The sequence below is a fragment of the Cibotium barometz genome, chromosome 39 (genome assembly GCF_041138505.1).
Source record: "Cibotium barometz isolate CiBa-2024 chromosome 39, ASM4113850v1, whole genome shotgun sequence".
NCBI classification, from domain to species: Eukaryota; Viridiplantae; Streptophyta; class Polypodiopsida; order Cyatheales; family Cibotiaceae; genus Cibotium; species Cibotium barometz.
In genome coordinates, this window is record NC_141084.1 from 18,739,419 (window position 1) to 18,883,597 (window position 144,179).

General features: G+C 43.9%; 2 protein-coding genes across 4 annotated transcripts in view; both read right to left on the bottom strand.

The window, feature by feature from the left end:
* Positions 1-11,593: 11,593 nt before the first annotated feature.
* PIR121 (transcription activator) lies at positions 11,594-116,315 on the bottom strand. Its single transcript, XM_086778429.1, has 31 exons — positions 116,127-116,315; positions 111,701-111,773; positions 111,025-111,089; positions 110,839-110,916; positions 110,071-110,190; positions 109,888-109,958; positions 99,433-99,525; positions 97,712-97,781; positions 97,125-97,189; positions 96,817-97,012; positions 96,569-96,720; positions 96,217-96,310; positions 84,451-84,663; positions 84,076-84,287; positions 80,630-80,774; positions 80,288-80,456; positions 80,109-80,185; positions 45,322-45,492; positions 31,270-31,346; positions 31,053-31,155; positions 30,815-30,934; positions 30,566-30,709; positions 20,985-21,134; positions 17,080-17,220; positions 16,795-16,882; positions 16,560-16,687; positions 16,224-16,434; positions 15,909-16,081; positions 12,902-13,129; positions 12,520-12,706; positions 11,594-12,008 (listed from the first exon to the last, which is right to left on the bottom strand). Exons 1-31 carry the CDS (start codon positions 116,178-116,180, stop codon positions 11,959-11,961), a joined length of 3,918 nt encoding a protein of 1,305 aa, XP_086634555.1. The 5' UTR covers positions 116,181-116,315; the 3' UTR covers positions 11,594-11,958.
* A 27,159-nt stretch (positions 116,316-143,474) lies between these two features.
* Positions 143,475-144,179, bottom strand: part of LOC147615819 (DEAD-box ATP-dependent RNA helicase 38-like) — a 6,704-nt gene continuing 5,999 nt past the window's right edge. For 2 of the 3 annotated variants that reach the window (XM_086778432.1, XM_086778433.1), the window contains exon 8: positions 143,475-144,179. This exon is cut by the window's right edge and continues 162 nt beyond it. The gene's annotated coding sequence lies outside the window, so the exon portion shown is untranslated. The other variant, XR_015262643.1, reaches the window with a different exon arrangement.

Sequence of the window (144,179 nt, forward strand, 5' to 3'; positions counted from 1 at the left end):
TGTGGTTACTTGTTGTGTAGAAAGCCCAAAATCAAACAAAAACAGTTTGAATTGATACTCCCTTGGGATGCCTATGAAACCTTATAGCATGTAAAGGACCTCAAAACACATACAAATGATGTTAACATAGTTAACAACACACGATACTCCCTTGGGATGCCTATGAAACCTTATAGCATGTAAAGGACCTCAAAACACATACAAATGATGTTAACATAGTTAACAACACACGATATGGTAACTTCTCTACCTAAGAGGATAGTTAATAGCAAAGGATATGGTAACTTCTCTAACTAAAAGGATAGCTTAATTTGAGATCATTGTAGCAACACACACATAGATGCAATAAGCAAGGAGACATACATGGAAGCACAACACTCAAAGTTGATTAATGAGTATAAGTGAAGTACAAGTGAAGTGACATGATAAGATCACTTACATACTCATAAGAGTGCATATATATGCTCGGGGGAAAAACCTTCTAAAGAGGAAAGAAGTACCTTGGCCCATTATTAGCCTACATTCACACATCACTATTATATAATTGCTATATGTTTGCCTTTTTGCTTCCATCAAAGCTCAAAAGCCAAGTTCTCCATTGCTTGGTTTTCTAGTGTTCAAGATTCTACAAGCTTTCCATAGCTTCCATTTTGTTACAAAACAGTGTGGGTTCTAATTGTTTGAAGATTTCATAGTTGATTACTTTGTTCATCAATAGAGTTTCCATTAGAGTTTTTTTGGTAAAGGAAGAAGACCAATGTAATCTGTAGGCGACGAGCTTTTCACAGGCTTCAATCGGCTTAATTCATCCCATTTAATCTATCGATCAATTGACAGAAGTCGACATCTAACTAGTTTCATTGGTCAATTCCATTAGTTTTCATTGCTTCATGTAGTGTTGCACATGGTAGGTTATTCGACATGTGAAAGATAAGTTTGTCCAATTGCTCGATTAAGAAATCATCAAAGTGTGGAATCACCCTCGACTCAACTCGACTAAGCAATCACTCTCGACTTGATTGAGCAATCGCGAACAATGAGATCATCTACTTCTCTTATCATCTGCTGGCTCTCCAATTGTCTAGCTTCTCCAATAATCTAGATTCTCCAATTGTCTGGCTTCTCCAATCATCTAGATTCACGAGCCCAAAATATACACGAGCCCAAAATACCTTTCAGATTTTAGCCTGACATCTGGCTTCTCCAATCATCTAGATTCTCTAATTGTCTAGCCCTCCAATTTCCTGACGATGCAATCATCCACTTGTCCAATCATCTAACCCTCCAATTATCTAGCTTAGCTCTCCAATCATCTAGCTTCTCTAATCATCTGGCTCTCCAATCGCCCGTCCAATCGCCCAATAGTACAATCATATCTGTAGGTTTTTCTAAGTGCCCAATTGATAGGATTTCTTCAATCGGCTAGTCCAATTGCCTAATTGTACTTTTCCAATGCGATTCAGCTTTTCTAATTGGTGATTGTGCTTTTTTGATCGTCGAGATTAACCCAATTTTACTTCTTTGACCATACGTCATCTAATCAGTGTTTTTCAATTATTGGATTGGTCATTTCCAATTATTTGATTGGTGTCCCCTTCAATCGTTGTCAATCAATGATTTTCTAATTGTCTGGTTGTACTCCTCCAGTCGTCCGATTAAACTTCTCTGATCGCCCATTTCTATAATCATCTAATCACTCTTCTTCAATCTTCATATCTAATTGCCTTCATCTCCAATTTTCTAAGCGAAGCCTCTAATCATCCGATCAGAGATTCTAATCGACGATGCAACTAATAATTTCCATAAGCTTTCAGAGAGCTGAATAGTAGCTCTTGACATCAGTTGAAGCTTTATTTTACTTTCTCAAATTCTCTAATATATTCAGGTATGGCCAACAACTATGCAAATGATTTATTTGGTATTCTTTCCAAAGAGGGTAAATTGGTGGATTGAATTACTCCCTAGGGAGCTTTATGGTAAAAAAATGTCCTTATCTTGCTAAGGTCTTATGGAATCATGTTCGTGGTGATGACCTTTGTCCTGGCATAATTGTTTGTGCTACTTCAATAGACCAAGAAACAAGCTCTTCAAATCACTACTGACCAAAGAAGATGGGATTCAGAGGATGGTCAAGCTTTGGCATTGATTATCTTATCAGTTAAAATGTCTATGGTTTTACATATTTTCTCTTATAAAACATCCACGCTTACTTAGAACACTTTAGAAATTATGTATCAGGCTATAAATGATGCAAGGTTTGAATTTCTCAGAAGGCAACTTGATAATGAAAATATGCAAGAAAAGGGGTCCATGAATGAATATGTAACAAAATTACAGGACTCCTCAACATTAACTAAGTCATTCTTGAAAACATCACCCTTAACTCTTTTCCTAAATCTTATCTGGGTTTTAATACTTCCCTCCATCTTTCTTTGAGAGGCAATGCAACCCCTCTTACCTATTAGGAGCTTGTTAGCTTACTATTATATCAAGAGCTTGTTAGCTTACTATTATAGGAGGAACAATCCAGAAAGTATGTTTCTAAGAGTTTAAGCCATGATTAGGCTCTACTAGTAGCCAAGAATAAGGGTAAGAAATTTTAATAAAAGATCAATTTCAACAAAAATTCTAAGGGTAAGAGTGATTCTAAAAAGCGAAAGAAGGTTACTTGTGCCGGTAGTATTGCAAAAAGCTCGGTTACCATGCCATTGAAAATTACTTTAAACTTCAAAATGAGGAAAAGAAGAAAAAGGAATCCAACAAGGGTTCTAGTAGTTCTACCTCTGACAATTAGAGTCCCAAGAAAGAGGACTCTGATATGACGTTGTCCATTAAGGCTTCTCATCACTAATGGCTATTTGCAGTTATAGTCCTAACCACGATGCATGTCTCAGTGCGATAACAATTGGTTTCTTGATAGTGGTGCTTCTTCTGAGCACATAAAATCTCATCAAAGTTTGGCCAAACATATGGAGACTGTGCAAAGTGGTCACACTTTTACGTGTGTCAACAATGCCTCTTACCCTGTCAAAGGTATTGGTGATAGTTCTAACTACTACAATTGGTGAGGATCTTTGTCGAAGTGTGCTTTTTGTTGCTTTTTGTTTCAAGAATTCAAAAGAATCTGCTTTCTATGCCCACTCTAGCAAGGGTGGGTCTTAATGTTGAGTTTTTAGAAGATAAATGCATTATCTAATAGAGAACATGATAAATAAGTTATATTTACTAGACCATAAGTGGTTTGTACAAATTGGACATGTATGACAAGTGTGATGTTTCTTATTTGTTGGTAAATACTTCTAATGTAATAAAAGATGTCGAGTTGTGTCATGCTAGGTTTAGCCACACTTCTGTTGGTGGTTTGATGCTTTTGTAGCAATATGGGATGTTAGATGTTGCAATATGGGATGTTATAATAAAATGGTATTACTTGTAAGAGATAAAACATGACTCTCATGGAGATGGTTAGATGCATGGTTAAAGGTTAGTAGCTTCCACAAAAGTTTTACATGAAAGCAGTTCTTTGTGTTGCGTATGTGCTAAAATAGGTGTTCCACTAAAGATTTGAAGATTGTCACTCTTTATAGAGCTTGGTTTAATTGAAAACCTAAGGTGGACAAATGTGTATTTTTGGCTATTTGACATATGTCCATGTTCTAGCATAAAGCAAAACTAAGCTTGATGATAAGGCAATGAAATGCATTTTTATTAGTTATAGTGCTGAAAGAAAAGGTTACCATCTCTACAATCCTTTCGCTCTATTAAGAAGATTATTATCACTAGGGATATTGTTTTTGTAGAAGATTCTATCTATCTAATGATAGAATTCAATAACCATACCTATGCTGATTCTTCGAACATGTTTAGTAGGTTATTACATATGCCAACATATGCTGATTTTCAACAGTGTTTTCTTATTGATCCTTGTTTGTTATTACAAGGGGGGGATGCTCAAGAAATTGATGCAGCAACTTCAAATCAACTGGAAGATTAATGTAATAAATGCTAAAAGATCAATAATCAATGAATCTAGGGTTATGCATAGATGGGTTAAAAGCACCTTGTAAAGGATAGAAAATTGTATGCTCCTTTGTAAAGTAGAACCAGATCCATTGCTCAAACCAATTCTTCAAGTTCTCTCATGATATAGATGAACCTAAGTCTTTTGAAGAGTCTTTTGAAGAAGCTCAAGAAGATCCAAATTGGGTGAAAGCCATACAGGATAAAATCATTCCATTTAGAAAAATGGTACTTGGGATTTAGTAGATCTATCACTTGGTAAAAAAGCTACTAGTACTAAGTGGGTTTTCAAAGTCAAGAGAAAATTAGATGGATCTATTGATAGATTCTTGTGGCAAAAGGTTATGTCCAATACAAAGAGATTGATTAGGATGAAACTTTTTCTCCCACTTCTCGTATGCCCACTATTCGATTTGTTATTGCTTTAGTAACCCATCATAGATGGAAGGTGCACCAATTTGACATCAAAACAATGTTCTTGAATGGTGACTTGCAAGAAGAAGTTTGATTTTCCCAAACTAGTCAAGAACAAAAGGTATGTAAGCTTAATAAAGCTTTATGTGGTTTAAAACAAGCTCCCAAATCTTGGTACTAGAAGATTCATGCCTATTTGACTAGATAGGGATTTCAAAAAAGTCCTACAAAAATCACTTTATATGTGAAAAAAACAAGTAGGATTTTTTTATTATGTAGATGACATGCTAGTGACAGCACCAATGAGGATTTTATTATAGCTTTCAAGGCTAACCTTGCCTCAAATTTTGAGATGTCAAATCTTGGTCTTTTGCACTACTATTTGGGTATACAATTTATACAGCAAGATCATAGTAGAGTCATTAAGCAGTCAAAGTACACCAAAGCAGTGGAAAGTTACAAAGTAATCTCTACACCAATGGAACCCTAATGAACCACTTGACATGACCACTTATGATCAAGCTGTTGGATGCCTAATTTGTTTGTGCAAATCACGGGCATACATCCAAAATGGTGTGTCATAACTTTCAAAGTTCATCCACTTTGTTGTGTCACAACTTTCAAAGTTCATGCTTATTCAGGCACTAATCATTGGCAAGCAATTAAATGTATCTTTTGATACTTGCAAGGCACTTAAGATCTTGGATTGTTCTATGCCAAGGGGGGTGATTTAGAACTACATGCCTTCAATGATTCTGATCGGGTATGCGATTATGATACATGATAATCCACATCTTAAAACTGTTTCTTTCTTGGCAATTCATGCATATCTTGGCTAACAAGAAACAACCAACTATGGCAACATCGTCCTGTGAAGTTGAATATAGAGCAACATTCCCTATGAGTTAATTGTGTATGGTTGATAATATTGATGGAGTATCTTTGTGTCAAACACCCCTACTCCTATTATCATTGATAGTCAAAGCGGAAATGACACTTGGCAAAGAATCCAATCTTTTATACCAAGACTAGGCACATTGAAATGCATTATCAGTATATCAGAGAGAGACTCCATGCACGAGAGAGTCAAAAGGCCAGTTCACTACTAGCAATAAATGTTTATGAACATTGATGAGCATTGAGTGAGTAAGTGTTTACAGATTTGCTTCCATCAAAGCTAATAGTTCTACTGTGGGAGGTGTGGAGGCAGATACATCAAAACTAGTGTCACCATCCAAAGTACTTGTACTTGTGCTGGTGAGATAAGGCATGTCTCAATGTAATGATGACAGTAAAACCCCTTTAACAATCAATGCATGATACAAGGTGAGTAGTTGGTTCCATCAAGCTTGTCCTCAATGAAAACCATCCCAAGTACATCATTGCTTGGCCATTCCTACCTTGAAATAACTAATCTCTGACATAAAATGCAAATAACTTATCTTTGACAGAAAATGAAAATATCTCAAGTACATATGCAGGTATTGTCAATGATCTCACTAAATGCAACCAAGATGGCCTCAGTGATGAAGGAAACCTAGGAAGTGTATGAAAATTTATAGAGTGTAGAGTGATACTTAGCAGGAATGGAAAAAAGTATTAAGTGAAGTGATATGATAAGGTCACTTACACACACTCATAAGAGATAGATAGAAGCAAAACACTCAAAGTGGATTGATAAGAATGAGTGGAGTATAACTTATAAGAGTGTGTATATGCTTGAGGGAAAAAACCTCCTAAAGAAGGAAAAAGTGCCTCGGTCCATTACAGCCCTACATCCACACATCAATACAATATAAATGGCTACAAATATACTTAATGCAACAAAATCCTATCCTTTTGAACCTAGACCCCATGCAAATGGCCAAGAAAATTGGGATTTTTGCTTCAAAATCTACAAATTGAATGTAGATTTTCCAAATGCAAACAAAACTAAAAATAAGACAATAAACACATCTGAGGCTCCAAAACCGTATGCCTTTTGGAGTATGACATCCTAATCAACACCAATTGAGTGTGATATTGGGTGATCCCAATAGCTTGGAATGGATCAAATTTGGAGCTAATTCTTTAGGCTACTCGTCTCGTGAGGGGCAACACCATATATGCTTGAGTTAAAATCTGAACTAGCCTTGCCAAAACATGTGTCATTGTTGGGAAGTTTTGTCTTAGAGCCATGAAGTGTAACTTCCTCGTTGTAGGTGTGCTAGCTTGTCGTCCAAATCCTCACTCCATTGTCACTGATGTTATCACATTAGAGAGCCCCAAAGAAGCAGAATCTTTAGAGAACCAATAACCCTTCAAGAACCTCGTCTCCACAACCCTCTCTTGGGAGCTCCACTCCAAACCAACCAAAGTACCCATGGTCAAAATCCTAGCCTCCCAACCCATCAGCCCATGAGCCACCCACATGAGATGGATCAAGAAGACAATGTCTACCCACCCCTCAAGAAGAAAACCCTTTCATATTTGGAGATGATCTATGAGCTGCATCACTTCTTCCCACAAGATGCATTCTTGTGAGAGGAGAGGTACATGATGCTAGTGTTGCTGAGAAGTTCTAGCCACCCCGCACCAAGTACTGCACTCACTGAATCTTCCCAAATCATATCAAGCATGGATAGACCTCCTCACTTCCCCACCTATCCCATGACCACCTTTGTCAAAGCCATTGATTGGTCTCTCTTAGACCAACTCTTCCCACAAGGAGTAGACTAATGACTCCATCAACTACCCAAGAATCTCCCAAACTAGCAAAGCCATTGATTGGTCTCTCTTAGACCAACTCTTCCCATAAGGAGTAGACTAATGACTCCATCAACTACCCAAGAATCTCCCAAACTAGCACTCATCAGTGGGTTATCCTCATCGACTATGTGGTTGAATGTTCTAAGAAGCACATGCTCCACCAACAAGGGTAAATCAAGTTCCACGATCAGCTCATTCAAGAGGAGATCACAAAATCTCTGCCCCCAACAACTTCATGAAGCCAAGGAGAAAGTGGCCATGTTAGAAGCACTCAAAACATCCTAAGAAAAAGTATTCAAGCTTGAGTGTGAGGTCATTGTGTGGCTAAGGCTACATAAGAAGAACTCGCTCATAAGCATGATATAGAGGTCCTCCTACTTTAGAATAATGAAATGAAAGCGGCCATGAGTGAGGTAGCCAAAACCCGTGTGAGAGAATTGGATAGCCTCAAAGCTGAGCTCATGCTGAGAGGTCAAGGGTGGTGGAGGTAGAAAATAAAGTTGCAAGTACCCTTGACACACATTGCTCTTGGAAGCTGCCAACCATGCAATCAATAGAAGTCAAATCCTAACTCAAAGAACAACCATGCCATCAATATCTTAAGAGAAATCAAAGCCCACCCCACCACCAAAACTACCAAGTAGAAGAACAAGCACAAGGCTTTTCAAGACCTCTTACAACAAAAAAAAAACACCATTTTCGAGGCACTACCCCACTGTTAACATCTTCCTATGAAAACTTATCTTCATCCCCACCTTCTCCATGATCCTTGCCCACATTAACACCTTGAGGTAGACCACCTTGCTACCCTCTTCTTTTGATGAATCAATGAGATTCAAGGACCCCACCATCATCTACTCCATCCAATCCTACCTCTAATCCCACCTTGTTGTTGTGGCCAACCTCACCACTTGGTACCGTTTGATTCTCAATCCCAATTATTTTACCAAGGAAGACCACTTTCTCGAATTGATGGCACCCTGTGGGCTTTGATTGATTCCAATTGGTTCCATGTGATTGTGAATCCTAATTACTTTACCAAGGAAGAACACTTTCTTTAATTGATGGCACCCCCACCCTCAAATTTCCATTCAAAGAAGATTTGCTCCACCTCGCTCTGCTAGACATGAAAATGCTTATTCCATGAGGTGTGAAGTGCACCACACGACCAATAACCAAATACCACATGCTTCAACTATGCACTAATACCTTTAGCTTGCCATATAGCAATTGAGAGGCCACAATTGAAACCATCCATGTGGCCTACCCTCAAGATCTTTTTATGCCATGGAGGTTTCTGCTTTCACAAACCCAAAGGTAAAGAGCTTGATATGATGACACCACCTCAAATGGCAAGAACTCTCAAAACAAGCCAAAAGGTTACAAAGAAGACTCATTAGATCCCACCATAACAAAAAAGAGTCCACATCACTCATGGTTTCAGGTGTTTTTAGGGATAGAGGTACCTCTTCAGATCATGTGCCTTCCCACTTTGGGTGGAGGAGGATGTATTGGTTTTTTACTCCATTCAAGATAGATGGCTCTTAGAGAGGTCTTATGTAGGATATCATTGAGGGTCCGATGGTCCAACCGGTGAGGGTGGTGGACAGGGCAAGGAAGCACTTCCATATTGCATTGGGACCCTAGTGAGTGTGAGTGTGAGTGGAGGGATGCTTTTCACCCCATGAAAAGCACGCCCTTCTTTAGTTACACTATGCCGAATGCCAGACACCTGGTTCTAGGACAAATCCAGAGAGTCCCTACTTGTACACCTCATTGGGAGGCTTATGGGATCACCCTTGACATTTAGAGAGCTTTTTCACAGAGGTTGTGGCACTCGTACAAGGAAATGAAGATTTTCTCTTTTATTTAACTTTCTCTAACTAATGGCCTTGCCACTAGCCAGTGGAGATCGCTCGTTGGTGCTAGCACAACTTGTCCGAGATGTGTAGGAGCTTCAGAGACAATCTCCCATTTCTTATGGGAGTATAGGGAAGCACAAAGGTTTTGAATTGCAATAGCATGCCTTTTTGGAAGGATGAGGAGGGATGCCTACATTTGTTTTGGTGTTATTGCGTGGTTGACACAGTTGAGTCCTCAACTCAAGTTTGAAGGCAACGACAGAGATATGGCTATGAGGATTACCCAGAGAGTGGGTCGATGATGCCGTCTTCAAGACATGCCAGAATCAAGCTACGTATCACCAACACAAAGGTTGGACACTGCATGGGAGATCATTGCTAGCATCACAATCTAGCACATTTAGAAGATGCACTAAGGCCATGTAGGGCACTTTGGCTTATGATACACATTGCATTTGCAAGATCTAGTGTGATATTATCCATATGCTCATGGCCACTTGGGCTAGGATTCAATAACCTTGGAGGAAAAAAGAGAGAAAATGTGGCCACTTCATGAGAGTCTGGGATCATGACAACTTTTTCACTACCTCTCATATGGAACCTTGTTTGCAACACAAGGCACCAGATTGGTTGAGATTTCCCCCCTTTTTGATCTAATATCTCCCTTGTGATTTTTTTTCCATACTTGATAGAAGTCTCTTTTTCGAGGAAAAATAACCACACCGTCAACTATTACAATACAATGACTATGGATCTAGATGAGATATTGAAATAAGGATATCATGTAGATAGTTTTAACATCAAGCGATTATATTCATTTTTGTTTCTAATTAAAAATTAAGTCGTCATTATAGTGAAAATTAATGAATACCAAGTCATATGAGAATTGAACTAAGATAAAAATGATGCATAAAAATGACTAAATATGGACTCTCAACATTTTCAATAATAATTATGAAACCAACAAATCCTTGGTCAAACAAAGTGTTTCAAATAAGATTGTTCAAAATTTGCAACTTTTATGCAAACCCTAAAAATGAAAACTTCTTGAAACTCAAAAGGCTTTTCTACAAACCCCTTGTTATGCACTTTTTTTTAGTGAGACCCCAAGGATATTGAAAGCCTTTTTTCTAATGCATGTATGTGGTGTTATTCAATTATTTGCATCCCCCCCATGGGAGTTCAAATCTTAAAAATTACACATCGTTATGCTTAGCAGGGAGCGCACCATTGATATTGTTAAGACACGAGAATACCAACCAGATAATGTGCCTATCTATAGCATATATTTGACCTGTACACTAGATAAGTCTCCTTGGTGTGAGCAAGGAGATGAAACTAGTGGCAAAAGTATTCTTACAAGTTTATGGGACACATTTTCTGCCTTGTAAACCCCGTCTCATAAAACAAAAAACATATATTTGTTCTTTATTATGGTGTTGGGCACTTCTCATGCTAATCTATGTATTTGTACTGTTGCAATTTGGACTTTGAGTTCTTTCCTATTTGTACTGTTGCAATTTGCACTTTGAGTTCTTTCCTATGAGAACAAGGGACAGTTTTACCAGAACCAACTGTCTGAGAAAATTTTATATCCCAGCATTCAATTCCAAAACAGACTTGTGCACCTCAAGTGGCTTCTTGGAAGTGAGCTTGTGTCTTCTTGTGCTAAAACTCATCCAACATGAGAAGTATGACTCTTGAGGGTGGAAATCCCAAGGTCCCATTGACAAAGTATGGACGGTGGAGATTGAAACTTTGCTATGAGAAGTATGACTCTTGAGGGTGAAAATCCCAAGGTCCCATTGACAAAGTATGGAAGGTGGAGATTGAAACTTTGCTAGTAGTATGAGCACAAAAACAAACTGATAGACTCAACACTTGTAATGGCCATTGTGGTCTGCATACTACTTTCTCCACAGGTGGACTAGTTTTTACCTTCTTTGACTGCCTCAGCTTTTAATGATGTCAAGTGGTATGTGGCAATTCTCTCTCACGGAGCCTGTTACTGCTGTTGCCAGTAAGTAGGAGTGGGTTGAGCTACTACAGTCTCTTCCTTCAGGTTTGGGCATCCAACCCTGAACAATTTCCCAGTATTGTTTTATATGTAGCACTCCTATCATTGCCTCATTAAGACATGGACGTGGATGAATGCTATTCCAAGATCATTAACAGTTTACATGTTTTCTTCCTTGGTCTCCTTATGTGAAACTAACTTAAGACACGGTCTCAATCAATCACATATGTTCGTAACAGGTCAAGTATCAATAAAAGTATGGCAAGGGCACCCTACCATCTGTTATTGAGCTCTTGCTCAAGCAAATGCACTTAATTGTTTTGTCCAGTTGAATAATTGACTTGTGGCCAGCCTTGATGTGAGTGTTGAGAAGCTTGTAGCTGGCCATTAGGATTCTTATTCCAGCATAAGTGAGATTCCCAAGGTGCATGCTTAAAAAAATACATTGTTCTTCTCTTTCTCCTGCCTTATTTGACAAACTTCCACCATATGTGAAAATGAATTTTCTGACCTAAACATGCATGCCTCATGATTCTAAATTTCTATTTAACGGGCAGTCAGCAGACACCCTGAAACAAGGTCAACATTTCTAATGTTTCCATTTGTTACATACTGCATCATCGGTCGTAAAGATAGTCAAGAGTACATGGTTAATTATTTATGGCACATACAGAGCTCAAATGCAGATTATTGCAGTTGATTGTCGTGACTACATCAATGCCAAATGGCCAACTCACACCACAAGGAATGGCCCCTAAGAGTTCTAATTACTATGTTGGTATACATGTTGTATACTCTGGTTGCAAGGTATACACTCAACCTCTGAAACTGGTACAAAACCAAAATTTTGAAAGCTATGCTTGCTTGAGCAGAACCCTCTCTCAATGCAATGGTTGTTCAAGCTGAGTCCTCACTTTTAACACTATGGTTCACTTCTGTAAAGCCACCTGCAATCCCACATCACACCGGTTTCAGAAATACTTCTGTAATAAAAAACAAGCTTTTATTAACTTTCAACTTGCAAAGATGCACACATCAAAGTGCATTCACACACATGGACAAATAGAGAGAGAGAGAGAGAGAGAGAGAGAGAGAGAGAGAGAGAGAGAGAGATTTATTATCATCTTCAGGGAGCCAAAACTGCCCATGAGACAATGATGATACATTGTGTGAGCATTGTCGTGGGAAATGCATATGGCATCCACTATAATAATGTAAACAACGCATAAAGTAAACAAAAAATAGACGAAATCTGTTGAGTATGCCAAGAAGACACTGATAGAAAATGAAGCCACGGTACGTCAAAGCATCATAGGGTTACAAAGTTGTCTCAAGACTGATGGAGATGAGGGGATTCAAACTCATGGATCGCCATGAGATCGAAAATGGTCCTCCATGACAGAGCATGAGAGAGAGAGAGAGAGAGAGAGAGAGAGAGAGAGAGAGAGAGAGAACTACCTTTAAGGGGAAGTGTCTCAAAGGCTGAGGGGGTATTTGGATACTTGATTCGGGGTACCAATGTACCGCTTTGTTTGATCATGCATGCTTGTTTCTCCTCTAAGGGGAAGCATGCTTTCAGCATAGAGAAGACATGGCTATTAAGCCTCCTCACCTTTTTACCATTCTCAATAAATGTCTCCAGGTCCTGCCAAACAGGGTTCATAAGTAAACTTAAGCAGCTACAATAAACTGACAAAGCTTTAATTGTGTAAACTTAAGCAGCTACAATAAACTGACAAAGCTTTAATTGTGTAAACTTAAGCAGCTACAATAAACTGACAAAGCTTTAATTGTGATAAATGAAAAACTCCATCTCATGATAATGAACCCAAAAGCGTACCGGAGCATACGAAGGTGCTATCTGTTTGATTTTGTCAGCCAGAGTTGCTTGGAGTGTTGATACGATTTCCACTTCAGTCACATTAAGAGCATGATAGACAAAGTCTAACAGCTCGAAGCGTAGATGCTGCCCCAATAAGTAGACGATTGCACAGCCCCCCCAAGCCACAGCATCACCAAAGCGTTCTTGGTTGGTCACTGATTCTTCGATGGGTCCTCCACAATAAACCTGATTATACAAGAAAGATTCATCAATATACCAGAGTTGAAAATTTTGCTAGCGTGTAAAAACCTTCATAAAGTGTTATGTGAATCATAGTTAGTGTCAACACCACCATCAATCCAACTAAAATATGTGTAAAGATTTTCTCATAGGAAATTGATTTATAGCTTTAAACCACAAGTACAAGGTAGACTACAAGCAATTGGAATTTCCCTACACACACCTACAGTATCAGGGTTTACTCCTAAGATCTTGGACGTAGACACTGTAGTGGGGAGGACCAGAGTAAAGGCTACCCCCCCCCCACCCCTCTGAGTATTCTTTTATTCTAAGCAATGCTTTGCAGAGGCACATGACTGTCTTTGGAACTGGCACTCACACAATAAATCGATAAAATTACTGAGCCGTGCTGCCCTTGTACTTCCTCTAACCTCTAACAAGTTCAGAATAACTTAGAAACCCAAAATCTTAATTCCAAAAAAGCGACACATCTTTGCAAGGTCTTCAACACACCACACCGTTCTTCGTAGTATCTCAGAAAGTAGATCTGTGTCCAGATTCAGATATCAGTTTTGTCGATCTAATTTGTGGGTACTATGGCCTCAGCAACTGTTTGAACCACTCTATTCACCCTCCACGAGCTGTCTATACAGCAACAATATCAGAAGACTGCTGTCCGTACAGTAGTGACATCAACAGAAAACCTGCCACCCGTCTATACAGGTCTGACTCAGCAGGGACCTGTCTATACAGTCTGTACAGCTCTGATGTCAGGAGGGGACCTACACTTGCCGTACAGAAGCATTGTATGTCAATGTACAGTGTTGAACGGCTCACAGAAAGTGAATAGGCACCACGAAGCATGAGTAACCATCACTGGGCAAGGGTCAGTAGACCAACGCTTCCCAGAGCGACCCACTACTCTCACTAGATGGATCACACAGCCATGTATGATCACCTGTACATCACATCTCTCCATTCGCAATCCAGACTGAATGAAACAGAAGGAAAAAGCCTCTTCCTCTGATTTTGCAAATCCCATCATCTGAAATGGCACGCCTGTCCCAGGAAAAAACCCCAACCACAAGTGGTGATACTCATCTAAGAATGTACCAGTGATCTAGAGGTTAGGTATAGCTGCATCAATCTGTGCAATCCGTCAGTGACTCCCTCTAAGATGCTGGGTAGATGCCTCTCTCTTATCATCTGGAAGACTTTTAAAGTTCTTCCAGTCAAGTACAGGGGTCCACCAGGATCATCTCTGATAAGGTCCTTCCACATAATGGGTTCCATGTCAGCCTCATCTACTGCATTTGGGGGCCTGTGAGGTAAAAATATCTGCATACTACTCCAAGCCCGGATGATAGAAGAAACGAACCGGGAGGATGGGGGTGGCAATCTGTCTCAGAGAAAATAAAATGTGTGCTACAACTCTAGTCATCACAGCTCCCAGGGATACATCTAAGAATATGGTACATGAAGAAATCCTTCCAGGGCTACCACGAAGGAATTGTAAGGTCTCAACAGCCCAAGGATTCAGTTATAGAAGTTTCTATTTTGTGCAGAAAAAAAAAAAGACGGTCTACACAATGTGGCCCATAAATAATTCCATATGCACTTTTTTTGTTTTTTGTTTTTTAAGCAAGGAGACTTCTATTAAGTAGAATTAAATCATACAAAGGGAGATCTCAAACCAAAATGTAGGGAGATCTCAGCCAATCGGGGGCACTATGCTGCCATAAAAGCCCCATTGGAGAGGAGAAGAAAATACATTAAAAGAGACTTATATTAAGTAAAATAAAATCATACAAACACAGATTTCAAGCCAAAAGATAGCGAGATCTCAACCAATACGGGGCACTATGCTGCCATAAAAGCCCCGTAGGAGTGGAGGAGAAGAAAATACAAATCTTCAGGGGCAAGAACATCTGGCTGTCTTCCAAACCCTCCATCTGGCACTTTCTCATGTGGTGGTACCCCTCTATGGCACGACAGTATGTCCTGGATCTGCAACTGGCAGAAGGAGGGTTTGGATCTCCAGGGGCGAGAACGTCTGGCACACCCTCTATGTAGTGACTCCCCAGGTATGTGGGGCTAGAGGGTCACTAGCTCACGTGTACAGCCCGTGACAGTGCTCATGTCTCCCTGAGTACTGCCTCATCAGGGTCTCTTGATGATGGTGAAGCTCCAATAACTACAAACCCAGGCATCTCTGATCTCTATACTGCATCACACCTGAAAGGGGACCAAAACCATCACAGAAGTGGCAATGGAATCTCCCGCATACCCAAGAGTAGGCTGGGCATCTGCACAAATGGTGGTGCTCCGTCTCAATCCCTGCAGTTGTGCATAACCTGCATATCAGTGCCTCCCATGGAAGTGGTCAAAGTGGCCTATGACTGAAATAGTACAATGTGTAGACAACCTGTAAAATAGGAGATGCAAGGGAATATCTAGTACTAATGCCTGATCAAAAATAAATTGTGATTTTTGAGCACAGCATCACATGGTGACTCCTGTTCACTGTAGCTGCAAGTTCACTTTGTGTACAGACCTCTGAGTTGCAAAGGCAGGTGAGAGCCTCGTCCTTGGAGGGCTATGTGGTGACTCATCCATGCGTCCATGGAGCATGTCCAGGATACCCTTGGGATCTCTGCGGTCTCCTCTAACTGCGTGTTCTTGTGCTTGTACATATGTACAAGCATAAGCCTACATGAATGTGGATATTATCTATGTCCAGTAGCATAAAATTTGGGCCACGATACACTGAAGTCAAGAAACTTACAAACTGGACTCCACTGTAGACGCGATGAAACTCCTTGGATGACGTGATTTCAATAAGTCCTGTTTTAGAGGCCGAATTCCACTTGGCACGAACAGTGTCCAACGTTTTGCTAAGAAACTCAAGAGTGTACTCCAGAATACTGCCAGACTGTGTTTTCTTCATGGCAAGGGCATCTATAACAGCACAGAAACCAACACCAAAGCTCTGAGTTCACTCTTCTTCCCTGGCGTGCATGCTTCAACAGCATACAAATTGTAGAACACATGTCTAGGGATATTATAACCACATATATAAAAGAAGAAGGGTATGGCGTACCTGCAACTTCTGCTTGTTTGGAAAGTGCAAGAAATGAAGAAGGGTCCAAACAGCCTGGATGTGCAACAACCGCATTGGTTGCTTCTTTGAACAGGTTCACCACGGGGCTGCTTTTATCTTTTGCAAGCACTTGCTGCATCTGGCCATCACCACCAGGGACTAGACCCAAGAAGGGAGCCCCTTGCATAAATTGCTCTGTTTCTACTTCTTGCTGCATTCATTGTGAGAAGGACAATTGTAAAATCCAGAATTTCATACATATACACAGCGATGATGTCCTTGTTATGCGAAAGTAGCATTATAGCACATGAAAAAAAGAGGCGGCCAGTTCCTTACTATGGCTGTATCAAGAAGACTCATTAGAAAAATAAGACTGCCGATTTCTTTTAAAATCTGTAATACATCTGCTCTCCCTTCATAATTGATTGCCCACTGAAGTTGCTCCTGAAAGCTAGTCAGACATCCTGAAACAGATAAGTGCAAAAAGAGCCTTTGCATCAACTTTGGACTTGCATGTCATTTTAAGCCATCTCAACAACTAAAAAGCTGCAGTGTACCGAACCAAGTTCACCTGCCACACCACCGTCACATGCAGGGATATGGATGGCCTTAGGCAGTTCCCCACGAAGCTCAGCGATCCTGGGTTCCAAAGCCATAATCTGCAAAAAAAAAAGACTCGCATTATCTGTATTGCAATCTTCAGTGCATTTGAGGGTGTTTTGTGAAAATGTGACCTGAGTCATTCCATGAGAACAAGTACGTGGTTTTTCAAGGAGAAAAACTGAAGGAGCATTTGGCCCAAAAAAACTGAAGGAGAAAAACTGAAGGAGTATTTAGCCCAAAAAAACGTTTTGACCTTTTGAGAAAGAAGGTCAAGAACTGCCCGAATCAGCCAAGGAAGTGAAGACCCCAGGAGCTTTGCAATTGCAAATAGATGTGGTAATCCAAAAAACCTGCTGTACAACTGTGATAAGGCTGCATATGCAATGTTCAAGTCCTGCCATCAAACAATGCCATCCCAGAAATACGAACTGCCCAAATCAGACTAAAGTACATTTCCAGGCTATAGTACATAAAAATCATTGTTGTATTTGTCGCATGTAGGTGAATGCTGTAGAGGTTACAATATGCCTACATATGTCGCAGCAACTCTATGGCATGTACAAACAGTACATGCAGTTTTCTCAGCTTTGAATATTACAAATACTATCTTTCTAATCTGCATTGTAGTATATGTGTAAGGAACGTAGAAAAAATGTGTATTCTCATATTGAAGCATAGAAACATACACGCAAAGGTTTTCAATAAAAAAGAGGCTGAAGAGGCTGAGCCCACTTTCTTTTGAAGAGGCTGTTGGGAATGAAAAATGGGAGAGTGCCATGGATGAAGAGATGGCTGCACTTGATGCAAATAACACTTGGGAAATAGTACCTACACCAAGTGATAAGAAAGCAATTGGCTGCAAGTGGGTGTATAAAGTGAAGCATAATGCTGATGGCACCGTGAGCAGATACAAAGCAAGATTGGTTGCAAAAGGGTTTGCACAAACCTATGGCATTGATTATGAGGAGACTTTTAGCCCAGTTGCAAGGATGGCAACCGTGAGAGTTGTCATTGCTATGGTAGCAGCTAGGAATTGGTCCTTGCATTAGATGGATGTCATGAATGCCTTCTTGCATGGTGACTTGCAAGAAGAAGTATATATGCAGCAGCCACAGGGTTATTTTGATGATGTCCTTCCTGAGTGCAGCATGAGACCCATATAGATAAGAGCATGACTAACCTAGACGAAGTGTCAAGCGTGAGCAGAAGAGCACCCCCAATCCCCCCGGGCCCCCGCACGGGTGCACGTCAGCTGCCCTTGCCATCGCCCTCTGCCTCCCAGCTGCCCGATTCGCCCCCAGCCCCCCTCACCCTCCTTTCCACCAGCCCCACCTTGCTCTTCTTTCTTCGCCTTCCTGCCCCTAGCAGTCAGCCCTGCTCACCCCACCCCCCGCACCTGAGCCCTTCATCACCGCAACCCTATCGTCTCCTTTGGCAGGTGTCTTCAGCTTTCAGATTGTTTCCCCTCTTCAGCAAGTGTCGGCATATTCTGGTCTTCTCACCTCCAGGAGGACTCCATGGCAGCCGCTCCGTCATCCCCAACCGAGGCCGCCATCCCTTGCCCTAGATTTTGAGAAAGCCTATGAGAGAGTGGGCTGGGGCTTTCTGGAGACTCGAGAGGACATTGTACTAGATGCCATTCCCTGAGGAGTGGGTCCGAGGTGTTTCTAGGCTCTACTCGATTTCACACAGCAACGTTCTCATTCAGGGAGCCAGAGGTGACAGATTTCTACCTTCTTGCTCGGTCTGGCAGGGCTGTCCACCACTGGCACCTTATCTATTTTTGTTTGTTGCTGAGGCCATGAGTAGTTTTCTCTCAGAAAACAGGGCTCCAAGGGCAGGGGCTTCCCAGCTGTGTGGCGAAGGAGGAGTTGCTTGATTCTAAGTTCGCCTTGCCAATGACACAGCAGCATACCTGTCGGAGATGAGGGGAACCTTGAGAGATTCACTATGGCAATAGAGATCTTTTGCCATGCATCTGGAGAGCAAATCAACTGGCACAAGTTGTGTGGATTTTGGGTTGGCTCATTGCATGCCCACCAACTTGGAGGCCAGTTGAGGCTTTTCAGTGGATCCCGAGTGGCACTCCAGTTCGTTATCCTCGATGCCAGGTGGGCATCCTTATCTCCCTAGAGCAGGAGCTAACCCTTCTTCTTCTGCGCATTCGGAAGAAGAAGTTATATTGGAGTTCAGCCAGACTTCCCTTAGCTGGCTGGGACGTGGCAGCAAACCAGGTTCTTCTCGCCGCCATGTGGTACATTATCTCCTTTTGGGCCTTCTCTCAAGCTTGCATTGATCAGGTTCGGCGGTCGATCTGCAACTTTCTTCAGGCTAGCAACGACGGGAGGCCACCCGGGCCAAGGTGGCCTAGAGAGTGATCATTCAGCTTGCAACGTGGGGGGCCTGGGCATCATCGACCCCTCCATTCAGAGCCGCACCCTTTTGGGCAAGTTGATAGTTCGTGGCCTGGTGGCGAGCCTTAGAAGGACTTCATCCTAGCTAGGATCTCTACCCCCACCCCGATTTTGGGAGGCCCTTGGCCCAAGAATACGAGATGGATCTTCACAAAGATGCGGGCTCGTGGCTTTAGCCTTGCATTTGAGGACAGATTTGAAACCAACCTCCTGTGTGCTTGGGATCATCTCAGGCCGGCCCTTCAACAGCCCACTCCAGTTGCATCCGAGTGTCTCCAACAGCCTCTGATCTGGAACCCCCTGGTCCGTTTGCCCAGTGGTCACATGTTGGGGGCTCACTCAAATGTATCGTGGGGACATTTTAGCATGGGTCTCACTCGATCACTTGAAGATTGGCTTGCATTCAAACAATTGCCCCTAGAGGCCCAGGAGAGGAGCCTCACCGGGATTCGGGGTAGGGACAGACTTAGCCTCGACATGTACTCTTCCACCACCCCGGAGTGGTTGGCCCCGATCCTGGATACTCTCCCCCCCCCGGCGCCCGCCTGGGCTTGCAGTTGTTGGGAGTGTTCACCTGGCCGTCCTTGGCACGGATGAGATATCCACCTTACTCCTCTTCTCTATTGGACCTCATGGCAGACTTGAGAGAGCAGAGCCCAGGGGATACACCTTGCAAAGGGTGAGGGTGATTGGTTTCCATGCGCATGAGTGGCACATAGACCTGCCACTGGCAAAGGTGGCAAGAGAGAGATTCTGGCGTTTGTGGATTTGGGAGGGTCGTCCTCTCATGCACCTCCAGTGGGACCCAAGGGAGTGGACATGGCATGATCCAGATGACAATGAGAAGACTCCCGGTACCCCCTTCTTTGCCTACACCACATGGCTGGGCCACAAGATCCAGATGCCAAAGGTTGAGAGCACTCGAACAGCAGTAGGACACTGGCAGTCTTAGAGCCTCCCTCAGTTTTTCTGTAGTAGCACTTATGGATGGTGTACTGGCTGTACAGTAGGCCATGTACAGATTGCAGCTGTATAGTTGGAGCTGTCCGCATGCAATTGGCATAAAGCCACACAAACAGGTTTTGTACAATTACCATATAGTGAAGCTCACACATACAGCATCATCCGTACCAGAACTGTAGGGACAGCTGCACCAAGGGCTGCACTACTTAATGTGCAAGTGTTGTAGACCAACCTGCGTGAAGGGTTGTAAGTGAGGTGTCTGTGTAGATAGTGCTTGTATGCAAAGATTGAGGGCTAGCCGAACAAAAGAGCTAAGTTTCCTCAAAGATGTCAAGATCCAACTGCTTGTATGCAAAGACTGAAGGCAAAAAGCAAGCATCCACAGTAATGAGGGATTACTTGTGCACGTGTGCAGGCCCCACAGCCAGACGCAATGTGCTTAGAACGGGTTGCACAAGTTCAGTGGTCAACCAAAAGAAACCCTCACTATCAACTACCGATTCTCAGTATTTGTTGTGCTTGTGTGTCTTTCTTGACCATTTTGACACAGCATTTTTAGTCAATTGAGAGGCCTTACGCTGCGATATGAAGAGCGGACCAGCCCCCCGAGTCTATCATTCATCCTACACACTCTTCAAGTTAAGTGGTTGACGTATGTCTATTCAAAACACTCCACAATGCAAAAACAAACTTCATGTACTGTATTTTGACAAGCTCTGGTCCAAAGCTATTCATTGAGTGGACATGCAGAAGTGCAGTGAAGAAAATAAAAGTGACTTACATGTGTGCCACACAAAAAACTCGATTTGGCATGTGGTGCAGACGGCCTTGAGATGTGCCTTTGACAGCTTTTGGGAGATCGTATAAAACGTTGAGTTGTGTTGCATAATGTGAAATTCTGAAGCACATCATTTTGCAGCTCTGCATACACCTACAAAGCTCCAAGAAAGTGAGGATGTGCTAAAGAGAAGTGTAATGCCACCATCAAAGTACTTACATACTAGTACATAGTTATATAAATTGTGTTATCCATGAATCTTTTAGTAAGATAAGTTTTAACAGTTGAACATACTTGAGTAAAGATGAACTTTAAAAGTAGTCTTTATTTTGTGAATTCTACACACAGTTCACACATCACAAACACCAGTAACCTGAATCCAACCTCACTGTGATAAGTAGAGACTTGGAAGCAAAGGAACAGAATTTATAGATCAAATCATCAAACAATAAACACATTAGAGAATGCTCATTCTGATATTGGGACAGATTCCTCAGTATCATAACAGGTGCCACAGTTTCCCGTGATGAAGTGTAAGGTAGAAAAGAGGCTGTAGTGCAGAAAATAGAGGTTACAAGACTTGATCTGGATTATTTGCAGAAGGAAACTGAGGCCGTTGATGGCTCTGTCCGAAGCACACCACCATGAGAGGAGTCTAACACAAGCACCAAAACGCAGTAAAAAATAAGAATAGAAGGCACCAGAACACCCAGCCACTATTCCTTGGTCCTCAGCTGCCCCCATTGGATACTTCAATACCCTCCCAGCGTCCCTAATCAATCCAGCAACTGATTCAGGTTGTCCTCTAAGGTCAGCTCCTATTTCCAATGACTCTGATCTACTACCTAGCAGCCTCTCCTAACCATAGCTACCATCCAGCTGACTAAGCTCATCTCCAGAACTAAGCAGCTACCCTCAGCTAACCTCTGTCTGACCACAAACTCTCCTGGCTGCCACAGACAAGTCAGATTTTGTCTGTCTTCTGCTTCCGAAATCTGATGGCTTACTCCACTCCAAAATTGATCCTCTAGTATCCGCCTCGATCCTCCAGCGTCCATGGACTTATAGACACACTCCCTATAACTTCTTGACTGTCCTGCTGACTTTCCTCTGACCTTTTCTTCACCTTCCTCCTGCAGTTCTGCCTCAGAAATAATTCCCTACTCTGCACAGATCTTAGTCTTCTCTCACAAATCCCACGTCGCCTTTCACGTAGAACAAACCCTAAGATAACCAGCTTCACAGCAATCTCACCAAACAGAACTAGCTCTCTTAGCAATCGCTTCGTCCACACCAATGCTCAAACAAAAAATGCTATCATCCAAAAAAACTCACTTACACATTCCCCCTCCTTGCGCAACTATGCTCTATCACCATGCATACTCTCACCTACTCTACCCAATTCTGTCGGCTAGCCATCATGCAAGAGTCCTAACATGAGCTTATTACAACAAGTTACCAATGCACAGCTACCTATGCAAGATCCTATGTTTCCTAAGGTCTTTGATCATACCCAATGTATTATTTTCTTTTCTTGGGGTTGGGGTGAGCATCTTCATGGAGCATATCCCCTTGGCCACAAAAAAACCTATCATCTTTTGCCAAACCCCCCATGGTTGAAGCATTCATGCTCAACCACTGGCTATGGATTCTTTGAAACAATCTTCAACAAACAATACATCCAGCTTCCAACAACCTTTTTCATGCTCTTCTGCAGCAGCTTCATCATCAAATAAGTCTTCATCTACTGTCTCTGAATCTTTATGGATTACTATGACTCTGCACCAATATGGCTTTAATCTGTAGCCATTTACTCTCTTTGAATGAAGTTGATCATCCAGATCTGCCAGCTAGCAAGTTCCATCCTCATGAATGTGCACAACTTTGAAAGGTCCTTCCCACTTAATTTGGAATTTTGTCTAGAAGGTATTATCCAATTTGCTGATATACCTAAGCACCAGATCCCCCTTCTTAATGCCTTTATCCTTCACTGTCTCATTGAACATGTCAGCCCTACTATTGCTCATGGATGTAGTGGTCCAAAGCCTCTTCCCTTGCAAGTTGCAGCTCCAGAAGATCGAGCAACCTCTCTTTATATTCATCTATGTCTGTCTCTTGATGTTTTAGCAGAAATTGCAGACTAGGGATTTCCACTTCAATGAGCATTAGGGCTTCCTTCCCAAAACTAGGTGGTATGGTGAAAATTCTATAGTTGTCCTCACAGTTGTCCTGTAGGCCCACAGAGCTGAAGATACATGTAAGTCCCATTGCTTGGGATGTTCTTCCACATATTTGGTTAACATTGTACACAACTCCCCATTGAACCTTTCAACTAGCCCATTACATTGTGGATAATAAGGGGTTGAAAACCTGAGTAATGTGCAATTTCTGTATAAGCTCTTCTACAATCTGGCCTCTAAAATCGAGTCCTTGATCTGACAACAACTCCAAGGGCATACCAAATCCTGCATAGATATCCTCAAAGATAAACCTAGCCACTTCCTTCGCAGTAATGCTTTTTACACATCTAGCCTCAGTCCACCTGGTTAAGTAATCCACTCCAATTAAGATGTAGGTCCTACCCCTGGCAGTTGTGGGTAGAGGACCAATTGCATCTAAGCCCCATTTCTCAAAAGCTCCAAATGAAATAATAGTTTTCCTCAACTCATGGTGCAACACTCTCCTTCCTTGTTTCTGACATGGCTCCCAGCTTATGCACCAATGGTAGACATCCTTCCTCAAACAAGGCCACACATAACCTACAGTAAGAATCTTTCTCAGAGTTGGCCACACACAACCTATAGTAAGAATCTTTCTCAGAGTTAACTTCAAGGCAAAGTGCCCTCCACATACCCCTTCATGACATGAAGCCATTATGGCAAAGATCTCTTCTCTGGTTGGGACCCTTCTCAGAACCAAATTCTTGCTCTTTATGTACAATTGATCAATAACAATACTGTACTACAGAGTCCTCCTTATGAAACCATATTTCTGTTTTATGGATAAACTTGAAGGTTCCAGACCTGTGTGCAAAAACTCTTCATCTTCATGTAAACTCTCTCTTCCAACATCAACTAGAATAGGTTACAGTCATGGCATATGCATCTAAATCCTTGCCTAGCCCCCCTCTGGCTAATGTATCTGCAACCTAGTTTTGTTTCCTCTTCACATGTTGAATCTGGACCTCTTGAAATTTCTGTAGCATCTTTCTAATTTGAAAGCACCACTCCTTCAACTTGGGATTCTTGGCCTTCCAGACATTTTGAAGTTGTCTAATAACCAGTTAACTGTCACCCTTGATGATAAGTCTGTTGATCCCTCTCTTAAGACACTGTTGGAGTCCATATTCTAAAGTGGCATACTCAGCTTCATTGATGGTCTGCACTTGCAACTTAATACCTTCTGGATATACTATTGCACCTCCTGGATTCAACAAAACAATCCCTCCACTGGCTACCCTTGAGCTTCTCTTAAAGGCTCCATTAAAAAAAAAAAAGAGTAAAAAATGCATTGGACAGATCTGCTTTAGGGTCTCTCCACCTGCGTACCTTCTTCTTCATCACTGTCTCTTTCCTCAATACTAAAGGATTCTGTCTGTGTGTCAAAATATCTGCCAATGTAGCCCTTGTACTATCCTCCACTATGCAAGTGAATTGGAACTCTTGCAACTCAACCAACCATTTAGACAATCTCTTTGATGGAAGGTCAGATTGAATCAAATGGGGAAGTAAAGAGTAATGTGTCAGTATAGTGAAAGGCTTACGAAGTAAGTAAGACCTGAATTTTCTTAAGACAAACACCATAGCTACCATTACAAGCTCTGCCTCAGAATAAGTCCTTTCTCCAACTGTCTTTGTTCTGCTAACAAAATATACTGGTCTCATATAGCAATGCTCCCTTCCTTGCTGTAGCAATACTGCACCTATGGCATCTTCTCCCACACTAGGATTTACAAAGAATTACTTACTCTAGTCTGGGGGCAAAACTACTGGCAAAGTACTCAGAATTTCCTTAACCTGCAGAAAGGCTTTCTCTTCCTTGGCTTGCCACACAAAGGGATCCCTTTGGGATGCTTGTTGCAATGGGTATAAAGCCCGAGACAAAAAAATAAATGAATCTAGCCAGGTATCTTACCTTATGTGTGAATGTCATCAGCTGCTTCACATTCTGAGGTGCCTCTAACAGATGCAAAGCTTCCACTTTTGCAAGATCTGCCTCAATTCCATTCTTAGAAACCACATTTCCAAGTAGGGTTACCTTGGCTTGAGCTAAATGACTCTTGTCAGGGTTCAACTGTCCACCCAGTTCATCCAGCCTTTTCAATGCCATCCTCAGCTTCTCACAGTGAACTAATCTGCCACTATAGATACAGAAATCATCTATGAACACTCTGATGAAGGACCCCAGATAGGGCTCAAACACCAAGTTCATAAATCTTTGAAAGTAGTAGGTGCATTTATAAGCCCAAAGGACATCACCCTATATGCAAAGCACCCCCATGGTGTAATGAAAGTAGTTTTCTTCTGATCCTCTCGGTCAATAGAAATTTGGAAGTAACTAGAATATCCATCACAGAGACACTGTCCCTTTCATGCCCAACTACACTATCTAAGATTTCATCTTGAAAAGGCAATGGGTAATGGTTCCTCTTGGTCATAGCATTCAAAGGCTTAAAGTCTACACAGACTCTCCACTTTCCATTCTTTTTAGGAGTAATCACAACTGGAGAAGCCCACTCAAAGTTGTCAACTGGAAAGATGACGCCTGCTTTCAACAACTTACCTCGTCTTTCAATACCTACTGCTGCACTACCCCCAATCTTCTCAGTCTTTGCACCTCTGGCTTAGCTTCAGGCTTCAATTGTATCTCATGTTGAACAACTGACACCCCCCTCACTTGAATATAAGAAGAAATAAAAAGGTCTGGAAACTGCTGCAACATTGTCAGGTACTCTTTCCTCTCAACCACTGCTAGATCTTTAGCAACCATTTTTTGCAAAACTTCTTCTTTAGTTGACTGCTCTTCAACCTCAGCTTCTACCTTCTCCCCTTCTTCTGTACACAACCGTAAAGACATGCACATGAGGTCAGTATCTGGTTCCAACAATGGAACTTCCCCCTTATTATCCTCTGAGCTATCCTCTTCTGTATCAGAGTCCTTTGTTTCAGAATCCTCTCAGGAACTGGTTTCTACAACCTCATCTTCATCCTCTGAAGTATTCTCTGGGATCAATTCTCTCCCCTTGGCCATGTCATTACGCATATCTGACTTGCTTCCTAGCAGGCTGATCCAGACCCAAAATCAGTTGTCCTCTCCACCAATCTTGCCTTGCTCTCATTGCTATCAACCATGGTCTCCCCAAAATCAAAGGGTAAGCTTTTGTCCTTGCTGGCATGACATGAACATCCATCTCAGCTTCCAGCCCAAGAATAGTAAGCTGCAACCTCTTCACTACTCCCAGAGATGTAACCTTTGAATTATTGGCCATTCTAACTCTGAATTTTGAAGATGCACTCACCTTAAGTCTTAAGGCTTCCATAGTTTGTTCGGTCATTACACAAACCTGGGCACCACCATCAATGTACACTTTAGGAACCTTAAACTTGTTTATCCAAGCATCCATGACAGGCAGATAATCCTTGTCTCCTTTAACACGTACTATATTCAGCTGTCCTGCTTTCTTCTCTTTCTCTTTCTTGGAAATCCTTGTACTAACCAATTTGCTCCAGGTTCTCCCGAGTTTGGGGCACTTCTGTATCAGATGGGGCCAAGACAAAGTAGGACCCTTCTGCTGGATATCCTTCTTCAAATCATATTCTTCCACCTGAACCCCTACAAGAAAATATTCCATTCCTATACGCCTCCTGGGACTGCTCTTTTTCTTACCTTCTTTAAATTGGTCCTCTATCTGCTTCCCCTTCTTCCTTCTGGATGGTCCTGCTTCATCTTCACCTCCTGCACCCCTGGATGTTTTGTTGGCTAACATATTTGCTTCCTCATCCCTTCCAATCAGATTAACCTCACCTAGTATGGGCCCATTTGCTGGTTGTGGTGGCTAAACTTGAGGTCCTGCTGGGTGTGGAATATCCTCTTCCCTTCTTACATCTGGCCTTTCCTCCCTTCTAGGTGCCAGAGGATATACATCTCCTCCCATTCTCCTGGGGTAAGGACACTGAGAGGAGGTATGACCCCTTTCCATACAATTAACACATTGGACATTCAAGTTAGGGCCTCCTTTGCCTCTGCCTCTCATACCTTCTCTATCTCCTGCCCTAGGGACATTTCTGCCTCCTTGCAACAAACTCAAATTTAAGTTCTTCACTTGTTGGGTTAATTGATTAATACCTTGCATTAATTGGTCAGAGCAGCCACTGGAACTAGAGCAGTCCTCCCTTCCTATGTCCTCCTCTCTCCAATCATAGCAAGTCTACTCTCAACTAGAACATCCTTCTGCTTCTAAGCCAATTTCTGAAGCTTCCACTCCTTCTCTTGCAATCCTTAAAGCTTCATCAAAGGTACCTGGTCTTTTTAACTCAACCTTCTTCTTCAAATTAGGATGAAGGGATTGAATGAACATATCCCTTTTAAGAAGTATAGCTGGGTGCTTTGCTCTCAATGAAGCGTCCCATCTGCTCCACAGATCCTCAAAACGGTCTGCAAATCGATCAAATACATCCGACAAACTATGCTTCGGTTTTTGTATATCTTGCCAAATAGCATCCGGGGATTAACCTTTCTTGAAATGCTGCACCACCAGAGCTCCTTTAACATCCTCATATGCCTGCCCTGTGGCTGACTCCACCACCAAGTCTTGAACCACCTTTTTGCATCCCCTTTCAATAACATGGCCAACAGTGTCAATTTGTCCTCATCTCTGTCCTTTCCAAATGTAAAGCTGCCGGCTCCATCCTGGCCAAAAAGTCCTATGGATCCTCATTAGTATGCCAGTGAAACACACGATAAGACATCATCGCAGCCACATTTCTTAACTTCCACCAACAGTTTGAAAGGTGCCTTGAAAGCCCTCCTTTGTGAAGGCACTAAAACAATGATGGCTTCAGGAGCGACTGCCTCTATAGCTTTGTCTGAAGCACACCACCATGAGAGTAGTCTATCACAAGCACCAAAACCCAACAAAAAATAAGAATCCAGCTGACTAAACTCATCTCCAACTGACGCAGAAGTGCTCAGATTTTGCCTCCGAAGTCCTCTCTTTGTATCCTGTCATCTCCAGAGTCCCATTGTCCTCCACCGTCTGCTAGCCTCAAATCCTTGTCCTAAAGCCTCTCAGAACTAAGCAGCTGCCCTCAACTGACCTCTGTCTAACCATAAATTCTCCTCACTACCTTAGACAAGTCAGATTTTGTATGTCTTCTGCTCCCGAAATCGGACGGCTTACTCCAGTCCAAAATTGATCCTCTAGTATCCACCTCGATCCTCCAGGATTTGTGGACTTATAGACACACTCCCTAGACCTTCCTAACTGTCCTGTTGACCCTCCTCTGACCTTTTCCTCTTGCAGAGTTCTACCTTCGAAATCTGCCACAGAACTGTCTACTTTCGAAGTCTACAGTTAATCTGAAACCTCCCAAAATGTCCTCTGATAGCTACAGACCCTCAGATGTCACTCATCTAAGCAAAATATCACTTTACGAGCTCTCTGCTGACTATTACAAGCTCAGCCTGTCAAACAACAAGCCTTTTGACAGCTGTTCTCAAACAACTCCAAAACTGTCAGCTATACCTCAGAATTGCTTCATATCAACCCAACTAGATCAGAATAAGATCCCAACACAACTTGCTGACCTTTCTAATGTCTGGCTGACACAGAATCAACCCTTTCCAAGCTGACTGGCCCAACTTAAACTCAACCAGAGTTAACTCTCCACCTGCAACCTTTTCACCAAGAGCACTTCATCCATGTAACACAGAGTTGAATCAAAACACAGAAGAAGTCTTTAATACCACACAACTTGATTCTTTGTGTACTCAAAGAAGACTATGCAACACGTAACAAACCCTCAATCTTGAGCAGATGATTGAAACAAGCGACAAATCAAAAGAAACTCTTACACACATGACCCCAAAGAAACCCAAACTTATATTTTTCAAACTTCCACAAGATCATCAACATCTATATAATCTGCAGCAACTGTCTGCAAGCTTCACTGGCTAATACAACGGAGGATATGCTTGAACAATCCTCAAGTCTCGTCCAAGTTCCAATAGTATTGTACTATGAGAGGTTCTGGGACACAATCTCCCACACAAAACCCTCTCCCACTCCTGCGATTCCCTACTCTGGACAAATCTTAGTCTTCTCTCACAAATCCTACGTCGCCTTTCACGTAGAACAAACCCTCAGATAACCAGCTTCACAGCAATCTCACCAAACAGAACCAGCTCTTTTAGCAATCGCTTCGTCCACACCAATGCTCTCACAAAAAATGCTATCACCCAAAAATACTCGCTTACACATTCCCCCCTCCTCCTTGCGCAACTATGCTCTATCGCAATTCGCCATGCATACTCTCACCTACTCTACGCAATTCTGTCAACTAGCCATCATGCAACAGTCCTAACATCAGCTTATTACAACGAGTTACCAATGCGCAGCTACCCATGCAAGATCCTATGTTTCGTAAGGTCTTTGATCATACCCAATGTATTATTTTCTTTTCTTGGGGTTGGGGTGAGCATCTTCATGGAGCATATCCACTTGGCCACAAAAAAACCTACCACCATGAATCCAGAAAGAGAAACCTTTCATGCCCAAACTTGGGTGCAGATGCAACCCAACAAATGTCAAGGAAAAGGGATGTTTCTTTTCTAATAAGAGTTTCAATCCCATGAGAAGAGTTCTATCTCCAAAGGTTTTGTAGTCGAGTATGTCAATCAAGTATCTATTCTGAGCCGCTTCTTTCCCCAAGGGTATGGCAACAAACAACCATCATTCATGCCAAAGCAACATTTGACATTCATAGAAACTTTGTAGAAGCAAAAAAAATCTTTTCACAAGGGGAGGTTGCTTACAAGTTACAACACAGCTATCAACAAAGCATCATGATTCCTAATCAATGGCAATGATTCAGATGTGATTCCACAAACAAGTTACAAGAAGCTAGACCCAATGCAAGAAGGAAGGTTTTATATCTAAAACAACCATGGACTTCTCCAACCAAACATGATTGTTTTAAGCAAATATTAACCTATCTGTACGTCAGAATGTACACAAAAGTACATCCTACACCATTTGAAGAGAGGTTGTGTAGATGTCCTCCACATAACCTCAAATATCCTGTGAGGTAAGATTATAGAACAAAGCTTAACAGGCGCTCTTTGAATATCCCATCATCTTGGCATTAGCATTGCTTTCTACCTTCTCCTTGCAAGGACACAGCTCGACAGATTATAGCCTATGAAACAGCATTGTCTCATGCATTTATATAACACAAGGTGCTCACATGGTATTGAGGAAATCTCCACAGACCTTATAGTGAATGCCTTGTTCCTGACAGTAGAAAAGGAAAGCACCGAGAGGGCACAGTCAAGTTCTCTGAGAGGTACGGGTGAGAGGGGAATACCTGTGAAGCAATTCGTCCAGAAAAGGAAACAAGTGAAATAGTTTCTGTCATCTCTTCTAACATCATCTTGAAAGGGTCCAAGCTCAAAAAGTTGGCCAGAAGTTGGTGTGCCAGTCTCAATACCTCCATAAGCTGCTGTAATTCCTGTTTTTAGTGAGAAGTGCAAGAAAGACCATGACAGTGAGATCATTTAGTCAAGCTCTATTAATGTGATCACATAGTCAAGCTTGGATCATTTCAAAGGCTTACCACAATGGAGCATATATCATGTGACTCAAATCGTTCAAGGAGGAAATCAAGGTTTTCTCTAAAGATCTTGTTCATCCTTTGGCCAATCAGATATGCCAAGTCTATACTTCGTCCGAGAAGCTGCACAATAAGAGGAACAATACCCTTGAGCCACAAAATATGAACTTTTACATCTCCAAACAGGCAGCTTTTTAAAGTACTTCTCTGGAAGAAGATAGCTATGGCTACCGATGCAAACCTTAACCCTTCTCATCCTGAAGAGTGCATCATACCGCTTGGGTGGGACTAAGAACCTATCACAGTTTTCAGATGCAGCCAAAAACATGATATCGAGCATTTTGCTGCAAAACAAGTACACAACGACAGTAAGGAGCAGGACTTCATAGAGTGCCCTTCATGCTTGCATTGCTGAAGAATCGTGCAATAAAGGTATACCAATACACCAAAAAGAGTACCTTGCAGCAAAACTTTTGTAATGGGAAAACATATGCTCAGTCAGCTTAAACACAAGCTGGTCAAAACACAGGTCTACCTGCACAAAAGAAGCCATCAAAGACACTGAGAAAACGTATGCAAGGTCAATTTAAATGCAAGCTGGTCAAAACACAGGTCTACCTGCACGAAAGAAGCCATCAAAGACACTGACAGATCATGACAATAAAAACATAACTGATAGATCAATAAAACTTTCTATTCTCCATTGCAGCCAAAGGCTCTTGCACTTACAATAAAAGATCTAAAGCAGAAAAAGCACCTTCATTTTCCAAAACACTTATGGGTTTTAGGCATATTCCACAGAATATTCTCATGTGTGCTTTATATAAGGACCTTAGTCTCTTCTGTGCCCCGACTCAACCTAATAATTTTCATATCCAAACCTGTAATCATGTTTCCGACTCTAACACTGCCATATCACCTAGCCCTACTCCACAAGATAAGCCTCCCTAGAAACTCCTTGTGACACACCTCCACGTCATCAGTGTTCAGGACAGAGGCCCTGAGCACGCTGGCCAGGCCCCCCACAATTTTAACATGAGGGCTGGGCAGCCCTGGACCAGTCAGGTAGTAGGTTGGGCAACCAGGCAGCTTTGCCACAATTGGGCAGCAGGTCAGGCAGGCCGACCTGCCCTACCGGCAAATTTGCCCCCATTGTCACTATGAAAGGGACATGACATTATTCCCCATCTTGCACACTCTGGAGCTTACCAATCTGAAGCGCACAACATGTATTTTCTCATACCAAGCTCTCGGAGCTCGCTTGAGGCCATAGAGTGCCTTTCTCAACCTGCATACCTTGTGTTCCTAACCAAGCATCACAAAACCAATGGGCTGCAAGACATATACTTCCTCATGCAAATCCTCATTAAGAAAAGTGGTTATGATGTCCAACTCATGCACATTCCCCCCCCCCCCCCCCCCCCCCCCCCCCCCCGCGGCACAGATCTGTATATAGCGTCTGAATTTTCAGATTTGTCTCATTCTCAGCCATAGATACAAACTGCTGAAAGCACATGAATACATCTAATTTTGCCTTTAGTGGATATATCCAAGAAAACCTTGAAAAGTCATCGATGAATGTGACAAAGTACGTGTTCTCCAAAGACGGTGTCCTCATGGGACCACAAACATCAGAATGTATGAGCTGTAATTTCGAGACAACCCTAACTCAACCATCTCTCGAGAGTGGTTTCCGATGCATTTTTCCCAAAATACACACCTCACATACATGTTTAGGTGGTGTTGGCATCTCCGAAACCATCTGATGCCTCTGTAAAAGCATCAAACTGTCAAAGTTGACATACCCAAAATGTATGCCAAAGCTCTGCATCAGCCATAGCAGATGTGGTAGTCACTGCATGTGCAACATAAGCAACTCTGTCATACTATATAACCCATGGCATAATGTACCAGATGCCACAATAATATCACCATCATTCCTATCATCATTTGTACATTGTTATCAATGAATTCTACCACAAGACTTGCTCTTGTAATGGCAGACACTGAAAGCATTTTTTTCTTAATGCCAAGTACATATACCAATTTTGACATAGCACTAGTCCCACCATTGATGGTAGTGAGCACTATATGGCCAACACCCTTCACAGGATATGAAGAGTTGTTAGCACACGAAACACTTCTGCCTTGGGGTGCAGGCCCAGGAGAAGTAAACAAGTGTTTCTTCGATGAAATGTGCCGAGAGGCACCGCTGTCAAAGTACCACACATCATCCTCTTCTATAGAAAACCATGCATCTGCCTAAGAGGGATCGTAACTGCATGTAACAACGAAGGTGTAACATGTAGAAGAACTGCCCATATTAAGAACAATGCAAAACACAAAAATGAACAAAGAGAAGAGAGAGAGAGATGTTGTTGTAACAATATTTTTTGTATATATGTATCAAGATGTACATAGATCCCAGCCACCATGGCCTCCAAAAGGAAAACCTAAGCCTATGACCTGTCCCAATCAATCATGGATCGGATGAATGCCAAAGGCTCCTAAGGAGGGAAAAAGTGTCCTAGTCCAGTAATAGCCTACGTCCACACATCACTATCATATAAATGGCTACACCCCTAGGTGGGTATCATGGAGTATGAAGCTCCCAGATGCTCAACCCGGTAGCCATGGTACAAGGGTGAGGGAAGGAACAAGGGGTTGCAGGTTTTCAAGAAGGGATCTAACTCTCAGCCCAAGAAAGGTACAAGTCTTTAGTGCAAGGAGTGTCAAGAAGAACAGGTGCATGCAGAATAGAGCATTAGAGATTTGAGCAATCTAAGGTTGCAGCAGAAGGTTTTCAAGACAAGATCCAAGTGGTCATGTGTGCCTCAAGTTTTCGAATCAGGATGCCAAGGATGGAGTCCACATCCAATAAAGGGATGATACCCAAGATAAGTCGGATTTTCATCATCAATCTTAGTAGGAGGGGATGTTACATGCACCACATGTGGACATGCTTAATCCCCAGTTTTAGGCTAGGATTAGGCACATTTTGGGGCAGTAAACAGCCAGGGATTTTACCCAAGGCAGTCAAAAGGAGCTAGAGGGTAGTTTCAGGCAGCTTGGCATTTATTTGTCGAAGGATTTGACCGACATAGTTGCAGTGGATGACTGTAGCATAGGGGTAAATTGGAGCCTAAAAATAGGCAAGTTCAGCCCAAGAGTGTGTACCCACTCTTATGAGTGAGTGTGTAAGTAACCTTTTTATGTCACTTCACTTGTACTTCACTCGTTCTCATCAATTGACTTTGAGTTGTGCTTCTCTCTATCACTGCTTGATTGTTGCATCTATGTTTGTAATACTGCCTTTGTCTCCACTCCAACAATTGGTATCGGTGCATACTGTCTTGGCTCTCGCCCTTGCTCTCATCATCACCTCCTCAAACTGCTCTTCTGATTATCTCAGATTGAGGTATCTTGTTAGGTAGAGAAGCTATACCCTATAGCGTGAAGTTAACAAAGCTTTTAGGTCTTTCGAGCTGTTTTTCGAGCGGATTTCAAGGCTGCTTCGCATGCTATAAGGTTTTCGCAAACATCCCAAGGAGTGTCACTTTGAATTGTCTTTGTTCAATTTTAGGTTTTTCTCCAATGTTGCAACATACATATGGTGTGCAAACATTGTGTGCATATACTGTAAGCGTTACAGGGCCATCATCACCGCTTCTCCGTCGTCATTGACATCAAATCATTCAGCTCATCTCGTCAACAGCTTCATCATCATTGTCATCAATTTTTGCATCCTTGACAATAACATCTCTACATCTCCATGCTCTGCCATTTTTCATACACTTCGCAATTTCTTCATTATCAGTGATAAGCATGCAGCCATCTCGGTTGCATTCAACGGGCATTAACAATACTAGCAGGTTGTTGGAATATTTGCATTTTGTGTCAGAGACTCGTTATTTGCAAGCTAAAATGGCAAGCAATGATATATTTGGAATGCTTTCCATTGAGGATAAGCTTGGTGGGACCAACTACCGTTGTGGTCTTATATGATGCGCCACGTATTTGTTGCTAAAGGGCTTTGGAATGTTGTTATTGGCATTGAGGCGTGCCTTGTCTCGCCAATGTAGGATAGTTCAGGTACTTTAGATGGTGATACTAGTTCAGATGTAGCTGTGGCATTCACCTCCGCACCTTCCACAACAGAACAAGCCAGTGGCATAACAAGGATGCTTAGGCACATGCATTGGTGGCACTTTCCGTCAAAAGGAGCATTATTCCTCATATTCTCTCATGTAAAACTTCCAAGCACGCTTCGGATGTGCTTGTTGCGCTTTACCAAGTGTGTAATGAGGCACGTGTGGCCTACTTATGCAAGTAGTTAGAGTCCGAGCATATGAATGAGGGAGACTCAATGGATGCGTTTCTCACAAGCATAGTTGCACCCGATTCGCACAAGTTCGATTCGATTTGATACGGTTCGGTACAGTTCGTGCGCTAGCGGTTCGATCCGGATCTCATGCGACCGTTTTTTTCTGCCCGTTTTTTGACCGTTTGGAGAGCCGTTTGTTGGGCTTTTTTGGGGCTGTTCATTGCTTGGCTTTTGCTTGCTTGCCTTGGCCCTTTGGTTGCCAACATGCCTTTGCTTGAGCCTTGAGCCTCTCCCTATTACCTATATAATAGGCCCTCCCCCATCCCACAAGTTCTCATTGCTCTACCCTCCCCTCACAAGTGCTCATTGCTCAAGTCTATCCTCTCCCTTGAGTCACCTCTAGGCTCTCTCCCTCTTCCTCCAGGCTCAAGCCTCTCCCTCAAGGCTCAAGCCTCTCCCTCTTCGTCAACATTCACGCCTCTCCCTCTTGAGTCCTCAAGTCTCCCCGTCTTCCTCAAGCCTCTCCCTCCCTCTCCCTTTCCTTCTCCCGACACCCTTCTCTCCTCTTTCACCATGAGAGAAAAGCATGAAGCCTTTACTTTGCATGCCATTACCCATGAGAAGAACGAGGGGAAGTCGGGGGCATGGAAGTGGACCACCGTTGCCGCCGCTCAAGACGAAGTCATCCTGCCGGCAATGGATACATCCTCTTCATCCTTATCCGCATCCTTCTCCCCCTTCACCAACTCCAACCAAGACCAAGTGAGTTTGAGGTTCCACACAAGAGACAAGTCACTCTTCGAGGCTCCATTGGAGAAAATGTGGCCTCTCTCTCTTAGGTCCGAGCAAAGCAAATAGAGTTTATGCAGCATGATGATGGTATTGTGACGTTGCAGTCAAAGTACATACAGATATTGCTTCTGTAAGCCTGTTCCTACACCAGTAGACACAAGTGCTAGGCTTAGTCTCCAGGATGCATGTGAGCCATTTGATGCATCACTTTATCAGTAGGTTGTTGGGTGCCTTATCTATCTATGCAATACGAGGCTTAACATTCAATTTGGGATCTCCCAATTGAGCAAGTTTATGTGTAACTCGCGGCGGGTGCCCGGGGGACTAGGGCCTTTGACACACTTGTTGATACCATCAATGCATATTAAAACATTTAAACATAAAAGCTGCACAAAAACATCCACAAATGCTGAAAATGGAGCTTGCACGTGTGACACCGCATAGAGGCCGGAATGGGCCGACCCCCCATCCCCCCCCCCCTCCCCTTGGAGTATTTTATTACCCAAGGAGAATAATATCATGTACAAGCTTTGAGAGCCTTACTCTCCCCACGGGAGATGCCGGATTATCCATATACAAATGCCATAACACAGCCCAACACGAGGCAACCAAGCCGGAACATAGGCTGTAGAAATGCCGAGCCAATAATATAATCCATATACCTCCGTGTGGGTACTGATTCTTCCCGGAAAACCACGGGTCTTCATGCAATAGAGCTGGTACAGCAAGTACAACTCTCCATTCAGCCGATACAGTAAGTACATTGGCTGGTACAGTAAGTACGGCCGGTACAATGGTTGGTACAATAGGTACAACAAGTACAAGGATTGATACAACTAGTACAGTGGTTGGTACAGCAGGTACAAGGGCTGGTACAACAAGTACAATGGCTAGAAATCATAATAAATGATTAAATACCCTTGCCTTCAGTATTTCTTCGCGATGGAAGCCTCCAAAACAGTCAAACAGCCGGTATTCTTCATGGGCAGCCTTCAAGAGAGAGAGAAAGAGAGTAGCCATCATTAGGGCAGCCTGTAACGGTGGCAGAGGCTAGTGTGTAGCAAGAGAGCCTCTATTAATGAAGAGAGAGGGCTCCAATTTATAGATTTGGGCCTCCCGTGAGCTAAAATGGCAAGAGAAGGCTGCAATGACAAGTGGAGAGCCACACAATAGCTGAAGTGACAAGTGTGAGGCCACTTGTCTCCACTTTCTAACAAGTGTCAGGCCACTTGTCTCACTTTGGTCCACTTTCTTGCCACATGTCCCAATCTAAGAGATGGGTCCTTCCATAAACTTTATCTCTAAAAATATCCCAACTAGTAGACACTCTGTCATAGGAACTTTGCCAACTCTTGGTATCTGCTCAATTCCAGATGTAATGACGCGAACAAAATTTCCATCGGGATGGGGCAAAAATAGCAACTCTCCTAAATTTTAGGAGTGTGGTCCTTTGTATTCTAGGATAATCCCCCATTCCCAAAGCTTGTACTTTCCAAATATTTAGACATCCTGGAGTCCACCCAGACCCCTTTCATAATACTGGGAAATGTCCAGGCTGGTGACATTATGCAATCTCGGAAGGAAGAATTGGCACGCTACCAAGCGAGTATTCCAATACTTACAGGGAGTGATATTCAGCTGCTACCAAGTGAGTATTCCGATACCTACAAGGAGTGATATTCAGCTGCATGCTTTCAATGACTCCAATTGGGCTAGATGTTATGACATACCAAGTGGCTTTTGTTTTCATCTCGGTGATTCATATATATCATGGCTCAACAAGAAGCAATTGACGATGGCCACTTCGAGCTCTGACGCTGAGTACAAGGCAAATTGTAGGATGATTGTGGAGTGTGTATGGCTCGGACGCCTTTTGGGAAATCTTGGTGTTAGCCAGCAGTCCCCCACCTCTATCAAATCTTGCTGTTGGTCAGCAGTCTTCCACCTCCATCTTCACTAATAACCAGAGTGCATTAGCCGTTGTTGCGAGGAACCCTGTGTTTCATGCTCACACAAAGCATATTGAGATGCATTATCATTATATCAGGGAGAGGCTAGCCTGCCTTATGTCTCTACACACGACAATGTGGAGAGCAGTTTGAAGCTTTTTACAAAGCTTTGGGCTTATTGCCATTTCGAAAGTGATCAACCACATGATCTCTGTACATGTTCACATCATCATTACAAGGAAGATTTGTAGCCATTTATATGGTAGTGATGTGTGGACGTAGGCTAATAATAGGCCGAGGCTTAGGAGGTTCTTCCCCCCCCGAGCGTGTATACACACTCTTATGAGTGAGTGTGTAAGTGACCTTATCATGTCACTTCATTTGTACTCATTCTCATCAATCTACTTTGAGTGTCATGCTTCTCTCTGTCTCTGCTTACTTGCTACATGTGTGTGTGTGTGTGTGTGTGTGTGTGTGTTGCCCATTTCTCCTCTCAATTTGATGAGGATGATTCTCACGCCATGGAAGTGTATGATGCACGTCATCAGTTATTACAGCATGTATCCCCCATCCTTTGTGCTACTCAAGCGCAACAACTAGAAACAAAATTCTCTGAACAAGAACTGTCTGATGCAATCAGGTCTTGTGGCCGAGGGAAAGCTCCAGGATGGGATGGCCTTACAGTTGAATTTTTTCTTGCATATTGGGACACCCTCAAATTACCTTTGCTGCGTATGGTAAACATTGCCTGGGAGACAAGGCAAATGCCAGCTTCCTGGAAAAAAGGATTAGTGAAGCTGTTGCCTAAAAAACACTTATGTGAGTCTTTGGCAGACTGGAGACCAATTACCCTTATGCCGGTGATATACAAGATTATCAGTAAAATGGTTGTCGATCGCATTAAGGGTTACTTGAATGATGGACTTCATTCTGCACAGTATGGATTTATTCCTCGCAGGCACATTACAGATAACATTGCAAATGCTTATATTGGCATTGAATATGCCAAATACACGCAGCAGGATGTCTTATTATTGCAAGTGGATATTGCTAAGGCTTTTGATACTATTAAATGGGGGTTCATTCAAGAAACCATGCGTGCTCTGGGATTTGGAGAAAAAATGCAGAATATCATTTACTGGCTTTATGCTGATAGTCAGGCGGCTTGTATATTGTCAGGAGATCTCTCAGAATCATGGACTTTGCATCGTTCAGTTAGGCAGGGATGCCCTTTAAGTGCTCTTTTGTATGCTATAGCGACGCATCCCATGCTTCTTTATATGGATCATTTGGTTGATACTGGCAGTCTTCATGGATTGGACATTCAGAATAGACGTCAGTTGGTTGCCCAAGCTTATGCTGACGATTCTTTTTTTCTTCCTCGCAATACACATCAGGATCTCTCTACTTTGATGCAGGCTCTTTCTTTGTTTGCACTTGCGGCTGGCCTACAAATCAATTTTCAGAAATCTAAATTGCTGCCTTTGCATTCAAAACAGTGGCATAATTTGCTATGGCCAGGGGAAATAGTTCACTCCACTCATTTGATTCGGCATTTGGGATATCCTTTGGGATGGACAGTCACTCGCCGTCAACAAACAGATTGGGTCTTGGCAAAGCTCAAGAAAAAGTTGGAATACTGGAAACTTGCAACATGGCCTTTGCATGTTCGTTTACGGATTCTCCAATCCATCTTGGTTGCCTATATTCAGTTCTACCTTCCTCTCATCAGGTTTTCTCAGGGGGAGCTGAAATTATTTATGTCCTGGAGATATTCTGGAGATCAAAGCAGGGGAAAAAGAGTGTACGTTTGCTTTCGGCAAATCGTTTGTGTACCCCTAAAATGCATGGAGGCTTGAATATCCTTAATTTACAGGTGCATATTCTTGCCCACAGAGGTAAACTGATGCTTCAATTTCTGGAAGGCACTCAGCCTTGGACAGCAATGATCTGTCATTTATTACTTCATCTGACGACTTCGGCTTTTGGCCATTGGCAACCTACTCATTGGGAATTTATTCTTGGATACATTACTGGCAAAATTAAGGGCTGTCCTCTCATTTCTGGCTTACTTGCTGATTGGAAGCTTGTCCTTTCAAATTTAAAATGGAATGGTCGTGACTCCTTACAAGGCAACTCTCTCCGCGCTGAGAGCATCCATTGGTCCAAAGCATTTTCAGTTCCCCTGGCGGTGCAAGAACCCCGGCGTTCATATTTTCTCCACTCAAAGGGTGTTACCTCTGTGGGAGATGTCATCCATCCTGATGGCTCCCCTCTTTCTTTTCCACAGGCTGCTGCACATTATGGCTTGGGACCTCACTATCGTCGTCTTTGGCGTGATATAATTCAGATGCTTCAGCGTTTTTTTGCCGATTCCACTGTTGGAAATTCGAGATCGCCTACAGGATTGGACTATCTCCTCTTTTGATTCTTCATGCCATCCCTTGAGGCTATCTGATATTACAGTTGCTGGTCTGTATAAACATTTGTTGCCATTGCCTTGGGTTTCTGAACGGGCAAATCTCTTCTGGCATATGCATCGGTCGTCTTTGTGGTGGAAAAGACGATTGCGATCTCTTTGGCATTCGAAGCTTCCTCTTCGACAACAGCTTTTTTTGTGGCGCGTTCTTTTAGCTGTTATTCCCTCAGGACAGTTTCTGGCACGCAGACATATATCCTCATCCACTTGCCATAGATGCTCTGCTTCCAGGGAGACAGTCATTCATATTTTCTGGAACTGTCCTTCTTCTCGTCAGTTTTTTCTTCCTATCATCCAGCTTCTGCGGGCTAGATTTCCAAATATGAAATTTGGAAAGTTTTTCTGGCTATTTGGTCTTCATTTGCCCAGACCAGAATTCACTCTTTTCTTCTCATGGGTGCGCTACTGGGCTTTATGGACACTATGGAAAGTTCGCAACCATGGAGTTTTCGGTGATGCGGCTTTTTCTACTTTTTCTTTCTTTCGGTACTCCCTGCATCAATCTTTCTTCGATTGCATGCAGGTTGACCAAATAGATCATGATGTATATTTGTCTTATATTGACATCTTCAGTTGATGTACTTTGAGACTATCTACTTTGGATAGTCATCTTGTAAATCTAATATACTTATGATTCCACAAAAAAAAAAAAAAGTGTGTGTGTTGCTAACTTTGTCCACGCCAACAGCAGGAGGCTCTATACTCCATGGCTACCCTCATTCTGGCGCAAAGTTGGTACTCCATAGAGCCCGACAAACTCCAAGATAATCGTAAATCCCAAATTTATCATAACTTTTGAATTACAATATAACTTGGAGAATTGCCTACATTTGAAATAGCATGCCTGCTTTTATTGCTCTTGCTTGTAGGACTATGTGAGGAATTTTTTTTTTGGGGAATGTCAAAGCTCTTGTGGTCAATGATCAATTATCAACAAGCAATCTAAAGGTGGAGTAGTTTTTTACTTTTTTTTTGTTTAGGATTATTTGATAATTTAATGGCATTCTAGTTTAGATTTGGTGTAAGTTATGTTTTAGCATTAATTGTGTAAGTATAGTTATTCTTCACAATAAGAAGTCAATCATCGGATACCTGACGTTGATAAACCACTTGGCTGCGTTTTCTTGTCTCACCAAAAACAACCACCTTCTAACTGTGAGTTTTCCAAATCTGCACTAATTCAGCACCTCTAGGACTTCCATGCAAAAGAATTACTTGTGTTAAAAACTCTTCAAAACACAAAGATGAAAAGAGAGAAGAGAGAGAGATGTTGCTGTAAGAGTGTTTTCTGTATATATGTATCAAGATGTACATCGATCCTAGCCAACATGGCCCTCCAAAAGGAAAACCTAAGCCTATGACCTGTCCCAATCAGTCCTAGGATCAAATGAATACAAAAGGAACTGAGCTTGCCTATTTATAGGCTCCAATTCACCCCTATGCTGCAATCGACCAGGGAACCTGCTGTCGGTCAGGTCCTTGGACAAATAAATGTCAAAATACCCATAAAATGCCAAACTCACTATAAATTTCCCTCCAGCTCCAATAGACAGCTTTGGCATCATTACTTGCAGCGAATTTTAGCAAGACAACTTGCATTTTGCACCTAGTACTTTAGCAGAAATGGCTCAAAACGATGAATTTGGGATGTCGACAGCAGAGGAGAGGTTGGATGGGTCCAACGATACATTACAGACATACATGATACGGGTTTTCTTGTAGCAAAAGGGTTTTGGGGAATCGTCACAAGGGATGAAGTTTGCCTGGCAAATGCAGTTGCACCGAATGCTCTTGCAAGAGGAGAACATGGATCTGCAGCGACTTGCAGAACCTGTAGATCCACCCCCTCCTACACAAGATGGGATACGCATGATGCATCTGCTCATTTCCTCATTGCATTGTCCGTGAAGACGACTATAACTCCTCACATTCGTTAATGTGTTATAACAAAAGATGCATGGGATGCACTGGCCCTCTACCAGACTCGCAATGAAGCGAGAGTCGCATATTTGAAGAGGCAACTAGATATATTGGACATGAAAGAGAGTGACTCCATGAATGAGCACCTGACAAAAATCAAGGATTTGAGAGAGCATCTCATTGATATTGATGAGGTAATTCCCAGCCAACTACTCTTCACTCTTTGCCCGAGTCTTATGGTATTTTTCAGACCACTCTCAACCTAACGATGCGAGGCAATCCCAACTCCATCACATTTGCGGAGTTGGTGCCCTTTTACAAGAAGAGTAGACCAGGACAAAGAACAAGTCTAGCATGCGTGGTGGGGATCAGGCATTTGCAGCGGCAAATAAGGGCAAAGGGAAGGCATCTTCATATGGTGGTTTTCAGCCTTTTGGCCAGCCATCAGGAAAGTCAGATGCAAACAAAAGAGATGCTCAAAAAGCCAAGAAGAAAGGCAAATGTAATTACTATAGGAAGCCCGGTCATTAAAGTGCAAGAAGAGACTAATAAAGGAAAAAAAGAAAGACGATGGTATGTCTGTTGATGGCAAATCAGCCCCTACTGCCAAGCAGGAAGATTGGGCCTTCTATCACATGCACAACCTGCCTATGGCCTTCCCCTAAAGGCTCCCCAACCATGACCAGATTAGGCCCTAATCCGAAGAATTAGTGTTAGATACATAACATACTTCCTCTCCTAAGACCTTTTTTCTCTAGGAGAGAAAATCAAGGAATCTCCACTCTATACTAGTTACAATCTCCCAAGTCGAGTCCTCCACGACCCTGTCTTTCCACTTGATCTTATACTCGGGGATCAACTTGTTCCTTAGCTTCCTCTCCCTATAAGCTATGGCTCATGTGGAACAAAGGAAAAGTCCTCAACCTCTACTAGTTCCTAAGGTGTAACAACGTTATCCTCAGCTCCTAGTTTCTCCCTGAGTCTACTCACATGAAAAACTAGATGAACTTTTACATTAGGAGGCAATTCTAATTTGTAAGCCACCTCACCAATCCTTTTCAGGATCCAATAAGGTGCACAGTACCTGGGAGACAACTTCCCAACCTTCCCCATCCACAACGTCTCAGAACTCTTGTGTATCCGTAGATAAACAAGCATTCCCTGGAAAAAAACTCCCTCAGCGAACACTTCCTATCACCATAAAACCGTGGTCTATCGTGAGCAATTCTGATAGATTCCAGTGCACTAATTAGCATCTCTTACATATCTGCTACCACTTCTCATAGATCGTGAACGCTTCCTATCAGCATAAAACCGTGCTCCATCATGAGCACTTCTAATAGATTCCAATGCACTAACAAGCATCTCCTACATATATGCTAAGAAATCTCTAGCCACATTGATCTTTATACCCTTAAGTCTTGATACAATTACTAGAGATCTACGTTGATAACCATACGTCAACATAAACGAGCTGTAACTAGTAGCCGAATGTGTAGCACTATTGTAGGCAAACTCAACCATTGGAATGTACTTCTCCCAATAAGATGGCCGCCTAGAGACGCATGCACGAAGCATATTCTCCAAAACCTAATTCACCCTCTCCGTTCACCCATCCAATTCACAATGACCAGAGGAGCTCATACTCAGCATAGAGTTCAATTTCTGGAAAACTAGCTGCCAAAAGTGTCCAAGACACTTTGAGTCCCTTTAACTCACTATGTCACAAGGCAACCCATACAATCTGAACAACTACTCAACAAAGTGCTGAGCCGAATTAGTTGCGCTAATGGTTGACCTTGTAGTTAAAAACCTTGCCATCTTTGTTAGCCTGTCGACCACCACCCAGATAGCGTCATGGTGCAAGGCAATCCATGGAAATACTTTCCCATTTCCCAAAAGAAATCTCTAGAGTGTGACACACCTTCACGTCATCAAGGCTCATGACAAAGGGTTGGGGAATGCCGGACAGTTCCCAGGCAGTTTCACATGAGGGCCGGGCACCCTGGAAAGGTTGTCGGGCTGTGGGACTCTGATCGAGAAGCCTTAGACCAGTGGCAGCAGGTCGAGCAGGGCCAACCTGCCCCCTTGGCCATCTTTGGGTCTTAAACCCCATCTTGCACACTTTGGAGCTTACCAATCTGAAGCACACAAAGTAAAGACGAAGCTGAAGCAATCTGCAGCATCAAACATTGGGCTGAGCATTGGCATCTAACAGTAGCGTTTGGCTGAGATTAGGAAGATCCACTTTGAGTTACCTTTTGTACTTGAACAATCAGTTGTCATCTTTCTTGTGCATGAATATACCCTAGGAGTAAGGTTTGTTTTGTGAATGTGCTTGTGTTTGTGTTCCGCTGCTCTCATCTGTCTTGCACAAGTAGTCCACATTCCTACTTCAGGAAATGCAAAGGTACCCTGGCCAGGTCCTTCCCTCAAATTGAAGCATACATTACAGCTTCTAGCACCTCAAGTTGACACATTAACAAAAAGAAATACTTGTAAGGATGTATCATAGCTTTAGTTCTTCTTTACATAAAATTTTGAATTTTCTTTTGAGATAAAAACATGTCTTTTGAGTTCTCACTCATGAAGCATGTTGAACCTTCTTTCCTCGTGTAGTTTCAGCCACTTGGTAATACGAACATGCACAATAAATAACCACAACTGCAGCCACTGATGTAAAAGACACTGGGCCACAGAGTAGAGCCCACTCTACACTATGAAAAGAGCAGCACTATGGTGCTACACATCCCAAATTTCATCCTGTCTCGGGGACTGTCTTCAGTGACACTCCATGGGCTGCAGGAGAGACAGCTTTTGTGTGCATTTGAAGACTGGGAACCATGTAAAATAATCCCACCCCATATGTCTTCTGTGTAATGCTATTTAAGTGATCTACATTGGTCGCACTTCTGCCTCTCCATTACATCAAATTCTAGACATCATGCATGCATGGCCCTCTCACCTGCCAATCCAGCAAGGGCTAATGTCCAGCAAAAGATCAAGCAAAAAAAATCACATGGCAGAGAAACAAGGGAAAATTTACCTCAGCCTCAACCTCGTCGTACAAAAACCGCTGCTTCAGTACATGCAATGCATATTCGGCAGAGTCGTTGTAGATGTCAAATGGCATAAGAACAGACTCCAAGAGCCCAGTGTCCTGAGACTCAATCACGTGATCCACTAGCATCCAAGGAAGGGAGCATTCTATCGGAAACTGAACGTAAGCACACAATCAAACAGGGGAAAATCAGTTCGGCAAACACAACCTTGATATTCATTCCAAAAAAGGGTTTAAACATTCTTAGCTTTTCTTTCCAAACAAGAAGTGTTTAGTGAACACTGCAGTTTTTTCCCCCCAAACGGAAGTGAACACTATTTATGAGACAATCATGAAAAAACAAGCGTAAAGATATCCAACTCTCCAGAGCACAAAAAGAGGATCCAGGTCCTAGTAAATTTAAGGAAAAGAAGATTACATCAGAAACTGACTGGGTTTCAGAAGCATGGTTACCAGAAATGTTTTGACAAGTTTTGAAACCTTAAGGTTTCAGAGCTTTCCCAAGAAATGTGTCAAGTCAAAGGTCATAGTATGCAAATAAGTACTTACATGTATAACTATAGTTTGTGCACATAGGTATGCATAAGCACGAGCGTACATTATAAACATGCATAGATAAGCATGACCTACTTGAACATGGGCTAAGGAAACAAAAAACAAAGACATGGCTTATGATGCACTGAGTTTAGGAGGAAAAGAAACAAGCCAAATTGTGTGCACAATGAGAATGATCATAATTCAATTTAGGAATCACAAAATTTCAATGATCCCTATGTTAGCCATTTGAATGTTAACTAATAATGATACCAAATGTGTTTTCAAGAGACACTAATAAAGGACATGGGCCACGTATAGTTTTGGACTCGACCACTTCACCATGGACCTTTTCAACACCATCTTTACAGAGGCCAAGCCAAGAGACAGAATATTTGTTGTTTCTTTGTGTACTTCCACCTTGCTATAGACACAGCCATGGTTAATGCAGATTGTTGCATCAAACCAGTAAACTACCTCCGAGTACCATGCTGACGAGGATAATGATGGTGATCGTGCTCATGAGATGGTGAGCAGTCCAGCCAACCTAGCCCGCTCCCTCTCCCTCTCCTCATGTAACCGCATAGATGACTCTAGTGTCAGCCTCAAAAGGCAATCCCAATCAAGAGTGTATACATGCTTGATGTAGATGATGGTTGAAAGAAGGCATCTATGGCGAGCGGGGCCACCACCAACTCTGCTAGCACAACCTTATGTGACACCGACATCTTTACTTCTGATCATGCATGACAGCATCATAACTTGTAGCCTTTCTATGCTCTTCCAGGTAGCCTCCCCTAGTTTGGTCCCCATAAAGCTACACCATACATAGCTTCTGAGCAAGTGTCAAAAGGCCCACACTTGGTGCGAGGCCCTTGGGAGTAGGCCTGGAAACACTGCCTTTCTAGACGGGCTAGGGAGGTGTGGCCTCTGGCTAGTCAATCTAATCAATCAATGGCGGCCATGATCATGCAAAAGCAAGGACCCGTAAAGGTTACTCTGAAGTATACTTACCTCTTGACAATCTCCATAGGGGCATTGCTGGAGAAGGAGGATAGCCATGATGCATCATAGGATGTGTATGACTTTGGTCTTGCCAAGGTTGACGATAAGGTCTCTCCCAGCAAAACTTCTCCAATCCATCCAAGTGTCTCTGTAAACCAGAGGTCAACTAGATATTGGAGGATACGCTTCCTGCATAAGTCTCTAGACAACCATCTTATTGGAAGATGTACATCTCTATGCTCGAATTTTCCTACAACAATGCTAAACATTCATCAACTTACTGGTTACAATCTATTTATGCTTAAGAATGGATACTAGCCTAGATCCCCAATGACCTTAGGACTTAAGAATATACAAGTTGATGCAGCTAGAGATTTCTTGGCTGACATGCAGGAAATGTTAGTTTGTGCTAGAGATGCTATCAAGAGTGCTTACGATAGGGCATGGTTCTATGCTGTTAGTAAGAGTTCCCCAGGGAGCATTCCATGGGAATGCTTGTGTATTTGGAAATTGGGAGTACCCAAGAGTTATGAGACTTTGCGAACGGGGAAGGTGAAGGCACAAGGGGTGTTAGGGTTAGGGTTTGGAGATGCTGCAAGCAGGCGTGGAGAGCAACAGAGAGAGAACACGATTTCAGTGTATTCAGCTTTATCAAAAGTGAAGTACAATAGCCACATAATAGTGACCTAAAGAGATGTGTTCACATGTCCGGCCATAAAATGTGCCGGGTGGACCAAAACACCTATAAACTGAATATAAGTGAAACTAAGCTAAACTGGGGGAAAAAACCTCCACTAACTAAAGTAAAAAGTGCCCCAGTAATCTACTGATGATCACTAGCACTCCTCTGGGTGCATACACAGCATAAAACCCAACAAACCCCCCTGGAGTGATATGTGATCACTGTACATCATCCACCAAAAGGAAACAAATTCAAAGCACTGCGGAATGCTTCAAATTTCGGACGTGGTAATGCCTTGGTGAAGATGTCTGCCACATTCTGATCTGTAGGACAGTAGATCAGACTGATATCTCCTGCCTGGAGTCTCTCCCGAACAAAATGATAGTGAATCTCAATGTGTTTCGTGCGAGCATGAAACACAGGATTCCTGGCCACAGCAATGGCACTCTGACTATCAGTATAGATAGGTGTAGGCTCCTCCACTGAAATATCTATATCAGTCATGAGACGACGCAGCCAAACACACTCAACAGTAGTAGTGTAGGCTGCTCTGTACTCTGCCTCACAAGACGAAGTGGCCACTGTGGTCTGTTTCTTGCTTAGCCAAGAAATGCATGAAGAGCCAAGAAAGAAACAATTTCCACTAGTGGAATGTCTGGTATCAAAATCACCGGCCCAATCTGAATCACTGTAAGCATATAACTGCATGTCACCCCCCTCAGGATAAAGCAATCCAAGAGACAAGGTACCCTGCAAATAACGGAATACACGCTTCACAGCTTGCCAATGTGACAACCGCGGGCTGTGCATGAATGTGCTCAACTGAGAGACTGCATACTGAATATCTGGCCTTGTATTACACAAGTAAATAAGGCACCCAACAGCCTGAGCATATGTAGTGGCATCAAAGGAAATACTGTCATCTTGTAGTGACAGTTTCATCCCAGGCTCCATAGGAGTACTAATAGGCTTGCAATCCTGAAATTTAAACTTCTCCAGAAGTTTAGCAACATACCGCGATTGCAACAACCCAATGCCTCTCTTATCCTGCACAAACTGTATGCCCAAATAGTAATGTACAAGCCCCAAGTCAGACACGTCAAATGTCTGTTTCAGTATCTCTTTAAAAGCTCCAATTTTGTCATCACTTGATCCCATGAGCAAGAGATCATCCACATAAAGACTGATGACCAGCAGATCTGTCTCTTCTTTCTTTACATACAGAGTGGCTTCTGATGGACTGTTCACAAATCCCTGAGTGAGTAGGAAAGCATCTATTTTTGCATACCAAGCTCGTGGAGCTTGTTTCAAACCATACAAGGCCTTTTTCAGCCTGCATACTTTCCCCTCATGACCATGTTCTGCAAAACCCATGGGCTGAAATACATAAACTTCCTCCTCGAGGTCCCCATGTAGGAATGCAGTCTTTATGTCCAACTGGTGAACAACCCAACCACGATGTGCAGCCAATGCAATGACACACCTAAGTGTCGACATACGGGATGTAGGAGCAAATGTCTCCTCATAATCAATGCCCTTCTTCTCTGCATAGCCCTTTGCAACTAGACGTGTCCTCAACAAAAGAAGCAGTCTCTGGAGGAGCTTTAGAAGCATCATTAACAGACATCCCAGCTTCCTTTGCCTTCTCTTTGGCAATCCTCTTCCTACATTCAGTGATGTAGTGACCTGGCTTCTTACAGTAATGACATTTGCCCTTCTTCTTGGGCTGTCCATCACCTTTCTTGGTATCCTGTAAGAACCACCATCACCTGAATTTTGATTTGAACTCTTTGGCTGAGTTTTTCCTTTCCCCTTTTGACCTGTAGTAAATGCTTGTTCAGCATTTGTCTTCATATTCATATTCTTCCTCATTTGCTCTTCTTATAGCAAGAGAGCAACAAGTTCCTGATACTTGAGGGGTTCAACAGCATTCCTCATGCTGAGGTTCAAAGAGGTATGAAAAGCCAAGTAAGATCTTGACAAAGAGTGTAAGATGGTGGACACAAGCTGTGTCTCAGGAATAATCTCATCCACATTGATGAGTTGCTCTCTCAAATCCTGCAGCTTGTTTAAGTGGCTAGACATATCATCTCCTTCATTCATTTTCTGATTTTCCAGCTCTCTTTTCAAAAATGAGATCCTAGCCTCATTACGAGCAGCATACATCTGCTCCAAAGTCACCCATGCATTCTGTGAAGAGCCAGCTGAACGAATATGAGGTATAATAGACCTGTGTACTGACAATGCAATAGCTCATAGTTTCTTACTAATAAACCTTGTACATAGTCAACTCTTCATCTTATGTGAGCATTTACTCATTTTTGGGTATCTTCTTTTATAAAATTGGATTTATCTCCTCCCTACACATGGATTGATGCTATTGGTCCATAGGAACCTTAATTGGACCATAATCCAAAATTTTTTGAAAATCTAGACCCTTAGGCTAAGGTCCTTTATACCCATTTCCAATTAATTCCAATTGCACATTGGAAAGTTCTTTTTGAATTTCTGTTTTAGGAGAACTTATTTTAATAAGATGAGATAATTTTCTATCCAAAAATATTAAAATCTGAATATTCTCTCTCTAGAATATTTTCTCTCTCTAGGTTAAAATAGTTAGAAACAAGTCTTTTATATTTCTGAAGAGGGATTGATTACAGGGGAAGATGCTGGACATTTTGAGAGACTGGAGAGGAATCTTACATTCTCTCCCACTTGAAAAACGCGAGATGCCCTCATCTCGCAAACTGGGGGTAATTTCGCAAGATGCACAAGTATAAGACTGAGAAAATTTTTAATTAAGATTAACCACCAAGAAAAGTCTCAAAGAGAGTAAGGGTCAAGACAAGAACAAGATTTAAACTTTATTCATTCTTGGAACATATACAGTAAAGATAGAAGAACTCTTTACACTTCCATAAGCCCGTCCATCATATGATCACCAAATTTTAGAAAATTTTACCATAACCTCCTTTGTATGGCTGACCATTTTTTAATTTTTCCTAACTTAAAATTACTTAAAAATTATCCCAAAATGATTTTAAGCACTCTAAACTAATCAAATTTCACTTTTAAAAGAGAAACAATATGAAAAGTTTAATTCAAACAATTTGATTACTTAACTAGGATAAAGAAGGGCTGAATTTAAGAAAGAAGAAAGGGGGAAAGCCTTGCCAACAAGGCATAGCATCAGTTTATCATTTTAAGATAACAAAAAATTAGAAAACCATTAAAAGAATAAAGAAAAAGTAAGATTTCTAACTTACATGAACCCTGAAAATAACTGTACTCCCCTGAATACAGTTCACCCAAATATGCCTGCACTCTCAATCCTCAAAATGTGCAGCTCAATGCACCAATGACTGAGTAGAGCAGCAAATGGCGTACTCAATGCCAAAATACCCCAAAAATGCCCAAATTTGCTGCACGCAAAACTGTGCAAAAAACCTGTAGACTTCTTTGCTAGAAAGTCTGCCTGTTGTGCCTGTAGATTTTCACAGAGAAAATAGTATTGTCCAAAAACAGAATTTTTAATGCTTACCACAGATTGACTGAGCAGATTGTGGTACTTATGGAGGTACAGTCCACCAAAAGAGCAAGTCAGTTGACTGTACTTTGCAAGTACAGTCGACTTGTACTACACAGGACTGATGGCGACTGCAGGCAGATTCTGTGCAGGTACTGTGCAGGTACTGGCTCTAACAGGTACGGAAGCTGCACAGTGTAGAGAAAGGCGACCAGGTACAGTATACGGACAGGCAGGTACAGTACGGTGCTGCAGCAGTCGACTGAATACAGTCGACAGTCGACCAGCGCTGACAAGTACAGTCGACGCTGACTATACGGAGCAGGTACAGAATGCACGACTCCTGCTGACGGCGGCAAACATGTACGGCAGCTGCAGGCGAACAGTGTACGGTCGGCAGCTGTACGATTACTGCAGGCGGCGCACTGTGTACGGGCAGATGTACGGACAGATGTACGGGCAGTTTATGAAAGCGACTGTGTACAAGCAGGGCAATGGCAAGCCTTCAATGCTCGGATACCAAATGAAGGCACAAGGGGTGTTAGGGTTAGGGTTTGGAGATACTGCAAGCAGGCGTGGAGAGCAACAGAGAGAGAACACGATTTCAGTGTATTTAGCTTTATCAAAAGTGAAGTACAATAGCCACATAATAGTGACCTAAAGAGATGTGTTCAAATGTCTAGCCATAAAATGTGCCGGGTGGACCAAAACACCTATAAACTGAATATAAGTGAAACTAAGCTAAACTGGGGGAAAAAACCTCCACTAACTGAAGTAAAAAGTGCCCCAATAATCTACTGATGATCACTAGCACTCCTCTGGGTGCATACACAGCATAAAACCCAACAGAAGGTTGCGAAATCATCCCCCAGGTAATGTGGACCTTAAAAAATTCTGAAAGGATGCTTATAAACTAGAATTGCCTCCAAATGTACCAGTTTTCCATGCGTATAGGCTCAAGGAGAAACTGGGAGGTAAGGAGAACGTTGTGTCATGTCAAGAACTTGTTGATCACGAGGACTCGTACTTTATTCCACATGAGCCAGAGCTCGTTATTGACTTTAGGGAGAGGTAGTTTGATCCTTGAATATAAAATTAGGTAGAAAGATAGGGCTGAGAGGGGAAGTATGTTACGTACATGATGCTGACCTTGGGTTAGTGGACCGGGACCCTCAGATTAAGAATGCACGTTGAATCTAGAGGGTGACGCTATATATAGCTATAGGATCCACTTATATAAGTGGGGGGTTGATTGAGGAGTGTACACTATTGTATTGTGGTCATTACCTAAACCATGAGTGAGAACCACTCCTAGTAGTCTATAGCCCAAAAGCCTTAGCAAGCAAGCCTTGGTGGTTTGAGACGTCAAGGTTGACTGGCATGGATCTATGAGCACTGGAGCCTTAGCCCCTAGGCTCCAGGCTCGCCTACCGATGTTGGCCTATGGTTCGGTGGTGAGCTTTTGCCTACTACACCTTGTTAGGATTAATCATGGTTAGCTAGTGTTTAGGAGATCTTGGGTAGGGTTGGACCAGGTAGACCCTTGACAAGTGATAGTCGTTTTCCTATTCTCAGTTACTTTTCTATGGCTCAGTATATCCATGGTATCATTGTATTACATATGGTCTCATATACCCTTGGGGTCTTTTGTAGACATTAATAATACTTTCTCTACAAGCAGTGGATGTGGAGAACCTCTATACAATCATAAATGTTGAGGTCCCCTCACATTGTATCATTGTAGCATTGTACCAGTGACACTTACATGGCTGTTGTTTCTTCTCTCAGCCCTAGTTCGGTTTTTTTAATCATGTGTCGTCCAAGATTCTGTCAATTCATGGACACATTGTAACACCTATGGTCTCATGGACCCTTTTGTTAATAGAACTCTCTCCCACGCAATTGATCAACTTGAAGTATCCTCCCACCACCTCCGAGTGAAGATTGGGAGAACCGAGAACATCCCACCAAAGCAATTGATATGGAGAGCTCAGAGTATGCACTATAGGGGTGGTAGAGGACGAGGCCCACTATATGTTCAGGTGCCCAGCATATTATGGGATACAGGGTAGATTTCATTACCTCTTCCAGGAGGGGTTGGGGCCATTGGCATGGGTCATGCAATATGAGGACCAAAGATGTCTCAGGACGTACCTGATAGAGCTCAGACAACATAGGAGTATTAGAGGACATGCTGAGAAACAAGGCCAGCCCATACAAGACATTGCCCACAGATCTATCACTGATTTCTTCATGGCACAAGCATCCACACAAGCCACCCACGCCGACACCGCTACATCGACATCAGCTCATACCGACCATACACAGGGGCCATATTCGCATCCTGGAGGAGCCTTGAGTGAGCATGCATGCTCCATCTTACGTGCCATGCACCCGCAACCCAAAGGACTGAGGATCTCCACCACACAAAGACAAATCCATGTGATTCTCTGACAACATCACCATACCCTCATCTGCCATAAGGAGGCTTCTAAAGTCATGTTTCAGTTTTCAGATTTCATGTTCTTTTTTAGTTTTTTCATGGCGCTGTACACCCAAGGTATCATTGTACTATTCATGGTCTCATAGGCCCTTCAGGTCTTTTTCATACTCCCATCATACCCAGACCACAGGCTAGTGCATGAGCTCGGCCGAGCGGTGTTACTCTCGATAGAGCCACTGAATTATGCAGAGCTCGACTCCCCAGACCCCATGGCCCTCGCCCATGGCCACGCCACCACAGGAGGATCCGGGCCATCATCTCCCATCATCGCAGGACCTTCTCGCGCCAGCTCAGTTTTACTACCTTGAGCACCATGTCACAGTGGCCCATGAGGGATGTATTAGGGTGATATAAGAGCTATCTGCTCATGTACCTGGATCAGATTTTATAGTTCTAGATTTTTGTTATCTTTCTTTATTCTGTACCCAGGATGATGTACCTCATCGATGTGATGTAACCTTTTGGTCTCATAGGTCATTTTGGCCTTTTGAAGACGTTAATACAACTTTCTTTCTTTCTCTCATGATTCTATTTCTTATACAAAGAGGCCCCAGTGGGAGACTATGGAAAAGTACGCATAGCTTGCAGTTACTTTTACAGATCCCCAGTTTTTACAGTATGTATACTTTGAAGTCACTTTTACAAGTCCCCAGTTTTGCATGACCACGGCTGCCTCTGGCCGATTAGCAAGGGTGCATGCCTCTCTGGCCCGTCTGGAGACACTGTTTCCAAGCACATTTCCAAGAGCCCCGTATTAACTGTTGGCTCTTTGACACCTTAGTACGCGATCAGCAGCTATGTATGGTGCAGCCTTCTGGGGCCAAGCCTGGGGAAGGATGAGTGGAGGAGCATAGAGAGGTTATAAGTGATGGCGATGCCCCACATGATCAAGAGCAAACCATCTGCCCACCTAATCTGTCAATGAAGCTCAAGATCTCATCAATGTAGAGGTCAAAAAGAGTGGGTGATAGAGGGAAGCCCTGTTTCACCCCAATGGTGCTGGAAATCTCCTGCAATGTACCTCCTGGGTCTTTCACTCGTTCGGTGACGGACTCATAGAGGGCAATGATGCTCCAAACCATGTCAAATGGGACTCCTATCTCTTGTAGATGCTCTAGGAGGAGGGCTTGGGGTCTGTAACCCTGTGTCACAGTGATGTCCAGCTCTTGTAGTCTTAAAGGGTTGGCCAGATCATGTAGTGGGACCTAGGGACTCCCTATCCTGGCTTTGAAGTCCCAAAGCAGGACTCCCCCCAACTATGAGAACTCCATAATATCCCCATATAATGGTAAGTATGGTGGCTGGCAATGTTGTGCGGCGTAAGGGGAGTGACTCAATGCAAAATAACACACAACAATGTGGATGACTTTGTCCTCAGTAAGTTGTAGCTGCACCCAAAGAGAATATGGCGGAGGTGGGGTCTAAAAAGGAAAACCACGGACACTCCCACTCTCCTGGTGTCACCAACCTGGACATTTTCCAGTATGAAAGGGGTCTGGTGGACTCCAGGATGTCTAAATATTTGGAAAGTACAAGCTTTGGGAATGGGGGATTATCCTAGAATACAAAGGACCACACTCCTAAAATTTAGGAGAGTTGCCATTTTTGGCCCAACTCCAATGGAAATTCTGTTCGCGTCATTACATCTGGAATTGAGCAGATACCAAGAGTTGGCACAATGCCTATGACAGAATGTCTACTAGTTGGGATATTTTTAGAGGTAAAGATTATGGAAGGACCCATCTTTAAGATTGGGACATGTGGCAAGAAAGTGGACCAAAGTGAGACAAGTGGCCTGACACTTGTTAGAAAATGAATCAAAGTGAGACAAGTGGCCTCACACTTGTCACTTCAGCTATTGTGTGGCTCTCCACTTGTCATTGTAGCCTTCTCTTGCCATTTTAGCTCATGGGAGGCCCAAATCTATAAATTGGAGCCCTCTCTCTTCATTAATGGAGCCTCTCTTGCTACACACTAGCCTCTACCACTGTTACAGGCTGCCCTAATGATGGCTACTCTCTTTCTCTCTCTCTTGAAGGCTGCCCATGAAGAATACCGGCTGTTGGGGACTGTTTTGGAGGCTTCCATCGCGAAGAAATACTAAAGTCAAGGGTATTTAATCATTTATTATGATTTCTAGCCATTGTACTTGTACCAGCCCTTGAACCGGTTGTACCAACTTCTGTACTTGCTGTACCACCCATTGTACCGACTGTACCAGCTTCTATACTTGCTGTACCAGCCACTGTACTTGCTGTACCAACCACTGTACATACTGTACCAACATTTGTACTTGTTGTATCTGCTGTACCAACCACCGTACCGACTGTACCAACCATTGTACCGGCTGTACCAACCATTGTACCAACTGTATCGGCTGAATGGAGAGTTGTACTTGCTATACCAGCTCTATTGCATGAAGACCCGTGGTTTTTGGGGAAGAATCAGTACCCACACGGAGGTTTATGGATTATATTGTTGGCTCGGCATTTCTACAGCTTGTGTTCCGGCTTGGTTGCCTCGTGTTGGACTGTGTTATGGCATTTGTATATGGATAATCCGGCATCTCCCGTGGGGAGAGTAAGGCCCTCAAAGCTTGTACATGATATTATTCTCCTTGGGTAATAAAATACTCCAAGGGGGGGGGGGAGGGGGGGAGGGGTGGTTTCGGTGGATGTTATGTCCAACTTTTATGTTTCATGCAAAGTGATGATGGATATGTGTTAAGGCTGTGGCCATGTTTAAATGTTTTAATATGCATTGATGGTATCAACAAGTGTGTCAAAGGCCCTAGTCCCCCGGGCACCCGCCGCGAGTCACACCTGGATCCCACTCAAGATATCTGATAGAACTCCTAGCATATAGCCACAAACACCAAGAGCCATGAGTCACTATATGAGGAGAAGGGTCAATGAACCAATGCTTCCCTAAACGACCAACAATCCTCGCTAGACTAAGCCTAGTATTTGGGCTGATCCCCTCCACACTACATCTCCTCAATCTCCCTTCAGGTATGATAGAATAAACGATGCAATCTATAGCCTCCTGGCCCGGGAGAGCAATGACCTACAGAGGTATGCCTATCCTCAAAAAGACTCCCAGCCAACTTGGATGATAGTCGCCATGAAAGGTTCCAAAGAGCCACTCATGCGGAATAGTTGCATCAATCTGATCAACACGTATACGAGAGCCCCTAAGATGCTGAATGGATGCAGCTCTCTGATCCTCTAGAAGACTCTTAAGGATTTTCCAAGCAAGAACTATGTATGCACATCTCTCCCATCCTGACCACTACATGTAACGAGATGCACCAAGTGGCTGACCGATCTCATCCCTGATAAACTCGTTCCATATAATAGGTTGTCGGCCAGCCTCATCCAAAGACCTAGGAAGCCTTTGTCGCAAAAGTGGTCTCATGCTCTGACAATGGCTGCAATAAGAAGGGAAGATGGTGCCTTGATATCAGCCTTTGTGAACAAAAACCATGTGCTAGGTAGCCAATCTCTCCCAACACAGGGTGTACATCTCGAAATTTGAGACAAGAAAAAATCCTTCCAAGGCTCAGTGCCTGGTAGGAAACCTCTGACCACAAGTTTGCAAAGCAACGCCTTGCACTGAACATCCGGATCAATAATAGTCAGCCCCCCCTCTCGTCTAGGCTGAATAACTGTGAGCCAAGCTACCTTGGCACAAGTGTCTGTGGTGCCATCCAAACCCGACCAAAGAAAATTGCGGATCAATCTCCGCAATTGACCAATGCAGTGTGCACACACGAGAGAAGCACCAACAAGAGGCAATAAACCAAGCTGAGGCAAGCAATACCTGATTAGCCACCAAAGCTCTGAGGCTAAATCTAATCTCTTGGAGCTCCAATGAAGAAGCTTCTTGCGGATACTCATAAGTACCGGGGCAAACTGCTGTGCAAGAGAAATATCAACCCCAACCTGGCATCCCAAATATCTAGCAGTGCATCCTCTACTGATCCAAGTAAAACCAAGCTCTGCACCCCAAGCAACTCTCGGTGAGTCACTAATCCAAAAACCATCCAAGAACATGGTTGTGTCATCAGCTAGCTTAGAGTCAACTAGCTCCTCTTGACTACGAAGAGGCAGCCTCAATCCAAAAATACCAACAATGGAGCGGAGGAAGATGCTCATGGTCTTTGCAGCTATGATATATAATAATGGGGCTAAAGAGCAACCCTGCCGTACTGAGCGAGAAATCTGAAACCACTCTCCTCTATCACCGCAAGCGAGCACACTAGTGTGGGCATCGCGATACATGCATGGAACTCCCTTGATCCATCTCTGAGAGAAACCCATATGGCTAAGAGTACCCTCAAGGAAATCCCAATCCACTCTATCATAGGCCTTCTCAAAATCCAAGAGTAGAATGGCTAAGGGCTGATTGCTCGCTTTGGCCCATTCCACGGCCTCCCAAAACAAGAAAAGGTTATCAAAGATACTCCTTCCGGGTAAGAATCCATTCTGAGTATCATGAATTACATACTGCAAAATTGGTTGCAATATGATGCTCACTGCCGTAGCAAGAATCTTATATGCAGTCCCAAGTAAGGTGACGGATCTCCACTTGCCAATCAATGTCTTATCCCCACTCTTCGGGATAAGATAGATAAGCCCCTCAATGAGAGAAGAAGGCATAGAACCTGTGTCCCACATCTCCTGGAGAGCCGATGTGTGATCTCAGCCTCGATCTCATCCCAAAAAGTAATGGAAAAAACAGGGGAGAGGCCATCCTCCCCTGGACACTTACCATGAGGTAAGGCATGAAGAGCATGATTGAACTCATGCATAGAAAAAGGGGCATCCACAAAGGCATGATTCTCCTCAGTGATCAAATGTGGCAATGCATTCCAAACCTTCCTCTGTGTCCTATGTCTCAAATCAGATTGCGCCTCAGTACTAAAAAGCTAGCCTCCCAAAAAGCATTAGAGAGAAAGAGGCGTGCCCCCCCCCCCCCCCCCCCCCCCCCCCCCCAAAAGTAGAGTAGCCTCTATAAATTACCTAGGGGCCTCCCAAGGTTATAAAACCTTTTTAACTTTAAAATTTCTCTCCCCTTCACACTTGGGATTGTCCACACATGGGTTTCATTTTCAACTCCAAACTGATGCCATTCACACTGTCCTCCATGTCCCCGTGCACACCTGCATACTGTCCAGAGAAAAACACAGGGTCGTGACAGTAGCAAAGAAATGTTTGTTGAATCTGCCACCCATCACGGTCCAAAAGGATTCCTAAGCATGGTAATGGTACTCCGCACGCTGCTCGAGAGAGTGATGAAGTTTTGCCCTAACAGTACATAAAGAATCTGCAACCCATTAAGCATGAGGATGTTTCTCAGGCTCTTTCTGTAAGGCAGCCAGTCTACGTCTAATAGCCCTTTCTAAATGAAAGGCCTCTTGCCTCTTAGAAAGGGCACATGTGTGATAAAAGTCACTAATATCACCGAGAGCAGAGGCCAGGCTTTGTGAGGCCTGCGAGAAATCACAAGATCTCCAAATGTCAAGCATACGATGTGATAGCTCTGCATCTGAAAACAAATGATCAAGGATGCGTACATGGGGTGCTGATCCATGGCGACTTGGATCTCTAATGCATAAAACCACTGGACAATGATCCGATTTAGAGGTGCCTACAACAATAAAAGTATGCCCCCTTCTGTCGAGCACCCAATCATCCACATAAAATCTGTCTCACCATGCATAAATACATCCTGCATCCCTTCTCCTGTCAGACCATGAATAAATACATGGGGTGCTGATCCATGGCGACTCGGATCTCTAATGCATAAAACCATTGGGCAATGATCCGATTTAGAGGTGCTTGCAGCAATAAAAGTATGCCCCCTTCTGTCGAGCACCCAATCATCCACATAAAATCTGTCTAACCGTGCATAAATACATCCTCCATCCCTTCTCTTATTAGACCATGCATCCCTTCTCCTATTAGATTGTCTTCTCGAAATGTCATCCTCATGCTAACAATCTCTGCCATGAATGGAGAGTATAAACCTCTCCCAAGACGCTCTCTCAAGAGGATGCACCAAGACCTCATGTCCACCTCTTTTATCCATTGGCATCTCAACCATGCTAAATCCCCCACCAATAATCCAATGGTCGGCAAGAGGCATCAACGTAGTGAGAGATTTTCAAAAGACAATCCTCTCACCTCTATGGTTAGGAGCATAGAGGTTGAGAATACCAATGCGTGTATTACCATGCATAAGAAGGATCCACCGTGCTCTCATAGGCAAAATGACACCATGTCCAATGATGCAAGGCAAGACCAAAGCTGAAACAGAGATACAAACACCGCCTTTGGCACCAATACCTAGTGACCAAAAGGTGTGTCCTGAGAGAAGCTTGCCTAATCTCCCACACTGACTAGCATCCAATTTATGCTCTTGCAAGAGCAATACATCCATAGGTTCACCTGTGACTGCACAATGAAGCTGAGTTTTGACAATTTGTTTCCGTCGACGCGGAAAAAACCCCCCAAGACCCAAAATGTTCCACGAGACAATCCTTGTAAGGACTCAGAGTAGAAACGACGACCAGATCTCGTGGTCGACGAAGGACCCTTTAGAGACGGAGGTACGTTTCGCATATGTAAGGGAGCGAAAACCGTACCTTTTGTTCCCACTCTTGGGAAAAGCCAGGACTGGTCCTCAAATCTGGAGAGGTACAATGAAAACCCTACCTTTTGTTCCCACTCTTGGGAAAAGCCAGGACTGGTCCTCAAATCTGGAGAGGTATCATGACAGTGCGACTACTTAACATCATGCTCGAGGATGCAATCATCCTATAACTGTAATGCAACATCCTCCTGTGAGGGATCCAAATCCTGTGCCTACATAGCCTCAAAAGAAGGATCAACATCATGTGAGACAAGAGCTACATAAGAGTTGGGGCGCTCTAGTAGGGGGGTCCAAGGGCGCCTGCCATCAGAGCCCGGAAGGGCCGGTATCTCTAGAACTTGGCCAAAGGATGCCCCTATGAAAGCTAAAAGCTTCCAATAAGACTGAGGAAGAGCAGGAAACCGCAGTGAGACCGGGATAAGGCGGTGATCCTCCACCACTGGATCAAAGCCCACCTGGTGCTAAAAAAAGAAAATCTTCCTAGGGCCAAGAGGGAAGGGGTTGCCAACCAAAACCTGGGAAGTACATTCTAGAGAATGAAAGTCCACCTGGAAGAAGTCCAACCAAGCAAACGAGTATTCTAGAAGTGCACAATTAGCTCCGAAGGGAGAGCTACTAGAAGCCATTCACGGGCTTGCCAACGAGAGGGATGGGAGCCATAAACCCTTGCAACAAGGGTGGTCTAGACCTCAATGTCAATGTCGTGCTGAAGAGAGGTGAGCTCGTCTTGTGAAAAATTAACGATTCTCCCGACCTGTGGGGGTGACAAAAGCTGTGGCACAAGCCATAGAGCCAATCGATAGTGGGCGACCGACTCGAATCCTGTTTTAATCTCCACACAAGCGATTCTTCTTCTTGAGCAAGTTTTGAAAAACAACCCTTCCTAGTTTGCGATGGCGATGGCATTGGACTGTAGGCTATGGCTGCGAACCGCATTGTCCTCTCCTTCAAGGCGATATACCCTGTCGACTCAAATCCTGTTTTAATCTCCATGCAAGCGATTCTTCTTGAGCAGGTTCACCTTGGTTTGCGATGGCGATGGCAATGGCGTTGGACTGTAGGCAATGGATGTGAACCGCCTCCAACAGGTTACAAATCCTCGAATCCCTCAATCCATTGAAAAGCCTTCCCTTTTTCAATTTCACGGTCTGGAATGCCAAGCTTCTCCTCACTCGACAAATGCATAGGATTCCTACTCTTAGGCCTCATTGGAAGAGTTATAATATCTCTCCAATGATACAGCGCAGATATTGGCATAGGCTTTGGCATTCATACAGAAGGAGTCAAATCTCTCGTTTCTTTTGATTATTTTTACATGGTGGTCTTCCCACCAATCAGTGGAGATCGGTCTTCGGTGTAGCACCTACCAGCCCGAGATGTGCGGCAGATTTTGAGACCGTACAGCATTGTTTATGGGGATGCAGCATTGCACAGCAGATTTGGGGTTCTATAGCCCAACTTCTGGACAAATTGAATGACCGCGCCATGCATGTGACTTGGGGAGCAATTGCTTGGTCCTCCAATCTGGTCCGCAGTTTTTTTACGAGGGCAGTGGTATAGACTCTGCTATATTCATTCGTAGACGTATTGCCCAACATGGTTTGATAATGAGCCAGTTTGTCACCATGCACTACAATGCAGAGTGCATGTGACATTCCCTCCTACTTAGCTTGGCGGCAAGTTCATGGCTTCCAAGTAGTCCGCCAATAGCTGGGGGTACTCTTGAAAGAACTCCTCGTCTAGCCATACGGCTTCGTGGGTACCTCGATCTCGGAATTTCGTATAGAATTGACGTATCCGTCGACCGGAACTATGCTTCCAACGATGAAGAAGGATCTGCTCGGGCTCGATGACTTCTGCTTCATCTACCACGTCTGGCTGTTGATCACCTGAAACATCAAACACATCTGGTCCAACATATGGTTTTAGCCAAGAAACATGGAAAACATCATGCATTGTCCAACTGTTAGGCAATTTCAACTTCATGGAGACATCACTTAACTTTTTAACTATTGGGAAAGGTCCAGAACTACGGAATGAAAGCTTGGGACAACGTTTACCCACTTGTTTCAATCTTTGTTTCATGATACGCAGATAGACCCAGTCCCCTTCCTTGAAGTGGACATCTCGTCTAAACTTACTTGCCTGTCTGTGAGCTGAATAATGGCCAAGCTCAAAATTGAGGGCCGTTGAGTACCAAACTCTGCAGAATCGACATACTACTCTTCTATGCTATCTAAGTCTTTTCCATAGATGTTGAGAATGGTAGACTCTTGAATGGTTTGGATGCTGGTCTTTCTACAAAGAACATCTGCTGCTGGGCTTTGCTGACGAGGGATGTACTTGATCATTCCTCCAACCTAGTGGAAGAGCTGACCCTGTCTAGTGTGCTGATCACTCCACTGGGCACTTGGCATCATCGGGAGCCACTTAAGTGCTTGATGGTGACTGTGAAAATGCGTCCATAAGGAACAGGTTTCAAATGTTTGAAAACTGACTACTGTTCTAGCTTGCCCTTGAAAGTCTTGAAAAGACAAGAGGGAAACTTACTAGGAGGTTCTGCTAACTGAGGGACTGAAGATGAGATGGATGCTACCGAGGAGGTAGAGGCTATTTGAGCACGAACATAAAGTAGTGCTCCTTCTGCTCCCTTGAGGATAGCTCGTCGGGCCTGGAGATGCAAAATCAATGGGATACCAAGAATGCTTCTATCCCCACGAATCATGACACTGCGAATGACGGTGGCACCTAGGGCGGGGGAAGCTGAAGAGAGGTGCTGGTATCTAAGATGAATGGCCTCCTTTTCCCTTTGGTGCTCGAGTAAGATACATTCTCGATCGAGCTCTCATTGATGCTCCCGAGCGACGAGTTTAGCCTGATGCCGGTCTTCGTCAATCCTGCATTGGGCTTCCTCATAGTCCCATCTTTTTGCTTTTTCTTGTTGTTTTCTTAATTCTGCTTCTGCTTTTTCTTCTCTCCTTCGGGCCTCGTCTTCTCTTCTTTGTTGTTCCATATGAAAGAAGAGGGAGGTGTAGTCGGGGATTGCTGGAGGCGGAGGAGGACGTGCTGTTGTTGCCTCCAAGAGTTGGAGACGCTCCATGAGCAGCTGGTTCTAAGCTCTAAGAAGAGCTATGGTGTCTGCTGTAGTCGGAAGAGCAAGGTCTCCTTCGGGGGAGACTTCTTCCGACTGATGGGTACTCTCCTCTGCACACATGATGCTAAAGTCGGTGGTCGTGCCGGAACGCAAACTGACCATCCAACGATGCCCTCACACTAGGATACGGTGTGTGTGGACAAGCTGAATTTGATACCAATGTAACATGCAATGGAAGTATTTATATTGGAGGATCCTCTCACATAAATGCTCACACCGTCTTCTGTATCCTGAGTTTTGTGAGTTTAGCAATCCACTTTAAGACTTCAAACTTTTAAGAGATTTGAGAGAGAGATATGAGAACTGTACACCGTATGGGGTCCCGAATTACCCATTGAAGGGCCCCCTATCCCGTTACCGAGATAGTATTTGCTTTATTATCTTTAAAGAGACTGACGGTGTGACTGACAATAAGCCAAACGCAAGACCTCTCAAGACCAAGTGTTGGGCTGAATTGTTACACTGCTGTAGAAGCACCAAGATGTCCAATCTCGAGCCTATGCACTCTTCCCAATGGAATGAGGGAGGGATGCAAAGCTGAGGTTGAGAGAGGGGCTGTTTGGGACTGTTCTAGACTGAGTATGAATGCTGTAAATGAATATGAATGCTGCATTTTACCTTCACCAAGTGGCTAGAGCAAAACGATGAGTAGATGAATGCTGAAAACTGTAGGGATGCAGAAAACGCTAGATGAGCTGTTGGCTGAATGCTGAACTGATGTGTTTTGCTGATGAAGAAGTGCTGAATGCTCATGCGTTTGAGGCGCCTATGGCTGTAGGAGACAAACGCTGAGGGCTGGTGGCTGAAACTGCAATCGCTTTGCTCCTTGTGCTAAAGATGCCAAGCGCTTGAATGCTCAATGCTGATTTATGATTGAATGAATGGCTGAATATACAAGTGATCTATTTATATGGGGCAAAGAAGCCAGTCAGCTGGCTACAGAGCTGGCCGACTGCTCTTGTCCATAATAAATGCATAAAATATGTATAAAATGCTGAAAATGATGGGAAAATTATGCATAAATGCATAAAATATGTATAAAATGCTGAAAATGATGGGAAAATTACCAAAAAAATTCCTAGTAAATAACTAGATGATATCTGGGGTGTTTGCCATGGTCTAGATGCAATGGATTAATGATGTGCAATATGCAAAATGCTTTTTGATGCAAACCCTAAGGTTTCTACTGACTGTAAATGCATGAATCCGTCTCTTTAAGTGGGTTAAGGGACCTAGATTGACTGACTGACTTGCTATGGCTGAGAATGACCTACGTAGCTCATGCCTGACTTATCCTGGACGGAGGATTACAATGGGGTCATGTCTACTTGGACTCGTATTCAGTGGTCCTCTCGTTCTGCGCAGGCAAAGCGCGTTATATTTATGCGGAAGTGAGACCATGGCATTTTCTTTCCTCTAGTCCTAGAAGTCTCTCATGGCATCATGATGCTAATAAGTCGTTGAAATCACCTTACATATTGGGGTAATTCTATTCTATTTTGGCTTATAGCTGTGATTGTTGTATGCCTTTTTCATACTTAATAGAAGTCTCTTTCTTGGGGAAAAAAAAAACAAAGGAAAGCTACCCCTCTTGAGCCACGTAGTCTTGATGTGCGGGTCTTGCCTCGAAATTCTGGCTCCGACTTGAACCCAGCTATGTATGGTAAATCCTTTCAGGACTGATGAATCTTTGTATAGAAAATGTCATCCCTGCCTGTGAGAGTCTCGCTCAAACGTCCTCGATTCAACCACAAGGTGCCATTGTAGTTCCATACTGCTAACCTCAAGTGTTTGGTCTCATAGAAACCGGGTCCCTATTCGAGATGGCACTCAATGAAAATAACCCTACCATCTCTATAGACAGCCCACTTTCCCGCTCTACGAGCCTCACGAACTGTCGAGAGAGAGAGAAGAAAGAAAGTTCTATTAACATCTACGGAAGACCCCAAAGGTCTATGAGACCATAAGTACTGCAGTGGTACCATCATAGTTGCACTGAAACGCGTTTCATTCAGGTTTTTTGAAACGAAACGTTTCTTTCGAATGAAATGCGTTTCTTTCCCTCCCACGTGTTAGCAATACGATTTAGGCATTTTTTATCCAAAGAGCTCTTTTTTCCCAAAAAAAAAAACACCTACCTACGCCTATGAAAACCAACGAAGAAGCTCCTGCGTTGCAAGAATCAGCCTCTTCCAACTCCTCCCACACTTCTCAACTTCCGTGCCCGCCATCTCTTAGGTTAGTTGTGCTGATTTGTGCCTTTTTTCTTGATTTTGCAAAAAACAAAAATACAAATTTTTAAATTTGGGGATTTTCATGCCGAGGTGTCAATCTTGCCTTGCCTTTCTCAAGATGCCTCGCACTAGGGATGCCATGTGGGCCCTTGTCACTCCTGTATCAAGATATGGTGGTTCAAGCACCCAAAAGTGGAAATGTAATTTTTGCGAGGTTTGCTCGAGAGGTACCATAATCTGTGTTAAGGCCCATTTCTCAAGTTTAACCGAGGAAGGCATTCGTGCATGCAAATTGGTGCCTGCAAGCATCAACGCTGAGCTACAAGAATGAAAAAGACAGCAATTGGTAGGACACGGTTGTGGGCCTCTGCTTGAGAATATTGATGCTAGTGAGGATACAAGTGATGCATCAAAGAGAACACGGTTGGGCTTAAAGGAAGATGCATAAAGCCAAGTGGGGGTGCTTGTAGTTCCACTCCCACTGCAACAAGCCCTTTGCCTCCAGGACCGAGAGCCTCTCTAAAGAGAGCAAGCATTCAAGCAAGCATGCAAAAGTAGGCAATTAATGATGCAACTAGGGAACTCACTAGGCTTTTCACCCCATGCGCTTTGTCTTTTCACATTGTACGCACCCCACGATGGAAAAAGGCCATGAGGGCGATCAGCCGCATTGGATATATCATATGAGTGGGAGGGACCCTCCTATGAGACCTTGCGCACTAAAGAGCTCATAAGAGAGAAACAAGCAATGAAGGTGGAGATGGAGCCACTAAAAGCCACTTCGACCAAGTATGGTTGCACATTGTTATGTGATGGATGGTCAGATATACGCAAGAGGAATGTGTACAATGTTTTGCTGTCCTCTTGCAAGGGCACTATGTTTTTGCGTGCCATTGATGCATATGTGCCTGGGACAGTGCTAACAAGAGAGTTTATATGGTCACACCTCCAAGAGGCTATCATGGAGATAGGCCCACAAAACATAGTGCAAGTGGTTACTGACAATGGTAGCAACTGTGTCTCTATGGGATGGATGCTAGAGGATGAGTTCCCGCAGATTGTGTTGACTCCATGTGCATCCCATAGCCTAGACTTGCACATTGAAGATCTTGCAAATATTGGGTGGATTGCTGACACCTTTGACACTACACATAGCTTGGTGAAGTTTGTTACCAAGAGGCCCAAGGTCTTGGCAATGTATCGTGCCAATAGTGACCTTGAGCATCTGAAGCCCTCACAAACCAGGTTTGCATATATGTTCATTGTGGTTGAGAGGGTAGTGAGAGTCCGACAAGGACTCATGCGCACAATGGTCTGCCGAGAGTGGATGAGCTGGGAGAAGCATGAGTAGCCGAAGGCAGTTGCTTTTGCGTGCTACGTGATGCAAGAAGGTTGGTGGAAGGAGGCAGAGGCTTTGGTGAGCGCTCTTCAACCAATCTACAGTTCTTCGCATCACTGACATGGAGGGCAACACTCTTGGACTCTTCTACGAGTTCATGGACCGGATTGGAGAGGCTCTTAACCAATGCATTCTCTTGACATATGAGAGGTACTCAACATGCCAAGTTCAGCTTCCAACTAGTTACGTTCTTATTGTAACTTGTATCTTAGGCTTTAGCTAAGAGCTTTGATCATTCATGGCTAATTTTTCAGGAATGAGGACATTCGATGGGTTTGGAACAACCAGTGGGATTGGTTCCATAGACCAATCCACGCGGTTGCCCACTTATTGCACCCTCTCTAACGGAGTGAGGTACAGTATGGTATTGAAGAGTCAGAAGACAGATGGCAAGATTACATTCAGAAATGGACTGGAGGCGACGAGGAGCTCATGAGATTCTTTGAGGATGAGCGGCTAGTGTATAGGAATGCCAGCCACGCATTTGGTAGACATACTGCTCTATCATGCGAGAGAGACAGCTTCAGCTAGTGTCATGGTGGGAGAAGTATGGGATTAGTACCTCTCACTTGGTGAGTACAACTCTAAAAGACAAGACTCTTATTTCAACACAACATGTACATAATATATATTGATCAATGACGATTATACTTACAAAGTTTCTGTCTTTTAATGGCAAAAACCCCTCGCCATTCGAGTATACTAAGCCATGGGAGAGCTAAAAAGGAAATGGAAAAAATGGAGAAAACACCAATGTGTGTATATATCCAGATAGCAGCTGATTATCCTATGATCCCTCCTCAGCCAGTATCAATCTCAGGGCAGAAAGAGGGTCGGGCCTTTGTGGTGGGAGCATGTCATGTCGGCAAAGGACCTTTCGGATCTATCTTTTGTGTGGTGGAGGGTCCCGATGCTCTGGGTCGGGGACATTTGGCTCCTAGAATGGATCGGGCTTTCTCGCTAAGAACTCCTCTTGGGCATAGAGTTGCAGATCAGGTATGGGTGGTGGGCTCTGAAGTCAGAACACAGGCACTGGTATGGGTGTTGGACTTTGATGTGGATGCATGTATCACAAAGAAATAAATGATGGAGGTGTCCTGTTGAGGATGGACCTGTCTCTCAACATGATGCCTCAACACTACATGCATGTGTCGTTTGAGCTCCATTAAGTACATGCCCTTGCATCTTTGATCCTCATACCGTATCACCCATGCGCGAGTGGCCCAAATCCCTCTCAGAAAAGGGAGTGGAATCTCCCTGCTAAACATATAATGGGCCTCATCCTCTACCGCTCCTGTGGTGCATACTCTGCATATCCTCTCCTCCCATGGGGTATTCTTGGCTCTCTGATTCTCTACCCTAAGGCGGAGGGTACCCTGAGCTGGCCATTCACAAATAGGCATAGCATGTGACATGTGTATTTGTATGTATCTCAGCATCCCCATGAATCCATCCTCGGAGAGTCTCAAGAAGTGATCTCTTTAGAACTCACACTTCTCACCAACCATTGATGGCCTCATGTCCAATGTATATGTAGTCGGAGTAGATCTAACCAGATGATCCGGTTGATCTCATGTTGTGAGAGGTCAAGGTAGGGGGAATTTAGGTTTTACTGAAAAGGGGGGAGACGGTCCATTTGTATGTCACATTCATGAAACTACTCAACTACCTCCACACAGCATGCACGTTTCGGTAATGGTGGTGGCCGTGTGGATGAGGAGGAGGGTAGTCCAGCTCGTCTCACTTTGCTCCCTCGCGTGATATGACTGCATAAAGGATTGTAGTGCTAGTCATGAGAAGTGATCTTTGTCAAGAGTGTATACATGTTGAATGTAAGCGACAGTGTGAAAAAGGCATCTATAACTAATCAGAATCAACAGCTTCAGCATACCCTCCACCTCAACCTCGGGCTTCCAAAGGAGATGGTCAATATGATAACAACTCCAAAATTCTCAAGATAATCTCAAAGTTTTCGAGAGAAGACCCCTCCCTAAACTCTCAACATGCCAAAGTTCAAAGCCTAGAATAGGGAGGGGGAAGTAAAGATGGATATATATATATGGAGTTACACCCTCAAAAGATGGAGCATAATCTACTTCACACATGCCCTATGCCCATGTAGCTAGTGCCTCTACATCGACGAAAGCCAATGCCCTGCTTTAATATTTTTCTTGCACATAATGTTTTAGATTACAGAAGCATATAAGCAGGTAGGTCCCACACTGGCAAGCATATTGATCCTCCTACTACTTTATAAAGATGAGATCTTCGTCCTTTCAGATTCAGCCAAGGGGCTTCAGAGACATTTGGATGCCTTACAGGATTTTTGCACTCCGCGGGACCAGTGTTGCCAGGCGTTTCTGAAACGGCAGGTATGAAACGGGTTTCGTACGTTTTGAAACGTTTCATAAAAGGCAAGAAACGGATACAAAAAGGTTTCATTAAAATAGAAAAAGCATGTATATTTTTAACCTGAAATACACAAAAGAAAAAACTGTTGACATCCAAGATCAAAATAAATAACATGTCTAAAGTTCAAACTAAATAACATGTCCAAATAAAATGATGCTGGCAGCTGCTAGCTGCTATTTGCATCCTCATCCTCATCTGCATCTTCTGCCTCTGCAGTCTCACTCTCAGGGTCACTGCTGGTAGCCGAGTCCTCAAATCTCATCCTCTAGAGGTGCAGGTGGAATGACCTTTTGGTCTTACCTTTTGGAATGACCAATGCTTGAGCTACTTTCCAGCAGATCATGAACGATTTGTTTTGTCCGTATCTAGGAAAGTGGACTATGGTCTTCCTAAATGACATGCTTATCTATAGGAGGTCATTGAAAGAACATATATATCATCCCAAGATTGTCTTGGAGATTTTAAGATTCGAGCAACTATATGCAAAGGAGTCAAAGTGCGACTTCTTTAAACAAGAACTCTTGTATCTTGTTGTTCCACCGTAGAAGAGAACAGCTCGCTGAAGCTCTCGCTCGCCCCCCCTGCTCGCGCTGACTGCACGACCCCCCCCCTTGTTTTTTCCGCCTTCGCGCTGCTCCCCCCTCCCCCGCCTGCCATCGCGCTTGCCCCCCCCTCCCCCGCCTGGCTGTTATGCGCGCCCCAGCGCTGCTGCGCAGCCGCCCCCTGCTCCAGCTCCTCTTCTTCGCCCCCCGTCTGTCTTCAGCGCCCCGCCCCCCCCTTCAACCGCGGTCGCCTCTTCTTCCCCCCGCCCCCCCTTCTTCGCGCTGCAGCCGCCTCCCCCTAGGGTTTTTGTCCTCAACGCCGCCACTTTTCCTTTTCTGATTTTTCATTCTCCCTGGGGTTTTCTTCACTTTTTGCCTTCCGCCTTCCCCCTTCGTTCTTTGTGTGCAGCTCGGTTCCAGCAGGCTCTCCGCATTCGCTCCGCCTTCGACACAGCTTCAGACTCTGATGGAGGCTCCTCCCGCCCCGCCTCAGAGGGACTCCCCCGCAGCCCCCTCGCCCGCCCCTGAGGACACCCCCATCAGGCTTTCTCTTTCGCCAGAAGAGGAAGCGAGCCTCACCGCAGAGGTGGAACGCCTCCAGGCTCATTCCACCATCTGCCGTATAGTCGGCACTCGCCCCAGCAGAGGGGAGATCCGGGATCTTCTCCAGGCCCGCCTTCTTGCAGATGTGGGCAAGATCCTGGACGTTCAGCTACTGGGCCGTGGACATTACCAGATCGAGTTCGAGACCGCCCAGAGCGTGGCCAAGGTCCTAGCCACGAGTCCCCTTGACATCAGGGGTGCTCGGGCTTTCTTCAGACCTTGGCAGCATGGCGTTGACCCAACAGCGGCCGAGCAGGGAGAGCGCCTTTTCCATGTTACAGTTTGCTTCCCTGGACTCCGCCGGGAGTATCTTCCGCTCCTCTCTAGGCTAGGAGCATTGGTGGGTTCGGTACTAGAGACTGGCCCCACAGCAGCTTCAGTGGTGGCCAGAGCAGCTGGCCCCACAGCAGCTTCAGTGGTGGCCAGAGCAGCTGGGCTACCTTCGGTCAGAGTTTTGGTGTCTGACATCTCCTCCCTTCCGAAGGTCATTCAGCTACCTAGGATAGGGGGGGGATGGATTGATCAAAGAGTGGAGTTCTCGGGGCTCCCGAACCAGTGCTTCATTTGCAGGCAGGTCGATCATCTGGCCAAGGCCTGCCCTCGCAGGAGACCCCGACCCTCACCGCAACAGCAAGCCCCTGATGGCCCGCCCACAGATGCGGCTCGGCAGGCAGCCTCCGGGACACCTGCTCAGGCCACAGAGACCTCGGAGTGGCAGCCTGGACAGGGGCGCCGTCGAGGGAGACAGCCACAGCAGCACGCCCAGAGACCGCTGCAGCAGTAGCCACAGTCTCAGCATCACTGGGTTCCCGTGAGGAACAGCTTTGCTCCCCTCCAGGAGGAGACCCCTGCGACGACTGAGGACCAAGAGATGCCAGCACCCCCTCCTTCACCCCCCCCACCCCCGTCCCCCCCCACCGCCTCGCTTCCACCTTCGTCTCCTCTCGTCCCCGCTCCGGTTTCGGCAGCGGCTCCCTCTCCACCCCCCTCGCCCCCCCCTCGCCCCCCCCTTCTCCCCCCCCGACCGCCTCACCTCCCCGCGAGGCCGTGGCAGTCCCCTGGCGTTCACCTGCAGTCCGGAGGGCGCTGAGCACCGACCTTGCTCGAGCACCACAGAGGAGACTTACCATGCCGATTCGGGCTTCACGGATATCATCTATCCGCAGTCGGCTAAGTCGCCTCGGCACTAGACAGCGCTCGGAGGCTTTTGATTACGCCTTCACACGGCCTTTTTGGAGCAGAGGGCCCCCATGAGCCAGCACCCATCAGAGTTCATGTAGTGATTCCTCCGGCCCGCGGGGAGGAGGCACTTGATTCAGTGGTGGCCTTCTCGTTCCCTCTATGTGGCCCATGCGACCGGGAGTGGACTCTAGAGCTCGCTCTTAGCACTTTGAAGACTCAGGCAGTTGAGTTTTCTCATCATGTGAGCGATCTGGAGGTGACAGATGTGATAGGCCGACTATGGGAGTTGGCTCATTTTTTCTTGGATCCCGGGCGTGTGGATGCCTCAGGGATTGGTCATTTGGTCGTTCGCATAGTGGCAGACTTAGCACGCGACCCTGGATATGTATGTATACACGAGGTTGCTCTGTCTGAGCGGGAGGCAGTCGCCATGGGGGACAGCCACGGGCGCCTGATCCATGATTCTTGCAGTACACCGGGTGGGCAGATTCGTAGCCGCTCGGATGGGGACTATTCTCCATCCAAGCCGCTTGCGAAGGCCCACCGTATGGCTGAGACAGCATCCACCTCAGCAGGTCATCCATGAGGATCATCTCATGGAAGGTACAGGGCCTTGGCAGAGCACATTATATACGCTATCGTGGTTGCTTGAGGCAGGAGCTTCAGAGATGCCTGGTTGGTGGCAGCATTGATATTTTGATGATGCAGGAGCACCACTTGGGTGAGAGCAGGATCCGGAGATATGGTTCGGTGATGCTTGGTAGATGGGACACCTTTTGGTCTGCAGGGTTTGGTCCTTTGGGTGGACAGGGAGGAGTATGCATGGTCATTGCAGATGTATGGCGGTAGGCCATTGTGGATCGAGGGATCATTGTGCCTGGTAGAGCACAGTATGTCATTCTGAGGATGCATGATGAGCTAGTGGGCGCGCTCAACGTCTATGCGCCCAACCATGCTAGTGCCAGAGCAGAGTTCTGGACCCAGGTTACGGATGCATTGCCAGAGGCCGCACATTGGTGTGTCGGGGGTGACTTCAACATGCTTGAGGACCCGGCTGATAGGGTGGGAGGCAGTCATGTTACAGTGCACGGCACGGAGCTTGCAGCTTGGGAGCGATTTTGCATGTCACTGAGGATCACTGATGCATGGCAGCATGGGACCTTCTCCCGCTCTCAGGACAGTCTTAGTTTCTCTCGGTCGGATCGCCGGCAGGGAGGGACTAATCTATCACAGATTGATCGCTTTTATGTGGGCGACTGGTTAGGGGAGCGAGGGGGCTCAGTTGGCATTCTCGCTGGCACCTCATTTTCAGATCATGCGCCAGTTCTTTTGACACTTGAGGAGAGGACACGGGAGCCCAGCTTGCAGTTGAGGATCCCAGAGAGGGTACTTACAGATCCTAGTCTCGCAGAGGACATTGAGAGGATCTGGCATGATAGTCAGTGCTCTAACCAAGATGCAGTAGGCCAGTGTGCCCAGGGACTCATAGAGCTTAGCTCTTTTCTGCACGCTGCAGCTTTGACACGGCTGGGAGAGATTCGCGAGCGGGAGCAGCGGCTGAGACGCAGCCTTGCTTCGCTTCAGCGCCTTCAGGAGCAGCAGCCTGCATGTGAGTGGGTGGCGTCCCAGCTGAGCCAGGCACGCCAGGAGGTTAGAGAGGCAGAGGAGCAGAGACATGAGTTTTACTATCGTCACCAGGCCTCTCAGTGGACGCAGCTTGGGGATAGAGTGACTGGGGAGTTTTTTGAGATTACTGGACCCCGCCATGCTCGAGCAGGAGTCCGTCAGCTTGGGAGGCCGGACGGGTCTGTAGCTACCGAGCCCGGGGAGATCAGAGCCATTGCCACTGGGTTCTATAGAGACCTGCTTTCAGCAGAGCCAGCCACTGAAGCTCGGGATGCTTGCAGACAGACGGTGTGGGCCCATGTGCAGAGGAGGGTCACAGATCGTATGCGTACAGTCCTTGGTGCGCCTCTTTCAAAGGTCGAGCTTGCTGAGGCCTTGAGGGTCCTGCCGCGCCATAGTTGCCCACGGAAGGACGAGCTGACGCCTGCCTTTTTTATGCGCTATTGGGACCTTTTGGGACCAGGCCTCCGCAGGGGCTTTCAGTATGTTTTGGACACTGGGGTGATGCCACAGAGCTTTTCAGAGGGCTTGATCTTTCTTATCCCCAAGGGGGAGGGAGTATCAGATGATATTCGGCATTGGAGACCTATTACGATCCTCAATACTGTCTACAAGGTCTTAGCAAAGGCCTTGTGTTTGAGGATCCAGCCCTTCCTGGGAGAGTTGATTCATGCTACCCAGACAGGATTCGTCAAGGAGCGTAGTATCCTTGACAACATCTTCACCTTCTGGGAGGCGACGGTCCGAGCTAGATTTCTTGGTGAGGACTTGGTCGTGATGCTTCTCGATTTTGAGAAGGCATACGATAGAGTCGATTGGGGTTTCTTAGAGGGCACTATGCTTCGCCTGGGCTTTGAGCCAGATTGGATCAGAGGGGTGGCGGCTCTGTATTCCACAGCTCGCAGCCAGGTGTTGATTGCAGGAGGACGGGGGCCGAGTTTTGAGCTGACTAGATCAGTCCGTCAGGGGTGTCCCCTCACCCCTTTTCTTTTTCTCTTCTTTGCGGAGGCTATGAGCATGTATTTGACGGCAGAGGAGGTTGGTTTGAGACGACTCCAGCTCCCAGTTCGGGGGGAGGACCTGCTCGATGCTGCGTTTGCTGACGACACGGGCTTATTTTTGCATGGCCAGGAGGCCAATCTTCTTCGGGCAGAGCAGTTGCTCTAGGTTTTTAGTGCAGCTTTAGGAGCATTGATCGATTGGCGCAAGGCAGTGGCCTTCAGTAGCGCTCCCACTCCGGCATGGAGCCCGGACCCCGGTTTTAGATGGATTCCTCCTGGCACAGCAGTGCGGTATTTGGGATGCCAGATTGGACTAGATTTGTCACCTGAGCAGCAGATTGCCTCGCTTCTTGTGAGCATTCGGAAGAAGCTTTTGTATTGGAGTACAACTCGACTATCCTTGGCCGGGAGGGTGGTGGTGGCAAATCAGGTGCTGTTAGCGACCATGTGGTACATTACGTCTTGCTGGATCTTCTCGAGCTCTTGCATCAGCCAGGTACAGAGGCTGATCAGGAACTTTCTTTGGTCTGGGCGGGACGGTCAGCCAGCTCGGGCAAAGGTTGCATGGGCAATTATTACACTTCCGCTGGCTCAGGGAGGCTTCGGCATTATAGATCCAGTCGATCAGAGTAGAGCCTTATTGGGGAAGCTTATTGTTCGGGGGCTGCTTCCAGGCGCTGAGCCTTGGAAAGAGCTTCTCTTGCAGCGGCTGCAGGCTCGGGCTCCCCCAGCAGGGGGCACTTGGGCACCAGAGATTCGATGGATCTTCATAGAGATGAGGACGACATGCCTCAGTAGAGGATGAGAGGACAGATTTGCCTTGAGCATCCTGAGAGCTTGGGAGCTGCTGAGACCGGGGCTCTCTCAGCGACCTCCTTCTTGTGTTGAGGAGCGGGCCAGACAGCCGCTCATCTGGAGCCCAGCGGTTCGCACACAGCAGGGTCATATGTTGGGTTCTCGGCCTCGTCTAGCCTGGGGACCTTTGGCGGCAGGCCCAGCACGTAGCTTTGGAGACTGACAGGCCTTCTGCAGTCTACCAGAGGAGATCCAGGTGGAGAGGCTGAGTCACTTCAGAGGGGGGTTGATTATGAGGGATGACATTCAGGAGGCACTCACAGAGGAGTGGTTCACGCCTATCGAGCTAGTGGCCCCACAGTGGATGGGAGCCTTTACACAGTTGGAGATCCTGATTGCTGTCAGAGCTTGCACTGAGGATGGCAGATGCCTCTACTATGAGATTCAGGATGAGGGCAGACTTCAGAGAGTGGAGGTGGAGTCGCCTTTGGTTGCAGAGTGCACCTTTCAGAGGATACGGGTAGTGGCCGCCGCTTCTCGGAAGTGGCATATTGACCCAGACCCTGCAAATGTGCTCCTGGATTGGCGCATATGGGCATATGCAGCGTGCCCCTTGGCCCGGCTACAGTGGGACCCTGGTGAGTACGAGTGGCATGATCCTTATGCATCCCTTGAGGCCACAGAGATTACCTTTTTTCAGTATACTGTTCGGTTGGGACGGCATATTTTGACGGCAAGGAGGATGGTCTCTCCAGCTGCAGCGGGGCACTGGCGGCTACAGCGACTCTCACAGGAGTTTCTGGAGGATTTTTGGGCCCGGCTTTGGGCTAGTCGACAGGCCCGCAGGATCTCGACTTTCCAGTGGCTGGTCGCCCACCACAGGGGCTCCACAGTTGGCACCTGGCTTGTCTACAGCGGTCTTCCGGCGGCCTGCGTCCGATGCGGCCACCCTATGGAGACACAGAGACATTGCCTTTGGGACTGCCCTCAGGCGCAGCAGATTTGGCTGCGGATGCAACGTATTCTGGCCCCCTCTCTCCAGAGGGTACGTATACGTGGGGTGCCGCTGCTTGGTCGACTTCGTCAGGGCCTGTTATGGGCTATGAGACGGAGCAGGACAGCCAGGCCATCAGATTCATTAGGGGCCAGCCTCGCCTTGTTCCTTCACCGGATTTCTCATCCGCCAGCTGGACACAGGAGAGGGATCTACGATGGGAGCTCCTCAGCAACATCACCATCTAGTTCACCTGGAAGGCCCGGTGTTTCAGGGCCTTTGAGGGGAGACTGGAGCCACCAGCAGAGACTGTTCGGGGGATTTGACAGGAGTTGATCCACACCTTGCGGGGACACTACGACCGCATTCGGGGCGACTCGGATGAGGCGATCTTGCGGCGCCAGGCCTTTCACACCACCTGGCGCAGCGGCCCCTTCTATAGCCTTCACGCGGGGTCCCCCCGCTGGCACTACAGGCCACCTGTTTGGCTTTTCCCCCCTCCTATTGTATGATATAGCCATCCAAATCTTTGTATTGGTACTTGTACTATTCAGCACCTAGGGAGAGGCTCCCTGGCTGCCCTGCTTTGTTCTCTGCTCTGTTTTTCTTGTGAGCAAGAGAGGATCTTTTGTAGCCCTACGGGCATTTTTTTTTATAACTAATGAAAGGATCTTTTCTCAAAGGAAAAAAAAAACTCTTGTATCTTGGATATCATCTCTATTGATGGTATACCTATGGACCCCGATAAGATATGGAAGGTTCTTGGGTGGCCTGTTCCACGGACAATTAGGCAAGTGAAATCCTTTTTGGGTTCCACTAATTTTTCAAGAAATTCATTGAGGCTTACGCCAAGATTGCCATCCCAATGACTTAAGTCTAAAGGGGGTGAGAAGGAAGAAACGCAAAGTAAATCGTCTAGTGGTTTGGAATGAGGAACTAGATAAGTGTTTTAGAGTACCAAAAGAGAGTCATTGAGGCTTATGCCAAGATTTCCATCCCTATGACTCAGCCGTATAGGAACTTCTAACAGTAATCCATGGAGTAAAGATCTAGAGATACTATTTATATGGTGCCAAATTTTTATCACCATTCATTGAAGTAGGTTTGTGATCAACCCGCTGAGTTGAGAGGTTGGAAGGCGACATGGGTAGAACTCAGGCAGGATTTTGACTTAGAGATCCATTACCAAAAGGAGGCAACCTATTGGGTTGTGGATGTCCTAAGGAGGATTCGCAAGGTCAATGATATCTCTTGGATGGAGATATCCACTGACTTTTATCTATCTCTCAACAAGCATTGCCAACATGATTTGTACTTTGGTAGAATCTTGCAATCGGTCCAGGTCGTCGATAGCAGCCCGCGAGATCCGAATGTTTTGGATACTTACACGAGTGCTTCAAAGAGAAAGCTAAGTATTCCATTCGAGGTGGATTACAGTGCAAAAAAAGGCAAAGTTTGTGTGCCCAACGATATGGACATCCAAACCAGAATTTTGCATAATTGTCATGACACACTACTGCAAGACACCCAGACATACAAAGGAACCTAGCCTTGGTCGGCAACTATTTATTGGCTGTAGTGTACCCAGTGCCAGCTTAATAAGGCTAAGAGACTAAAAGCTGGGGGTATCCTATACCCACTACAAATCCTAGAGAACAAGTGGCAAAATTACGTCTATGGATTTTGTAGTTGGGCTACCTTGGACTCGTAGGGGCCATGATTCAGTCCGGGCCATTATGGACCAATTGACTAAGATTGCTAGGTTTATACCTACTAGGTCCAATGTAAAGAGCCATAAATTGACTCAGCTCTTTGTGGAGCAACCATACAAACTCTATGGGTTGCTAAAGGAGATTCTCAGTGATCGGAATCCCAAATTCACAACAGAATCTTGGCAATTTGTGTTCTCCAAATTGGATACATATATACCTAGATGAATCCAGGAACATGCCCAAATTCACCTTTTAGGAACGAGCATGTTATATACTCATGGTAGTCAACCCACAAGACTATATACCTATCAACTCCGTTATGCATAGTATGGACTAGATACTTCGACATCCCCACAAACGTCATCAGTGCCCAATAGTGGCTCTGTATCAAGATATGCTCTCACACACGCACTCCACAGACACACACACATACACACGCACACACACACACACATAAGAGCATATATTCACACAAAGGCCTTCATACTGAGTTTCTGTCAAACCTCCCGAGGTGCAGGGCAAACTCAGCCATAATGAAGCCTAGCACTAAGGGAAGTAGCAAATAGAAAGAATTACTCCAGCAAATAAGTAGTTGATAGGACAAATGCACCGCTAAAGATAGAAAGAATTAGCACAATATCAACTGGCCGCAACTCGGATGAGAACTTCACAATGTGAAATCTCCATGTCCGCTAATACGGCTGAATTATATACCTAGATGAATCCAAGAACATGCCCAAATTCACCTTTTAGGAATGTGCATGTTGAATACTCATGGTAGTCAACCCACAAGACTATATAACTATCAACTCCATTATGCATAGTATGGACTAGATACTACAAATTGGATACATGTTTGAGCATGGCATCTTCATATCATCCCAAGTCAGTCGATCAAAAAAAGCGGACTAACAACACTTTGGAGGATATGTTAAGGGCGTAAGTCTCCAAATGACAATTTGAGTGAGAACAATACCTTCCATAGATAGAGTTCAGTTATAATAACAAAAGTATGCGGCTACTCCATATAGCCAATTCATGCTTATGTAAGGATATCAACCGAAGTCACCCATAGTCGTAGGCCTAAGGAGAGTCAAGATGCAATCACTAGTAGATTGCTTGCAAGATATGCAAGATAAGGTGAAAATTGCAAGGCAAAGCGTAAAGAGTGTTCAAAATCACGCTCACTATTATGCTAACCAGCGAAGGACTCCAAGGGTCTTATAGGAGACGCGTGGGCATACCTTAAAAGTCCGGAAGGACTTCTAAGACGATGAGGGCCGGCAAGGATTACAAGTTGTCTTCACAATGTTGTGGTCCTTACAAGATCACAAAGAAGATAAGTGATGTGGCGTATTGGTTGGCACTACGTCCTGGAATCCAGGTTCAGCCCGTGTTTCATGTTGGTTTGAAAGAACGTCTAGGTGAAAGTGGAGATTGTTCCACTGGAGGAGATCCCTAAGCTTAAGGACATGAGTAGGCATATTCCGTTAGAATCTGAGTTGGTTCTAGGTCAACGTACTAACCAGTCTCGGAATGCCATTTATCAGGAGTATCTGATCAAGTGGAAAGGACGGTCTGAAGTCAAGGCTATATAAGAGTCTGTGCACAGTCTAAACAGTCATTTCCCCCGAATCAGTGCTCAGATTCAGTGTTAAGGACATCAATGTCCTAGAGGGGGGATATGTTACATTCCAAGGCTCCAACAGGGCTAGCATGACCAAACTAGGGTCATATTAACCAGAGGATGTCTAAACCGTTTCACCAATTGCCCATAAGAAAGCCAATGTTTTTCCATTATGAGCATAAGCAAGCACTTGTGTTGTCTAGCAGCACTCCATATACCATCAAAACACAAGAAGACCATCCTAGAGCGCCACACCTCAAAAAGGCAGTTTCAGTTGATAAGTCTTATTTCTAGACCAGCCTGAATACGTATGTAAGGCAAGATTTCTAAAACCATGTATTATATTGGTATTCAGCATTTTAGCATTTACCCAAACAAACAACAAAAGGTGGATAGATATTACACCCTCAAAGCTACAAAGAGCCATGTACCATAAGTCATGTGGATCATCACAAAAAAAATTGTTCGAATGGATAGATATTAATAATTACACCCTTAAAGGTACAAAGAGAAATGAACCATAGGTCATGTGGATCATCACAGAAAATTTGATTGCATTGTAGATGTAACTAAGCACAGATTACCTGGATTACACGAGATGTTTCCAGGTAGAACTCTCGGAACCACAAGAACCCAAGGTCAGTAATGTGTGCAAGTGTTACTGTGGAAGCATCAGAAACAAACTGTTAGAAGACAAGCCTTGATAACAATACAATGATCGTGTTGAGATTTGAATGATCCTCAGATGAGGTGCAAAAAGTACCTCTAAAATCCAAAATATGCGGAAAAAATGCCAGTTTATTGAAAAAACTCTCTAATTGTCGGAGGTCATGTTGGGGAACCTCAGGATCGTTACTTCCAAAGAACCCTCCTGCCTTCTTTGGAGCACTGCCTGAGACAAGCTCATGTATAAGAAATTGCAAGCAATGCAGCTGCATGGACAAGAGCGCACTCATTAATATACATAGCCCATGCTTGCTTAAGCACACCTTGAACAAAATGGTTTAAGATAACAAATCACCATAGGACTAGAACATAGAGCAAACCAGAAGAATGGCTCATCATAAACAATCTCAAAAGAAAAAAAAATTTAAGAGCTAAGCACCTGAGCAGCTGTTGGAGCGACAGGTCGAGGATGAAAGAAGATGGAGCTGTCTTCACCATGTCTTCTATTTAATTGATGATCTACATCTAGTTTTGTTGCATTGCCCATCAAATCAGCTGCAATTGTTTGCATGTCTGTAATAATCCTGCATGTCAGATTTAGTTGCATAAGGAGCACATTCATGTGGAAGCTAACAAAGAGGTGCAAAAACTAGCTTATTAGGGAAGGGTGGGGGTGGAAGGAGATAAATCAGAACAAAGCAAAGACAGAAATTCTGCTGGTGAAGATCATACAATAAATAGGCAGGACTCAATCATGCTTGAAATTTATCCTGCGCTTCTTTTGCACACAGAGCTGCTGCACCATTGCTTCCTTGTCATCATTCCCATGTCTCTACCATAGTTGTCAGGTACGAAAAGTTCGATTCGGTACGGTACGTTCAAATACGGTCTTGGAACGCACCCCTAAATTTTAAAAATAAAAATACGGTGGAGGTACGGTCCATTAAAAATACAGTGGAGGGGACTCAAGGGAGAGGATAGACTTGAGCACTTGTGAGGGGATGGTTGAGCAATGAGAACTTGTGAGGATGGGGTTGGGGGAGGGCCTATTATATAGATAATAGGGAGAGCCTAGAGGCTCAAGGCTCAAGGCTCAATAGTCAAGCCTCAAGCAAAGGCAAGTTAGCAACCAAAGGGCCAACTTGCCAAGCCTCAAGGCAAGCAAGCAAGAGCCCCAAAAAAACGCCCATCAAACGGCTCTCCAAACGGCCAGAAAACGGCGAAAAAAACGGGCAGAAAACGGCGAGAAAAACGGGCAGAAAAAAAACAGTCATCTTAGGTTCGAATCGCACCGCTCCGTACTGTATCGAACCGGATCGAATCGAACTCCTTCGGCAGTGCGCAAACCGGGTGCAACTATGGTCTCTACCTCATCCGTCTGTACCCTCCTTCCCCCTACCATCTCCAATCTCAGTCCTTTTAAAAGCCCATGCCATTCCCTCTACTCTTCACAGGGCGCAAGAAAGTTCCTGAAGAGATGAAGCTCAAGTACCAACAGATTGCCAGAGACTCCCACCATGGAGATTGAGAAGGTTTACGCTGGTTAAGAGACCTGCACTTTTCTATAGTACTAGCAAAGTACAGAAGAGGACAGAAGAAAGGAGGAGCACGAGAATTTTCTCTCCACGCCCTCGACCGCAAGATCACCCTCGCTACTATGAGCTCCCTCAACTCCTTTTCCAAAAGGTGACCTCTAGTAGGTATGATGATAAGCTCCCACATTCTACTCTACATGCTTCGATTCATCACTTTGACCCTTCTTTTGTTGCAGTGTCAAAGTCTTATATGGTGAAAGTTTTGTGGAGGGGTTAGACAACAACGCACACCCATCAATTTCAGACCACAAGAAGTTGCGGATAAGTCTCTAAACCTGGCTGATGCATGATAAGGAGGAAGCCCAACAGGAAGCAATGTTCCGCATAGTAGCCAACAGAACCTAGTTGGCCACAACAACATATCCTCCTGCCTCATCCGTACGGAGGCAGTCGCCTCCCAAAAGGTGAAGATGTTACCCAAGATGCTCCTATCTTGAATGACACCTGTCTAAGTGCCATGGATAAGGCCAGGGAGGTGCGGCTGATGGTGGAGGCTAGTTGCCTTAACGAGGATTTTGTAGGCCGTGCCAACAAGGGGGGTGATGGGGCGCCACTAACACACCTCAAGCCTGTCGGGCCCCTCTTTGGGATCATATGAATGAGGCCCTCTACCAGTTTCTCTGGGACGGTGTGTCCACATGACCTCATTGAAAGTCGACTATAGTGCTGGCAGCCTTCATAAGATCCCAATGTCGTTGAAAGAGGGAGACCAGAAGCCCACTTCCAGCAACGAAAAGCCTGTAGAGCCTTTTCCAGCTCGTCCGCTTAAGATCGTGTTACCTGATGTTCGGTCAGTACGTGCTGCCACACTCGCTGAGGGGGGTCCACCAAAAGCAACTGGGAACAGAGTGTGGTGGTGAGAGCCGGATTGTCTCCTACTTGGGTCCAAAAGGCAAGATGAACAGGTGGACCTTGTGGACAGATGCGGCAAAAGGCGCAAGCTCCATCTGAGATGAGGACCAAGTCAGCTCAGTAGCCTCCAGGATTCTGAGATCTCCCAAAGAGTGCAAAGTTGATGGCCTGGCTCAAAAGCATTCCCTCCAACGAGTCGCACTCCCACTCCCTGTCAGGTAGCTGCCGTGGTGGGGGAGGGGAGGAATCAAGAACCTGTCCGAAGGAGCGCCCAATTACTGGAAGGAGCGCGTGGTACTCCTTGGGGAGGCCAGGAATGCAGACCGATACCAGGAAGCCTGAGACACCAGCAAAAGGGTCCGAGTCCAGAGAGGAACCGTGTCTCCACTGGACGGGGTACACCTGACAGCCCCACACTTCGACATTAAGATGTCCCTGCCAAAGAGGGTGAGTCAAACTCAAGCCGAATGTAGCCATTGCTGAGGAAGAGGATGTCCACAATACGCCCTTGCTGACCGACAAGTGTGGCTCGCAAGAGGTCTCGGATGTGTCCACAGGCTGGACTGCTGCCAAACAAACTTGCAAATCAGGGTGGTGGCCTCGAGAGAAATCACGGCAGAGGCAAGTAGTTGGAGGTCCGCTTCAGATAGGTGACAGCTCATGGCAGCCTCAAATGGGGTTGATGGGTCATGGAGCAGCTGCCATGCAGTCCTCCAAAAAGGGAGACGCCAAAGGGAATAAGCACAGTTGTATGCGAACGGACCAGAAAGCAAGGGCGAGGGATCAAAAAACCAGCAGACAGGTGAAAAGAAAGGGGGGGACGACGGAGAAGAGGAGAGGGTGGGAGGGCAGCTCACAGGAGGGGCACGGCCAACTGGAAGGGGGAGGGGTAAGAAAGGCAATGGAAGGGCTGGAGAGTGGCAGCGGCAGATGTCGAGGTGTCGGGAGTCGGGAGGGAGGCGAAGAAAGCGAGGGAACGAGGAGAAAAAACAAGACGGAGAGGTGGAGAAAAGCGAGGGAGGGCGGATGAAGGGGATTTCTGTGCCCTCAGATGGGCTGGACAGAAGAGACAGGCAGAGGTGGGCAGAGATGCAGGAGAGGAAGAGAAGACTGGAAAGCACCAGAGGGAGGAAGCAGGGCGCAAGGGAGACACATACAGGGAGAGAGTGGTAGGACAAATACGAGAGGGCTGGCACACACAGGCGGAAGGCCAGTCATGCAAGGCTAACTGGGATTTACTTTATTTTATTTTAAAAAATACTTATTTATTTATTTTTATTTTATTTTTTATTTTTATTTTTTTTGGGGGGGGGGGTGTGCAGGGGCTCCAGCATTTCCATTGTCTCAGAATGTCTTAGGATCACGCCAAGAAATCAAGCAAAGAATTTTAGTGGCTTCCACAATGGCCATAAACAAAAAAAGCTTGGAAAAGACATACCGTACAAGATCTTTCTTCTTTTTGAAGGACGAACGTTGGATAGCTGACAACCTATTCTGAACAAACTCTTGAACCTGAGAGTGAATCGACTCCCATACACTATCTGCCACCGATGTGTCCACTCTCTCCATCATGCTTCCAATGCCTTTTATGTAGCTTGTGAGCTCTACCATTGCCTTGCGTTCCTCCTGAACGTAGTTACATCGAACAACCTACAGGAAAAGGAAAATGCTGAGAAATGCTCCAAAACTTATGAGCCTGTCTGTACAGAACATCAACAGCAAGCAGGTAGCCTAGAGTGGGACCGACAAAAAAAGGACTACATCAGCATACCAGACGTCGTACACTTTTGTGCCAGAAGTTTAAAGCTCAGACCTTCTCATAATCTGAGACTGTCGTTGATTGATCCTCATCGATGGGGGAAGCTTCTTTGCAGGGTCTCGAGAACTTCCAAGCACATTGCTCCCAGACACGACCTGTCCATCTATTCAGAAGTTGGAACCCTTCAACAATCATATCGTACATATTATCCTTGATCTCCTTGCTGACCACATCATCAACAACAGTTGTAAGCTTTAACAGCTGGAGCTGCAAAAATCACAGTAAAAACTGTTTGAGATGGATTGTACAAAGCCCCTTACAGTCACAAAGCACGTTAATATCAACATGACACAAAAGTGCCCATTTCATTCCATAAACAAGATGTTTTGAAAACAAGGCAGCATCCGCTTGTATGCAGTACTATTATGCAGCCAATATTTTGAAATGCCGTTGTAAAGAAAGACGCAGAGACAGACAAAGGTACAGGAGTTCTTTGCAGCTCCAAATGTGCTACTGTGAAATCCAGCAATCCTGATACGAACCACCGAGCTGGGCACCCTTAGGCTTCTTTGAGTTTTGTCACTCAAAAACATTTCAAGACATGAAAGCAATAGAAGGCAGCTGACTTCAGCAATTTGTTTGAGAAATGATTCACCAATCTTTGATGACAAAGTGCTCTAAAATGTTGCCTTGTTAAACCCAGGGTCTGTGCATCAAACTAAAAGTTTCATGTTCAGGAAACTTCAAAAACCAAAGATCCATGCCGACTCAATTCGGCATGTCATTCTCACATAGCCCAACTATACTCCGACATAAAGCATGTCTCATCCTACATTGCCCTTTTTAACTGATAAACTCCTTGAATACATTTAATATAGCTTGTTTACCGACCAAAACCGTAACATTCCCAGACACCTTGAGAAAGACAAACTCAGATTTCACTTTTAGCATGGTGCATAATACATCAACATATATACCAACAGAAACTTTAGGGTGTTTCCCAGACTTAACAAAAACCAAAGTGCAACATTGACTCCATGAGAATCCACTCACAAAGCTTCAAAGAATGATTTTCCTTGTTGATGAACGTTGCCATACCTTCATAAACCTTAAAGGTTACTTTGTTCCCCAAGGCATTTGTCTACTGTGGTACTCAACCCACAAGACTATATAACTATCAACTCCATTATGCATAGTATAGACTGACATCCCCACTAACGTCATCATTGCCCAATAGTGGGTGTAGAACACTGTATCAAGATATGCTCTCACACACGCACTCCACACACACACAAACATACATAAGAGCATATATTCACACAAAGCCCTTCGTACTGAGTTTCTGTCAAATCTCCGGAGATGCAAGGCAGACTCATCCATAATGAAGCCTAGCACTAAAGGAAGTAGCAAATAGAAAGAATCAGTACAGCAAATAAGTAGTTGATAGGGCAAATGCACCGCTAAAGATAGAAAGAATAAGCACAATATCAACTGGCCGCAACTCGGACGAAAATTTCACAATGTGAAATATGCATGTCCGCTAATACGATTGAGATATACCTAGATGAATCCAGGAACATGCCCAAATTCACCTTTTAGGAACGTGCATGTTATATACTCATGGCAGTCAACCCACAAGACTATATAACTATCAACTCCATTATGCATAGTATAGACTAGATACTACGACATTCCCCCTAACGTCATCAATGCGCCCAATAGTGGGTGTAGAACTCTGTATCAAGATATGCTCTCACACACGCACTCCACACACACACACACACACATACATAAGAGTATATATTCACACAGCCCTTCGTACTGAGTTTTGTCAAATTTCCGAAGATGCAAGGCAGACTCAGCCATAATGAAGCCTAGCACTAAAGGAAGTAGCAAATAGAAAGAATTAGTACAGCAAATAAGTAGTTGATAGGACAAATGCACCGCTAAAGATAGAAAGAATAAGCACAATATCAACTGGCCGCGACTTGGACAAAAATTTCACAATGTGAAATATGCATGCCCGCTAATACGACTGAGATATACCTAGATGAATCCACGAACATGCCCAAATTCACCTTTTAGGAACGTGCATGTTATATACTCATGGTAGTCAATATCCACACCCATTATCCCCCAGCAGTAGACCATGAACACATCACGTCCCAAAAAAACCTCGAACAATGAACTTGGAACGCATCATAGCTTGATTAAGCACATCAATCCTGGTAGATGATATAAATAAAAGGCTGCATCTAAAATAAAATATCCCGAAATAAAATAATGGGTATCCCCATAGAGGTTACACTCTTCTTCCAAGGGGAAGAAGCTAAGGTCATCAAAATCCAACTTGCTTTCTGTGACCTGGCACCACAAAGCCCAAGAAACCACATCATACTCTGAAGGAAGCTTTGTGAGGATAAGTGCAACCAACTGAGCAGAGAACAAGGCAACACCCATTGCCAGTATAACTGGTCATGGATACCCTTGGCCTTCATTAAAAATGACTACATTGAACTACCAGCAAAAAATACTAGACTGTAAAGTTACCCTTGCAGAGTAATTACTCTCATCAAGGAATCTCGAGCATACATATCCTCCAACTTGAACCAAGCTTGATGTGCGCTGGTGAGATCTCCTTCGTAATGGTCCGCACAAGCACCGAGTGTGCCTTCAAATCACAATCCTCCCAGTCCTGTAATTCTACAAGAAATTCCTCCTCCACAACCTGGAACCAACGCCTTAGGTTTTGGGGACACTCTGGTTTCTTCTCACTACCCTGAGCAATCTCCCACAAACCCTTACGTATAAACCAAACCCGTAGATTCACCTTCCAATGAGCATGGTTGGTTCCATCCAACAGCCAACTTGTCCTCTTTGTTCATAAAGGGGGACCCATATCCACAGCAACAAAGTATGCCGCAAACCAAAAAAAAAACCCAACCACCCCCCCCCCCAAAAAAAAAAAAAAAACCCCGCAAATCTCAGCACTCTTAGACTTCTCTCGAGCACTTTCAAGGCACAAGGACCAATCGACCCCCTCTCAAAACTGAGAGAAAAAAGGGGCTGGACATCAGCAAAAAACAGTCCCCAAAACTCACCGGAAAACATCCACCAGAAGGGGAGGGAAGCTAGGGAAGAAGAGTAACCATTGAAGCCAATTGTCAGAATGCACCATATGCAAAAGAACCGCCCTCCACTGCTGTCTCTGCTGTAAAACAGCCCATGGTCCTCGCAAAGCTACTGCAAATGCTTACCCAGCAGGAGAAAATGCAAGGGGCAGGAGCACGGCAGGAAGAAAACGCTGAGAGGAAGGAGGGCGAGCAAGAGAAAATGCAGCCACCTGGTTTCTCTAGAAAACGCAGCTCTTCAATAATTAAAAAACGCAAGTGGAGAGGGAAGCAAAAAAATGCAGATGGGCGCCCGCACCGGATGCTTCGACTGCTGGCTCGACCCTTCCCACTTTTGTTACTGCTGGCAGCGCATGACACGCTGCAACTGGCAGCCCATGACTTGGCCCTTCACACTTTCATTACCGCTGGGAGTGCATGATGCAATTTGTCAAGCGTTGATCAATCGATCCCTTCTCAGATCCAGTGGAGGCAAATATCGCCTCGCCCCCGATTTTAGCTCTTTTCCTAGAGACCTGGTGCCCCCCTTCAGATTCTTTAGGTGTCTTCCAGTCAAGACAAGTAACTATGTCAAGGTGGTAGCCCACTCTCGACTCACACAGCATGATTTTGGGGTTTCTCTCCTCTCCTCCCACCGGAAGTGTCCCCCCAGTCCATTGGTGATCTTCGCCTCACGGTCACCATGGTTGAGTGGTCCTACTTGGAGATGCGCATTCACTCCCACATGGAGGGTCTCTGCGTCCAGATGGACTGCCACTACTCTCTGTCCAAACCTGCTCTGAAAACCTCACGAGCCCAAGGAGACTCGAGCTGAGGTGGAAACCTTGTTCCAAACATGCCTGTTCGTTGGCTTTGCCATAGCTGCTCAATGGCACCATTCCTAGTCAGGAGAGCGGAGGTGCTTTTTGTTTTCGGCCCCCGAGAGGCACTCCCTTCTCTGCCAATGTAGTCTCCCTCCAAGAATGGCCTGCTAAGGAGGGACACCCCCCCACAAACACCCCCCCCCCCCTCTTCTGCAGGCACCACAACTGCCAACCCCCTTTCCCCTCCTGCACATCAATCTTGATCTCCTGGGAGGGTTGTTCTGTCCTTTAACAAGGGTTGTGGTCTGCCTTGTGCATACACCCTTTTTGACCAATTGAAGGATCTTTTCTGGGAAGGGGGGGCGGGTGGGAGGGGAGGGGAAGTGATGACTTAGATAATGATGATTTTGTAAAGCTGTCCTTGTGAGAGACTAGTCAGATGAAAGTGTTAAAATTTTGTGCATCTCAGTGTGTGGGAACCGGCCCTTTCATTGGCTACCAAGTCTTTTTCTCATGTTTACTAGTCATGGGCTGATTTAATGCCAGTCGGCCAGCTTCATGGCCTCCTCTCATCACTTGTTATCCAACCCTTCCAAGCACATTGTAATGCCCATCTGCTGGTTGTCACCATTGTAAGTCTCTTGCTAATCAATCAAGTGATCTTGTCTGCAATCTTTGTCTCTTCTTGTCTTCCTCTCTCTATCTCTCTTCCTTTGTCTATGCTTCCGCCTGTGCATACGCCAACATGGTATCAGACATCTAGTCCAGATTCCAAGCCCTACAAGTTCTGCTGCAGGCTCTACAGGATTATGCTGAGATAAGATCTCATAAACGTTCTCTGTAGGAACCTTTATTTTGGGCTCTGGCGCCCACCACATTGGGCATGCCTATGGTAAGTACTAAGGACAACCGCCACCTGCCACTCCTCTTACTGGTAGGCTGCTGACATTCCTGCTGGGGGAGGATGCTAGCCGGCTGAGTGGGCCTCGAAGATGAGGCTGGGATGGGAGGCGGGCTGGGATGACGAGCTTGCTGGGCTGTCTAGCTGGCTGTCTAGGCTCTGGGGTGAACACCTGGAGTCATCATCTGCCCTTCACCTAAATGATGGCAAGAGCAAGAACGCCCTAGATGACCCATGACAGAAAATGAAGCACTTTGGCCTGGAAAACTCAATCTGCTAGAGGAAGGTAGACCTATCCAACTGCGGGATCATCAGGTGGCAGAGAAGGTCCTCCGGCGTGGCGATGAGAACTCGAAGGGTGGAGAGTCTTGCTGTCCTCACAACAGTCACCACCAGGAAGCCAATCATGCCCTCTAATGGGCCAAGGTCCGGAAAGAGTGCCCCCACCTAGCAAAGTAGACATGGGTATCCCGTACCACAACAGGGCTCCACGACATGATATCTCTACTAGGACGGCTTAGTCAAACTCGATCTACATGTACCAGTTTCCCATGAACTAAATATCCACCATATGCCCCTGCTTGCAGACTAGGGCGGCTTGCAGGAGGTCGCAGATCTGGACTCAGACAGGTCTGCTGCCAATGAGCTTGCTGACCAAGGTAGTGGCTTCTGGTGAAGCCACCGAACTGGAAAAGAGTGGGAGATCTGCTTCTGAAAAAAGATAGTTGAGGATGGCCTAAGTTGGAGTGGATGGGGCGGCTGCCACGGAACCATCCAAAAACAACTGCCGAAAGAAGAGTGCAATGCTGCCAGAGAGCAGCGAAGTCTCACGGGTGCACTGAGGCTAATTTGTTTTTTCTTTTTTGGTTTTATTCTTTCTTTTTTGGGGGGGAAAGGTGTTGGGTGTTTTGGAGCTTCCTGAGTATCTATATATGAACCACCTCTTAGTAGCTGATATTATCCATGTGTGTGGGTATGAGAGGTGCCTATGTTCTATGTTGTAGACCAAGATTATCTTATGCTCATGCCTATATCTTATGCTCATGCCTATATCATCAGCCTTGTACCTTCATTTCTATTATTGCTTGTGATTGCTTTTCTTATGTGTCATTGCCATTGAAAGTGTAACCCCCTCCAGTGCCTACCCTGACACAAGAGGGGGTTACACTTCAGCGCGCTGCGGACCTCCGAGCCAGACGGAGACCGAGAGCACCAGGATACCAGACTACATCAGACGGAGATCACAGAGATACGGGCTCGACATCAGCACCATATCTAGGAGCGGCTAGCTCACTTACACTCACACCCGGAGATCATGCTCCGAGGTATTTTTGCCTCGCCATCGCCTATGTATCACATATTACACCCCCATTATGGTACTGGTTGGAGCTAGACAGATCTGCATTGCATTCTTGTATACCCTACGCATATAGGTTGCATACTGAGCCTCTAGCAGTAGTGCTCCATCCATCACATCCCCCCACTGGCTCAATACTTTCATACTTTATTTCATGTTCATTTTGTCCTTTTTCTTCTGGACATCCAGAAGACATTGACAGTTGTACATTGATTTGTCTCATAGGTCGAGTTCGGCCTCTAGTAGACGTTAATACAGCTTTCTTTCTTTCTTTCTCTATGGGACATCGGCTATGGAGGATCCAGATTCACAGATACATATAGCAGTTTGAAACTGCAATGGAGCACTTTGGACACATCCTGGGAGGATGGAGGAGGTCATGGAGGGACGGGACATCATACTACTTACAGAGACACACCAGAGCCCAGAGACGGGGCTACCCAAAGTAGAGGGTTATCAGTGGGAGTCTACACACAGGGGGACCACACGGCAGAGTACATCGAGAGGATCTGGAGGTATAGCGGTACTCTTCAGGCAAGAGCTACATGAGCGCCTACGGGTGGTAGCACGTGACCAGGAGGCTAGATACATGTGGATCAGACTGCAGCTCTCGACAGACAGGGTGTTATACATTGCTCTATGCTACTTCTCTCCTAGAGGATCGAGATATGCCATGACAGCAAAGGAGGAGAGTAGAGAGGAGGAGGAGGACACAGGGACATTGGGAGAGTCACCATATGCAACCCTTTCAGATGAGATCATACACTACTCCAACCTGGGGGAAGTCCTCCTTATGAGGGACTTCAATGCAAGGAGGAACTTCAATGCACGGACCAAGAGCCGACAGTGCGACATTTATGATTTGGAGCACCCCCAGGTGATGCACACACTAGAGGTGGAGGACACGGGAGCTTGCAGGGTGTCAGAGGACATGGGGCCGGATAACACCAGATACGGTCATCACTTACTTGAGTTGGGAGCCCGACACCATCTCGTTATTTATAACGGGATGAGACAGTGGCAAGATTCAGGAGCACTCACATGCTTTCCACGGTCAAGGGGAGGTAGCATAGTGGACTACATCATGGGGTCCACGGAGACCACACAGGCAGTGACATCTTTCACCATCCCCCCCTGTCCTATCGGTGCGGATCACACGTACCTCTTGCTGTCACTGGCGAGCTCCACACCAGCACCCACACAGCCCACACAGGCATCACATACCACTTTCTACTTCACCCATGACCTTGCAGACATATATGAGCATCATGTATATGACGGGCTACTCCAAATGGATCCCCTGTCACCTCTAGACACACTCACCACTCAACTGTCGTCTCTACTACATACGGCCGCCACCCGCAACTTCCCCCATCATACACACATTGCACACACAGATAGATCTGGGAGCATGCCCAGAATCGGTGGTATGATGATGAGTGCAGAGAGCTATACAGACACCTCCGTGTCTAGAGAGCACTGGGGACCATTACACAGAGACAGGCGAGCCGACAGATAAGGACACTCACACGCAGTAAGACGCGTGCATATGAGGAGGCACAGTACTGGGATATATACCACCTACTCATGAACAGAGATACAGCCACTACATGGCGCAGGATGAGAGAGCCTCGCCCTCGTACCCCGATTGAGGATCCACACACATGGCACACATATGCAAAGAGCCTCTACCATATCCCTCAGCAACCGCCCATACCACAGCCACAGGAGCCCCGTCCTACCACCACCTCTACTTTCTTTACCGCCTCGATGGTAGAGAGAGCTATCCGTCGGTTACAGCATGGGAGATCGGCTGACCACACAAGTATACAGAGTGAGCATCTTCTTCATGCAGCTAACACACTAGCACCCTTTGTTGCTCACCTCTTTAATAGAGGCACTAGTGGAGGGCCTACCAACTGAGTGGACTATGCACACCATCGTGCCTCTCCACAAAGCGGGAGACATGCTAGACCCCAGCAACTACAGGACTATCATGATTGGTCATACATTGGCCAAACTTTATGGTGTAGTAGTGCTCGAGGCAGAGTTGAGCTCATATGCAGAGAAGGAGGGACTGCGAGCACCAGGGCAGGCTGGATTCGGATGAGCTTTCTCCACTATTGACCATATATTCACTCTGAGATGTCTGATTGATCAGGCTAAGGCATGGGAGAGGAGATTATACTACTGCTTTGTGGATTTTCGCAAAGCATTTGACACGGTGCCACGAGAGAGACTCTTCCAGCGCCTCCAGTCATCGGGGATCCCATCAGAGATGGTTTGGGACATCTATGCTTTATATGAGCAGGTCCTTGGGCACATACGTTGTCCCAGGGGGTTATCTGATGTTATTGCTAGCACCATAGGTGTGAAGCAAGGATGCCCACTCTCTCCTACACTATTTGGGTTATACATTGATGAGGTGGCTGACTTCATTGTTCACGGTGATGGGGATGAGGTAGACATCTCAGGTACCACAGTCCACATTATGCTATAGGCAGATGATATTATTTTGGTCTCTGAGTCGCAGATGGGACTACAGCATCATCTCCATGCACTCGATGACTTCTGCACACAGAGGGGGCTTACAGTGAACCTTGGGAAAACCAAGGTCATGATTTTCCACACCTCAGGACCGGTTCGACGACAGGCCATCTTCACACTAGCAGGAGGACAGGTAGAGGTGGTAGACTCATGTGTGTACTTGGGGATTACATTTGCGACTCCGCCAAGAAGATTTACTATGACACAGGCAACTAGGGATAGACTCACACGAGGGTATGCAACTCTGGCCATGCTAGAGAGACAATGTCACCAAGCACATTTCCAAGAGCCCCGCACGAAGGGGTGGTTGTTTGACACACTTACTTTGATGTATGCTGCAGCACTACGGGCACCTGGCTCGCCACCTCCACATGGTCTCACATAGAGAGGCCTCAGATTCTCATGCTCTCACGGATGATCCGCAGTAAACCCTCTGTCCCATATGACATTGCCCAAGCGGAGTTTGCTGCACTTCCTATGCTAGTAAAGGCCCTCTTCCAGATGATCTGCTTCATACAGAGGATCAGAGATATGCTATCAGATCGACTCTCACATAGAGCTTTCGAGGCGTCCAAGCAGCTCGCAGAGAGTGGAGATAGGAGATCATGGTACTCACAGATGATACAGCGGCTCACTCAACATGGTCTCAACATAGATCACCTACCACCTTTCCAGTATGATATACATGTACCACACATCCAGCTCTCTCACAATGAGAGGAACAGAGTCCTTCGGCAGGATTTATGGCAGCGATACACTCAAGAGACTTGGATTACACCCAGCCAGTCTTTACCGCCAAAGATGCTATACTACAGAGATTAGTTTATGCGTATCTCAGCACATGGATTCATTTAGCGACCCGGATATATGGATGTGTATATGCCTCACAGTGTCCGAGTGGCGATTGGCCAGCTCAGAGTGTCATCACACCAGCTTGAGATTGAGGCAAGTAGGGCAACACGGATCCCCAGAGCAGAGAGGATATGCAGACTATGCCAGAAGGAGGTTGAGAGTGAGGAGCATTCTGTATGCAGATGCAGAGCATAAAGTGACATTAGAGAGAGATACACCACCATCTTCAGTGGACATCCCTCACTCCACCACATCATGGAATCCGTAGACTAGCGCAGATTTGGCCAGGTCTTGCTAGAGACAGCGCCACAAAGAGGCACTACTACGAACTCATACCACAGGGAGAGGTGGGAGACAGCTCTAGCTCACTGATTTCTTCCAGAGATCTATCCCAATGCCTATCCGGACACAGGAGGGGGTTACACTTCAGCGCGCTGAGGACCTCTGAGCCAGACGAAGACCGAGAGCACTAGGCTACCAGACTCCCAGACTACATCAGAGGGAGATAACAAAGATACGGGCTCGACATCAGCACCATATCTAGGAGCAACTAGATCACTTACACTCACACGTGGAGATCATGCTCCAAGGGATTTTTGCCTCGCCATTGCCTATGTATCAAACCCCCATTATGGTACTGGTTGGAGCTAGTCAGATCTGCATTGCATTCTTGTATACCCTACGCATATAGGTTGCATTTTGAGCCTCTAGCAGTAGTGCTCCATCCATCACACCCCCCCCACTAGCTCAATACTTTCATAGTTTATTTCATGTTCATTTTGTCCTTTTTTTTTCCTGGACCTCTAGAGGACATTGACGGTTGTACATTGATTTGTCTAATAGGTTGAGTTCGGCCTCTAGTAGACGTTAATAAAGCTTTCTCTCTCTCTCTCTCTCTCTCTCTCTCTCTCTTTCTAGCTTTCTTCATTGTTCAACCATGGATTACAACATGGTATCAGACCCATGATCCATGAGCGCCTAAGGCACATAGCCTTTCATTCATTCAGCACTCTAGGTTTAATTTTAAGATTATGTTTTTCCAGTTTACTACATTAGTTTAATCAAGTCTTTATCTCTAATCTTTCAATCCCTTGCTCCCTCTCAACTTCACCATTGAGGTAGCAGCAAAGAGGAAACTGTAGCTCGCAGGGTGGAGAAAGAGAAGGGTTCTCCATTGCCACATCAAAGAGCTTGTCACCGCTTTTGCAAAGGCGGCCATTACTGAGGATTCGTCCTCTTCTTGCAAGCAGCTGAGCACAGAGCTGTGACGGGAAGTGCAGAGTAGCAGTGTGATCTCCTTGTTTTAAACGCGAGCTCCTTAGTGCAGAGAAGGCGGCTGAGTGATTTCCACAAGTAGCGGTGCGGCTTAAGGCAAAACATTGCAAGTGAAGAAGCCGCGCACTCAGCAAAGAAAAAGAAGGCAATTCCGTCATCTATTCGCAGCGGGGCTGACAACTGGGTGGGAACCGAGCGAGACATTGAATCAGGGCAAAGAAGACGTTGAATCAGCTATAGAGGTGGGACTGTGCAGAAGAGAAGAAACAGCAAGCTGGACACGGCATCTTCTCCAGCCGGCTGGAGACTCGCGAGCAGAGCAGAGAGCAGGCGGTTGCAGATGTAAGCAGAGCAACGCGGCTGAGCAAAGGGAGGCAGCCCGACTAACCAGTAGCCAGGTCGTCTTCGTCATCGAGCAGCAAGCTTCCATTGCGACGCACAGACCTTCTCCACCACGCAAAAAGATAACGCTGTGAAAAGACAAGTGTTATCTTTTGTGTAGCCCTAAGGGTTTTGACCTTTAATCACAGTTCTACCCCGACACTAAAAATTTAACCCTTAAAGATGGCTCAATTCCTGCACAAAAGATTCAAACCTTTTTTGAGATTTCACGTGATTGCAAACATGGGCATTTCAATCACACGCTTTAGGACTCTCCCGTCAATTAAGGTGTGGCCGTCAATTCAAAGCTCTCACTTGAATGCTTCATCTAATTTCCCAAATTTTGAGACTGCAACAATTTTGGGCAACATTTGTAATTTCTCGAGATTTCATAGAATTTCTGAAGTCGGCATAAATTTTGGGGGAGTCAAACGGTGGTTTGCTGTTAGCAGGAGCTCCTATTAACCACAACACTATTCCAGATTTGCCCATGTCATTTGCATATTTATTTGACTCACCAAAAGAGAAACATGAGCTTTATGATTCAATAGTGCACCATCATTTGGCCAATACCTGGTTCATGGCAGCTGCAAATCGCAGAACAAACTCATCATGCTCCAGCCTGATAGCAGCAATTTGATTAACAATACAGTAGTGTCTCTGATAAGTGTAGCACGTTAAGTTTTCAAGCGGGGAAGACAGGCTTACTCTAACCATCACATGCAAATGGAAAACAAAAAGGTAATAACTATTTTGTGCATCTTTGATTGATCATATAATCACACATATCTGCAGCAATGTTGCTTGAATGCAGAAGAGTTTTGTGTGCAAGCTGGTATACTTGTGATGCAAATGTATGGCCAAAGTGAGTTTGCATGCCAAGAGGTCTAAAAAGATTGTAAATAATTTGGTGTTTAATGGATATTCTGCTGCTTCTCGTGGGGCTAACTCATGAGGAGATGGAAGGGACACGAGGCGACTTTGTGCTGAAAACTTTTGAAAGTATGCCGAGAGCTCCTTTAACATACTAGCCGGAGCGAGATGAAGATCGGGAAAGGCCGGGACAACAGGATCCTTCTGAAATATTCATTCAAGAATCAGCTTATATGTGTGTGCATTAAGTGCAATCTGCAAAGGTCTGCCCTAGAAACAGAATGCCATCAAACACATCACCTTAAAGATGTTGATGAGGCGCGCAACCTTGACCTTCTTAAATATAGCATCACCATCTTTTTCTGTTGACATGGCAAGAACTACAAGAACAGGTAACACCCTCAAAAGTGCATGCCGCTCTGAGTACAGCAATATAGAATCTGACTCCAGTGACTCCACACAAAAAAGGATGAGGACCTGAAGTATGTCTTCCACACTATCACGATCAAATTTGTAGATCAAGGAAATAAAAAATGGTGGAGCTCATCTGACACAGACTTTTCAACCATGTGCCTGTATATGTGTGAAAACCAAAAATGCTTGGATACTTGTTGACTCGAAATAGCTCCACCTGTATATTCGATAGAATAGCCCACCTTGTGCTCAAAAATATCTGACAAGTTGTAAGTCACACTGAGTTAATGAAATCGGGAAAAAATAATTGATCAAGAAAGGAACCAAAAACTCAGGCCCGCCGTGCTTCACTGGGGGGAGTTCTGGACTTGTTTGGCAGTAGTCCACCGGTGTGGCTTTTCCTTCCCCTTCCCCTGATGTAGCTTTCTCCGAGAGCGACCAGCCAGAAAGGGATCTTCCACCCCCCCCCCCCCCCCTCTCCCGCTCCTCCCCTCCCCTCTTTCCCTCCTTCCCTTTTGTTTCTTTCAGTTTATCTGACCTTAAATGAGGCATTTCTTGTAGCTTTTTTCCTCTTTTGAGGGTTGTAGTCTGCACTGAGCAGACTATCTTTTTTGACTAATACAAGAATTTATTCTTTTGGGGTGGGAGGGGAGGAACAAAGCAAGGACAAAACGCGTTACAACAATTCAGGTGGCAAACGAGGAACAAAACACTTGTCTGCAGACAATACGGGAATGATTCAAAAAGATACAATGATGTTAAAGTAAGGGGATAGAAAAACCTGCAAATCGTCCAATTCTTCCCTCAGGGAGTCTGTATCCTGCCATTGAGTGCTGACCTGAGTGAAGGTTCTACATCAAGCAATACAAGGTTAGATTTGCAAGCAAGGACTGAACACCAAGAATAGACAAAGCTGGCAATGCTCTTTGTCAAAACAATATAAAAAACTATAGTCCCCCAAAATTAAGGTTCCTGTTCCTGAAGTCAAAATTCTCATTTCTGACCCCAACCTTACTGAGAAACATCTCCTATGTCCAAGTCTAGACAGCTTTCTTTCACAACAAATGCCTTGACGATGTTGGTCTCTACCTGCATGCATGCCCTGCATGTCATCAGCATGGACACATTGCTCTTGATTGTCCCATGATGATTTTTATGAGGAAGCCCAGCACACAACCTCTAGAGGCTCCAGTATCCCAGGTAGACCTAGTTTTCCCTGAGATTGCACACACTGAGCAAGATGTTCAAGCAAGGTAGGTGTCTCAATCAATATGCATATGTTCAAGAACCAAAGCTAGATGAAAAGAATTGCAACAAGTCTCTAACTGCATTTAATTGTCTGGAGCTATTGGATAAAACACTTAGCATCTCCTTCTTTCTCTGATTATTGCGCATGGCTTCATGATTCCTACCTAAACCCAATGAATCATGGTTTGAGAGGGCAAATGATAAATTGGATTCCTTAATGTTTATGCACCCAAACTGTATCCTAGCACTTATGCTAAAGGCGGAAATACTTGAACTCCAAAACAATAATCGGGCAGTCAACCACATCCCAAGATGCCACCAAAGCGGGGAGCCTTCCTGACACCTTGCTAGGCATTCCGATTGGCTGCTCAAGCTAGGCCCTTAACTACATGTGTCCCAATACAAGGCTTTTACAGGCAGTGGCCCTTCTGTGTGTCATTTGCGAGTATGATGACAAAGTAACATGCAATGATGGAGCACAACAATAACTTTCCATTTTAGCTGTTTTCATGACATGGTTTTTCTTAGAGTTTTCTCCACAATTTCACAAGTTGCAAATATATATATAGATAGATATATAGAAAGAGGTCTGCGTGCCTATGATAAAACAACATTCTTATCAAGGCCTGGGATGGTGGATCGGTCATGGAGGGGTAATGATTGCCCAATCATGCTCTAGAGAGAAGTAGCATAGCTCTCAGAATGACCCTGACATTTAGAACATTGATCTGTCTGATTTTATATTAACTTGGCCCCAAATATATAAATATACCTAGATGAATCCAGGAACATGCCCAAATTCACCTTTTAGGAACGTGCATGTTATATACTCATGGTAGTCAACCCACAAGACTATATAACTATCAACTCCATTATGCATAGTATGGACTAGATACTACGACATCCCCACTAACGTCATCAGTGCCCAATAGTGAGTGTAGAACTCTGTATCAAGATATGCCCCAAATATGGCCAAAAAGATGGATACAATGCTGGCAACATTGAAAGCATGTAAAATGGATGCATAGGGAATTTTCTTGGCACGCTTGCCTCTGATTTTGATTTTAGAGAAATATATACCTATGAAAATATGTCTGAAGTAGAGAACAGCACCTCAGGCCACCTAGCAGCTTAAACTTAGTCTCTAGTATGTAAATTGCCTCTCAAATTGTAGAGTTTGTTGTTACCTTTCACTTTTGTACAGCACGACAGATTTGATGACAACAGAAGGACAGAACCTTTGGTAAGACAAACCTTTTATACCAGGAAAAGTCATTAGGGATACTAGCTTTTGCATTTTTTAGATGATCCAGCTGCAGCAGCACGTCCAGCAGCTTGAGCATAGACCTGAAATGTCCAAAGCATGAATTCACTACTTCTTTTAACATGCCATGTTTCCAACTAATGGAAAAAACACTTTAACTTAGATTTGAACTTAGATTTGATGAACCATCAAGAACGGATGACAAAGAGCACTAGTATATAGTAAAACTTGAAATTTTGTCTTCACTTGTGGTAAGGCACTACCACATATGTATAATCCTACAAATCTTGCTGTTTCTTATGGTCTTCAAGGCATAGTCACAGGGGATGCCCATCCCGGGCCTTCGGGACAGGGGAAAGTCATCCCGGCCTCCCTTTCACGCGGGGATGCGTCCCTCTGCAGGGGAGACGTCCCATGTGCCGTCCCTCACCAAGGGATGGCCGGCCCCTATCAGGGCCCAGGGGACGTCTTAAATTTGTGGGACGGGGAAAAAAAAACACGATTTTTTCTTTTTGGAAGGCTTTGCCTCTTAGGTTTTAAGTTTTAATGTTTTAAAAAAAGCCTGTCTAAAGGCTGGTTTACTGAGCGATCTCTACTCTCCTCCATCTCTGTTATGCACACTTGCTCTCCTCCATCTCTGCTTTGCAATGTGCACACTGCACAAGTTCTTGAGGCTTGAGCGCGCCAAAGCTCCATCTAAGCTGCCATCAGCCTTCAATGGCCTCTTCCTCGCGAGCACCAGCAACCCGTGTCTCGACGTTCCCCATCCCCAAACCCTTCCCCGTCCCCGACCCCATGTGACTATGCTTCAAGGACCATCTTGGAGGCTTCTTCATTCCTTTGAGGGTGACTCCACTTCAAGAACACTCCTCCGCTCTTGGGCTGATTGGAGCTGAATTTTGATGTGAACACACCATTATTGGCTAAACAGCACCCTGTGAACAAGGGCTTACCAGGGACACTTTTTCCCTCTACACATTACAGAGGTTTTTTCTGTCAAAGTCATGCAGTAGTAGAATGCACACCACCCTAGGGCACTAAGCAACGTCGGTGGCTGGGCTCCCATCTCTTAGCCATTGCTCTCCCCCCCCCCCAAAAAAAACCCAGCCGAAGGAGATATCTATGACAAGGTGCCACCACACCCTATATATGGCTCTTCGACTTCCCATGCTCTTGCATATGGGATAATCCACCACAACTTCTAGTCATGCGATAACCCGAGAGTAGCTACGGGAATTGCCACCTCCAACACCCTCCTTCAATTCGAGCACCTCGATCAAATAGAGGTTAGGACCGCCCAGGACCACACAGGCCAAGCTCTAATACCATGTCAAAGTCACGCAGGAGCAACACGCACACCACCCTAGGGCACTGAGCAACGTTGGTGGTTGGGCTCCCATCTCCTAGCCGTTACTCCCCTCCCAAAAAAACCTGGCCGGAGGAGATGTGACATGAGAGAGCTTAAGACCGTCGTAAACACAACCTTAGTCTAACTAAACTGCACTTAATGATGTTTAAGAGAGAGACAAATATGTGTCAATGCAATGCAGCTATATTAGATGATGAATGCGGTTACAATGAGATCTGAATAGATCTATGAAGCTGAATATGCTGCCTATATGCTGAATATACAAATATGCTGAATGAACTGCTGTCCACTATCTTTCCCTTGTCTCCTGGGAAGGAAACGCTGAAGGGATGTGAGGATTACTGTTATTACTTAGTATTTCATCCACTATCTGTGTATTAAGATTGAAACTGAAAGTAGACTTGAACACAGATGTTTGATTGATTGAATGATTGAAATTGTGATACAATAGGCTCCTTATAGGAAGAAGGGAAATGATTGAATTGCTTCTGCATCCAAAGCCCTAGCTGCTAGATCCCATGTCATGGCATTATTGTTGACCATAACAATCTTGCATATACCAAACTGAATATTAACTGCATCTGCAACTTGTCTCATCTTTACCAAAAGCATGAGAATCATATCTGTAACTTGAGTAGAACTTTTGTTAACATCATTGGTAACTTCGAGCTTTGTCCAAGAAAAGACTGAATCTTTATCTGCTTCCGGCTGAGAGGCGGCAACCACCTGTTGGATGTCTGAAAGGGATTCCACTGATTTTTCTGGAACACAAAAGTCTTCAAGTGTTGTCGTAGGTTGAGAAGAAATATCTTCCATATGCTTTTCTTTGCTCAGAAAGTTGTTCTCGGGACAAGTTATGTCCAAAGATTCATTTGCACCACTGAAGGTCATTTTTTGAGAAGAAGCATCATTTGCCACGGCGTCGGGTATCTGATCAGAGGCAAAGACTCCGTTTTGCATGGGCGGTGATGAGGCTATTGCTTCTGCCTGGGTCACGGCAAGAAAAGGGGTTGTGGACATTGTATCTGTCACACATGTACCGGAATCTTCTGAATCTTGAGCTTTCTCAGCAGGTATTAAGGCTTCCAATGTAGAAGGGGGAGGTTGAGGTTTTTTGCGCCTCTTAGACCTCGCAAGGATCCTCTTGCACAACGTGAGAATGAGTAAGTCTTCAATACTGCCACCAAGAGCTTGCAAGGACTTGAATGTAGGGCATTGCTCGCGAGGGGAAACTTGTCCAACGTCGCGACGCTCACGACCGAGTACTTGACTAGGGTCGGACACACGTGCCACTAAGTAAGCCCATCTTGATATGGCTGATTTCTTTCCAAGATGTGATCCTTTGGAAGCTTCATGTTGCTGCTTTGGCTTTTGCTGATAGTGATTCAAAGATGGATCTTTCTCATAACTGTTGTAATGCTGAGAATGTTTGCGATGAGCATGCAGAGGCTCGAACGAAATTATTTCATGTCTGGTGGTCTCCACAGAACTGTGCTGAGGACAAGAAACCTGTTGTGGGTGTTGTACGCCGAGAAGTTGCTTGTTGGGAGCTTGAGGAGGCTTTGGCTCACCATGGATCAAGTGTGACGAAAAAGTAGCCAGAGAAGGCTTCAAGAGTAGTTGAAATGCCTTCATTTCATGCCCGAGAAGGAAAGTCGGTGAAGAAAATGAGGATTTGAGGCCGCTTTCAACACTTTATGCTTGCTGTAATTTCTGGACAGCAACAAAATTCTGCACTGCAGGGTTTGGTGGAAGCCTTACATGCCAAGACAAGAGGGGCGTACATGAAGAGGGCTGCATCCGGGGGGTTGGGGACGCCGGTTCACATTAGCGTGTACGCCCGTTGGTTTTTTTTTATTATTATTATTTTTTTTAAATGCGTTGGTTTCCTTGCGCTGGTCGCTGGCGGGTGTCCTTGCGCTGGTCGGCGGCAGCAAGTTTCCTTTCGCTGGCGGCCGTGGGGTGGTGCTGGCGCCCGACTGACTACGTGGCTGGTGGATGCCACGTGTATTAAAAAAAACTTAAGTGTATAAGCCTTAAATCATAAGGCGTGTTTTTTTTTTCTTTTTGTTGAAAAGTTGACGCTTCGCCGTTTCGCCGATTGTAGGGGTGCGACGCTACGAAGGCTGAATCGTAGCACGTAGCGCTTATGCGCTAACGACCAAGAGGTGTGCAGTCGCCGTGAGGATCAGTGAAAAGGTGCCATCGCTTGGGAAGAGGTGCGATGGCTGCGGTGAAGAGAAGAGGTGCGATGGCTGCGGTGAAGAGGCACCCTCACTGAGGGAGGAAGTGCACATGAAAAGGCACGACCCTTGCACACAAAGGGTTACCGGCAAGTCACCTCCACACACATACCGGGTATGCCACACACACACATCTGTGTAGTTGTCTTCTATATGTGAATTGAAAGAAGGTTTAGGTTACCTCATACTCGTAGATGTAGGTTCCATCTTTCTTCTGCTTCCATACAACGCCGGGTAGGGGAGTAGAGCAGAGAGGGTGAGAGGCTCACAACCGTAGGCCCGGGAAAAAATTTTGCTCTGATACCATTGTGAGGATTACTGTTATTACTTAGTATTTCATCCACTATCTGTGTATTAAGATTGAAACTGAAAGTAGACTTGAACACAGATGTTTGATTGATTGAATGATTGAAATTGTGATACAATAGGCTCCTTATAGGAGTTCAAGAGACACGAATGAAAAGACACATCCCATGACCAATAGTCATGACTCTAGGCGAAGGGACACATCCTTTGGACGAATAGCTGCAACCATTGGGTGAAGAGTTGCAACCCTAGAGCGAAGGGGTGTGACCAGTCGTCGAAGGATTGTGGCTCTTGATGAAGAGGCATGTCTCTAGAGTGAATAGTCGTGACCATCCAAGTGTAGGGGTCCTCTGTAATCATGTCACTTCAGTATCTGTAATCATAAGGAGACTGTATAATGAACTAAGTCACAATCGTGACAAGGGATGCTTTGGAACAGATGCTATGCTGACCTGATGATGAAACGCAGATGCCCTTCAACACGGGAAGGTGGATGCTCTATGCGTTCGCAGATCTGATGGGCTGAACTGAACTGAATGCTGATGCGTTTGCTGAATATGCTGCTCCCAAGGCTTCCTGGAGGAGAAACGCTGGAGAACACTGGACTGAATGCTCCTATCTGATATGCGATGATGTTCTCAGCCCTTCAAGAGTAGAAACGCTGAGGGATACTTGCTGAATGCTGAATGATGGACTTGAATTGCTGAATGGAGAGGCGCCTGTATATATATGTAGGACTGTTGCTGGTCGGCCAGCATAACTACTGTCGGCCAGATGAAATGTCCAAGACTGCTGGTCGGCTGCCCCATAAATGCCTGTAAAATGCCTGTAAAATTGCATAAATGCCTGTAAAATACCTGATAACTCTTGATGATGCTAATGATGCTAAAATGATGCCATGTCACTGTACACCTGAATGGTGTGCACGTGACATTCCCCGCTGCTAAACTGTTGCTAGGTGGTATACCTGGCAACCTTCGACTCCTCTGGTGATCCTTCTCCTCCGAACCACTGCCCCCTTCTGTCTTCTGCTGCTGGGACTGAGGTCGTCTGCAGGAGTGAAATCCTTTGAGCCAAGACTCTATGTACTGCGGGAACTGAATAGCAAATGCTGCTAAACTGCTTGGAAATACCTGAGTCACCCCTGACCTGCCTATGGAAACCTTTCACCTACCATCTCCGTCGTTCCTGAAGCTCTGAACCTCCTGAGGCGATGTTGGAGCAAACTTCCGTCTTCTGTGGAAGAGAAACCCCCTGCTACTGCCAGTTGAAGCCCAAAACTTATGTCCTCCTTTGATGATGGATGTCATTCTTTCCCAAAGAGTTCATGGGTAAACATGTATGCCTTGCAGATGCAAGATGGACTGCTAAGATGACTGCTAAGATATCTGCTATGCAAGCCATGTGCAACCCTATATGCTGTGCAGGAATGCAGATGGATGGGTTACCGATGCATACCTAAGGGAAAATCCCTAAGGGTGGCCTGCAAGATTTTGAGAACTGGGTTTAACTCTACGGAAGCGATTAACATGATGTCTGACTGAATGACTGATGGAATGAACATGCTCTAAGGCTGGTTACCTTGTAACGCTCTGATACCAATGTGACATGAGAGAGCTTAAGACCGTCGTAAACACAGCCTTAGTCTAACTAAACTGCACTTAATGATGTTTAAGAGATAGACAAATATGTGTCAATGCAATGCAGCTATATTAGATGATGAGTGCAATTACAATGAGATCTGAATAGATCTATGAAGCTGAATATGCTGCCTATATGCTGAATATACTGATATGCTGAATGAACTGCTGTCACTATCTTCCCCTTGTCTCCTGGGAAGGAAACGCTGAAGGGATGCTTTGGAACAAATGCTATGCTGACCTGATGATGAAACGCAGATGCCCTTCAACACGGGAAGGTGGATGCTCTATGCGTTTGCAGATCTGATGGGCTGAACTGAACTGAATGCTGATGCGTTTGCTGAATATGCTGCTCCCAAGGCTTCCTGGAGGAGAAACGCTGGAGAACACTGGACTGAATGCTCTTGTCTGAGATGCGATGATGTTCTCAGCCCTTCTGGAGTAGAAACGCTGAGGGCTACTTGCTGAATGCTGAATGATGGACTTGAATTGCTGAATGGAGAGGCGCCAGTATATATATGTAGGACTGCTGTTGGTCGGCCAGCATAACTGCTGTCGGCCAGATGAAATGTCCAAGACTGCTGGTTGGCTGCCCCATAAATGCCTATAAAATGCCTGTAAAATTGCATAAATGCCTGTAAAATACCTGATAACTCCTGATGATGCTAATGATGCTAAAATGATGCCATGTCACTGTACACCTGAATGGTGTGCACGTGACAGGAGATATCTATGACAAGGTGCCACCACACCCTATATATGGCTCTTCGACTTCCCATGCTCTTGCATATGGGATAATCCACCACAACTTCTAGTCATGCGATAACCCAAGAGAAACTACGAGAATTGCCACCTCCAACATTTTCCACCTAGCCATTTGGTGTGTCCAGACATCTATACTTTTAAATTTCATTTTTGTATTTAGGGTACTTGTAGTTGTACAGATCTTATCACTTCATTCTAGTATATCCACACCTCCAAGCTCTCTACTGCTCCCTGCTCTGTGTTCTTGCTGTTTTTTGTGTATTTGTGCTGAACATTAAGGTTTCTTAAAACCCAATAGCAGTATCAAAGCTCCAGGTTGATTTTGCCTCCCGTCCGTACAGCCGCGCTACCCCCTACCTGACTATACATACTCACGCCGCCTCGCACTTGTCTATATGCTTACACGAGCTCGTACCCGACCGTACATCCTCATGTTGTCGCGATCCTATTCGAATATCCTCGAGCGGCACCCGTGCAATTTCCGTATTTGGACCATCAATTAGCAACTTGCATTTGTACCTGCAACACCTGCAAATCTCATAATTTGAGACTTTTTGCAATTACAACACAAATTGGGGCATTCAACCTTCAAGGTAACAAAATTTCTCATCAATTCTACTTTCAGCTGTCAATTTCTCTCCCTACATGACTTTTATGCGGTTGACTACTACAAGGCTATTTGCAGCGTGTTGCATTTCCCAAGGGGAAGTTGACAAAAAACATTTTAGAAATTGTGTGCACTGTTGCCCGTGCATTTGCAATTAGAAAATGGCACAAAATGCTAAAGATGTATTTGGTGTATTGGCACAAGAAGACAAGCTTGACGGGAGTAATTACTCCTTATGGAGCTTTATTGCTTTATTACTCCTTTGTGAGTGGGGATGATACCTGTCCTGCAAACATTGTGCCTGGCATGCCTCAAAGAGGTGATGGGCGAGGTGATCATTAGGCCCAAGCCCAACCTGCAGCACATGTTGCTCCCTCACACGAGCAAAGAACATGGGATGTGAGAGATGCACTGGCCATGTCCTCAATTGCTTTGTCGGTCAAGAGGTCAATTATACCTCATATCCCGTCTTGGAGGATGTCAGAGCATCCTTGGGATACTTTGGAGGCCATGCACCAAGTCAAGAATGAGGCCATTAATCCATATGAGGCCCACTATTGATAAAAAGCCTAAAGTTGATTACTTCAGGGTTTTTGGTTGTCTTGCATATGCCCATGTGCCTCAACAGATGAGAAGCAAGCTTGATGACAAGGCAACAAAATGTATTTTTGTGGAGCACAGCATTGGTAGCAAAGGCTGCTGTCTCCATAATCCACTCAGCCAGAGGATTGCCAGAGGATTTTTAAGAGTAGAGATGTGGTGTTATCTGAAAATGTAAATCACCCTATGGTAGAATTTGGTAGACAGTTGTACAGGGGTCAACAAGACATGTTTGAAGGGCTGCTTTGTTATGCACCTAACACTAATCCATGGGATTAGGGCCTAATATGGTCAGGGTTGGGAAACCCTAAGATTAGGGAAAGGCCATATGCAGGTTAGAGGTGGCTAGGGTTTATTATTATTGATAATCCATGGTTACTCGCTATTTATATCTAGATTGTTATTTATAGCGACAGTCGTCATTATATAAGTGACTTATGGGTGATTGTGATTCATTCAGTCATTGAGTTGGCTGTTGGTCTGTGCCTAGACTGGACTCCTGCCAGAGACTCGTCAGTTCACAGGCCGTCTTGCCAAAGGTCCCCTAGGACAGACTCTGGTGGCATGGGATACCAGGGCTGACTGGCTTGGCCTGTGGGGACTGGAACCCTAGCCCTTGGCTCGGGGGTGATTCCTAATGGAATCTACAGTTGGGAGATGAGTTTGCTACACCCTTCTAAATGTACTAACCTTGTGTGTTTAGCTTGTGTATCAAGTGGTCCTATGGGAATTTTACAGTTGGTATCAGAGCTTGCCTGATCTCGGAAGCTGAAAGGATGACAAGGTTTGCATGTCTATCTTGTACTCTAACCGGCCATCTTGTCCAGGTATCTCTCGGTCGCCATGCTTTTGTTTGATTTGCAAATCAGGTAAGTGTTCTCTTGTTCAGGTTGCATAAATGAACTTGTGGATTCTATGTAGAGAGAGAGAGAGAGAGAGAGAGAGGTATGCACATGCTTGACTCGGAGGTCTGCTGTCCCGTGTACCCTGAAACCTAAGCCACAGGAAAACCCTTGTTCCTTTGGTCTCTCAGTTGTGCCGTAGTGGTGATATGGTTGCACTGGTATGTCTACTGTGTTATGCACTGAACTGTGTGCGCACAGTCCAGTGCGGTGGCCAGCAGTGCAATAGAACTAGATGTGCACAGGCTACGCAGCTTATACGGCAGCTAGTTGGGACTGCAAGCAGCGCATCTTACAACAGGTCGGCAGCAATGACAAGGGGGCAGAAAGGGTAGTTGGCAAGCGTGCAAGAGCTGTTGAGAAATCCATTGTGCTTGGCGCTTCGTGATTTGCCCAATCCGTACCTCATGCTTAAGACGGGAGCAAGATGTGTGTGTGTGTGTGTGTGTGTGTGTGTGTGTGTGTGAGAGAGAGAGAGAGAGAGAGAGAGAGCCCCTGGCCCTGAACCCTCATTTCCGCCTTCCCTCAAGACACATAATCGGCACCCGATCACACTTCTTGGGGCTGGCTCTGAGGGGGGTCAACTCAAATTTCGGCCACCTGGCAAAGCTACCGTCAACTCCCAGAGCTGACACACAAGGACTGCGTAGGCAACGAGGAGCCTCCACTATGATCCGCGACATCGATTCTTCCATTCCACCGGATTGGCTTCTCCCTCCCGATGGCCTCTTTCACCCGCACGGGAGTTCCCTTAGTGGTTTTTGGTTATGCACACGGCTGCCTAATCAGCACTTGAGGTTGGACCCGGCAGCCTCCTAACAGCGTCCTTGTGGCAGATTGGTGATGCCTCCCCCTCCCCCCTTCAGCGGGTCTGCGTGGTGGGAAGCAAGGGGAGGAAGTGGGCCACACCCCCCCCCAGGTCAGAGGCGTTGCATCCTGGCACCTATGGCTTTGGGAGAACATCCCATTGGCTCACGTACAGTGGGATCTCGGAGAGTGGCAGTGAAGAGACGCATTGATTTAGGACCCTAAGGAGGCCATTCCATCCTTTTATTACTTTGCCTGTCTTGGCCGTCGGAACCTCGAGCCACAGATGGCACCCCCGCACCGCAGCAACACTAGCAGACCCAGGGAGTCCCGACTACTTTCGTGAAGGATTTCTGGCAGAGACTCTGCAAAAGCTTCTGTCCCCAGGAGAGATCCTTTTTCTCTAGCTCTTAGCCCATCGGAGGTTAGTTGTGGGCACGTGGCTGACGATCACTGGCCAACAAACAAGCTATTGCTGCCTGCGGCAGCTCTGGGGACAGCCAAAGACATTGCTGGTGGGATTGCCCCCCGGTCACAGCAGGTATGGCAGCGCATCCTCCGTCTATTTACATCCGATCCATGCACCGCCCGCACCATCACTGAGGGGGCCACATCTCACCCACATGCGCATCTTTGTGACGACTGTAGCTGCAATTCCGATACGGCCCTGGACTCCACAGCCACATACTAGCTCATGATGGGAGATCATCAGTAGCATAGCAGCTTGGCTCATCTGGCGAGCCCGATGCAGCAAGGCCATTGACGGACTGATCCCCCCCCCAAGCTGAGGTCATCCGTTCCTGCTGGGTGGATCTCGTACACACCCTGCGGGGCCTTTTCAAGCACTTGACCGACGATTCGGAACGCATGCAGCAGCAGCACGAAGCTTTCTTCCATGCCTGGACCCCCGGACCCTTCCTATCCAAGGAGTACAGTGGAGTTTCTTGGCACTACAGGCCCCCAGTGTGGCTTTTTCTTCCGCCTCCAGTTGTAGCCTCCCTCCAATAGAGCAGCCAGCCAAGGAGGGAGTCCCCCCGTCCTTATCTCATATGTATATTTGGTCTGCTTTTTAGCAGTGTTGTATTTGGCCTTACGGTTAGTCTTTTCTTTATAACTAATAGAAGGATCTTTCTTTGGAAAAAAAAGAATGTGCAACCAACTCTTGAACAGAACAACTCCCAGACACGAAAGCAAGAAAGCATTTACCACATGTGTGTGACTGTAGGGCCACTGATCCTCCGCTCTGGCCGAGAAAACCTTTGCATGTCAACTGCTAACTGTATATTTTATAAGCAAGTTAGTAAGCTTTTGGAGTGTCATTTTTTCACATAATCACTGTAACAATGCATTGCAAGAGAAAATGACGATTAAATGGTCAGATACTCATACTTTAGATGCTGCTGATGCTTGCCACTGCTGAATACCACGAAGACGACTTATCTCCAAGTCCAGCACTTGATAGGTTTCCAAATAAAGGTCAGACTGACTTTGTTTCATAGAATCTGGCAGCTGTACCGCTCATGGAGTGAAAAAAGAAAAAAAGGTCACTTTGTTCTGGAAAGGGCAAAAAAAAATGTACTTCATACTTGCAATGACCAGTCTACCATGAATGCATTCTTGTTGAGGGACAATAGGAGATGAACCCATAATGAAAATTATGAGGCAAGCCTCATTGTCTCACCGGCCGTGCCACCATACAAGCTAGTTGTAATCGGCCATCTAGTTGGACTGCCGCCCAAAGGCAAACCAATAGATGCATCCTTCATAACCAAAACAGGGGCATACAGTAAGGCAGTCCAAATAAAGCTGATCCGTCTACTTTCAACAGACTCTGAATCCTTCGTACGCCACTCCAACTCTCCCTCAAAAGAAATTTTCCGGCCAAATAAAAGACATATCTACCTCAAAGATGAGCAATCTTATATTAACAGAATTTGTGAGGACGTTCTTTCAGATGGACATTTCACCAACAAGGCTTTTTCCAAACCACCACTCCTCCCCTCTAAAATTTGATTGACAAGAAGCACAGAATGCAGATGGACATTAAGAACCATGACTCTTAAACCATGCTTCCTCTACCAGATACGATTGTTACATCAGGAGGCAAAACCAATGTTAAATTATATCAAGAATGTTTTCAACAAGGATTTGTGGCACCTGTGGTAGAGCTTTGACACAACTTCTATAGGTATAAAGAACCGCAACCATCTCTTTGCCCTCCTGAACAAGTAGATTCTGTTCATCCCCATTACACAAACAAGAATGAGAACACGTTGCAGGTGTTGGCTAACAGCTAAATTCCTCTTATAACTCTTAAGGATTGCAACATGGATGCACGCAAACCAGCTGATTTATGGATTTCGTATCTTCTGTGAGTGAAAGCCGATAGGCAGGAACATCCTCATAATCTGAAAAAAAACAAAAAAACCTCAAAACTACAACTTTAAATAGAACGAATTCAAGCAAAGAAGCTGCCAAAATACAGCTGCATAGTAAGATAAACCAGTGGAAAGTTAACTCCCCCAAATTTAACATAAACGAGTGTGATCATGACTACATGGAAGTACAAAGCTTCAAATCATCAACTCCATCATGCATAGCACAGACTACATGCTGACATCCTCACTCGTGTCATCGGCTTCCAAGAGTAAGTGCAGATTCATGCATGAAGGTAAGTCCATCTTAGTGGATAAATCATTATACTGAGTTTCTATCCATCTCCTGAGGTGAAGGATGGACAGACTCAGCCATGATATAGGATAGCACTAAAGAGAGTGCACACATGCAAAAGGTATCTGGTCAGCCAATAAAATAGCCTACACTAAGGAGTGTGATTCCCACTCTTTGTGAACAATCACATCTCCATATCAGCCGAAATCCTTGGTAAAGGTCTATTAGCTAAGCCTTCCAATAAATACATATTAATGTTAAGAAGGTAAGCGTTTCTTGAAAATACACACGGAAAACCACAAGCTCAAAAAAAAACTAGAGCTTCACTTTGGGATCAAACTAGAGTTACCGATAGGACTTTTGGATGAACTTTTTCCACTCATTAATATGACCGCCAGCCCTTGTACATCTGATTGGTCATCCTGCAGTCCAAGCACCACAAAATAAACCAAAGCCACTGAGAAAATAATACTTGCAAGTCTACATATGTAAATTTGCAAGGCCAATCCTGAATTGTTTTACTCAAAATATGACTATAATTGTTGCAATCAAAATGCATGCTTTCAAATGACCAACAAATATCCAATCCAACAATTGAGATCTCAAAAAAATGTAGAGCAAAATAACAACCAATTTAAATTTTCAAAAAAAAATGCATGGCTGAAGACCCCAAAAGAAACTACTTGATAAAACAAAGCAATGTGAGATACCCTTAAGATCCCGACATGTAGTTCCACAATCCCTAGGCTAATTCAATATGTAAGGTGTAGAATCATAAAGAGCAAAGGGATGATTAATGAGCATAAGAATATATATTCTCTGGAAATGTGCGATGACTAAATGATACACTTCAAAAATCCATTACGAAAAGTTGAGAAGGCAAGATCAGAGAAAACAGATCTTTAATCACAAGAGAACACAAAACATACAACAAATACCTCTTAGTATATGCTTGAGAGGGATCGTGCACATAGCCATTGCAACGAATTGTGTTCCATGCTCGCATGAAGCACACAGAAATCCACTATCATTTTGTGCATGAGCTCGTCATGGACGAAGAGATCAAGATGGTCTACTATCCAACAACAAAGTATTATGTGGACAACTTCAAAAAGGCTCTTGGGAGTGATTTTCTACGACGGCATCTTTATCGACTCAACGTCCGACCGAAGATGTAGTTCATCTTACAAGTAAAGGTGAAACATCAAGATGTTGGAAATCAATGTTCCACCTTTACTTGCAACCACACACGGAGCATAATGTTTGAGCGGCCCAAATGCTCAAAAGGACCGGTTTAGAAACCAAATAGTGGCCATTTGAGGCCAAGTAGATCCTAAATTTTGTGTTCAACCAACCTGTAGTCTCTTACAACACATTGGCCAATTAGGCTGATTGGTTTTCCATCCAAGATGAGAGATACTCCTGTAGGCATTAGCTAGAGCAGCAAACTATTCCTCAAACACACCTATAGCATTGCTTCCAGGTGTGCTTGCCAGAAGGGGATTTGGTGCGGGAGGTAGGGCTTGCCACTTTACAGTTGGGTTGTTGGTTGTTCTTGTGGTTTGGCGACTTTGTTGGTTGTGGTCGTCTCCTCTCTTTGTTGACAATGCTCCCATCATCGGGGATGTGCACTAGATTGTGCCGGGTCTCTTGCTTCTTTCCCGGTTCTTCCTTTGTTTTCATTGCTTAGTTGATTTTCTTTTTCTCTGCCTGTTTTCTTTTCTAGGTGCTTCCAATTTGGTCCTATCTACGTGTTGCTTTATGCCCCAGTTTCACTCAATTTTCATGATGCTTCAACCTCTTCCGATATATATTTTCCCACATCCACTTATGCTCCACCACCTCTTAATTTCTCCAAAAGTTTCAAGATTGGTACCTATGGGGATCCATGTGACTGATGCGATGGAGATATGTGACTGTTTGGAAGAGTGCATCCACTACTATCGGGGCTGCAGCAAACTCTGCCTCAATAATATGGTGTGGGACTGATGGTTTTCTACGGATGATACGGGAGAACATGACTTAGGGTCTCTCAGCTCGCTGCCAATCCTCATCGGCTAAATCTATCCCCAGCTCCATACATCACGGCCGGTGTGACAAGGGTGTCAAGAAGCCAACCCTTTGTCCTAGGCTCCTGGAAATGTGCCTGGAAGCACTGCCGCTCAAGTAAGTTCAAGGCTACATATCCCCGTCACTCTGGCATGTATAATGAAATAGAGCTCAAGTGAGAGAGAGATGCAATAGAGCTCAAGTGAGAAAGAGATTGCACAAGAACACAATGATTGTATTATGAATGATAATATTGACCCTTACTAAGAGGTGGTTCACACCTAGAGTGTTCACACTACTACTAAGAGTCCGATTATTCCAACAATGTGGCCACGACATCTAACCCTAAAGCCGACATAAAACTTGTGCACCGCCTTATAATTTACACCCCTTACACATTGATGCTTCGAGACTTCGACAAGTAAAAGAACAACAATGTGCTTAATGACAAAACTGATCACATTCTACCCCCCAAGTTAATAAGCACCCATGTAGTTACCAACTTTCAAGTCTTGATCTGCAACGTGATCCTCTATGACACGGTTTTCTTTAAGCACGAGCCTCTTGAACACTTGGTCTTCGAACAATATCTACTTGAACACAAACATGCACTCAATCTTGCTCTCTTGGTCCACAATCTCTTGACAACCATGCAAGAGAATTTTGAACATCTAGAACCATCGCTAAATCATCCACATGCATCATAATCCAGGAAGTGTCAAACTCCTCAATCTGAGTGTCATCATATTCCTCCCAGGTGCATAGTTGCATATCCACCTTTCTATAACTCTTTACCATTTGCAAATCTCCACGCTCTGCACTGGAACCTGCTTCAATGTACTCAACCATTGGAGATGTTTGGTGATGAGGCTTTTAAGTCTTTACTGATGGAAGAAGCCTCCAGGTGTTCTTCGATGCCATTCTGGCCCTAATGCCCCAAACCTTCTCAGGAAACCATTGCTTTGTAGTTTCATGGACAACACTTCCACAAGGCCTCTATCAACATCGGGCATTCTCACATCATTTTTCTTGGTCTTGATAAACATCCCACAACAGTCCGTCCGTGTTTTGAGCTTGGTCTTCCATCATGACTTGACCTTTGTGTTCCCACTCACATTAGCATTCTCGATCCCCTACAAAGCCACAAATATCCTTGGTTTCCAACTTTGTCATCATCATCCACCAACAAAGACATATGCAAGAGAAAAGAATCCAAGCTTGCTTCCTCCTCAGCTGGCACTCCTGCACAAGGAAGCTCACTGTGTGTGACCCCTTTCGATCCTTCCTGGATTGCTGCCAAAGATAACACACCTTCTAGCTCCTCAATGCCCAACTCACCAACTCTCAAGGACTCTACACTCAATGAATCCTCTAAGTCTTCGAAATGATCCAATGCAATAGCAAGCAGATCGTCCTCGTCACACCCACATTGTTCTACAAACAAACCCTCGTCTATGAGCACATGCAGTGATGTATGGGGCCCCCTTTTGAGGACAAAACCTTGGGGAGAATGACTGAAGGAGGGTGGAGAGATTGCAGAAGATGTTTTCATACATGATTCACAATAAGCTATTAGTGCCTCATCTCATCATTCTTGCAGAGTTTGGATCAGCACCATTATTGTTGATGCACTTATGTACCGCATCCCCAGGCTTGCACTGGACTCGTCCAAGTGACTAAAAGTGCAGACATGACGGTGCGTTATGCCCCGATTACAAAACGATTCCTTTCACATGAGCTCCACATGGACTGCCTGCCACTGTTCATTACATTCTAGGTGCACCACTATTACCCCTCACCACCCACAACATTAACTGACTCGTCCACTCAGACCCTCTCTGACTACAAATTACAACCACATAGCTAGACACACCGCAGCTTGCCACAACTCATGCTTGTAGTGTGATGGTGTTAGAATCCACCTGCAGCTAAAGTATGGTTATCTGTCACTCATGAATTGCAAAGGCTACACAATGGTGCGTTTTGTGTGCTGCCTGACAATAAAGGAAAATAAAACTATGTGCAACATGGATGCAGCCCAATGCAGGTCTCCAATGATTTGATCTCCCTCAGTCATGGTCTCATGAGCAAGCAGATAAAAATATGCAATGTCTTCATAATTTCATTGATTTAACAGTAAATCTAGCTAAATTAAATGACATAAGTAAATTGATCTCTTTTTTCCCCTTGAGAATCCTTCTGTAGTCTGCCGGCCCCCGAAGGTGGCTTGGTCTCCTGCCCGAAGTCGGTACAACTATGGCCACAAACAGCCTGGATGTGCCGCCGGGGAGCTTGCGGGGATTTGAACTCAGGACCCCCCTCCATCCAAACCCACGCTGCTAGGATACACACCCATTGGCAGTACATTGATCTTTTTTTTCTCTTGAAACATACAAAATCTTTTCTAATGTTGGTTTTGCTCTGGCATTTTTTTCTGAAAAAGCAAGAACGGATCATGGCCAACGGTGCAGAGATCTATTTCCAACAGGTAGCACGATTGCTAAGAATGTGACTTTTTTTATAAAGACTAATTGCACAATTTCTCCTGTTTTAAAAAAAGACTAATTCCGGATAATAATGGGCAAAGGGTGGATGGTTTACAGAGCTGAAATTACCGAAATTTTCACGACTACTTGTGTGCGAAATAATTGAGGAATATTTCTGCCACAAAAGGAGTTGCAGACAGGAGCTAAAAAGCAATGAACAAAGGTGAAGTCGAATGGTACCTCGAGGGAGAAGGTAGAGAGAGCAGCCACAGCTTCTTCCACGGGAACCGCCATGAAAGCTAGGATTACACGGAGCTCGCGATGTCCTTTGCTGGATCAGACCACCATAGCTGAAGCGCGATGCTGAACTTGAAGGAGTTCAAGTAGACTAGCCTTCATAATGTTTTTGTATTCATTTTTTACTCAATCGAGTTCAATAATAATAATAATAAATTTATTGGCACCAAAATGTTGTTTTGCATTTCCATCAAATATATTCTATGAGTTTTTTCTAAGGTTTCATTATAGTATATAATGATTAATGCTTGAAAAAGAAGTGTAGAAGCTTGTATATAAGGTTTCATTATAGTATATAATGATTAATGCTTGAAAAAGAAGTGTAGAAGCTTGTAAATTTCAATTCAAAACCACTTTATTAGAATGAGGTTTATGTGGCAGGAAGGAGAGAGAGAGAGAGAGAGAGAGAGAGAGAAAGAACATTACAAGCATAACTATGGGTTCCCTCCAAGGTAGCTCGTGTGTCTCTTTCCATGGAGAGGCACCAGGATCGAATATACACACCTCCCACAGTGGATGGTGATGGCGTTGTACTTTTTGAACTCTCTATGGCCGGTCAAAAATGGCCCATGGAGGGAAGTAATTGTCACTCTTTAATTATGAGACCTCAAATATTTCCTCGCTCCATGTGTGTAAGACCCTTGAAGATGTTTAGTGAACAACCCTCCTAATGATGGTCAATTTTTACATGGATGATTGGGTCAAGACGGGCCAATTAGCACTCCTACAAATGGTTAGTGTTTATCAATTACTTTTTTAATTAAAGGCTCATATAACATCACAAACCTTAGAAACTTTGTATGTTTAGACATTAATAGCAGCTAGAAAGTTGGAAACTTGGTATGTTTAAACATTACTAGTAGCTAGAAAGTGAACGAATATGGAAGGATGCAAAGCTTGGGGTCTAGGCTTTGTGTCCCTCATGCTTTATCTCATGTGGTTTCCCATTCTAGAGATCCTAAGCCCTAACTTTAAGATGCAACTTTAGCATCCTTTTAGATTAAACGTTTCTTTCTTTTTTACACCCACAAACTTGACAAAGATTAGAGTGGATCTCGAGATTATAACTTCACCCAAACATCAAGTACTCCATGTGAAGGAGTGAGCTGATTGTCAATGTCCAAAAAGACGCCACGTTTAGCACCTGAGAAGTGCTAAGTGCAAGCAATGGCAACTTGGGTAGTTACAAATGCCTACTTGTGTAGCTTGAATAATGATTGCCAAAAACTTAACTCATCAAGAATAGCTTGGCTTGCAATGTACACTTCATAACATATTCTTTTAAACAAAGTAGCATCATGGAAGATCTAGCTATGCTTTCATTATGGCAAAGCACACAAGTTTGCTCTCTCTCTCTCTCTCTCTCTCTCTCTCTCTCTCTCTCTCTCTCTCTCTCTCTCTCTCCTCTTGAAAAATGAGGCAAAATGGGAGAGTTTCTTCTTGTTTTTCAATACAATGTCTAATTTTTTATGCATATCTTGAGATTTTTATAACAAATGTAGAATATCAATTATGGAATTTGTAAAATTTGTTTTTGCATACTGTAGTAATTTGAGTTTTTTTGCATATGGTAGAATATCATTTTTTATATAATCATAATGCAGTAAGCATTAAAACTAAGAAAATATTCATCAAAAACATCACAAAATCTTGCTCTTAACTTAATGTTTCTTCCTTGAGATCTACAAAAGCGACGTATACATCTCTAAATACTTGAGATGTAGAGGCAAATCTCCAGTTGCATCACAAATTTCCTTAGCAAACAAAAGCAATTTTTCCTATGTAAGCTTAAAAGCCATAAAAGTTTCACTCATACACTTATCAAGATTCTTTCTTAAATAATCTAGGCTTCAAATTAATTCAAGTTATCCATGATAATCAAGTTACTACGTGAATTTAAAAGCAGACCTAATGCATAGCTCATAATTATTTACACCAACAAGATTATTAAGAAGACACTTATGTTGTGTTAAACATATTAGAGGCTCCTCCTGGAACCAACCACCAATCTTCTTGATGAAACTTATTCAATTACATTTTTCAAGGTTTTTTTAACATTTCACTACAACTTCTCATCTTACTTACCTTTGAACATTGAAATTCAAGCCAACGGCTCATGAATAGTCCCCTCATCTTTTGCATTGCTAGATGCCCAATGTCTCGAAATGTGGCCTAAATATCAAAACAAGTTGGTAGTATTTTAAGTAGCATAAAAATTAAAAGGTTAACGGATTTAACATTTTAGTTGGAAACCTATTAATGGGGAGGCATGTGGATAATTTAGCTCAAAAAATAGCATCTCTCACGTGCTCATTTATGGGGGGCCAAAGCTCTCTCTCTCTCTCTCTCTCTCTCTCTCTCTCTCTCTCTCTCTCTCTTTCTCTCTCTCTCTCTCTCTCAATGCACACATGTGCGTGCACACACATTGTGGGGAGAGTGTGTGTGCATGTGTGTGTGTGTGTGTGTGTGTGTGTGTGTGTGTGTGTGTGTTCTATTCTATAGGTTTCATTGTCAATTAAGTGAATGTCACATGGACCTGCTTGATTATCAAATCAATTCAAAGATATTTCATAGAGCTAAACATAGCATAAAAATCCAAAACAATCATGGAAAATCATCGGGTACATATGAATACATTCCCAAAGGACATCCTTGGTGAGCTATTTAATTAGTAAGAAAGATTGATGCACTAGTTCCATGATAATTCAGGTGCCCCTACACAAACCTTTACCCTATTTTTTACTTCACTAACACTCTCTCTCAGTCAGTATAGCAATAATCTCAATGAGGAACTAACACAAGGGGATCTAAAAATAATACATCAGAATACAACACATTATGCCAACCCCACAATCATAATGGCTATATCTCGAACTAAGCGAGGGTCAAGCTATGTATATTTTTCCCCTACACTTGACTTTATATCTTGGCCCATTTACTTAACTAACCTTAATGAAGGTGAAGAGCTCCTTGAGCTAATGAAACCCACTAACATAGCTCCCCTCCCTAAAATAGAGCAAAGCATTGGTTGGATGTTCCAACAAGGGTGAGTAGAATCCAGGGATATTCACCAACACCTTCTCCTCCATAATAGTGAAACTTATCATCCTTATGGCATACTAGAACTTTTTGATATCATTTTTGCACATCTTCGTACCTTACTAACATCATTAGTATATGGTATACCCCTCATTCCCTAAGGAAGAAGACCTACATTCCCTTCATGATTTCTTTATAATTAAAAAACCACCGTCACCTTCTGATGACGGGGATAGGGATAGAAAAGACGAAGAAGAGGACACAACACCTACCCGATGTTCAGTTCTATAACATCTTATTTATATAATATCTATGATAATTAAAATAATACTCTAGACCCCGAGGAACCCTTGGATGGCCAGCATGAGGCCGACACACCTATTCATAAGTGTCATGACGTGGCGGGTTCCAACCTTGACCCAATCTTAGATCTCCCAGCACAAGAGTATGAGCAACTCATTATGAGTGGTAAACCTTTACTTAAACCTCATCTCATAAGCCAAGCCCCGTCACAAATAACCTCTTTTGATCCCACCACTCCTATATAAACAGAGGCTTGTGTAACGGTGGCTCAACCTGCAGATAGGACCGGCCAAAAATAAGAGGGAAGCAAGAGAGCTTGGGCAGTGTCATCAATAAGAATCCATGTGGTCGAATGTGGCAAGAAGTTTAAAGCCAGCCAACCATGGCTTGCTAATTTGCTCAAGATCTGCATCGTCGCATTTATAATCACCCATGCTTACAAGCAATGGAAGCAGGAGCATTCAGTAGAGTCATAGGGTGGTTATGAGGAAATCCAAACAGACATTGATGGCTAGGTTGTAGTGGACAACTTTAGTATCCAGCCAGCGTGGTGAATGCCATTCCTTGTCATCAAGGAATATGCTAACATATACATAGCATTCCCATGGTACCTTCGCATTAACCCCTTATACCTGCCAATGAAACGAAGGTTCACTACCAGCAGAGAGTTATAGGAAAGGTGGGCTCACGATTCAGATTTCATATACAAGTTTCCTTACTTCAAGTATGGCCAATTTGACACCCTCAACAAACAATAGCAATTACATTACATGTGTGGAAGGCCCTCCCACATCTAGCTATAGAGACCACTGTGTAGTTCTTCAAGCTAATTATTCTTCTTATTGGCATTCAGGACGACTATGTCCATAGCTACAACTGCAAGGGGACTCGATCCCCAAACCAAATAAAACAAAGATGACATCCTACCTACATCTTCTACATCAAGGGTCACTTGTGTATAAAAGGGCCCTAGGCCAGTTTCTACCGCCACTGGCCAGTCCTCCCCAAAGCTTACTTTTGTTAAAAAAAACCAAGGTTGGCTCCAGCAAGAAGCACTAGGGTAGGTACCACTTAGTGAAATGAAGGCCACAATAGAAGACCTAACCCTTGAGCTTGAGAAGTATTCCTTAGAGTCTATATAAGGAGTTTGATAAATCTACAAAAAACATGCCTCTATGGTTGGTCATACCACTTATGTAAAGCCTCCTTTGTTTGTAGGCCCCTCTACATAAACATTTATTGTTCCTCAAGAAATGGATGTAGTTGACATCCAGCACTTTATTAATCAATGTGCACAAGTCATAGGCTTGGCAGTTCAAGAACGCAGAATGGATAACATCGAGTTACAGACTGAGTGTTATATGTACATTATGTGTGCTATGTTATATACACATTATGTGTGCATATACTAGGAGGCTAACCCACATTAGGCTTGTGAGCATGGGAGCATGGGAACAAGCTCTGGTGGAACATGGGTTAGGACTAACCTTAAGGGTTAAGGTTAAGGTTAAGGTTAAGGTTAAGGGTCACACATGGGAAATGGAAAATTAAGAGTCACTTGAGGGCCCTCCTATATAATAGGGGCATGGGGCACACTCAAGGGGACTTGGGGGCTTGGAGGCTTGGAGACTTATGCTATGGTCTCTTGTGTAGAGGTCCATATCTACTCATCTACCATTTCACACTATAGCTACATGCTATTGGATTGGAGTTATACCTCTTGATGGTATGGGACATCAAGGTAGAGGTAAGATGTATTTCATTTAACAATTATCTAGAGAGATCTTAGGGTTTTAACAGTAGTATCAGAGCAATCTCTATTTAATTGTTGTTGATTTTTTTAAGTAAATTTAATATTTACTAATAAAAATGTTATTTTATTGATTTGAATTGCACGTGGATCATGGATATGGTGATTGGAACGTGTGTTACTACAATTCAATGGACAAATCGACGTTGTGGGGGAATTCCGTGAGTTTAATGCTATTTTCTCTATTTTTTATGGTTAAAATCAAGCAATAATAGAATTTTTTACAAAAATACCACATATTCTATCATGGATATTTTTGGTAGAATGGATTCCCTGAATTTCTAGAAATTTTAGAATTTTTTTCTAATTTTTAAGAAAATTTTTGAGCATTTTTATGATTAAAAATATATTTTTATACATTTTTGCGAGTTTTTTTCGCGAGAATACGATCAAATTTCTCTCAATTTTCTACTGAAATTCAGTAGGGGACAGCGTGTTGATGCATGAATTGCTCTCCCGTGTGCGTGGGGTCCTCTCCGCATCTCAAATCTGATTTTTCCTTCTTTTTTCGTGAGAAATTCTCTTAAAAAAGATTTTTTTAAACATTAATCATAATTAATTTCAATTATGATTAGAAATATTTAATTAAAGCTTTAATCAAAGATTAAAGTTAATCCTTGATTAACAGAGGGGAGGAGAAAGAGATTCGAAGGTATTGGAGAAGATGGAGAGGAGAGAATAGTGAAGAGAGAACTTCACTCCTCCATAGCTTCTACGCGCAGGCGGCGGGAGGGGGGCTGCGCAGCAGCGGCGAAAAAAAAATGCCCCTCCCCCTAAAAAATTGAAAACCTCATTAAGCTTAAAAATCTTACTTTTATTTTTTTTATTTTTTATTTTTTTATTTTTTATTTTTTTAAAAAAAATAAGTTTTTTTTATATAAAAAAACTTTTTAAATCTTAAAAAAAAAGCTTGAAAAAAGCCTAAAAAATACTGAGAAATTACAAGATTCGAGGAAAAAATCTCTGAAAATTTTTTCTTGAAATTTTTTGGCTTTTCAGCTTCCGAAAAACCTTTGGCTTTCCGTTTTCCCGAAACCTTTTGGCTTTTCGAATTCGGGAAAAACTTTTGACCTTCCGTATTCCAAAAACTTTTGACCTTTCACATTTCGATTTTTTTGTCTTTTCATTTTCCCAAAACTTTTGGCTTTCCGTATTCCGGGAAAACCATTGGAATTCCGAAATTTTTTGACCGTTCGTATTCTAAATGCGTTCGGGGTAATTTAAATTTTTTTTAAAAAAATAAAAATTAGTGAAAAATTAGACAAAGGTTATTTTAAATTAGACAAAGGTTATTAGTGAAAAATTAGACAAAGGTTATTTTAAATTTCGAGAAAATGTGGGGTTGGTGTTTGGCATGCGGTGTGTCCATTCGGGCGCCCATGACCATTCAAATTCCTTTAAAAATATATTTTTTGACTCAAAAAATTAAAAAAATCCATTAAAATTATAAATTTTCATTGGATTTGAGAATTGTCAGGCGGAATTGGAAATTTCGTGGTGAACGATGGGATTCTCAGGAAAAATTTAGAATATTCTAGATATTATTTTTAAAAATCCTAAAAATTGGTATTTTTAAAATATCAATGGTATTTTGGTAAATTAAATTGCTAAAAAATTTCTGAAAAAATATAGGTTTGGAATGCCATAAGATAGGTTTGGTGGAATTCAAAATTATCATATTTTGAGGCCCTATAAAATTAGGAAAAATTATAAAAAAATCATGATAATTATTTTTCTCAAGAATTTAATATTTTTGAGGGTTATTTAATGTTGAAGTACGTTTTCTCGTGCCTGACATTAGATAGATGCGGGTTATTCTCATATTATTAATATGATTATATCTCGTATTAATAATGGATATTTATGTTTGGATTAATTCTAAACGATATATTCATAATTTTTTTTACCATGGTTTAGCCATTCTTTTTGCTACACACATGTGTTTCACTTGCTTACTTTGGAGTTTTATTTGAACAACACAACGTTCATATACTCTGGATTGATGAGTTGGCCACCAATTTTAATGCTTTTTTTGGCATGATTTATGTCCATTAGATGGTATGCATTGATTTTTATGATCAACTATGGTCTTTATGGATTCGAGGAGCTTCTATGCTTTTATCCATGGTTTTATAAGGATCTTTTGATCTTTTGAATAATTACATGTGCTTTGAAGGTAGCATTTGCCTTCGTTTTTTGCATGTAATTTTGGAGTATATTTCTTGTACTCTTGTATATATTCCAACTCGGATACCTAGTTGCTTATATATCTAGGTGAGTTATTTTTCTACCCTAATTTTATTGTGTTTTGGGTAGTTATCATTAGAAAGACGCCAATAATTCAATTTCTTTTCTAATGATGTACTCAGAAGGAGTTATTCCTTGATGTAGTCTCAAGTATATAGAGACAGGTTTAGTATGTGAAAGTCTGGATAAGGCCATCTTATTCCTTTTATAAAGGATTTTATTCATATTTCTTAGACGGCATACTAGGGAGTTTCAAATTGTTAAGGTATGTATGGGTGGTATCATGGTGGTATGGGACGCTAGTGATCCCTCACATATATTATCTTATGGGATAATTTGGGCTCAAGATTGTTGCTTTGCTTACATCACTTAGCATGTTGACCTCAACATTCAAAGACAATCTTATTTTCTAAATTCACTAGAAGTTATAGTGTGGGCATTCTTTAGATAAACTTCTTTTATTTATAGCCTGCATGTTTTGATGAGGGAAATCTCGTCGGCATTTTCACTTGTTGAAATCTCTTTCTTTAGAGTTCAAACAAGTTTATCTTGTTGTGTTCGGATAAGGAAATTTGTATTCTTCCTTTGTTGGCATTTCTTTCTCTAGTTTCGTACTTTAGGTGATTTATATAGTCAACTTGATTGTTTACGGATGGACATATGTAACTCATCGAGACATTGACGACTCTCTATGTTGATATGGGTAACTCGAGACGTCGATTATTCCATATGCAGATATGGATATGTCGGGGCGCCGATGAATCCCTGGTTTCTGCTGTTATAATGCCATGTTTTCCTACTTTATTTCGAATGTTTTACAATGAGGAAGTTACTTTGAATGTGAATTGCTCTGATCATCCGCAATTTGATGGTGGGCAAACAGAGTGTATGAATCAGATTGTAGAGTATATGCTTCGTGCATATGTCTCTAGAAAATCATCATATTGGGAAATATTCCAATGATGGAATTTGCCTATAACAGTTTTAAATATACGGCTTTTGGTTTTAGTCCGTGCATACTTATGTCATACTTATGTATGTGTATTAACCCAGGGCACCTATTGATGTCGGTCTTAAGGACATCGAGCTTGATGCATCGAGGGATTTCTTGCGTGATATACAGGAAATGCTGACCGAAGCTCAGGATTCTATCAGGAGTGCTCAAGATAGGGCACGGTTTTATGCTGATAGGGGACGCTCATCTCAATCTTTTGAACCAGGAGTGTTGGTTTATTTTAATGTTCCTAAAGATTCTCAGACTTTGTCAATAGAAAAATGCTCGAATTTATCTCCTAGATATTGTGGTCTATTTCGAGTTATACATCGGATTGGCATGGCTGTGTATGAACTAAAACTACCTCCAATTGTTAGAGTTCATCTAGTCTTTCATATCGATAGATTGAAAGGAAAACTGGGAGGTGAGGATAACACAGTTACTCCTCAAGAACTCGTTGAAGTTGAAGAATTATCCTATGTTCCACATGAACCTGATATGGTACATGAATTCAGGGAAAGGAAACTTTGTAGTTGACTTATGCCTGAGGTTAAAATTAGGTGGAAAGATAGGAAAATTGAGGATTCGACTTGGGAGTCGGTTGAGATTGTTCAGCACAGTTCTCCTTCTTTTCATTGCAAGAGTGCAATGTTTTGAGGGAGGGGAAGTATGTTATATGTACATTATGTGTGCTATGTTATATACACATTATGTGTGCATATACTAGGAGGCTAACCCACATTAGGCTTGTGAGCATGGGAGCATGGGAACAAGCTCTAGTGGAGCATGGGTTAGGACTAACCTTAAGGGTTAAGGTTAGGGTTAGGCATCCAAGGGTCACACATGGGAAATGGAAAGTCAAGAGTCACTTGAGGGCCCTCCTATATAATAGGGGCATGGGGCACACTCAAGGGGGCTTGGGGGCTTGGAGACTTATGCTATGGTCTCTTGTGTAGAGGTCCATATCTGCTCATCTACCATTTCACACTATAGCTACATGCTATTGGATTGGAGTTATACCTCTTGATGGTATGGGACATCAAGGTAGAGGTATGATTTATTTCATTTATTATTCATGTGTGCATCCCTTGGGCTCGGGGGAGGGGGGGTGGTTGGGTGGTTGAGTTTATGCCTGATTTATGCATGTTTATGCATAACAATTATCTAGAGAGATCTTAGGGTTTTAACATTGAGATGAATAGATTGAAGGAGAATTTGGCTATCTTAGCCATTGTATACATTAAAGTTGATGAGCTAGATGTAGTGCAACTATTTTGAATCAAACTGTGGATGCACTCCGAGAGGTGCACTATAGGAGGACCTTAAACATGTCACAACAGAAAAGGATATAGTCCAATAAATAGAAGAAGTAGAGCTTTGGGTGTTGCAAACCTGGCAACTAAAGATATGCGGGGGAGAGAGAGAGCATGAGTTCCTTGCAAAAGTAAATACACACACACACACACACACACACACACACACACACAAGAGAGTGCAAGACACAAGAGAGATGGATGGCTGAATTTTCTTTTATCTTCTTCTCTTCTCTACAACCATATAACTAAAAGATAAGAGTACATACATAAAGGAAAAGTACTCTCCTACAATAACATACAATGGTTGGTCCATAGTGTGAACTCGACTAAATGAGCTAGCGCTATAACTATGCCATAACTCTAGTACTCTACAGTGGCTGTTACTACACAACCTGTCATCCACCGACGACATATCAACCATAATCTCACCAACCATGCCAGTGGCATAAGTGTGGAAGCTATCACCCACACGGATCATCAATGTCTGCCATAGCACTAGTTGAGCTCAATATCTCAACAGCAACATCATCTTTTTGTTATGGCCCATCATGTAGCTACCTCTAGAGCAGAACATGCACAACTTATACTACTGTATAGAGATGGGTGAATGCGTTGGAATATTTGGAGGAGACAGAGGTTTAGGAATGAACAGTCGAGTGATGTAGATAACCTAGAAACCCAAGTTACCACATTAATGAAACAATTGTATCCATGCTACATCGACCAATTTCGATTGCTCTTGGACCCGGACTATCAGCTCAAAGCCTTAAGAAAATATTATCTCATGATGATCTAGTCCTCGTCGCGGTGGCTCTGCCAGTGGTTCTTACTAAGGCGGATAAGGTTGGAGGTACTTCCAGAGGTGGTGCTAAAGGTGATTCTGCTGGCCATCTAGTTCCGGTTTGGTAGCTTCAATAGTGGTGGTGTGGTGTCACGTAGGCTGTAATGCCTGTGTGACCGACGGGGCAGACTGACGGGGCAGACTGGATGGCCATGTCCGGGGTTCAGTGGGAGAGGACGCCCATGCGGAGTCATGGACGGCCAGGCTAGTGTGGACGGCAGGCCACACACTATATAGCCTGGGGGATGAGGGGCAATCCTCATTCTTCCTCTATGGCTGGGTGGTGAGCCAGAGGCCATCCCCTCCTGTGGTAACGCCCATAGCGGCGTTACGGTTATCTAACACTGGTATCAGAGCATGGTTCGATGGGATCGTCAGAGTCCGCGCGTGATCAGGGGACCGGAGCCCACTCGATGGTTTTCAACCATTCATCTTCTCATCCTTATCTCCGCAATGGAGTGTGTGGAGGGAGGCGGCCAAGATAGAATGGAAGGGAAGAACTCTTTCTCTCTCTCTCTCTCCCCGTCACACACAGCAAGCAAAAACGCAGGTAAGCAAAAGCAATTTTCGTTTTGTTTTTTTTCTCTGCGTTGAAATTGTCTGCAAAAAAATTTGTTGAAGCTTGTGTGTGGGGGGGGGGGCGCACCAGCCCCACTGTCTGCGAAAGATTCGTTGAAGCTTGTGTGTGTGGGGGGGGGCGAAGACCAGCCCACAACCTGTGAAATCTCTACTATGTGGGGGCAAAGAGCCTGGGGCGGCTTGCTGGAGCAATGCGACCCACGTTTGAGTGGGGGGCGAATGTTGACCCTCGTTTGAAGGGGGGGCGTAGAGCCCAGGCGATAAGGCTCCAAGCTGACGGCTGCGCTGGCCAGCCCGGGCGGCCAGGCCAACCAGGCGCAGCCACCCCAAGCGGCGGCCTATGCGGCCAGCCAAGCCAGTCTTAGGCGGCCATGCCAGCGACGGGCGGCCAGCCAAACGGCGACGACCAGGCTCCCCACCACGGGCGAGCGGGCGGCCACGCCCAAACAGCGAGGGCCGGCCCGGCCCGTTATTATTATTATTATTTTTTAAACACAAAACAACGGTGTACCCCACGAAAAAAACCCAACACGGTCGTCGTGCTGTGTGGCCGTAGTGCCCGTTTTCCATGAAAGAGACCCACCGCACATGGCCGTAGCGCCGCGTGCTAAGAGAGAGACAAATCCCACGGTCGTAGTGCCGAGTCCTTCAAGAGAGAGCCGTTCTATGGCCGTTGTGCCTAGTGAACACTTCTATGGCCGTAGCGCCTCGAGGGTAGCACATGTGGTGATCACACATTTGGTTCAGAGAGACTAAATTTAAGCTGAGCATAGACTTAGTATTGACCATCAACAAAGTCACGTAGTTTGGCTATAGTGTAAATCTAAAACTGCGGTGTGTTTTACTTGGGCTAAGAGGACCGGGAGTGGCGTCAGTTGTGCCCAAATTAGACGAAATGCTTATCACGAGAAATCAAGGTAAGCCTAATTGAGCCGTAGTGCTCATAACCCTTCACAATCTTTTAATAGACGCTAGAAGATTGTGATAAACTTTGGCAAATGAGAACCATGTACAAGCGTAGTCTTGATGTGGTTATGCCTTGTGTCCAAACAAGTTGCTTACTGTTTGTAGCAACAAGAGAGCCTTGGCCCGTAGAGGCAAGCTGGCCCTTGTTGGTAGTAACAAAATAGTGTCACTACTTGGACCTAGAGAGTAGTGACTAGTTTGATTTAGTCACGTAGATTGCCTTGTAAAAGTAATCCCTAAGGTGTGTATTACTTGGGATAAAGGGGCTAGCAGTGCTCCTAGTAGTACTCAATTGAATGGTTTATCTAGGAGTACTAATCTGAGGGATTAGCATACGCCTAGATACTAATAGCAGATTTAGGATTGATTTGTAGAAATCAAAGGTAAATCTGAAGGGGTATAGTCTTGAGATGTAATGCTCAATGCCCTTATAGAAGTTGATCGACGAAGAGAACTGTTCTTAAACTTAATAGCATGGTTTTCTCTTCTTTTTATTGCCATGCGTCGACATCCCACTGCTCGAGAGTTTGTGGTGATCTTTCGAGGGGGGAAAGAGCCTTTTTATATGTCACATCAATTGGTTTGGTGGTAATTTGATGGTATGGGACATCAAATTCTCACGGAATCGATTGTAGTCTTGGTGGAATGGGACGCCAAGGCTTGTGCATGTAACTTGACTCTTTGGCAGGTCTGTATGTACACTTGTCTGTAGTGATAAAGTGTGCAAGATAAAATTTGAACTTTGAAAATTACCAAATATAGCCATAAGTTGGGATAAAACCCAGTTACAGAGTTCGGAGAAGCTCTAGGTAGCAAGACCGTGATGGTGTACTAGTGTGCTAACAGAGTGATTTAGTTTCGGAGTGATCTAAATCTAGAGGTTAGCAGTAAGACTAGTTTGGTTGGACAGTTTCATGCATGGGGGACGCCCTATAGCATTTTGCAAGCGTAGTCTTGCCTATGTTCAGCATAAGTGTGCGATTGTGAGCACATTTTAGTTGCTACCATATGAATTTGGGAAATATATTACTTTCCTACATAAGCAATTGTAATATTGCATGATAGGCTATTTTGCTTACAAAGTTCATGTGCGTGTAAACCCTATAAGTCGTATGACCCCTGGGGAATGAGTGGAGCATTTCTAGGATTTAATAAGGTTTTACATGGCAATAGTGAGTAGTATCTCACTCCAGACGAGCCTGGTTGTTGTTAGTATCGGATCCGACATATGTAGTGTACATAAACTCGGGCTGAGTTAGGATAGGAGGCTAAGCCGGAGAGCTTAGTGGTAAATCCTACTGTATCTGGTGAGTTTTGACTTAACCGGAGTGTTAAGAAGTAAACTCAAAGTCTGGGGCTGAACTGGAGTGTTCGGAGGCAGACATATCTTTTGTTAAATCGGAGAATTTAGCAACAGATGAGCTTGGGGTGAACCATGGTACCCAGGAAAAAAGCTCTTCACACTAAAATAGTGCACAATAATTTTAGGGTGATAAAAATACATCACAGGAATGTTTTACAACTTTCCATAGATGGTAGATGAAGACCATGTACTTTACGGAGTTAAAGTACATAGGTGGTGACTTCGGCACCACATTTTTTGTAGGAAGTCACCAGTGGTGTGGTTAGGTCAGCCGAGACTCCACAAGACCTATGCACTAGTTTTTAAGTTGACCTCTATGATAAGGACATCCAAAAATTCGTGTTGTAATACCAGAGATTGTACTGCAATGTGCAATGGAGGGGTCAATTTGTGTAGTCACTTCTTAGCAGCAAAAGTGACTTAAGCATCTTGTTATAGATGGTTGTATATGGTACTCCCACTCGGGGGAGGTATGCCATTGGGTACGGAGTTACTCACAGACTAGTATGGAGCTACTAGTGTGAGCCATTGGGTACGTAGTTACTCACTACTAATACATAGCTGCTAATAAAATTAAGATCCTCGAGTGAAAGATACTCTAGATCAACATTTTAAATTACCGAACCACAATCTCCATGAGTATCGAGGTACTCATAAATATGTTGACGTTGCTCAAATCGAGGGACCGATTTGTTCGATGGTATGGAATAAGCAAGGAGGGTGGAGTAACTTAAAAGTTACACATCACTAGTCTTAGTGAGTTGTCGAGGTCATCCGTAGTTTGATGATCCCCTCTACCTATTAGACAACATTCAATTTTGTAAACCCTGGCATTTAATCCGTAGTGATTATGAGTTTGGTGTGAGATATGGTTATGAAGTTCTTACAAGAGTACTCGTTTATTTGCTTGTCATTGGTTATAGCTTGGTAGAGATTGCCACTTGTGATGGGTAGGTAGCTTTGCCGCTATAATGAGGGACAGCAAATAATGTTCTCATAAATATACTTCATACCAACACCAAACAGGGATAGGATGATATTCCTAAGTTCATCATCACGAAGTACTGTGATGTTTGCATTTATATTGAATGAATGATGTAATGAGACATTGGGCTTGTGTAATTACCATCAATTATCTAGCAACCTATGGCTTCGCAGCAAGCTCAGTCATTATCTGTGGATTGATAATGTGGTTATTAGTAGTTTGGAATTTTTCTTGATAGATGGTACAACCCACCCAAATGATTCATAAGTGTGTAACCGCTTATGAAGGGTAATAATATGCAACAATGAAGCACTTTGTTACAAGTGTGAAACCACTGATCTGTTAGCAAAGCAGTTTATCAATAGTACCACCATATGTGCGTAGACACTATACCACATCTTCGTTGCAAGATGTTTAAAAGTTTCTTGGAAGGACTCAAGAATATAACATATGATATTAAACACGGTCTAGATTTGTTCTTGGACCTATGACACTAGCGCGTAGTCCGCTTGAGAGTAGAGTTTTTGAGGACAAAAACCTTTCTTGAGGGAAAGGAGGGATATCCTCAAATATCACATAAACTCGAATAGTTGTGTGAGTCCAGACAATACTTGAAGGGATGTGTGGTAATAGCAACAAAGAGTTGTAAGTGATTGGATGTAACTCCAGACACCCGTAGTGGTGCAAGTATCTTTATCAAACATCTCCACATACTATATGGTCTGCCCGCAGATATAGTATGGCATAAGAGATAGGAAGTTTGATTGTTATATTTGAAGGAAAATTTTTAAAACTTACATTTACTCTGAGTTAGAGTGGAGTTTAACCATCCGTAGATTGATGGTAGTTAGAAACTCAACAAGATTCTAGAGCATATGCTTGTGCAAAGATGTTACTCTAAGAGAGAAAGTATCTCTCAGCTTTGGAACTAATCCTTGTGATGCATGATTAGATTGGCTCTAGTTTATTTCTCCTATGGCCGTAGAGCTTTCCAAGGAGAAGTTTTAACAAGTTGGTGATGCAACATGGTAGCGTAGTCTACAAATATCTAGTAGCATAGTCTAAGAACTTGCGCTACTAGAGTGCTCTCCAGTACATTAGCTTCTGTGCTAATGACATGATGCAAAATCAAGGCATGAAATTTGCCTCGAGGTTTTGGTTGAAATACCAAATCACGGCTTGCGTAAGTACTACTAGACATTTGCTTACCAATGACTTTCCCAGTTTGTTTTCGAGAACGAAAACTCTTTAGAAGAGGGGGTAATATCACGTAGCCTGTAATGGCACGTCGATTGCCCGTAGCGGCGGTCGAGCTCGACTGGACACGTGGGAGAAATATGCTAATTACTCCATTGACGACGGGTACTTACTTTACAAGGGTAGAGTATGTGTACCAACTATTGGTGACTTTCGGGCCCAAATTCTTAAAGAAAGTCATGATAGTCCAAGTGCGGGTCATCCTGGGATTCAGAAGACCTATGCACTAGTAAAAAGACAGTTTTATCGGCCTAGTTTGTTTAAGAACATCCAGACTTATGTGCTGAAATGCAGTAAGTGCCAGGTCAATAAACATGAACGTCTTAAGGTTGGAGTAGAGCACTAACCAAGGAGCTAGAAAGATGTACCTTATTTATTTTGTATGCCAAGGATACTTTGACAAAGCACCAGTTATCCCTTCTTCCCAACTAGAGGTAGGTGTAGCCTTGTGCAGCTAGGATATCCCTCAACTGGTCAGGCAACCTCCTCCTTTGTAGGCGGCTTGGTCTAGTTCTTACTTTGGTTTCCACCATAATCTCCTCATTGCACGAGAGCTTATAGTTGTGGTGTCATTACCTCACTATATGGCGAGGTTACCAGTTTTATCCAATAGCCTGAAGTGTATTTTGATACCCCTAAGACATCATGTTTTTCCATCATAGAGATTTTTTTCACTTTATTTATATTTACTTTTTCATAATTATAGAGCTTATCATCCTCAGCTCAAGTTATATACGCACAAGTGACATCCATATAATACTACAAGGTTAGGATATTGAGGTTATATCGTTCATTATCTGGATGTGCCCGATGCAGACATTCCACCACTAGGTGTACTAGGTGTTAACTGTGAAATACTACCATAGTATAGTTCTTTCCCTTAGTTTAGGAATAGTTTTCTCTGTTAAGATTCTAAACATCATCAAGGAGCAAAGGTGTCTCTCTAATTCAAATTCTAAACACCTATTTGTACCTCTGCACACTAAGTGCTTATGATGGATTATCTTTGTATCTAGATATGGAATTTAATGAGATCGATGGAATTATAGTATCACGACATGGTGTTCTTTCTTTTTATATCGTTTATCTGGTTATTTGTTATCTTATGAATGGTTCATAATGTTTTCTATTGGTAAATCTGCCAATATGTGTTTGACCATCTTTTGAGGTTCTTATATGATGTGACTATGTTGGGAGGTTCTTATATGCTGACTATGTTGGGAGGTTCTTATATGCTTACATGTCCTCTCCTTTCACTCTTCAAGGACTTTATAGGGATTATAATGATGATGACTTTGAAACTTGGGTAGAGCTTTGTGACTAGTTTTATAACCACCACGATGGTGACTTTGTAACTTGGGCAAGCTTGTGCAACTAGTTTTGTTAGCTATTAGACCAAGTAGCATCCATGATGGAGTAATGTGTTACTTGATATGGTGTTGTGAGGTATAAAAAACGTAAACCTTAGACCACATATTAGTGAGACGAGAGCAAAGATCTCATCCATGATATGGTGTTAAAGAGGTATAAAAAACTTTGACCGTATAGCATATTAGTGAGAAGAGCAAAGATCTCATCCTTTTCCTTAAGTAACAAGATTGAAAACATGGGAATCCAGTGCAATCATCTTTTCATACCAATTCATTTGGTAAAAAAAAGGAGTCATTAAGTGTGTTTTATTCGACAAAGAGGCACTTATTTTTATTAGAAGAAAGACCTATCAATTTTATTAGAAGAAACCCACACTACTTTTGAAAGAGAAAATATATTATATACATGAAACATCTTTTTCTATATTAAAAGAAGAAAAGTAACTTTCAAATGACTATTGACACATGTTAAGGTTCGTTTTATGTGGATGTGTTAAAGGTTTGTTGATAATTGGTTACAATTCTAAGCTATTTCATGGATGTGCTATTACATTTTTAAAGCTATGCTTATCATATTGGCCGAGGATAATTCTATGGTAGGTCTTTTTGTCTCATTAGAGTAGGGGAATTTTGTGGTCCTTGGAGCCTTTTCCAATATAATTCCTTTTCGCCTAGTCGTGGGTTCCAATAGGGTGGGGGCTTTTCCAATGCCTTTCCCAATGAGTATAGACGACATGGAGTAGTGCTAAATTTTGCAACCTTCAACGTGCATCATTACCATCCGAAGCTTCATGGCAAGTCCACCTTGAAACTTTGGTTTTTAAAGAAAGTAACAAGTTTCACATGAAGGCCAAGGTACCTTTGAGGCCTTCAATTTTGAAACTTCTCAAGTCCAAGGCAAGGTTGCAAATATCAGGCCTAGCACTCCAAGGAGCCCACTCAAATATACATAGTGATCATGTTTTAAGCCTAAGTCAGGAGCGTGTTGCCCCCGTCCGACACCAAAAAAATAAATGCCAAGGGGTGGGACCTACAACAGGGTGTATATGTCAAATGCATAGTATATCGTGTATCATGAGAGCAAGGTGTGAAATTTGAATGATGTTTTCATTGCAACCCATGCTCCCCAATTGGAGGCCGCTGCATTTAAAAACGCATCATTATCAAGCTATAACTAACGTACATGCATGCATGTTCTCTCACACACATGCGCACATACGTGTACACATGCGCACATGCACACATGGCATACACACTTACTTACATGGGACATTTTAAGGAGTTTGTGTGCAGGGTTCACTCAAAGTGTTTTATGATCAAGGGATCTAGTGGGGTGGTGGAGGAAATTCTATGTACTTTTTTGATTCGTGTAAGTATAAATATTATTCCAATAAGAAGCCAATCATCAAGCAAAGCAAGGGGGATGTTTACTTTAAATTTAGTGCCCGTGTATAAGACTGTTCACACCAAGACTTCTTGGAGGCCAAAGGCTAACAAACCCCCTAGAGTAAATGGTATAAATGTGTACAGGGTGTAGCATTACTTGGTAAACCCATCTGCCACATTGGCCTGTGTAGGCACGTAAGTCAAGGATCTCGATAATGAAATCCATGGCTATGTGTGTCCACTTTCCTTCCGGAATAGGCAATGGTTGCAACAATCCTCCCGGAAATTGGTTGGGATCCTTGTTTTATTGGCAAGGCAAACACTTTTGTGCATAGTCATGCACATCCTTCCGAAGCCCTTTCCAAAAGAAATTCTTTTGTATCTTTTCATAGGTCTTAAACACTCCCAAATGACCCGCCATGGGCGAAGAGTGCATTAAATATTTCTCCAAGATAGATCTCAAAGTCCGGGTATCATCAAATAAGGATGAAAGCTGGAGATGAGTTTTAATACTGCATTCCGGACTGAATGGGGTCTATTTTAATTCATGGTTATGCCTTTTGGATTATCAAATGCCCCAGCCACATTTTAAGCTCTTATGAACAAAGTTTTGAAGCCAATCCTCTACAAATAAATTTTGGTCTTCTTTGATGACATACTTGTGTATAGCAAGTCAAGGGAAGAACACTTGATGCATGTGAATCAAGTGTTGAAGGTGTTGAGAGAGCACAAGTTGTAAACAAAGCAAGTGCACATTTATGTCACAAGAGGTGGAATACTTGGGTCACATTGTGAGCAAGCTCCTTTCAACTCATCAAGTAAATCATCATCAATCCTTGGAATGGGATATCAATTATTTATAGTGATCTTGTTGAGATCCCTATAATCGATGCACATTCTATAAAATCCATCCTTCTTCTTCACCAACAAAACGGGTGAGGCGAAGGGTGATTGGCTTGGTTGTATGAACCCCATTTCCAAAAGTTTCTCAACTTGCTTCTCCACCTCTTCCTGCTTAACCTTTGAAAACCTATAAGGAGGCTTATTGATTGGTTTTGCATCCTTCTCAAGCTCTATGGCATGGTCAACTTCTCTAGTAGGTGGCAAGCATTTTGGTGCCTCGAACACATCTTTGTACTCTTACAACAAGGCATCCATCCCTTCATCATGTATTTTTAGCCCATTGACCTCTTCTTGTGAGTGACGAGTGAGTTGTAGCATGTAAACAAGGCATAAGCTCCTCAACTCTCTCTTCATTTGCTTCATAGACACCAAGGTTAATGCATGGGTGCAAATTCAATCCAAACGTAGCTCTTTGTCTTCATGCATAAACCACATTTTCATGTGCTTCAAATCCATTGAAAACCTCCCCAAAGTGTGCAACCAATCGCATCCAAGCACCACATCAATGGGCCCCATGTCAAGCACAATCAAATAGGCTTTATAGGCATAATCGGAAGACAAAGAAATCCTTGTTGCAACCCAACTCTTACTCAGCTCATGCTGTCCATTTGCAACGTCCACCTTCAGCATCTCCCGTGAACATAGTCTCAAAGAATTCATTGATTTAGAGTTCATAAAACTATGTGTGCTCCCTGAATCAACAAGTATGTGAATTGATCTACCCCCAATCTTCCCCACGAGCCTCAAAGTGTTGGAACCTTTGCATCCCTCTCTTTAGCTTCTTGTGAAATGGCACATAGAATGGTTGTCCTTTATTTTGTTTCAACTTCTTCCCAATCCTCTCCACCCAGATCAAATGGAAACTCTTGAGAAGGGTCAAGAGTAAACTCTTCTATCACATCATTAGCACAATCCTAAATTCAGCCTCATCCATGTATTCCAATGGTGCCTCTTCATTTTCAACCACCTCAAAGATCATGTTAACCCGTATCTCTTTTGCCTTGCATATGTTTTTATGCTTGGGAATCCATTTCTCATTTTATAGAAAGAAAACCCCCTTCTTCCTCTTCTCATCCATCTCCGCTTGTGTCAATTTCTTAATCACCTGGCCTTGAAGGAAAGAGGATTCAGCATCACTTTTGGGTGGAGGTTTGGCCAAAGAACCACTCCATTTCACATTCCTTGGCTGTCCATACACACTAGGATATCGTTGTATGGGAGTAGAGGTTGGAGTGAAGCTTGCACGAGGTACGAGGTGTAGTAAAGGTAGAAGTTGGCCATTTGACTGCATTTGGGCTGAAAGTAGATGGTTTAGTTGTCCCCACATTCCATCTATTTGCAACACTCGCCTTGTACTTAGATTCAAAAACCTCCGCATAATTCATGACACCTTGCAAAGTTTGAGGTCTTTGAGCCTTCACATCAACCCCAAGTGATGATTGCAATCCATTTATATATTTTACCATTTTGTTATACTCATTTATTCCCCCAACAAACATAGACAGCTTTCTAAATTGGTTACTATACTCCTTGATGGAACTCCCCTTTTGCTCCAAATCATATCATTGTCCCACCAATTGAGCTCGTTCCAATGGAGATTTCAAATTTTGAAACATGGCATCGTTGAATGCCTTTCAAGTGTCAAAGTGCAAACTCTCATGTTGAGTAAACCCCAACGTGAATGGGCATAATCTTCCAAATGCAACATGGAAAATTATAATTTGTCCTCCTCCTCACGAGGATACAATGCAAAGTACATCTCCATCTTGCTTATCCATTCCTCCAATTCTTCAGTGGTTGTGTTCACTCCTTTGAACTTGGAAAGTGTAATCTTGTCCTTCACATCTTTGGCCCTTAGTGACTCCAATGTAGTACGTCCATCGGTAGTGTGTGGTATGTCCTTTGATCATGTCCACTAGTGTGCACCGGTATGCCTTCATTCACTATTTGCCCACTAATGTCATGTAGAGGTACCCTTTCTTGTTGCATTTCTCTTAAGCTTTGCCCATCTTCAAAAACGGAATGTGGTGCCATATTTTGATCATGTGGTTCATCACCCAATGGAGTGTCGTCCACATGTGCCAATCCATCACTGACCACCTCATTTACAACATCTTGAACTTGGTTCCCCTCCATGGGCACTTGTGCTTGAACTTTCGATGGCCTTCCCACGATTTCCCATGCTACCAAGTGGTTAATATGAAAAATGGTAACCAAATTGGGAGTTCTTTCGTTTGCCACGTTCGTCTTGATGAGAGGAACACTCCTACCACCTTGAATTACCACTTTGAGCACCCTTATATCTCTCTGTTTATACTTTTAACTGAAAGTCAACTATGTGAGGTTGACCACCCAAACGATAACGGAATGGAGAGTTTGTTGGCTAGTTTGGAAGCTCTTAGATAGTGCTCTTAAGCTATGTAAACACCTTGAATTCAATCCGCACTATTTTGGACTGAATTAGAACTTTCAGTCTGACCAAAATAGTCCCTTTGCACCTTGAAACAGTGTCCAAATCAACCACTTCGCGGCTTTATAGATTTGCCTTAAGATGCCCTTTTACGGCTTCTCAATGCCCTTGAGAGATCTTGAATGGTTTGGGACTGAATTGCACTTTTGTATTCACTGCAGAGTATAGGCAAACCACAAAAAATTGGGCATAATCTCCCCACAAAATGGACCAGATCTCGATAATAATGCATTAGCATTTGCCCAATGTCCATTCATGAACAATGTCCCACCACAAGAATTCACTTGCCAAAGCAACTCTCATGCTTTGATCACCTCCACATGTCCACGGTATGTCCAATCAAGCATTTGGCTTCCATAGCCTTGGCATGCTTGCAATGTAGCCAAGTTGTGTGTCGGAGGAACGCTTTATGCTTGTCAATCTTTCGGCCAGGCCTTCCCACCCTCATACCTAGTCCGAATCTAGGCACAAGTTAGGGCCATGTCTTCACATCCCCAATGTACCTAATCCCCCTCCTTGCCGCTTTTCCAAAAGCACTCATGACAAGGAGAGTTCATGCCATGCTCCCCCTGGGCCTCTCCTCCAATGCCTGAGGTACCCTCACAAGCATACAAGATGCTAGGAAATAAAAGTGAGAGTACAAAGTGAAGTGTATGTGGATGTAAATTCAAAAGAGAAGGTAGGAGCACTTACAATGTGTTTAGCATGACTCATGCTACTTTCATTTTATCAATTACAATGAGCATGTTCTCATGCTTTCATCCAATCAGTATAATAGCTCCAATACACCAAATCACATCAAACCGACATCCAAGTAGCATTCAACATCATGTGAGTCCAAAAGACCAAAGCACTTGCAAGCAATAGCTCCACACTTCAAGAAGTAAGCATAGTGTCCTTAACATGTTCCATGCAAACACAAGATTTTCTCACCAACATCAAAGTACAACTCTAGCTATAAGATCTCTTCAATGATAAGGAGCTGTGCAAGCACATCAACTTGATGAAACATTAGATTATGTTGCTGTTATGCAAGCTTTCATGGAATCCTCTTATCTTCTCTCTTGCATTCCTTGGATAGCAACAACACCTTCCCAATCTCCATCTAATCAATGATTAATTGAAGCTTAACAAGAGGAAAAAAATTGATCATCGAACTGTAGAAGAACATTGCATTGGCACCTTAAAACTCACTTCAGACGCCCAACGCACATAGCCGAAACGGAAGAAGAAACACCATAACTGTAGACGTCCAAACGCCACGTTGTCTTGAGTTCTTTTGCTTAGTTAATCTTGGATAAAGCTTAACCAAGCTATTTGGTGTTGTTGGAGGTCCATAATGGCGACGATTCGCAAGTCCAAGTAGCACATTTTGCAGGTCATCTTCAAGGCCAAAACGGTGCCCAAAAAAACACTGAAAACAAACCTAGGCAAGCCATAGGAGAAAAATAAGGTCTTATGTAAGCCAAAACAGGCGTGATTATCAGTGAATAAAGGTGATTTTCCTGCAAAAAATGGGCTGTAGAAAAACATGAAGAAATCCATGGAATTGTGATGAAACGTTGGTTTCTTGTGATCAAGTTGAAGAGAAGGTTGATTACCACCAAAACCCTAGGGTAATGCTTGCTAATCTCTAAGATTGAAGCCCTAATTCCTCCCAACATCAAGCAAGAAGAAGAGCAAGCAAAACGTTTTGGATTAACTCCCTAATTAAGATTAACAATTTTCTCCCAATTTTGGTCCCAACATTAAAATTTAGGAGCGATCTGTCAGAATTTGGTCCTCTACCATCGATGGCCCCAAAAGCTGAGGAAAAGGGTGAATCAAAAGATTTGTTCCACTCAAACAAGATCAATTCCCCTCAACACGATCATCAAGTCCCATTTCTTGATCAAGAAAATCAAGAAAATGAGGAAAACGAAGAATTCCTTAATTTTTCTTGAAACTAAGGTGGAAATGGATCAAACACATGGCTCAGATAATACCAATGTAGTGATGGAGAGAGAGAGAGAGAGAGAGAGAGAGAGAGAGAGAGAGAGAGAGATGCACTCATAATGGAGTATCACATGCACTCAAGGGAGTACCACCATAGCCATGGAAGCTTGAAGTTCAAAGAAATTATGATTTGATTAGTAAAATGATTAGGTCACCCTAATTATAATTTGTTCACTTATATACTTGCCCACCTTTTCACACTTTATTAATGTTGGGCCCCCACACTTGCCTGACCATATCCATGCCCATGGGCTTCCCTTATGTCCAAACAATGCCTAAAGCTCTAACTCAAGCCCAAGACCAAGCCCCCTTTATTACAGATCGGACGATTGTGAAGAATGTGATCCGATGATTAAAGGAGGACAAATCAAAGAAGGTGGCGATTGGCGATCGGAGACCATAGTTAGTGCAGATTTGATGAAATCGTTGTTTTACTTGAGATATGAAGCACGTCAAGCTTAAAAGCATGAATTAAAAGATTTTATCACCAATTTTACCAATCGAATAAGAATCGCTACGACATTGCGAGAATATCACAAAAGCTGTTGCTTGAGATTTATGAATATGCCTGTTTTTGAGTTAGATCTACTACTTACTCTTGTTTCTTGGAATATGTAGAAGGTGTGGGAAGTTTTGCCCTAAATAGAATGCTCCCCAACTATAGAGTTGAGCTTATTTGTTGAAAGGGAAAAAATGGTGTAGGTGGGATTAGTATTAATCATTGATTAAGTGATGTGAAAATGGCTAAGACATCGAATCTGCGTTGATACCATATTAGCTAAAGGAAATTTGCGAGCTAAAGCATGAGAAAGAGCAACATGTTCTTGGTGGATCAACGAGACACATAAGCTTGATTAGAGACATGATTAGCACATGTAATGATTAGAGAAGTGATTAAGGAGCTTAATGAAAATTGAGTATCATTAGAGAAGTAAATCAAGTGTATTTCTTCATTAGAGAGTGCCTCTTATTTAGGTGAATACAAGCATAAAAAAGACATCATTGATGTAGTCATACACCTCCTTAATCATCTCCTACATACTCTCCCTTGAATCTAGGCCCAAAAAGTCAAGCCACCATCCTCATTCAATGCTCCTAGCTCCTAGTACAACTCACTTGGGTGAGTCCATAGACCACTAAAGATGTAAATGCCCATTGTTACATAGAATTTTATATACGACCCTTAAATACATAAATGACCAGGGATATTTGGTGAACATTACCAACATCATGGTCCACCCAACGAGTCCAATATTTTGATGCATAATCTTCCACCGAAAAATCTTTCTACTTCAAGCTTCAGAGTTTTTCCAACACTTGAGAATAGGTTTTATCCTTTCAGACGTGATGGAGAAAAGCATTGCACAAGGCAACATAGGTGTAAAAGTGTTTGGGCCCATATTGTGCATGCTAGTTTGTTGCCTACCCATCAAACGTTCCAGAAAAAGCATTACACGCTTGATGTATGTGCACATTCAGTGGCACGCCATTGGCCAACGATATATTTTTGAAATTCGCCACATAGATGTCACAGGGTCATTCTTCTTTTAGCCATAACACTCCGTATACTTCAAAGGCACATGTTGCGCCATGGGAGTTGGCTTCGAAGGAGAAGGAAGTGGACCCACCCCCAAACCCCAGGGAACTAGATGCTAAAGCAACAGCAATTCAACACCCAACCCGAAAGCAGACCGAAAACAATCAGATTCCAAGTAGTCCAACTTCATCACTGTCTCCAAGCAGATCCGCAAGATCACCTAGATCCAGACTCTACCAACATCCTCCTCATGGACATCTTCCTCCCATAATTCTTTTGGATCCGAATCACAGCCCTTGTCATCCGCCACTGTAGCAAGGTGATGACACTCCTATAGATCCGTCATAGCAAGAGACACCGCCAAAATGTCGGAGCTTAATAGCAATCATTGCCACGCTCGTCAACCAAAAAGAAGAAGATTTGATACCTGCATCTAAGCAAAAGACAGAAATGTGACAAGAAACCCACATAGCAAAGAAAGAAATGACTGAAAAGAAGAGAATGCTAGCCAACCAATGAGTCCCAAAACAAACGAACCCAAATCCATATGCAAGTGACCACATATTCACAAAAATCAAAACAAGACCAAAGACATGATTCAGCACTCAATCGTGGCAAGATCACCAAAAAAGTTGGCGGATTTAGCAACATAAAACATTACGAAGCATTCACAAGTCGACAAACAAACAAATAAACATGTCATGATACAGTAATTCCATCTATCATCAAATTGTATATCTAGTTACAAAGATAATCCATCATACGCACTCAGCACAAAGGTACAAATAGGTGAACCAAAGAGATACCTCTGCTCCAATGACATTTGCAATTCTAACAGAGTATACTATTTATTATAGTTAAGGTAAAGAACATTACTATGGCAACATTTTAGAGTTTACAACATGTTATCTATGGTGGACCCTTCAAACATTGGGAGGTCAAGGTTCAAACTACTCAAGACTACACTAAGCCAATTTAGTTGTGGAAAGTTGTTAGCCATGGGTTTCGGGTCCAAGTTTGTGTAGCTGGAGAGTCGCTTCAAGATTCCTAACATGATGACTTGGAAGACCCAAAGAGCAGATCCTTCTCTGCTGACTGGCTGTGAAGGTTCTCTTCACATTCTTAACAGGATGATTTAGTTAGATCAGATTCTTTTCTGCTGACTCGTTGTGAGTGGCTCTCCCCATTCTTATTTAAATCATTTAGTGGTGTACCAAATCTTTTGGAGGCTTTTTTTGCACCAAACTTAAGCACATCAGTACAACTCATATTTAAAGAAGGTAGCGAGAAGAGCATGGCACCAAGCCCTTGTTTAAAGAAAGACATATCATTGAGATTCATGGAAACTGCACTTGCCCTACCCTATTAGCAATACAAGAGTGGGTTTTTAGGCCAACCATTAACGTTTTCACATAGCAGTCAAAGATAATCCAAATCCAAATCAACAAATCTGTAGATAGGGTTTTAAAAAATAGCCCATTCACTCGTGACTTCTGTTATTTGAAATTTGGATACAAAATACCACCTGTAACATGGTTATGACGTGTCTTTTTATCTCATTTCAAGTGACAGCTTGGACTCAATGTTGACTATCACTATGGTCTGTGATCCCTAAAAACCTTCCAACTTCATAGCATACCTTGATTAGAACCATACAGCATAAAGTAATCATCTATGGACCAGTAAAACTTAAATCAATGGTGAATTCTTCCATCTGAAACTAATGTGCAATCACAGAAAATGTGCGCTTGTAGACTGAATGCCTACACACGGGTGCCCATGCAGGCTAGGCTGGTGATTGTAGCAGCCATTCCATTTCATGTTCTAAGCTGCAGAAAAACGCTCTAATTCGGTAAGCGTACATGCAAGTGCACCAACATGTGTGAGCATACATGCATGCAAGACACAACACACTCAAAACACAGGGATGTAAACGGGAAGAGGAGCACAATTGATTGTTAGATCCACAAAGTTTGAAGCATCCCATGCTAGCTAACAAGGGAGAGAAGGTTATTGACACAAGACTCACCATACAGACTATAAAGAGTGCTAAGCTTCAAATATCACACTTACACCTCTCTTTTCAATGGTGCTACGCTACATAATTGATAATTCAAAAAACTAGTGTATGTAACTGCTCTTTCTTGAAAAAAAAAAGCTCCAACACCACTAGAGCTGCAGGAGTCCTATGGCAAGGCCTCCTTATTTTTAAGCATCTGTATATAGTTATTTAACTCCCACAGCATCTAGCTGCGATGTCATATCAATCCAATACCTTAATCTACTCCCTGCACCAAAACTATATCCTAACATCAGCACGGAAAAGCTTGACTATCCTTTTGAGGCTTCCAAGTTGATGGTGGTTTGAATAGCTGCACCTGTTTTGGATCCCATCTGAGTTAGGATAACACACTACAAAAAGCTTTCTTCAGTGAAAGAACTCTTCACTTCCATCGGAGTTAAGGATAACACACACTACAAAAAGCTCTTCAGTGAAAGAACTCTTCACTTCAAAACTGCTCTCTTGATAATGCCAATGATCTCATGCATGACTTTGGCCAAAGCTTCACACGTTTCCCAGCCAGCTTTAACAGAGTATTACATATATCCAGACCCCCTTGGAAAAGAATCATTT

Coding starts and splice junctions, on each gene's coding strand:
- PIR121 (XM_086778429.1), bottom strand. CDS start 116,180: ATGGCGGTTCCCGTGGAAGAAGCTGTGGCTGCTCTCTCTACCTTCTCC. Junction 30,710..30,814: donor ATGATATATGCTCCATTGTG/GTAAGCCTTTGA, acceptor CACTAAAAACAG/GAATTACAGCAGCTTATGGA. Junction 12,009..12,519: donor TGAGACACTTCCCCTTAAAG/GTAGTTCTCTCT, acceptor GTGGGATTGCAG/GTGGCTTTACAGAAGTGAAC.